Genomic DNA, 144,179 nt, shown 5'->3' on the forward strand with positions numbered 1-144,179 from the left:
ATTCCAAACTGAAGATCTGCTGAACAAAAAGTTAAAAAATTTTAAAAAACCACAATAAAAAATAACCTGTTATAAATTGTCTTAAAATGTTAATTTATATTATGTATATGCATTATATTTTTCAACAGTTCATTTATAGGTGTAAAACCAAATGCATGACTGCAAAGTATTTAATGAGGTTGTGGACTGCACAGGATGTTTTGGGCTAGCCCCCTTTATCAAGTTGATAACTTGGACCAAATTCTTCACATGCATCCTTTGGATTTTACTTAACACCACTTGTTTGGTAAACGTAAAGTAACGTAACACAAAGCAAATATTTTGATCATAGCAGCTCTGAATCATAAAAGTGAAGTTCTTTAGTTTCTGGTTCTTTAGCATTGGTAACCAGCCATGGTAGAAATCCAAGTTACCAAACTGTGGCAATTCAGGTGTTACACTCAAAGCTAAAACTCCTAGCACGTTGATTGACATCTAAAATGTGCTTTTTGCATGGCTTATTAGGGGGTCTGATTCACTGCTGAGGGATCTACATTGCTGAAATGGAAACTCCATCAATAGTACTAACTACCCAGGGATACATTTTAAAAGAGCAGCATCAGTAAACAATTCACACTTAAACAGAATCAGCAATCTTTTCTTCCACCAAGCTTTTTTTTATATCTATGCAGCATGAATTTCATATTCAAACTGGGTGTCATTACCATTGTCTGCTCTCACTTTTCATTTTGCCTTTGAATATTGTAATCAAAAATTATAGTTTCATACAGAGGAACACAAGAAATGTCATGGTCTTTTACTGCCATCTGCTGGAAGCCTTTTTATACACCCTGTTTCCATATCTATACTAAATTATATACAATATTTGGCACCTAGGCTGACCTGATAGGGAATTGAAGCCAGTCTTTGCTTGTGAGACTGCAGGGCTGTGATTGGCTATTCCTCTTCAACTGTGTTTCTGGCAGGGACCATTAGAACACACCCATCCATCATTTTAAACACAGACAGGGTGTAAGGACGTGCGTCATTTAGCGCATGCGCCTGGAAATCCTTTAGACAGGCGTCCAGCTAGCATGCGCAAAGTCGCGCGCATGTTGAAAAGGTGCACGCGTAAAGTCGCACGCACGGTAAAAAGGCGCGCGTAAAGTCGCGCTCGACGAAAAGTCGCGCGCGCGCGTCCTTACGTTGCAGCGTGCGTCTTGACGTCACATGCGCTTGTCGCCACCTTTAAATAGTCGCCATTTTCCAGCCATCATTGCTTGGTTATCAAGTTTACTTGTGCCTGGCGTTTCTTTGTATCCTGATTCTCCGTTTGACCTCTGCCTGGATTTGCGCTTCTGAAACTCCTCTGCCTGCCCCGACTCGGACCTGTTTGACCACTCCTCTGCTTGACCCTTGGTACCTCGCTATTGGCTCCCCGGCCTCTCTCCACTGCCGTGCTTCCTGTCCTCATCCTCAGGCAAGCCTCCGGTTAGTGTGGGATGTTTGTGGGCTTACTTGCTACATACCATCTGCCGGTTTGAATTATCTCCCACGGATGATTTACTCCACGGCCTGACAGAATAACCAAGCCATGGATAGAGAGGAAGAACCTTCTCCTCTCACTACCCTCACCCAGCAGATCGCCTCTCTCAATCAGGCTGTAAGGGAGCTCCAAGGAGGGTATAGTCAAGTTCAAGAACAGCTCCGTACTCTGCAACCTTCCGCACCTGCTCCGGCTGTCGCACCTTCTCCTGCTACAGTTGGAGCTTCCACTCTACCTACTCCGGAGCCTAATGTGGCTATGCCTGAGAAGTTTTCTGGCGATCGTAAGACTTTTAGAACTTTCACTAATGCCTGCAAGCTCTTGTTTACCCTTAAACCAAGGATGTACCCCACTGAACAAATCAAGGTGGGAGTTATAATTTCACTGCTGCTTGGTGAACCCCAGTCTTGGGCTTTTCATCTAATGGAGACACGCAGTTCCTCTCTGTTATCTGTGGATTCCTTTTTTCAAGCCTTAGCAGTGTTATATGACGATCCTCACCGTACGGCTGCAGCAGAGGCATCTTTAAGAAATCTGCGACAAAGGTCCAGACCTGTCGAGGATTACACAGTGGAATTTCGTAAGTATGCTTCGGATGTGGATTGGAATCAAGCAGCTTTGAAACATCAGTACCGTTTGGGTCTCTCCGACAACCTTAAAGACGAACTTGCCCGAGTGGGAGTTCCAGCCTCCCTTGACGAACTCATTCATTTGTCTATTCAGATCGATAGGCACTTGAGGGAAAGGAAGCTGGAAAAGACTGGTCAATTCTATCCCTCTTGGCTCGTTCCTAAGGCTCCTCCTCCCATTCGATCCGAACTTGAACCTTCTTCTGCTGACGAGACTGAACCCATGCAGATTGGAGCAATACGTCCCGTTCTATCTTCTGAAGAACGTTTACGGCGGAGACGGTTAAATCTCTGTCTTTATTGTGGTCTCTCCGGTCATATGCTCCGCAGTTGCCCTACTCGTCCTTGTAAGAAATCTACCGATAAGACTGACACTCTTGAATACAAGTTTGCTCCATTATTAACTTTGTCCATTTCCTTACAGTTGGGAAACAAGACCCTAAACCTCCCAGCAATCCTTGATTCTGGAGCCAGTGGATGCTTTCTCGATTCTCTAGTTGCAGAGAGATATCGTATCCCTCCCATATAGATTGTAAGCTCTACGGGGCAGGGACCTCGTTCATCTTGTGTTTCTGACTCTTATTGCAACTGCACTTTGTATTTATTGTATTTATTGTTGCACTTTGTATTTATCCATTATCTTTAACCCCCCTGTCTGTATTAATGAATTCTACTGTACAGCGCTGCGTACATAAGTAGCGCTTTATAAATAAAGATATACATACATACATACTTTAAAGAAGAAGCAGTTTCCAGTTTTCCTGCGAGTGGCTGATGGTTCACCCATAAACTCTGGTCCTATTTTGTTTGAATCCGTCCCTTTGTCACTTACCCTGAATAAAATTCATCACGAGCATTTAAGCTTTGACATTGTATCTTCACCTTTGTCTCCGATTATTATTGGCTTACCCTGGTTACGCAAACACAACCCAGTGATTAATTGGGACACTGGTTGTATCACCTTTTCATCAAAGTTTTGCTCCTCGCATTGCCTGTCTACACCTCCTGCTAATTCCGTGGAGATTTGTAGTATTGATTCTAAGGAGTTTCTTGGCTTGCCTGTGGAATACTACGACTTCTTGGACATCTTTGATAAAAAGGGGGCTGATTCTCTTCCTCCTCATCGTATTTACGATTGTCCCATTGATTTGTTACCTGGTTCGCAAGTGCCTTTTGGAAGAATCTATCCTTTGGCTGAACCTGAGCTTAAGGTTCTGCGAGAGTACATTGAGGAGAACCTTGCAAAGAAATTTATTCGTCCTTCTACTTCTCCTGCTGGAGCTGGAATATTCTTTGTGGAGAAAAAAGATCATTAGTTAAGGCCCTGCATTGACTATCGAGAACTCAATAAAATTACTATCAAAAATCGTTATCCACTGCCCCTGATACCTGAACTGTTTCAGCGTTTTAGAACTGCTACTGTTTTCTCCAAACTAGACTTAAGAGGAGCCTATAATCTGGTGAGAATCCGTAAAGGGGACGAATGGAAAACAGCATTTCGTACCAGATATGGACATTTCGAATACTTGGTGATGCCTTTCGGCCTATGTAACGCTCCAGCAACTTTTCAACACTTCCTTAATGATGTGTTTCGAGATTTTTTGGACATTTTTGTTATTATTTATCTCGATGACATTCTTATTTTTTCTAGCTCCCTTTCGGAACATCGAGTTCATATGAAAAAGGTTTTTTCCTGTCTCCGGTCCCACCAATTATATGTCAAGTTTGAAAAATGTGAGTTCCACAAATCTTCGATAGAATTTTTGGGATTCGTGATTTCTCCGGGAGGAATACAAATGGATCAGAAAAAGATTGCGGCTCTCTTAAATTGGCCTGCTCCTACGTCCAGAAAGGAGGTTCAACGTTTCATCGGGTTCGCTAATTTCTACAGGAAGTTTATTAAGAACTTTTCACATATCATTTTGCCTATTACTAAACTTACTGCCTTAACATCCAAGTTCCAGTGGACATTTCAAGCGCAAGAAGCTTTCGATACGCTTAAATCTCATTTTACCTCTGCACCCGTTCTTTGTCACCCGAATCCTTCTCTACCTTTTGTTCTGGAAGTAGACGCCTCAGAAAATGCGGTAGGGGCAATCCTGTCTCAAAGATTAAATCCCTCTGGTTCTCTTCATCCCATGGCATTCTTCTCCCGAAAATTAAGTAAGTCTGAACGGAATTATGACGTCTCTGAGACGCCTCTGAGACGATACTCCAACCTCATCATTTTTTATGTGTTCAGTTCTCTCTTATCGACCAGATTAAACAAGAATGTATCTTGAATGTTCCTTCTGAAGCTGATCTTGTGGCCAGGAATGGGCTATTTTTCTTCAAAGATAAGATATTTGTGCCCAAGAAATTTCGCCTGGAGGTTCTTCGTACGGTCCATGACTCCAAATTGGCAGGACATCCTGGCATTAAAAAGACTATTGTTCTGATAAAGAGATTCTTTTGGTGGTCGAGTTTATATTCTGATTGTATAGCTTATGTAAAGTCTTGTGACATCTGTTCAAGAACTAAGAGTACACATTCCAAACCAATGGGACTGCTTGTGCCGTTACCAGTGCCTGCTAGGCCTTGGGGGTCAATTTCCATGGACTTTATTACGGACTTACCTTCGTCCAATGGCTACACTGCTATTTTTGTCATCATTGACAGACTAACCAAGATGGCTCATTTTGTTCCTCTGCATAAACTCCCGTCAGCTGCGCTCCCTGCTGAGACCTTTATTAAGGAGATCGTCAGACTTCACAGTTTACCTGACGAAGTAGTATCTGATAGAGGAACACAATTTACTTCTCGTTTTTGGAAGGTGCTATGTGGAGCTCTACAAATCAAGATCTCATTTTTGTCCGCTTTTCATCCACAGTCTAATGGACAAACGGAAAGGACGAATCAAACTTTAGAACAATATCTAAGGTGCTTTACGTCATATCTCCAAGATGATTGGCTGACTTTACTTCCTTTAGCGGAATTTGCCTACAACAATGCACATCACTCTTCTATCCAGCAGTCTCCGTTTTTCGCTAATTATGGTCTTCACCCTGCGGTTTTTCCGTTATCCACTCCAGAGGTTCTCCTTCCTGCTGTCCAGGATCGATTAACTTTTCTGAAGGATAACTACAAGACTCTGCAAGCTACTATGACCAAAGCTCAGAAAAACTTCAAGACATTCGCTGATAGAAAGAGGAGTAAGGACCCAGAATTTAAAGTCGGGGATAAGGTATGGCTGTCAGCCGTTAATCTTAAGGTCTCCTGTCCCAGTAAGAAACTTGGTCATCGTTTTCTGGGCCCTTTTGAGATTGTGCGTCAAGTTAATCCTGTAGCTTTCCAACTAAAGCTTCCGGAAACCTGGCATATCCATCCTGTCTTTCATTCGGCATTACTCAAGCCTGTGGTCCCTGATCCTTTTATTGGCCGAGTCACGAAGCCTCTTCCTCCAGTGTCATTTAATGGGGAGGAGGAATTTGAGGTTGAAGATATTCGGGATCATAGAATCCGGGGCAGACAATACCAATATTTGGTGAAGTGGAAGGGTTATGGCACGGAAGAGAACTCTTGGGAACCTGCACAAAATATTCATGCCCCTAGACTGTTACGGAATTTTCACCAGAAACACCCCAAGAAAAGGGTTATTCGCGCCCAGAGGTCGCTCCTCGGGGGGGGGGCAATGTAAGGACGTGCGTCATTTAGCGCATGCGCCTGGAAATCCTTTAGACAGGCGTCCAGCTAGCACGCGCAAAGTCGCGCGCACGTTGAAAAGGTGCACGCGTAAAGTCGCACGCACGGTAAAAAGGCGCGCGCGTAAAGTCGCGCTCGGCGAAAAGTCGCGCGCGCAAGTCCGTACGTTGCAGCGTGCGTCTTGACGTCACATGCGCTTGTCGCCACCTTTAAATAGTCGCCATTTTCCAGCCATCATTGCTTGGTTATCAAGTTTACTTGTGCCTGGCGTTTCTTTGTATCCTGATTCTCCGTTTGGCCTCTGCCTGGATTTGCGCTTCTGAAACTCCTCTGCCTGCCCCGACTCGGACCTGTTTGACCACTCCTCTGCTTGACCCTTGGTACCTCGCTATTGGCTCCCCGGCCTCTCTCCACTGCCGTGCTTCCTGTCCTCATCCTCAGGCAAGCCTCCGGTTAGTGTGGGATGTTTGTGGGCTTACTTGCTACATACCATCTGCCGGTTTGAATTATCTCCCACGGACAATTTACTCCACGGCCTGACACAGACCAGAGAGAATATTTAGGGTGCTCCAATAAAGGGGCCATGTTTACAGATAGTATTAATTTTTATACCAAAGTGAAACCAGCAACATATATTATTCATAATTGCCTACAGAATTAGAGGCAATATATATCTCCTTTAAAATGTATTTTAAATGCAAATAACAATCCATGCTACAATGATTAGATGTTACATAGACAAGTCTTTGAAGTGATATGGATGTTTCTAAAATAGATAGGAACATGTCAGTATTACTAGGTAAGATGACTATAACCATCTTTTGGTACAAAAGTACCAGGAAGATCCCGCCAGCTATTCAGTACTTATTATAGCCAATACTCCAACATGTATTAGTTGGCTAGAAGCAAAGAGTTGGTTGCTGGTAACACTTATGCTGGGCTAGAGTGAGTGTCATCTGTCAGTAGGCTAGAGTACTAATTACTTTTTGTAATTACTATATGTTAATGAAAATATAAACCTCCCACAATGTCAAGGGTATATGTAAGAAAAGGGTTTAAGAACATTTGAACATTTCAAGGTAAGAAATGATAGATCTGTATCTGTCAGACCAATGTTTCTGTATGTCTGTAACCTTGTTATGAGCAAATAGGCCCAGCCTAAAGGCTATTTAGGACAATATTTGATTGCTTATTTGCTACCCTGGAAACTATAACATGTTATAGTTTAGGACTTGGTTAATTTATTCCACCATCCAAAGCAACTTTACTGTTACTGTGTATATACTTGTAACCTTGTTATGAGTAAATCTGGCCTGAAGACCATTTGTAAAGGGATTTGGGATGAGTGTCTGTGACCAGGGTGCATTTGTGTGACTGTTATGTACCAATGCTTACAGTATATATGTATATAGTGAGATTTAGAGTGAATGCTAATTTGCTCATTTGCTAATTGCCCTATGGCACACTGCTTCTGGGGCAGTGTGCTATAGGTGTGGCCTAAGATTTTTGGTGCTGTGCTCTAGGGGGCCTGCTTTCTTGGGGGGGGGGGGACTAACCATTATTCTGAGTGCAGTCCTGTCTCATACCTTAAAAAAATTACTTTTCACTGCCTTTTTTTCTGCTCACTCTCCAAGAGAAAATTTCATTCTAGTGGGGGAGGCAATTAACCTGTATCTGTGGGAGTAAAATGTTATATTCAAATTCAGCAGACAAATAACCTGCAGTTGCATAAAGAATACAGACTAAAGGTCTTACACATAAAGATCTGCTCGCTTGGCAACCTCGCCTACGGGTGGGTGATATCGGGGGAATTTAGGCTAATTCGGTTGTTTGGCTCGAATTATAATGACTGTTAAGGGCGCAGTCGGTTCAGGGACCGCATCAAAGAGCGGATGCAGCGCCTGATCTGACTGAATTTTTTAACCTGCCCGATCAACATCTGCCCGATTTCAGGAGCTACAATTGGCCCGTGTTTGGCCACCTTAAGGCTGATGCCAGACGAGGCGTTTTTACGCTGCGTATTTTCTCCGCCTAGAAACGTTGCATAACCCACGCGGCCCCTGACTATGGCGTTTTTCAGCCAGGCGTTTTGCCTAGTACTGGTGACGCAGCAAATCCTGTTTCCCATGGTGCTAATAGTAAAAACGCCGCGTATTTTGGCAAGGTCTGGCAGCTACCTTTGTGTATACATAGGAATAGGTTGCTGTGCAAATAACGGTGTATTTCGGCAAACGCATGAAAAGTCTGTGGTAACGCATTTTCTAGTGTATTTACGCATAGGGGCTGATTTACTAATCCATGAATCCGAATCCCGAATGGGAAAAAATCGGATTGGAAACTAACATTTTGTGACTTTTTCGTACTTTTTGCGATTTGCTCGTCGCCGTCGCGACTTTTTCGCTGAAAAAATCGCAAAATACCGATCATTACGAAAAAAACGCATTCAGACGCGTTCGTGGATTAGTAAATCTGCCCCATAGTGTGTTTTCATCGAGACTGTTTAAATTTCTACAGATGATGATATTGAAAATACGCAGCGTAAAAACACCTCGTCTGGAATCAGCCTAAGTCACAATTTGGATAAACCCAGATCCACAGAGACACAAGTTAAAAGCTCTGGGTTGATATTAATGTTCTATATCAAAATGTATTACCTCTTTCCCCACTGTATAAATCTGCCACTTTCAACAGTATCCAGACCCACCGCACAAGAAATAAGAGGTTTGCCCACACATACTGATTGCTCATCTATATGGTCCTCTTTAACAAGACCTTCCTCAACTAGAAGAGCTCTTTTGCACACATCCCCGTATGCCCCTTGCTTTCAGATTGTAATGCACGTATTCCCTCCGAACACTTGAGGTCGCCATCACTCCCCTCCCTATTCCCTTCCTTTGGCTGACTTTTATTCTATGTTCCGGCTCCAACCTGCGCTGGCCACGTCACTCACTCAGGCTGCTAGCGGAAGTGACGTTCGCCTACCAGCCAATCGGTGTTGGCCGTGTGCTGCCGGCTAGCAATGCCTGGCGGCTGGCCGCAGTTGAACCTTGGCTGCTGTCGGTAGGATCCTTTGCCATGTCTGTGCTATGCGCCGTGGCCTGGCGCCTCTTGCATGTGCTGCTCTGGGCCCAGCGCCTGTTGGTTGCTTGGTTTCATTCCTTGAGCTTGAGATTTCTCTTCCCGCCGCTCGCAGATTTGAGATTGGGAAAGACCGAACGTCGCCAGGGTGACTGTGGGTATCTTACCAAGCAATGTGACTGCACGGACCTAAGACACCGGTGCGACATGAAATACCTCACCCAGCAGCGGGACCGCAGCTGGAAGGCGGACGGGTGCCGGCTGGGCAAACTGCCAGTGCATATGGCCATGCTTATGGGCGAGGAGATCCAGAGTTATACTGACCTGGCCAACCTGGTGGTATGGTGCATGGCAGTGGGCATCTCTTATGTCAGCGTCTATGATCACCAAGGTAACTGCTCGAGTCACCTTTCTGTATTATACTTCTCTATCTGCTCATTCATTCAATTCTTCAACCTTAAACTGTGCCCTGTAAAGTTCTTGGAACTATAACCTGGGGTCTCCAATGTACCGCTATTGTATGTAACTGTAGGCGGAGGTGACTTATCTCAGTGCTTGTTCATATCTGTCACTGCTGTTAATTACCTTGACAATGTGGATAAACTCTTTAGGCTGACATAAAGTTAGTGATGCATTGTTAGGTATTTGCCATCTAAAAAAATAACAATAGTTATATCCCTGCTTGAACACAAGGGTTTAGGGTGAAGACACGCGTAGCTACTAGTAGCAGCTACTTGTTATGGCTACTTAAAAAAAGACAATGCTGGTCATTTACTGATAATTGTCTCTGTGTTTTAGCAGAGGCAATTCCCACTATTGTCTATGGCAGGGTATTTTCTGGAATTTAGTAGCCTTGAAAAGTAGCTGCTACTAGTAGCTCAGTGTGTCTTCACCCTTAAATCTACAATTCATGGATAGAGTAGTGATGTAATTTGCTATCTGACGTCTGCTTCCTATCTGTCAGAAGTAGACATGCTGTTTTATCTCCATAAATACACTTATCGGCAGGAGTTACACATGCTGGCACTGACTGAGGTGCATTTTGTTTATTTTTTTTAATGGTTATCTTTATAGTTTGTCATATTTTTGCGTGTGTACTTGACTTTGATTAGTCATATGGCAAAGATATCTGAGGACCATTTAATTTATGAAGCTAAAGGTGTCCCTACACCTTCGCCAAGCCAGTGGATCTACTCCCGATATCCACCACCTACAGGTGGGCGATATCGGGAGAATCCAGGCTAATTTGATCGTTTGGCCCTGGGACCAAACGATCGAATTATAACGCCGGGTTTAGGCAAAGTCGGTCCAGGGGCCGCATCAACGAGCCGATGCGGTCCCTGATCCGACTAGATTCTTTAACCTGCCGATCGATATCTGGCCAATTTCAGGCCAGATATCGGTCGGGCAGGCCCGTTGGTAGTGCCCATACACAGGCTGATTAGCTGCCGAATCGGTCTAAAGGTGCCCATACACTACATCGCCAAGCGAGTGGATCTTCACCCGATATCCCCACCTACGGGTGGGCGATATCGGGTAACAAGTAACTTTAAAAAAAAATAATCCGATTGTTTGGCCCTGGGGCCAAACGATCGGATTACATTTGTGGTTATGGGGCAGTCGGTTCGGGGACCACATCAACGAGCCGATGCGGTCCCCGCTCCGATTTTCTAACCTGGCCGATCGAGATCTGGCCAATTTCAGGCCAGATATCGGTCGGCCAGGCCGCTCTGTTCTGCCCATACACGGGCCGATTAGCTGGCAACTATTGTTGGCCCGTGTATGGGGACCTTAAGGGACTGATATCGGCAGCTAGAATCGGCCCATGTATGGGGACCTTAACTCAGTAGCCGACTTTGAAGCAGTAGAAGTCGGACCTGGAATTTAAGTTTAAATCTGAGCTGGTCTATGTGATCCAGATTGGGCTGTCACATGCTATCCCGTTAAGTGTTATTCATAACGACTTGCATTCCATTGTTTGTGTTCCCTCTGTCTTTTCCAGTTGTAAAGCTTGGCTGGAGTTGCAAAATACTGAGACTTTCATACTCTATACCAGCGGTTCTCTCTAATTATATTATCTTTATGAAGAGGGACCATTTAAGGGGAAATTGTATTTGTGTGTAGTAACATAGTAACATAGTAAGTTGGGTTGAAAAAAGACATATGTCCATCAAGTTCAACCATAATGCCTATATATAACCTGCCTAACTACTAGTTGATCCAGAGGAAGGCAAAAAACCCCATCTGAAGCCTCTCTAATTTGCCGCAGAGGGGAAAAAATTCCTTCCTGACTCCAAGATGGCAATCGGACCAGTCCCTGGATCAACTAGTACTAAGAGCTATCTCCCATAACCCTGTATTCCCTCACTTGTACTGAGAGCTATCTCCCATACCCCTGTATTCCCTCACTTGCTAAGAATCCATCCAGCCCCTTCTTAAAGTTATATAATGTCTCAGCCAGCACGACTGATTCGGGGAGGGAATTCCACAACTTCACAGCTCTCACAGTAAAAAAACCTTTCCGAATATTTAAATGGAACCTCCCTTCTTCTAAACGAAGTGGGTGCCCTCGTGTCCGTTGGAAGGACCTACTGGGAAATAAAACATTAGAGAGGTTATTATATGATCCCTTTATATATTTATACATAGTTATCATGTCACCTCTTAAGCGTCTCTTCTCCAGTGTAAACAGACCCAACTTGGCCAGTCTTTCTTCATAACTGAGACTTTCCATACCCTTTACCAGCTTAGTTGCCCTTCTCTGGACCCTCTCTAACTCAATAGTAAAACAAAACAAAAGCCAAAGCATTCATTTTTTCAGAATTTTAAATAAAATTTTATTTATTTAGTTTTTTGGTGTGTTTTCATTCGTAATCCATGACTGACTTTAGATCAGTGATCCCCTTACAGTGGCTCATGAGCAACATGTTGCTCACCTTCCTCTTTGATGTTTCTCCCAGTGGCCTCAAATAGCCAATCACAGTCCTTCTTTTGCATCCCAAAAGAACTTTTATCATGCTTGTGTAGCTCACTAAGGGCCGTGACACATGGGGAGATTAATCGCGCCTCAACAATTCTCCAATGTCGCAGGCGATTAATCTCCCTGCTGCATGAGTACTATAACTTGCTGGTGCTGTATAAATAATAATTATGCCTTTGGGTCTTGTTAATTTTGTAAATAAACTATGTAATTACAAACAAAAAAGGTTACTGAAAAATGTTTTAAATATAATAGTTTTTATTTAAAACAATTACTGCACCTTATATAGACGAATTAAATGCCTGCCAGAAGGTTGCTTTTTTGACTATATCTATACCATCTAGCTCATTGTTATTTCTTATAAAGGGTCATGCAGTTGCATAGTGTTCTCCAGCAGGGGCATTGTGTATGGGCAATAATATTTTGTAAATCAACCAGCCAACAAAATATGTAACACATAGATCTGTCACAGGTGTATCCTTTATAAATCAGTTTAAATCAAAACAAAAAATGATTAAAAAAAAACCCCACCAGTATTGGAATTTTGGCTCAGACATTATATTACTATTATCCTTACCCAAAACTGACTTTAAAAACATTTTGTTTAATGCTTCTGGTAATGTGTGTAAAATAATGGGAAGTAATTACTTTGTCACATGCTGATGAAAAAGGTTTGCTCATGTGACCATAGCTGTGTCTTTAACAGAAAGGAAACAGATTATTACAAGACTACCAAAAAAAAGTCTCAAATGAAATCAGGTTTTCGGACTACTGTGCATTTTGCATTATCTGACAATATTTTGTATAGATGTCAATATCTGTTAGAACTAGTTGTGCAGGTAGTTTTCAACCATACTGCCTAACCATCTGGCCATTTGTGCCATTTTTAGGTAGGAGGTTTTGACATACTGTCCAGAATTAAAATTTTAACTGTCAGTGTGCATTTTCTTGCATAATCAGTGCTACTTGGCCTCTGTACCAGTTTTCCACCCTCAGAGGCTAACATTTCATTAACAGATTAGAGTAAATTGGAAAATGGTACTTAAAACAAAAATAAGCACAAGATTGCTTATCAAAGTAATTGTGACATGTTCCTGATAAATTTTAAAATTGTTGTTGAAATTCCAGTACAGCTATAGAACCCGTTATCCAGAATGCTTAGGACCTGGAGTATTTCCGTAATTTGGATCTCCTACCTTAAGTCTACTTAAGGATTTATTATATCTCAGTTGGGATCAAGTACAAGGTGCTGTTATATTATTACAGAGAAAATGTAAACCATTTTTAAAAATGTGAATTTTTTGATTAAATGGAGTTTATGGGAGATGGCAATTCAGAACTTTCTGGATAATGGATTTCCGGATAAGGGGTCCGATACCTGTAATTTGTTTTTTCTTCAGAGTGATGAATATTAATTGGGCTGTGAAAAGCTAAGTGTTGATTAATATCTGCTACAAACAGTATTACGCATATAGAATCCGCCCCCCTTCTTAGTCATGCATTCTGCCTTAATGAAATATGTAATACAAAAGAGTTACTAAAAAAAAGTGATTCAAGGTGATCTTGCACAGTACTTCTGGACTCTTTAGAACCTTATCTGCTGGTTTGTGCTGGTATTGTGTTGTGTTTGTTAATAAAGTCTTCACTGTTTAATAACAAATACACAGGGTATTTATATAAACAGACTAAGTGAATGTCTTTTTTCCCCTTTCCTGTCCTCCAAGGTATCTTAAAACAACATAGTTCCAGGCTCATGGATGAAGTCTTAAAGCAACAGGAAGAACTTCTGGGTCATGACTATTCGAAGTATCCATTAGAGCATGCAAATGGCACCACAGATAGAGTTGACAGAGGTATGCTTTTAACATTTCAAGTTAGACCACACAGATATGAGACCGTTTTCAAAGTGCAAGAAGGAGGGTACAATCTGCCTTTTTTTTTTTTTTTGCTTACTGCAGATTGTGTTCCTTGGCTGCTGAATTGCCGCAGGTCTCTCTACTCTGTTTCGAAACACAGAGACCTGTGCCTGTGGTTATTACAATGAATACAGCGCTGCCTGTGTTTGGCTATGCTGTATTCATGTGGAATGGGAGGAGTAGACATGTATATGTTCTCCCTCATGCTGGCTATCTATCCCCTGACATGTACATCATTGTGACATGAAAATTAGGGAGTGGCAGAGGATGCAAGCAGTAAGGACAGGGCTGGCTTGCACCTCTGCTAAAACATGTGTAGAGACAGATACCAGTAAATGGTCATTGTCTATTTTTGTAGCTGCTACTAGTAGCTCAGTGTGTCTTCACGCTAAATGGAATGAATACACAGGACACTATATTAGTTAATTAAATTACATTGTAGGGGTGAGTGAAAGATCAGTATGTAAACAGAAGGGAAAAAGAGGTAGAATTTTAGAATGCTAAAAAAAATTATAATTATAAAAGCTGAACCATGAAACAATTTTACTGATATTGTGACAACTTGAAGAAAAGTGTGTTTACTCCATGCAATGGTATCTGCTAAAATATATTTAATTATTCTAAGATATCCTGCGACTTTCTTTTGTGCTAATATGCTATTTAAATGCTATTTCCGTCCATTAGTCAAATATATAAAGCACGCTGCTTTTGCTTATTGGGCACTTAAACCAATACCTTTTGGGTGAATGTATTTACCTGTAAAAAAATTATTTTGGTTTTCAGGAAGATAGTATATCCTTTAAGTTGGTTTCTTCCCATAGAGGTATGGGACTTGTTATCCAGAATGCTTGGGACCTAGGGTTTTCCGGATAAGGGATCTCTCCATAACTTAAGTCTGCTAAAAATCATTTAAATACTGAATAAACCCAAGAGGCTTGTTTTGCCTCCAATAAGGATTAATTATATCTTAGTTGGGATCAAGTACAAGGTACTGTTTTATTATTACAGAGAAATAGGAAATCCTTCTTAAAAATTAGAATTATTTGCTTATGATGGCTATGGGAGATGGCCTTTCCGTAATTCGGAACTTTCTGGATAAGGGACCCCATACCTGTAATGAGCATACCTCCATATCAGTATTACCCTGGGACCCACAGAGCAGACTGCTCTTGTATAGTGTCATCTAATGTAGAAAAATGTATTTTTGCATGAATGTCACATCACAAGCTTTGCTTGGTAATTCACTTTGACATAATTATGTCAGTGCCATAAAAGAAGATAATCCTAATCCTCTTTTTGCTCCTTTTCCAGGTCTCACTCACATGCCTTCGTTCAAGGTGCTAGCCCCAGAAGATGGGAAGATGCAAATTGTAAAAGCAGCTCAGAATTTCTGCCAGTTGGTAGCACAAGAACAGAGGAAGCCAATAGAGATGGATGTGAATGCATTAGACTCTTTGTTAAGAAGTAAGATATGTTGTTTTTAATGTCTGAGCTGAAAAAAAAACTTAAGGGTATATATCTACATTGCTAGATTTTTTGTTCAGAGTGATACTGTGTGTTCTTACTCGCTACATTGAGTGTGTTAATTGATTACATTTTTCCCTGCTAGAGACCAACACTAAATGCAGATAAGTAGGTCTTAATTTTTCTACTGTGGGCTAACATTTTTACTGTGTGTACAGACCCAACGGAAAGAACAGGATCAGTTAACACATGTTGCTGTGTTGTAGATTGCTCAGGACCAAACAGCATGGAAAATATGGGTACATACTTTTAACCTTTAGGATCAGAGCAATTTTCCATTTTTTGTTACTGTACCTTTTTTTTTTTTTACATCCTATAGTAGTTGCTCATGACAAAAATATTAGGGCCGTTCAACTGTCTATCATTGTCTATGTCATATTAATATGGAGATGTTGTACAACAAGCCTGTAGAGCCCTTAAAGTGATACTGATACAATAAAACAAATTTTTAAAATATGAATTTATATAAAAAGTTACCTATAGGTCATGTTGAATTCTTGCTGATATGGCTGCTTTTGTATGTACAGGTATGGGATCTGTTATCTGGAAACCCATTATCCAAAAAGTTCCAAATTATGAAAAGGCCATCTCCCATAGACTCCATTATAAGCAAATGATTATAATTTTTAAAAATGATTTCCTTTTTCTCTGTAATAATAAAACAGTACCTTGTACTTGATCCCAACTAAGATGTAATGGATCCTTATTGGACGTAAAACAATCCTATTGGGTTTAATTCATGTTTAAATTATTTTTTAGCAGACTTAAGTTCCAAATTATGGAAAGACCCCTTATTGGGAAAGCCCTAGGGCCCTCGAGCATTTTGGATAACAGGTCCAATACCTGTAATTGTTACTTGAAGTTCCTAAACCTGACTGTTTTGCCAACCTGAATGGTTCATCTCAGCCTGTCAGTTATGGATTCTAATTCTAACAGACTAGTGCTGCACAAATATGATCAGATAGGTAATGTAAAAGCATTAGACAGATACTTTTATGGCAAAATTATAAATAGCACGCAAAGACAATGTTATGACAGATGTAAAAAAAGGTTTCATTTCTGGTGTCAGTATCTCTTTAAGATGATGGGGTTGGGGTGTAAAAATTCTTTTTAGGGATTCAGTTTGGCATCTTTGAGCTAAATGGTGGACATCAGTGCTTCTTGCCAATATCATGCTACATTTTTTTTTTTTTTTTTTTTTAAATTAACCAAAAGGTTAAAAATGTGTTGAGCTCTTATAGAATGCTGGTTTTTGATAGTATCACTGAAAAACGTACCTATATCTCCTATTGTAGCTACACAGACTTTTCCGGATCCAGATTTAATATTGAAGTTTGGTTCTGTAGACAGCACATTAGGATTTCTGCCCTGGCACATCAGACTTTCTGAAATCATGTAAGTATAAAAAATGTTTTTTTTAATGTAATGATATAATTGTTGTAATATGCCACAGTTGTAATAATGACAATCGGGCAACTCTCAGCATCTGGACCTGTGCTCTTGTCATTTTTATACTATATTAAATGACAAAAAATCTTCTTTACATTCAGGTATGTACTGCTATTTAGTTTGTCAATAAAATTTTACTTTGAACAAGTTGCCCTGTTTTCTAGTATAGTATTTACTAAATTATGTGTTTGAATTGCTGACCATAACCCCCTGCAGTGTGTGCCAGATAGTGTTGTCATCTCATTGAAATTGGACCTCTTTACACTGAATTCTTCAATACTTGCCCATTTGCTATCAGTTTCCAGACTGAACAGTGAGATTAATGCAGGTTGACCATATATGTTTGAGGCTTAAGCATGGGATTTGCTTTCTTGGTACAACCTAAACATGTGGACCACAAAGCAAATTACCTTTTTTTGACTAACAATTTATGGGCTAACAATTATGTAGGCTGTACTGGGGTGTCCTGTCAAGTGACCTTGTTACAATGAAGTCTGCTGTCATGAAAGGCTTTGTTTTTTAATCAGACAGTTTGGCTTTGGCAATTTCTCTGTAAAGCACAACTTCTTTCTCTTTGGCACCTTTAGGAGACATATATGAGAAGCTTTGTATCATGTATTCTTTTGATGACGTGTTGCCCACTAAATATACAGCAAAAAAGCTAAAATTGCAATAAAAGATTCAGTATTAATTATTACCTTGTATATGGACAACAAGAACTTTGACTTTCATTAAATTTTGTTAGGTCATAAAGTTACTTTTTTCTGGTTATTTAGAAAAATGACAGTCCTGCTGGATTAATTGGAAAACACTAATCAGTGACCATTTTAAAGTCATAGAGTAGCACAGTAAAAGGACTTGGCAAACTTGTTCTGTGTTTTATTAGCATTTTTTTGTTTAAAAAGTTCTATATAACTCACTCCTTGCCTTCTGCTATGTTAGATATGGAAAGATTCAAATAACTTTTCTTTTTTTTCTCCTCAGTTCTTTGCCATCACATGTGAATATGCGCTATGAAGACTTTTATTCAGTTCTCAGTTGTTACGCGGCCTGTGAGCAGCGGCTTGGGAAATAACCTGGCCTTTTGCCGAGCTAATAAAGGCAGCTTCAGAAAGGGACTCGACACCTCTGGTTTACTGCTGTCAGTCCAGACTGACTGGATCTCTGGCACCCTCTCCCAGTTTTGGTTTTCTTTAATTTGTCATTTAATGTTCATTATTGTGTTTTACAAATGCACTGATGGATATCTGCCATCAACCATTTCTGGGAGGAAAACCAAATAAACTGAATAAATGAGATTGGGATAGTTATTTGGAAGCAGACTGCAGTGTAGAACAGGATCCTCTGTATCGCAGGATCATCTGTATCAAAGAATCCTGCACCAGCATTGAGGAGATTAGTAACCGTTCCATCTTGATAGTCTGTAAGTAACCAGTACAAAGTAAGGGTTCATATGGCTTTCCAAATTCCAAACGAATATCTTTGTGTTTAGAAAAAAAACAATGGCACTTAACTAGCAAAATGGCTACCTACTAACTCTGTAAGTAAAATATTCTCAGAAAATCTGCAGACTATCTGGTTATATTCGTCCTGGAGCTAGTGGTAAACGAAACGATGCTCTGAAGTGTTCGTGTACACATGCAGTGTGTACAATCCAAATGGTTGTTCCAAATCCCCTGCTGTAACGACCAAAAAACCATGGCTCTGATGCTGAAATATTGACAAAAAAGACAAAACCTGGAATGTACATTCGTATAATTTGGCACTGCATAATAGTTATTGCTAGATTACCTGTGTTAAGACTCTCTTTAATTGTTTTAAAGGGACAATATACTTGTATCAAAAATTATTGTGTGGCTGTTAATTTGTTTATCAGAAGGAATCACCTTGTTAGGAGGATTCAGTTGGCAATATGTGCATCACTGCTGTACAAGAAAGATATATGTATATTCACTGGCCCATTTGGTACAGTTCTTTTTCGAGGTTTTTGCCAAGAGCTTGTTTTTGAAAACTGTGGACTATTGTTCGGATATTGTGAGGAAGCATGAATCTCAGAATCACTTTCTATTGCAGATGTGTAGATCAAAAAAACAGAAATGGAAAATCTATGGCACTGGCAGTAAGGTCAGTGATAGCTGGTGCTATAGATTTTACAGTGTTCAGCAGGCAAACGGTTAATGTTATGCTCTATAAGCTAGGTACTAGGTGTAAATCCTAGCAGTTAAGAGCCACATGTAGTTGCTGTTTCCCTTTAAAGGAGAACTAAATGCTTAAAATGAATATGGCTAGAAATGCCATATTTTATATACTAAACTGACTGCACTAGCCAAATGTTTCAACATCTCTATAGTAGTAATGATATAGGTCTTTACAATTGTCATAGGAGCTCATCATCTTGGATACTGTTAGAACTGTCCAGGACACTGCACATGCTTAGTGTGCTCTGAGCAGCTGCTGAGAAGCTAAGCTTAGTGGTCACTGCAAATTATCAAGCAGAAAATTAGGTTGGCCTGTCATATAAGCTGATGCTACAGGGCTAATTATTACATTCTAGTGCTAATTGCACTGGATATGTGAATCTGAATGAATTATCAAACAGCCTTATACAGTTACATTTATATTGTATATATACATTATATTGTGAGTCAGTCCCTAAGCTCAGTAACTGGCAGCAGCACAGAGCATGTGCAGTGAATCAGTAGGAAAGAAGATGGGGAGCAACTGGGGCATCTTTGGGAGCACAGATCCTGCCTGCTAAAGGGCCATGGTTGCCTAGGGCTGATACAGAAACCCAAATTATAAAGTACAACATTTCTAACATATTTCTTTAGTTAAGTTTTAGTTCTCCTTTAACATACTGCTCTTAAAATGCCAGTTTCCATCTGTAAATGCTAATTTCTCTTTAAGAGCCTCCTTGTTGCACTAATATTAAAAGAAGAGCTTTTATGTACTCAGTTGTTTTAAGTTACAAATATTACAATGTATGTGGGCAGAGCTGCCATCAAGGGGGTACATAGTGGGTACTGAAGTCAGGGGTCCTTACGGTAGGGTGGGCCCTAAGACTTAAAAGTGCAATTTGAGTATCATGTAGAGGGCAGGCTTCACAAAGAGTTGGCAGGTGTGGTTTAATTGTAGGTTGCAGCATAATGGAGTAGCACAAGGTGGATGAGGGGTAAGGCTGTGTCCTAGGTACATTTATTTGTCATTGGAGCACTTGTTACCAGGGCCCATCACACAGAGGCCCAGGTGGCCAGTGCGTTAATAATTGGGGCCCCCTGGAGGGATGGACCTGCTAACTTAGTAGTTTGGGACCCAGTTAGTCCTGATGGTGGCCCTGTATGCATTATTTATTCCTTCTTTTTGTTTGTGATACAGTGTACTTGCTGAGGCTAATTAGACAGCATTCTCATGTTATTTCCAGCAGTATAATCAAATGGGGTTCCACTGGTTTGCTAAGAGTAGCTGCTACTGGGTGACTGTACAACTTCTTAAATGCACTTACTTGAAGGGGGATGCTGCTAGCCATCAGATTGCACTATAATAAACAGAATCTATTTGTTGCCATCCAAAGTTATTTTTAGATTTTTTTTTTATTTAATATTTAAAATCAGTCTCCCCTTCTATAATATATTCTCCTATGTTATATGCTGTGTATGTTCACAATGACTTTTCTTGCTGCGTTCCTGTGTATTCAATAGCTGCTCTTGACTTGTCCAACTAACATTTGCACAGGATGCCTAGGTCATACATTTGAGGGGGTTGATCATTGTCCTTCAAGTCTGACATTCCTACTTTTAAAGGGATGTCCTAAGTAAGCTTGTACTTGTGCCTGGAAATATTGTTAGATATACAGTAAAGCCAACTAATGTTGGCAAAACTCATTTTTTCTTAGATATCATCAGTTATTTTTCCACTTGTATGAGTTGTATGCTTGCTGGTACCCATGTATTGTCACTGGGAAAAACTAAAGCTAAGATGAGCCCTACCTTTCCTTCCTTTTCCCTAGTACATTATGGAATGTCCTGTTCTTACCAACTTCTCACATGATCATGAATTTTTTTTTTATAGTTTATGAAGCATTTAACGTTTCTACTTTCCAATGGGGGAGTCACTGAACTCAGCAGCAAAACTATTGCTCTGTGAGACTACAATTTTATCTTTATTGTTACTTTTTACTTCTTATGGTTTTAATTTTCTAGTCTTTTAGTGAAAAATGCTTGGGCTGAAAGCTTATTTGGAGAAAGGTACAGGCAGATGAGTATTAGGAAATATTGTGGCTTTTTTTCTTTCTAAGTCAGCCTTTTCCAGCCTTCCTCTGAATGGGCTCAGAATTACATATTGTCTCCAGGCACAAATATAACTTCATAAAACCGGGATTTTTTTGTGACATTAATTTTAAATGTATGTATGTTACTAGATATATTTTTATATGGATCAATTTTTTTCCCTGTCATGATTAACTAAAATATTTAGTTTGTTTTACCGTGGCAAGCTATCTTGGAGGGTTTTGGCTATTAGATGATAGGGCTGTTACTTCAAGTGCCAGCTAGTATGTGAGAGCCCTAAAAAGCTCAATGAAACCTAAAAAGTTAAGTGAAGGGTATATCTGCTGCAGGATATTCGAAATCACTCACTCCCCTTATCTGGCACTAACTTAAAATTGCAGGCTCTAAATTGTTTAGCATATTGTAACATTTTTGACAAATTGAATAAAATTCCTGGTGGTTATAAAATGTTACAATGCTTGTGCTGTAATCACATCACTAGCCAATAGCCCAGAAAAGTTACAATGTATTTTGCAGTAACCAAAAAGGATTACTGTGTGCGGTTACAGTGGCAAACAAATTGAGGCTGTTCTGTGTTTCCAATTACTTATTCAGTTATTGAGCTAGATATTTTGTCACATTCTCAGGTTCCTAATGGTTAAGCTTGTTGATTTACTTTTGCATTTATAAAACATTGCATTTTAAAAAGGAGCATTATTGACATGACTTCCCTGGGCACAATGACCAAACAGGCATCCTGCATTTCTTCCATTGATTTGCATGGACCACTGTGCTAATGAACATAATTTGCTAGGCCTCACTGTAAGGCAGTGGTAGCCCTCTTTCTTTTTATACTCAGTGGGGGTACTGTAAACTCTCTAAACTTTGCAGTTTGTCTAGTAACCAGTCAGCAGGAACAGTTTACTGTTCAGCTATTTAAAAAGGCACATCTGATTGCTTGTGATTGATTGCTTTGGCTTACTACACATAGGTAAGCTAAAGACCTTTTATGTCATTGCCATCAATTGTACTACATGCCCCCCACCAACACCTTCTCACAGTGTATTCCTACATCAGACAAATAAATAACCCAGTGGGCGAGCTGTAGCCTATAGGATAAAACCATGTAAAGGGAATTTTTTTAAGAGTTTGGAATTCATTCCCAGAATTCCTTTTGTTTCCTACATCAGAAAACTGTTAGCAGCTCTCTACTACAAAGTTGCCCTAAAAACGTGAAGCAAAAATTTCCTTCTTCTTAGAATGTTTCTGTTGGTACCTGGCTATTAGTACTGAGCAAGACCACAATAATTGGTAGCAATTAAAGGATGAAATTACTCCGTTATGCTTTTTCTTTCATCCTTAATGGAAAGCATGAGCACATGTTCAATCACTATCCTTTTATGCTTAAATACCTATATGTGGGCCCAAAACTGTTACAGGAAGCAAGGTATCCTTCATTGGTTTAATGATCCATTACAAGCTGCTGTTGCTATAGAGACCTTGGGTGATTTTTTTTGGCAGAAGGGGCCCTCCACAGCTGGTTGTGTGCACAAAATATATTAACTTACAAATGTAACTAATTATTTAAAGGAGGTTGCATCATGTATAAGAAGGAAAAGTAATATAAAGTAGTTCCTGGTATTTAAGAAGAAGGGCTGCCAGTTCTGGTAAATTCCTTGTTCAGATTTGCAGATCAAACCAGAACATGGCACTCAGATCTCAAACCCCATCTGTGAAAATTGGTACAGGTAAGGAATATCTTATCCAGAAACCTTATATTCATAATACAGGTATCGGACCCCTTATCCGGAAACCCATTATCCAGAAAGTTCCAAATTACGGAAAGGCCATCTCCCATAGACTCCATTTTAACCAGACAATTCACATTTTAAAAAAATGATTTCCCTTTTCTCTGTAATAATAAAACAGCACCTTGTACTTGATCCCAACTAAGATATAATTAATCCTTATTAGAGCAAAAACAATCCTATTGGGTTTAATTAATGTTTAAATTTTTTTAGTACTGTAGACTTAGGGTAGGTGATCTGAATTATGGAAGGACCCTTTATCTGCAAAACCCCAGGTCCCAAGCATTCTGAATTACGGGTCCCATACCTGTACTCTGAATTATGGGAAGACCATCTCCAATAGAGTCCATTTAAAACAAATAATTATACTTTTTTTTTTTTTTTTTTACAATGATATTGTTTTTCTCTGTAATAATAAATTAGTATGTTGTACTTGATCCATACTAAACTGCATAAATACATACTGGGTTTATTTAATGTTGAAATGGACTTAAGGTATGGTGATTCAAATTACAGAAAACCCAGGTCCCCCAGCGTTATGGGTAACTGATCTCCTTTCTGATGTGTGATTGCAATGGCTAAAAATACATTTCTTTTTAAAATTGCATTGGCACCTGACTTTGGCAGAGATATAGCACACTGTCTGGTATGGCACATGGGTTCTTCATTCTAGATCCTTTAATGGTTTGTTCCTGTTGTCATGTTGCAGCAAAATTGCCCGTTTGAGGCAAAGTTTTGCTACTAAATGACATTCGCTCCACTCACCCATACTTTTCTTTTCCACTTGACCCCCTGATATATTTTAAATGTTGTGCCAATTCTTTTGTCTCTATTTTGCTATGAAAAAATGAATGTATTTGACAATGCTAGGCCATGGGTTTCATTTTCCCAACCTATTTGTACAGGAGACCTTTTCTGTCCTGTGTTGCAGTAATGTCTGATTCAATGTAAATATTGTGTAACATTTTTATGGTAATAAAATGAAGACTTTTAATACAGAGAAATGTAAGCCCTTGTTTCAGAACAAATGAGAAATAAAGTTAAGGGGCTACTGTAACTCAATAAATCTGTTATTTGCCATAATGGCTGTTTAGCGTGTTGAGTGGGTGAAAGATTAGTGACTTGAGCCTTGCACACTGTTCAGTCATTGACTTGAAAGTTTGTTGGAAAGGGATTCCGTTACACCAGTGATCCCCAACCTTTCTTAGTTGTGAGTCACAATCAAATGTAAAAAGACTTGGAGACCAACACAAGCACCATAAAAGTTCATGGAGGAGCCAAATAAGGGCTAAGATTGGCTATTAGGTAGCCTCTATGCACACTATCAGCTTACAGGAGGCTTTATTTGGTAGTAAACCTTGTGCACCTCAGTCACATCTGATTCACCAAAATGTACACAACTGCATGTGATGATCTTTGCAAATTAGGTACAACTGCGCAGAATATTTAGTCTGCATGGTGTCTTTCTGGTGTTTGACAGCTGAGTGACATGTGCCTTATATTTTTGGTGCAAGTGTGCTGCAAATATCGATGCAGGAGGTGGCTTTAGGGTTCCCATGTTTCAATAGGCGCAGCATTGTATGATTCGGAACAGTAGGGAGAGACTGAGCGGTGCCAAGTACAACTATATGGAAGTGTAAGAAGCCCATTCTGATGCAAGTACCATTAATGAAAGTGGGGTTGCACACAACTGATTTCAGAAAAGAGAACAAGTTGCCCACTGCACTTGTGGACATAAATGAGCCCTATAGTCTACCGGTTACATGGCTATATATGGCCCAAGTGGACATTCCACATTAATTACATTTTTCTGTTAAGCGTGTTGCTGATAAGAAGCAAAACACAAGTGGCTCCAAACAGCTGTCTCTCTTCTGGTATGAGGGTAAGCACTAAAACCAGGATTGAGATGAAGAACTACACAAATTGTATGCATCTTTTACACAGTATAGATTTAATAGCCATGGGGAAAAGGTATCAAGCTGTTCTCCATGGTCTTTAATGGTTATTAAGATGTTGCTTGTTATTAGTTTATATAGCATCTCCCATTATCTGGGTAATGTCCTTTTCACTTCTAAGTGAGGCAACATTCTTCAAAATTAAGCAAAAATTATTTTATTTCTGTGTCACTATATTGCCTGGCTCGCTGCCAGATGAGTTGGCTGAAAATATGTTGCCCCTGTTGACATCTATTCACACTCAATGAACTGAGCCAGAAATGTATATTTCTAATTATAATGTGCATTTTTTTTCTAAAGTAATGCACCCAGGTGAACAAATGCAGGCCTATTAAAAATATCAACAAAGACAAATAGCCCAGTCATACGGGGTGTACCTTAAATTGTGGCTAGGCAATTTTCTGATCACAAATTTGTGAATGATTTACAAATATTTACTTACTACTAAAACGCAGGATCACTGAATGAGTTAGTATCAATTCCCTTTTAGTTGGGGCAGTAGCAGTTCCATTATATTTAAATAAGTCTTTGGAGTGCTCCCTCAGCCTCTGTATGTGTGTATTTTGGCTACAGTGCTGGGAGCAAGGCCAAACTTCCATGTGATTGTAGCACCCCAAACTTGCCTTTTTAGATAAGTGCTAGCCGTATGGCCATTCATTTGTAAGGTGGCTTTATAATGTTAAACTTTGATAAACGATTGTCAGGATATCCCCTGCATTTTACCAAATCTGCCCTTTAGGCTAATGCCAAGTGTAGCGTATGGCACATATTTTCGGCAAGTCGAAAAGTGCTTGCCAAAATTACGCTCCATACGGTCCTACCTGTGCCTGAACCCGAATGGATATCTGTTATTAGCTTGGGGAGGCTAAGCAATACAATGCAACTGTAAAAGACTGGAAGTAGTTACCCTTTTTTCAGGCAGTCCCCTAATGTTTTGGCCAACTAAGTGGGTCCTAATTTATAGTTGGAAGGAAAGGCTGTTTTCCTTATTCCTGGGTGTTAAAGTAATATTTATTGCAGTTTAGCAACTGGCCAGTAAATGTCATTGTTTTATTCGATAAAAGGAAAAGCCAACACGTGTTCTGCCTCTTTCTTGGGATTCCTCCTATGTGGGTGGTTGCTGGTTAGGGTTGGGCGGAGGAAGGTCCAATGGGTGAATTTAGTGTAATAGCTCACTCCAGGTGTGAGAAATTGGATCAGGTTAGCTAGTGAGCAGCCTGAAGCTCTGCCAAAGAGATAAGAAGATTGATTACTGATGGCTGTGTTCTTTGTACATGGGTAACTACTAAATATTTGTGCTATATGCTATCCTCCTTGAGGTTGTGCTACATTTATTTAAATAAAGTTATCATTTGTTGTAAGGACCACTTGCACCCAATTTACAGGTATTTGCTCAACATGAGGGTTTTAGTTTTGTGTAACCCTTCTACAATACGTGAGGGACCATGCCCAGAGATAGAGTCTATGATTTATTGATATGTGTGGTAAACAGAAAATTTCCTGGATCAAAGAACCTGACTTAACTATCACCTTACACAGTAGTAAGCAATTTTATAAACTTTTTTGTTTTTTTAAAAAATATTTTCTAGATATACCTAAATAATAGCAATCAGGCTTACCTTACCAATGAATCTTTGACTCATCTGTTCATATGAGAGCTGAGGCTGGAAAAAGGAGATTACTATGCAGTGTGCTGGAGAGAGCTAGGCTTATGCTACACATAGCGTATTGCAGCAAGCTGAAAAGTGCTTTCCAGTAATACGCTCCGCTTAAAAATCCCCCTACCTGTACCTGCACCCGAATGAAAGGAATACGCTCTGGTGCAGGCACATGTAGCCGATATCTGCTGAAAATGCGAAGTCTCATGTGTTTTGGTGGATGGGCCGATTCGGTAGGCCGAATTTACAGTAGCGGGGCGTATTCTCTGCAAGTGTTTTTCGGCTTGCTGAGAATATGCTCTGTGTGGCATTAGCCTAAGACAGTGCTGTCCAACTGGTGGCCCGCGACCCCCCTCTGTGTGGCCCTCCACCTGTCTGGTTGCTTTGATGGTTTACCTTTGTGTAAGCTTTAAATGGTATCAGTACTGAGATTAGTTGCCCCCCTGCATTGTTCTCACCTCAGATTTAGGCTGTAAACCCCCTGTATTGTTTAAAAATATAATCCCCTGTGTTGTTCACACCTTTTAATCCCTGCATTGTTCACCCCCTGCAGTGTTCACACCTCAGGCTCAGGCTGTAATCACTCACCTGTTCACCTGTTCACACCTCAGACATTGTATGTATTGCCTGGCCTATGCTGCCTGTGTGTATGGCACACACACGTAGAGCAGACAGAGTATGGCACACACTGGCAGCATAGGGCAGGGAGGGTATGTCACACACAGGCAGCATAGGCCAGGCAGAGTATGGCACACACAGACAGGGTAGGGCAGGCAGCGCATGGCACACACACGCAGCTAAGGGCAGGCAGAGTATGGCACATGCAGGCAGCATAGGGCGGGTAGAGTATGGCACACACAGGCAGCAAAGGGCAGGCAGAGTATGGCACACACAGGCAGCATAGGGCAGGGAGGGTATGGCACACACAGGCAGCATAGGGCAGACAGAGCATGGCACACAGGCAGCTATGGGCAGGCAGAGTATGACACACACACAGGCAGGGTAGGGCAGGTAGAGTATGGCACACACAAGCAGCATAGGGCAGGGAGGGTATGGCACACACAGGCAGGGTAAGGCAGGCAGAGCATGACACACAGGCAGTTAAGGGCAGGAAGAGTATGGAACACACACACAGGCAGGGTAGGGCAGGCAGAGTATGGCACACACAGGCAGGGTAGGGCAGGCAGAGTATGGTACACACAGGCAGGGAAGGGCAGGCAGAGTATGGCACACACAGGCAGGGAAGGGCAGGCAGAGTATGGCACACACAGGCAGGGAAGGACAGGCAGAGTACTGCCTGTGTGTGCCATACTCTGCCTGGCTTATGCTGCCTGTGGGAGGTGAACCTGGCAGGGGTTTGTTCTGCCAGTTTATTAGCAGTCGGAAATAGCCAATAAATGGTCCCTAAGGTGTGTAATTATGTGCTGGGGGTTACTGTGCTTTACACAGGGGAGGAGGAGGCATATGGATTTAAGGGTATGTCTTAATATGACATAATATAATTCTTTCACAAATGAATGATGGTTGATATCCCTGCAGTGAGGACCATGCATTTGGGTTTTTGCTACACTACCACCATTGTGATAAAATGGGTATGGTTTGAAGTAGGCGTGGTTTAAAAGGGGAGTGGTCAAAACTGGCTTCCATTAGCGGCCCCCCACCATGTATGCTAGAGAAATTCCGGCCCTTGGCACCGCAGAAGTTGGACAGCACTGGCCTAAGAGATAATGCAGTAAAATAGGTGCAGGTAAACATTGTTAGTACTTTGTGGCTAAGCTTTAAACAGAATATTATGATTGCCATAATATGTATAGGTATAGCAGCTATGTACCGGAATTCTTGAGACCTGGGGTTTTCCACATAAAGACACTTTGGGGGAGATTTATTAAGACACGAACGCTCGGAGCGTATTTTTTTTCGCGAAAAATTCGGAAAGGTTCTGCTTCTGTTTACAATCGTTCGGTACGAAAATTTTGTGACTTTCGGATCGCCAATACGATATTATCGTGACTAATACAATTTTTTCGTAAGAATTTTCATATTTTCAAAAAGTTTCGAATTTTTCCCGTTCGGGATTCTAACTTCTGTTTTAATGAATCGGCCCCTCTGCGTTATTTGGATATCTAGACCTCTATTAATTCACCTTTAAGTTTACTTTTTGTATGTTATAGAATGGATACTTCTCAGTAACTTTTAATTGACCATCATTTTTTATTGTTTTTTGAATTATTTGCCTTCTACTTCTGACTCTTTTCCAAATCTCTGTAAGGCTGCAATTGTATTTTTATTGCAATTTTTTATTCCCCATGTTTCTTTTCAGGCTCTAGCAAGCAAATCCAATAGCTGCTTAATACAAAGCTAAATAACTTAAAACAAATTGCAGATTGTCTCAGAATATTAGTATCTACATCATACTAAAAGTTAATTAAAAGTTGAACAACCTCTTTCAGTCCGCAAAAAATTATTTATAGGGGAAGGAACGTCATTTTGGCATTTTACTGCCAATAGATTCACAATAGTGCAAGCTAGAAATCTATATTTATTCAGTAGAAAGTGTTACCATACCTGAGTAAACAGCCCTAGAAGCTCCCTCTGTTTAAGACAACAGCTGCCATTTTAGCTTGGGTGGGGGGGAGAAGCGAGAGAGGAGAGAGCTGGGCAGACTCAGGCGCAGAATGAAGGACTTTTCTGAGAGGAAGTCTGACGTACATGTCTACTCAAAAGAAGAAAAGAAATGTTGTGTTCTTTTGATAGACGACTCAGTGCAGCCTTTCTGTGAGTGCTTATGGCTGTATTTACATAGACCTTTCTGATAAAGCTTAGTTTTTACCTTTCCTTATCCTTTAATCATTAACATTAAAGAATCCCATACAGCTTAGTCATATCAAGTACAAGGTACTGTTTTATTATTACAGAGAAAAAGGGAAATCATTTTTAAGAATGATAATTATTTACTTAAAAAGGACTACCGTATAAACTCGAGTATAAGCCGTTCCGAATATAAGCTGAGGTACCTAATTTTACCTAAGAAAACTGGAAAAACTTATTGACTCGAGTATAAGCCTAGGGTGGAAAATGCAGCAGCTACTGCTAAATTTCAATAATCAAAATAAATACCAATACAATTACATTAAATGAGGCATCAGTGGGGTATATGTTTTTAATTATTTATTTCAAATAAAAACAGTAAACTAGCTCTGTAAGTGGAGAAGAGGGTCAACAAAAACAACATGTTATCAACAATGATACCTTAACAGTACTACCCTCTTAGCTCAGTTAAAATCCTTCAAAACAATGGTTTATGTAGAATATAAAGTGCAATGTCTAGTGCAGAACAGGACAGATGAGGATAGTAGATAAAGATGAATTTGGGAGCGGGCCAGAGCACTGGAAGGTCTGGTTGCGGTTGGCCTCATGTGCACACAAAGGACAGAGGGTGCTAGCCTGGAGGGACCCACGGCACCTGACTCAATTGTAAGCCGAGGGTGACTTTTTCAGCACATTTTGGGTGCTGAAAAACTAGGCTTATACTCGAGTATATGCAGTATATGGAAGATAGCCTTACCTTAATTCAGATATGAGCATTCTTTTTTACTAAGGGTGATTAAAAAATATTAATTCCATTTGCAAGTGTTCTAATGCCTATCTGACCCCAGTTTTATGTATTATCAGCTCAATATCTGGAAATATAGGAAATAGGACATGTTGTCAGTTCAGAAAAAATATATATATATATACTGTATATACTCACTAGGGACCTATAAAGAGGCAAAATTATGTTTTCATCCCTTGAGTTAATGCCTTTTTTTATACAAGACAGCACTTTATTTGCTTTAGTGCCTGAAATTAGACAACTTATCTACAAAAATCCCCAGATCCTTCTCAATTAAGGTTCCCCCCAACACACTACCATTTAGTGTTTATATTATTTAGTGTTTAGCATTTATATTATTTCTACCTAAGTTCATTACTTTGCACTTTTCAACATTGAACCTCACTTTGCATTTTGCTGCCCAGTTTTCCAATTTTGTCGTTCTGCATAGTGGCAGCATCCTGCATGATACTTTATTAGTTAGACAGTTTTGCACATTTTTGTATCGTCAGCAAAAAAAAAAGTTAAAAAGAAAAGGACCAAGGACTGAGTCCTGCAGAACTCCACTAACCACACTGGTCCAATTAGAAAATGTTCAATTTACCACCACTCTGATCTATCCTTCAGCCAGTCCTCTGTCCAATTATAAATATTAAGTTTCAGGTCAATATTCCACAATTTTATCATTAACTTTCTATGCTGAACTGTATCAAATGCTTTAGCAAAGTCTAATATATATATAGATGGAAATAGACCGCTTCACACAGGACTTAAGGCAAAAAAGTTATTTATTAAGTGCAAAAACTAAAGAATTTTAACATTATTCTTAAATACAATTGGTATGGCAACGATTACTGAGAGTGATGTATTCGACGTACCCCTGACCAGTTATCAATTTTACGACGCTAAAGCAGCCAAGATCCTGTTCACGGAGACAGCGGATGAAATTTCTCCTTATGCTTCTAACATTGATTTACAGTATATCATGAATTATTGAAACTGAAAGAAAGGGAGATTGACCTCAAGTTACACGGCATCTACCTGTTCAACTTTTATAAGAAGCAGCATATCCCTCGGGGCTTCAGGATCCAAAACAACCCTACAATCGGCAGAAACAATATCGACTTCTGTAAGCGATGGTGCCAGATTTTGAATAAATATTCGATGGACCTAATGCTATTGGTCATAGATGAAGTCTCCAAAAACCTGTCCAAGACACGCATTGAGATTGCAGCCTTTGAATCAGCACATCTACAACCTCTCTCCAGTGATAAAGAGACCAAGTGGCTGGAGAAACTGAAACTACAACTCTCACACTACACAGCTAAACTTCACAAGTTCAAGAAACAGAAGGTACTGACTGTGGCTACAGACTATCAGAGCAGAAGGGTATATAGGTGGGTAACGGGGGGAGCCAGGTAGCCGGTTTGGTCCTTTCAATACCCAAAGATCCACTCACCAATATCAATTAGATTCATCCCCCTATACAACCAATTCTTCAGATAGTGACAACTCAAAAAGGGTGAGAGGCAGAGGAAAGGGTAGGTCTTCCTACACACATGCATTTGACCCAATCTCTTCCATTAGTGATTTGGGTTCCCCTTCCACCTCAGAACCCCCACATACTTTTTTAGGACCACCCATCCCTTTCACAAACAGGGGCGCCCACACAAGAGAAGGGGTGAGCGTAAGCACAAGGACCACACGGGGTACAAGACCCCCGAGAAAGTAATCTTCAATTTGAGTTCACACGCCCTGACAGAGACTGAAATGAGTCTTCTGTCTAAAGGTCTGTCTTTCATACAGTCTAATTATCACGATCTCCCTGAGGAGACGCCGTGGAGTACCAGGAAGGTGGGAGCCTGAAGACTGGTTAACCCGGAGTGTAACCATAGATCACAAAACTGGTGTCAGAGGCCATGATGATAATGAAGAACTTTAATAACTAGTGACGTAACAGTGCACACAATGGAAATACACACTGCATATATAACACGGCAGGCAGAGGCGGAATCCAAAACAGGCAAAAGGTCAGGGCAAGCGGCAGTCAAGCGAAGTCGAGGACAGGCCAAGGTCAAAACCGGGAAATCAAGGCAGAACTAGGAAGGGCACCAGAGAACAGGAACAAGGCAGAAAGCAGGATCAGGACACGGAACTGGAGCTTGGAACCAGCAAGAACAAGAATAGACACAGGAACAGGGAACACGGAGGCAGGGTCACAAGAAACAATTAATGACCAAGCAAGGGGCAATGGTCAGGGAAAGGCTTATAAAGGGTGAAGATTAGGAGATGGGAAACACATGAAGTTAATGAGGTGGGCGGAGGAAAGGGAGCAGACAGACAAGAGGAGAATAAGACAGCCCAAAATGCCTCCAGTGGCTACAGAGGCAAATGCATGCTGCCAGGAACACCCAAAGTGGTGTTCGAATCCTGGCTGATCCTGACACTAATTTAACGCAACCACTTGATATATTGATTGATATTCACAGATTTCAACGCACACTCAAATTGAAAGATCCCGGGACAACAACCCACTAAATTTAAAGGAACAGTAACTCAAAGAAATGAAAGAGCTTTAAAGTAATAAAAATATAATGCAGTATTGCCCTGCACTGGTAAAACTGGTGTGTTTGCTACAGTAACACTACTATAATTTATATAATAAGCTGCTGTGTAGCCCCGGGGGCAGCCATTCAAGCTGGAAAAAAGGAGAAAAGGCACAGGTTACATAGCAGATAACAGATACGTTCTGTAGAATACAATAGTGTTTTATCTGTTATCTGCTAAGTGCCTGTGCCTTTTCTCCTTTGAATGGCTGCCTCCATGGCTACACAGCAGCTTATTATATAAATTATAGTAGACTTTCTGAAGTAAACACACAACTTTTACCAGTTCAGGGCAGCAGCACATTATATTTTAGTTACTTTTATACACTTTCATTTTTTGGTGTTACTGTTCCTTTAAGGCCCCAAGTTTGAACCCACTAATACCCCAATATCTGTTGAGGCATTTACAAGATTAATGGTTGATGAGACAAGAAAAGTACTCTCCCCTCATTGCCGGTTTAAACTAATCCCTATACCCCCTACTTTCAGGTTTCCTTCTTTCGAGGTGCATACGGTTCAGCTGTTCCACCCTCTCTCTGTGCGGGTGGCAGTTGTTTGCAGACCTCCTTCTTCAAAATCCTTGGCTACTTTTCTCTCTGACTTTGAATCCTGGCTCTCTTTTTTCTATGCTCTGACACCCCTGCAATCATTTTAGGCGACTTCAATTGCCATATAGATGACCCCTCTCAGCCCTGGCCATCTCGATTTCTCCATCTAACCTCCTCCTTTGATCTCCGGCAATGGACTAATACAGCTACCCATAAGGATGGTCATTTTCTAGATCTGGTCTTTTCTCCTTTTCTATCTCGCACATGTCTCATTCTCCCTCTAACTCTCAGCCTAAAACCCTGATTCGCAACACGCGAATGGTTGATATAACTGCTCTCGCTAACTCTCTTAGTTCTAGCCTCTCCTCCTCCTGTGCTTCCTCTGATCCTGAGTTACTGGTAAATACCTACAACTCAATTTTATCATCTGCAATTAACACCCATGCCCCCCTGCAGCCCCAACGCAGTCGTGCCCGCAATCCCCGTCCCTGGCTTAACCCTCAGACGCGATTTCTGCGCTCCTGTGCACGATCTGCTGAGCGCATTTGGAGGAAATCACGCGTTAAAGCTGACTTCCTCCACTATAAATTTCTTATGGTGTGCCTCAATACTGCCCTATCCCAGGCCAAGCAAGCATACTATAACACACTTATAAATAATTATAAATCAAACCCGCGGCGCTTATTCTCCATATTTAACGCGCTACTTCATCCCTCACCTAATGAATCAATCATATCTGAACACAACCCCCAGGACTTTGCTGACTTCTTTAAAAGCAAAGTCGACTCTATCCGCAATCAATTTTCCCAACCCTCAGATACCGGTAATCTCAACCTTCCTAAATCTCCTCTCCGTATTCAGCTCCTTCAGTCTCGTAACAGAATCTGAAGTTTCTCAGCTTCTCCGATCCTCTCCGCCTACTACCTGCTCGCTGGATCCTATGCCCTCATCCCTACTAAAACAGTGTGCCCCTGCCCTTACTCCAGCTCTTACCCACATATTCAATTCCTCTTCTGGTACTTTTCCCTCTCTCTTCAAACAAGCATGTGTCAAACCCATTCTTAAAAAGGCTACACTGGACCCATCCTGGCTTTCTAACTACCGTCCTGTCTCTCTCCTGCCCCTAGCCTCTAAACTCCTGGAACGTCTTGTCTTTTCTCGTGTAACTAACTTCCTCTGCACCCATAATCTGCTGGACCCTATGCAGTCTGATTTTTGGCCTGCGCACTCCACTGAGACGGCCTTATGTAGAGTGGCAAATGATCTCCAGACTTTGGCCAAGGCCAAAGGACGCTACTCGGTTCTCATTCTCCTAGACCTTTCCTCTGCTTTTGATACTGTCGACCATTCTATTCTTATGCAAATTCTCCATTCTCTGGGTATCCGGGATCAAGCAGCATCCTGGTTCTCTTCCTATCTCTCTAACCGCTCCTTCTCTGTCGCTCTTACTAACAAATCCTCTACCCCGGTTCCGCTTAGTGTGGGGGTGCCTCAGAGCTCTGTGCTTGGTCCCCTGCTGTTCTCCCTGTATACTCTCTCTCTAGGAGACCTTATTTTTTCTTTTGGTCTTAAATACCACTTATATGCAGATGACATCCAGATATATTTAGACACCCCTGCACTAACCACTGATGTTCAAACCCAGATTGGTAACTGCCTCCTGGCTATCTCCTCCTGGATGAACCGACGCCAGCTCAAACTTAACCTAGCTAAAACAGAGCTCATGGTCTTCCCGCCCAAACCTGGCCCTCCTCCTCCTTTCACCATTACTATTGATGGCATGACCATCAACCCTGTAAATTCTGCACGCTGCCTTGGGGTTATCTTTGACCAGTCTCTCTCCTTCTCGAACCATATTAATAACACTGCCAAAACCTGCCGCTTTTTCCTCCGCAATATTGCCAAGATACGCCCCTTTCTTTCACAAGCAACAGCTAAAACACTAATCTATGCCCTTATCCTTTCCCGCTTAATTACTGCAATCTCCTACTAACCGGCCTCCCAGACTCCCACCTCTCTCCCCTGCAATCAATCTTAAACTCTGCTGCCAGGATCCTCCTGCTCTCTCCTAAGAGGGATCCTGCTCAGCCTCAATTAAGCTCACTAGCATGGCTGCCTGTTAAGCAAAGGATAGCTTACAAAATCCTTCTGCTGACATTCAAAGCCCTTCACTCCTCTGCTCCTCACTACATTTCTTCACTGGTCTCCCTACATGTTCCTGGTCGTCTCCTCCGCTCCTCTCAGAGCCTCCCTCTCTTTACACCATCCACACCCACTGCGCTCTCTCGTCTTAAACCTTTCTATCTCGCTGCTCCTTACCTCTGGAACTCTATCCCTGAATCCCTCCGTAGGGAACACTCACTAACTCTCTTTAAGAAAAAACTCAGCTGTTACCTTCTGGAGCACTAAGACATTATTTTGCCCAGTCCTGCGCTTAAGGGCAAATGCCCATACCTGATGCACTCTTACCTTCCAGTTTGTGCCTGTATGTTACCCAACCACTTAGATTGTAAGCTCTACGGGGCAGGGACCTCCTTCCTACTGTGTCTCATACCACATGGCACTTATATATATATATACATATATGTATTTATTGTATTTATTTATTATATCACTCGTCCTCCCGTGTGTAATTTTGTATTCTGTAAGACTGTATAGCGCTGCGTACCCTTGTGGCGCTTTATAAATAAAGTTATACATACATACATACAAGTACCCCCCCCCCATTTTATGTTAATCTAGGGAGGGGTGAGAGGGAAGCGGTAGGCAGTCTGGCCAGTAACCCCAAAATAGTTATCAGACCGTCCAACAAAGGGGGGTCCATCGTGGTTTGAAAATATACTGATTACAGGGCAGAAATATTACACAAATTGGGGGATACACATACCTACCGCCAACTCACCAAAGACCAGACTCTGGAGTTCAAAAAACGTATTGATGCCTTCTTAAGAACCGGGCTGTCCAATAACCAACAAAATCTTCAACTACCTTAGCCAGGAATATCCAATATGCCCTATTCTGTATACACTACCCGAAATTCACAAAAACCAAACGAATCCGCCTGGTCGCCCTATAGTGAATGCGAGGGGTTCTATTTTACAGCCTCTAGCTATTTTTGTGGATCATTACCTACAGCCTTTGGTACAAAATTCCCCCTCATACTCTGGGTATTTTCTTAATAAGATTTTTCAGGCTACTCCACTACCCCCAAATGCCATATTAGCCACCATGGACATTGATCACGAGCAACCCAGACCGCCTACAGAGTTTTTACTACAACTACTGCAGTTTTGTTTAACTCTCAATTATTTCAAATTTGAAAAATCTCACTTCCTTCAGATTAGCGGTACCAGTATGGAGTCAAATGTAGCCCCTCTTTTGCCAACCTATTCATGACACATTATGAACAGACTTACGTACTACCGAAATATGGGATGTATATTTACAAACTTTTTCGTTTCATCGACGATTTGTTTATGATTTGGACTGGTACAACTACACAATTTACCCAAATGGTTAATGACTTAAACCTCCTGCCCACGACAATTCGATTTACGGCTCAAATGAATACAGAAAAGATCTCTTTCCTGGATCTGTCACTCACACTGTGTAACTCTACGCTACACACCACCACATTTAGGAAGGATACAGAACGAAACACCCTTCTGCATCATTCGTCCTGCCATCTCCCACATTTATTAAGAAGCATTCCATATTCACAAATGGTCCGTATGGTCAGAAACAATACACATCGGGCACAACTTCTCATACAACTAGGAGAAAGTTTGCCAGCGCTTAGTTTGCCTTTAAAAATAATTTTTACAAAAAATGAGGTGTTAGTACCACACTTTGGCCAAAATATGTAAGCTCACGTGCCACGTCAAGGCCCCTCACTGTACGTGAGTCCTACACTGTCTAATGACTTTGAGTCTGTGATGCAATTAAAATAAAGTCCCCCAGAAAGCAATGTGACTGAGTAATAAGACCTATTGCACCTACCTTTAGCTCAAAAAGGCTCTAGTGGAAAAGCAGGGAGCTTTTAAGCCCCAGCTCATTAACTAGATGACCTTATCGACCGTTTCTGTGAGAGGGGCTATGATCGCCAAAACCTACTTACTTGTAAAGATAGAGCCCTACGTTTGAACCAGGAGGCTATACTACGTGGGGACACCCCAAGAAAGACAAGCTCAAATCCGGAAAAATTGACTTTTCTAACTACGTATACACCTGACAAGAAACCACTAATCCATTCTATCTTTAACCATTGGTCACACACTATGAACCGGTTCCCTCGTTGGATAAGGGCCACTGTGAAGACCAATGGGCTTATGCTGTATTTGTTACTCCTACCTCTCACAGCCGCAGTAGCTGTAAAAGGAGGAATACCTATCCCTTTCTCTTTGTGAGTGGCCGATCACATATAACTGGAGTGTGTAAATGAATGTGTAAATGACTATGGAAGGGACGAGGGGCACTTCAATGCTATTTTATACCCCCGACTCTTTGCAGCCGCAGTTGCTGTAAATGGGGTAAGACCAACTTGGTTTTCTTATACAGGGTGATGTTATACCAGTTACTGACAAATTATACTTAATGAAGTTCACCCATACTAACACTTAAGCCCGCAACAGCCTGGCTTATTATAAATGGACTGAAGCGGCCTGCCAAACTCGTGGCCCCTCTGGTCACCTTCACCTAATGAATATACATATGGAATTGTGTTGGTGTTGGGCTGCCCTCTCGTTCACTAACATACCTGATGATCCGCTGTGCCTAAACCTTCGGTGAGCACGCAATATACAATGGGCATATACACAAACTGTCCCGTAAACTGTGGGTTCCTCCTCACTCAACGATCGAGTCTCCGATATACGGTAATTATATTTTTACCCCTGGTCTGTGGACCTCACTTGAAGTTTCTTGTCTTTGTCTCTTGAATGTTATATGTTACTCTTACTTAGATGAATTAGTTGAAGAAACGTAGCTCATGTTGCTATGATACCCCGGTTACAACTCGCCATTGACTAAATTGAACTACATTATGCATATTGGATTTCTTTAACTTTAAATAAATGGATATAAACCATATCAAGACATGTAATTAAGAGTACTGTGTAAAGGGGTGATTTTTTATTTAGTGAAAATGAGCGCAATGAAACAAAGGTAGACATGGAGGTATAAGAATCAGAGTTTATTTATTGCTGACATCTTGCAACATGAGTATAACATGATGTTATGTTTGTTTTTATTTTTATTTATTTTTCTCTTTTATGGTATTTTCACTGTTTGTAGACCACGTAATTGTTATGCCTGTTTTTACATCACTACTTGTGTTTTCCCGCCACACCATGTATTTAAGCTAGGTTTCATTACCTGTTTGCTAACTTTGAGAAAGGCTACAGGAGTAGCCGAAATGTCAGTGTTTTTGTTTTTGCACTTAATAAATAACTTTTTGCCTTAAGTCCTGTGTGAAGCGGTCCATTTCTATCTTTTCATCTACGCTCGTGAGGACTGCACCCAGGCACTTATTATTTAATTTGTCGAGAGTGCTGACCGATTTGAACCTCTATAAATATATATATAGAATTGGACTTTCTATAATGTAATGGTGAACCACCCCTTTAACCAACTGACATATTTTATTTTCATAATTATCTAAAAAGCAAGATGTATTAACTGGAACACATTAGACCTGGACCTGGGATGTTTTGGTTTTGGGGAGATTCTGCAATTTCACACACCAATCAAGACTATATATATATATAAAAAATAAAAAGAAAGAAAAACAATGTAAATAGCAATTCTACAATTCAGACTTTTCTGAATATTGGATTTCTGGATAATAATAATAGCTGAGGTATAAACAGAATAAGACACTCAACCCCAATCCTGAGGTCCCTGGTTCAAATCCTGGTGCCCCCCCCCCCCTTTTAACCCCTTAACACATCTATAACTTACTAGCCATTACCAAAAAAATTGTTATACATTATTTTAAACAGCAGGAAGAATAGAAATACTGTATAACAGTTGCGGCACAAATGTCTTGGACATACTCATGTGCAATAAATGTGTAAAGCAAGGCAATCTTGATACCTAGGTATCATTCCCTCCTTTTTTGCCTAAAGAGCAGAGAACAGGTTTTCTTTGTTGCTTTTGTTTGGATTTTTAACATCAGATGTTCACTTAATTGACCGGAAAGCCAACTACCACTGCCATAGTTTAAATATTTGTTACTTTTTGGTAGTTATAAACGTGTGTCAGGAGGTGGCGCCTAAGGTACACCATAAGGTCCAGGAACAAGGACCTTTTTATGTGCATCCATATACCTGACCCGGCAATATTAGAGGGTGATTTATCAACGCTCAACATTTAATTTTATCCCGATTCAAGTTTTTTTGTGCGAAAACTCTCAAAATTTGAGTTATGGTTAAAAAACTCAAATGTCTGGTATTTATTAAGTGCATAAAACCCGAAAACTTGAATGTAAAACTTTGGCATCTAAAAGCTTGCGAGTTTATGCAGAAGTCAATAGAAGTCGTCCTGGGCAAAGAAAAGCCATATTTTCAGTTCGAGAGTTTTATTCAAGTTTGTAAACTAACAAATTTGAACGAGTTTTCCATCTTATACAGTGGATATCAAAAGTCTACACACCCCTGATAAAATGTCAGGATCCTGTGCTGTATAAAAATGAGATGAAGATAAATCATTTTAGAACTTTTTCCACCTTTAATGTGACCTATAAACTGTACCACTCAATTGAAAAACAAACTGAAATCTTTTAGGTGGAGGGAAGAAAACCAAAAAAACTAAAATAATATGGTTGCATAAGTGTGCACACCCTCTTCTAACTGGGGATGTAGCGGTGTTCAGAATTAAGCAATCACATTCAAAATCATGTTAAATAGGAGTCAGCAAACACCTGCCATCATTTAAAGTGCCTCTGATTAACCCCAAATAAAGTTCAGCTGCTCTAGTTGGTCTTTCCTGAAATTTTTTTAGTCGCATCCCACAGCAAAAGCCATGGTCCACAAAGAGCTTCCAAAGCATCAGAGGGATCTCATTGTTAAAAGATATCAGTCAGGAGAAGGGTACAAAAGAATTTCCAAGGCATTAGATATACCATGGAACACAGTGAAGACAGTCATCATCAAGGGGAGAAAATATGGCACAACAGTGACATTACCAAGAACTGGACGTCCCTCCAAAATTGATGAAAAGACAAGAAGAAAACTGGTCAGGGAGGCTACCAAGAGGCCTACAGCAACATTAAAGGAGCTGCAGGAATATCTGGCAAGTACTGGCTGTGTGGTACATGTGACAACAATCTCCCGTATTCTTCATATGTCTGGGCTATGGGGTAGAGTGGCAAGATGAAAGCCTTTTCTTACGAAGAAAAACATCCAAGTCAGGCTACATTTTGCAAAAACACATCTGAAGTCTCCCAAAAGCATGTGGGAAAAGGTGGTTTGGTCTGATGAAACCAAGGTTGAACTTTTTGGCCATAATTCCAAAAAATATGTTTGGCACAAAAACAATACTGCACATCACCAAAAGAACACCATACCCACAGTGAAGCATGGTGGTGGCAGTATCATGCTTTAGGACTGTTTTTCTTCAGCTGGAACTGGGGCCTTAGTTAAGATAGAGGGAATTATGAACAGTTCCAAATACCAGTCAATATTGGCACAAAACCTTCAGGCTTCTGCTAGAAAGCTGAACATGAGGAGGAACTTCATCTTTCAGCATGACAACGACCCAAAGCATACATCCAAATCAACAAAGGAATGGCTTCACCGGAAGAAGATTAAAGTTTTGGAATGGCCCAGCCAGAGCCCAGACCTGAATCTGATTGAAAATCTGTGGGGGGATCTGAAGAGGGCTGTGCACAGGAGATGCCCTCACAATCTGACAGATTTGGAGTGTTCCTGCAAAGAAGAGTGGGCAAATCTTGCAAAGTCAAAATGTGCCATGCTGATAAGACTCATACCCAAAAAGACTGAGTGCTGTAATAAAATCAAAAGGTGCTTCAACAAAGTATTAGTTTAAGGGTGTGCACACTTATGCAACCACATTATTTTAGTTTTTTGGTTTTCTTCCCTCTGCCTAAAAGATTTCAGTTTGTTTTTCAATTGAGTGGTACAGTTTATAGGTCACATTAAAGGTGGAAAAAGTTCTGAAATGATTTATCTTTGTCTCATTTTTGTACAGCACAGGAACCTGACATTTTACTAGGGGTGCGTAGACTTTTTATATCCACTGTAAATAAGCAAGCATTCAATTTTTTTTTAAATGTGAGTTAAAACAACACTCGCATTCACAAACTCAAAAATTGATAAATAAACCCATTAAAGGAACAGTTCAGTGTAAAATGAAACTGGGTAAAACAGACAGACTGCACAAAATAAAAAATGTTTTTTTAATATAGTCAGGCAAAAATGTAATCTATAAAGGCTTGAGTGGGCAGATGTCTAACATAGTAGCCAGAACACTACTTTCTCCTTTACAGCTCTCTAAGCTGTCAGTAACCAATCAGTGACTTGAGGAGGGCCATATGGTGCATAACTGTTAGTTTGCTTTTGTATCTGACCTGCATGCTCACAAACTAACTGAACAGTTGTGTCTCATGTGGTGTCCCCTAAAGTCACTGACTAACTAAGAGTTTAGAGAGCTAAAAGCAGGAAGTAGTGTTCTGGCCATTATGTTAAGACATCTGCTAACTCCAGCCTTTATAGATTAAATTTTTGCCCAACTAACTATATTAGAAATATTTTTTATTTTGTGGAGTCTGTCTATTTTACCCAGTTTTACTTTTACACTGAACTGAACACTGAACTGTCAGTGATACTGACACCAAAATAATTCTTTTAAAAATTTGAACCTACTTCCAAACCTACCTATAGGTCATGTTGACTGTTTTTTCCTAAAATTCCTGTTTCTCTGCATAAATCTTACTGAAGATCCTGAACCCGACTGTCTGGCAACCCGACTGTAGCTTCTCAATCTGTCAAAAGGACTATGTCTTAAACTGGGAGAATTCAGCTTGCCATTTGCTTCAGAGAGCTCCCCTTCCCTCCCTTGCATAGCATCGCATGGCGTTGAGAACTAGATAGCAGGCAGGCTTGATCTTTCCGTTGCCTGCCTGCTTCTAAGGGCTGTGCCCCCTCTCTGCTCTTCCCACGAAAAATTAAATAGCAGGCCAGCTTAAGCTCTCCAGTGCCTGTCTGTTCTCCCTCCCCCCTCCCCATTACACATAGGGGCCCATTTACTTACCCACGAACGGGCCAAATGCATCCGATTGCTTTTTTTCTTAATGATCGGTATTTGGCGATTTTTCGGAAAATTATCGCGACTTTTTCGTTGCCATTCCGAATGTTGCGCAAAATCTGGCGTTTTTTTCGTAGCGTTAAAACGTGTGCGAAAAGTCGCGCCTTTTTCAGAGCCATTCCGAAAGTTGCGCAAAATGTTGCGATTTTTTCGTAGCATTCGGATTCATTCAAGCTTCAGTATGGTGACTTTTCTTGGGCCAGGTTGGAGCTGCAGGGTGCCATTGAGTCCTATGGGAGGCTTCCAAAATCATGCTAAGTCTGAAAGTTTCGCCTGCCGCTTACGAGCGCTCAATACGAAAAAGTCGCGACAAGATACGAGCGAATCGTAATGGCTACGAAAAACTCGCGTTTTTTCGCGAAAATGGTATTGGTAACGAAAAAGTTGCGACAATTTCCGAAAAGTCGCAAAGGCGCCGAAAAAATCGCAAAAAATACGAAAAAGCCGCAAAATGTTCGTTTTCCAATTGGAATTTTTCCAATTCGGATTCGAATTCGTGTCTTTGTAAATCAGCCCCATAGACAACGGAGCTGAGCTGGTCACACACTGGCTGAAAGCAGAAGGGGCGTTGCAGGTCTGTGATTGGGCATATTTATTTACTTGGGAGGCATTTAAATTAAAACCTGGAAGAGGGGAACAAACATGGCTGCTCCGTGGGTCTGTAATTCGTGCAAAAAACTTTTATAAGGAATTTAAAGCCGATACAAATTAAAACACAACAGCAGGTGTAAAAAAAAAAATTAATTGGCTGTCAGTATCACTTTAATATTTAATTTAGACTACAGCTCGACAGATGTCGGACATTATCTTTTGCATAGTCTTGTTTTCCGGAGGCATTAAAAATGAAGTACTGTATTTAATCTGCTATAAATTTGGTTTGTGTAGAGTCACGATTACACAAACATTGTATTATTGTCTGTCATATGCAGTTAATTTGTGTTCACTTTTTAGGTTATTTTATTTGATCAGCACAAACAGGACAGTCCGTGAATTCGCCAAACGTGGAAAATAGAGCGCAACACCGCACAGGATTGACCCACTGAAAGGATTACACCTGGATGTTGTGTAATGGGAAGCCATTGGGACCCAATTGAAAATGTACAGCAGGTGACAAATGCTGCTTTCAGTTGCAGTTCACTTTACAAATAATAGTGTTTAATGAAAGTACGTTTGGACATTTGTCCAAATTAGATTTTCTTTTAAGTGGATTTGCATTGCAGGATTTGAAAATGCTTTCAGTATAACAATAGAATGGGGATGATAAAAAGAAATAAGCCTTACACAGTAAAAACGTTTTGGAACAGCTCGCATAATAGAACTTAAACCCTTTGAACCCGGGTTCAAAACATCATCTACACTTGTGCTTAAAAACACACGGACAATTGCACTCTACGTTCTACCGGAAGGCCAAACTAGCAATTCCCAAGCAATCAGTAACAACAACCAGTTCACGTGACTGCCGCTGCTCAATTACCATTACTTTCTAGCATCGCTTGGTTCTGCCTGCTGCCGTCAGTTGTGGCAGGCAAGAAAAGTTGACCGCCTATACGCGCTTCTGTTTGTGGCAAATTCATAGTTCCAAATCACAAATTCCTGCCAAACACAATAAAAGCAGTCTAACATTAGTTATTGAGACTCGATCTGGAATTTATGGAGGAACGTACGTGTCTATATATACTGTCTCTAGGTGCGCGAAATGTAAACACCCAGTATCGTTTAATCCCCCTCTCAATAGGAAGCGTTTTAGATGTCACGTGTACTGTATCTAACAAATCGGCGTATTTGGATGACCAGATAGGTGAGGTTTTCGTGACGTTCCCATGGCTTAGCCAATCGGAGGAGAGTCTTGCCTCGCCAGGCCAGCCAATCAGAGAGTGGAGTAATCAAGTGACATTCTCCCTTTTTCTTCCTGTCTGTCGGTTATACGTCTGCTCCGCAATGTCTGCAGCTCCGTGCTCGACCTCTGCCTCCGGGCCTGTTCCCGGCATGTCGATGTTTCGCTGGCTTGAAGTGCTGGAGAAAGAGTTTGATAAGGCCTTTGTGGATGTTGACTTGTTGCTAGGGGAGATAGACCCGGACCAGGCAGATATCACATATGAGGGTCGACAGAAGATGACCACCCTAAGCTCTTGTTTCGCACAACTTTGTCACAAAGCACAGACTGTCAGCCAGATCAACCATAAACTGGAGGTACGCGTAGTGAGTGGATATGTGAAACCCAAATTCTGTTGGGGAGAGAATGGGGTTGCTGCGTAATATGGAAATATGAGAAATCGGTCAAATGGAGAAAGAGGGAAATAACGAATTAATATTGGAAAGACATAGGGCTTGGAATGCATGAAAAGAAAGCTAGGCTACATAGTAGTTAGTTGGCTGATGGAGTACACAGGAGAGATGGAGGAGGATGCAGAGCATAGAAGATTAGGTGTACAGAGTGGTGGGATTGCATTTAAGTCTAAAGGAATTAGGAAAACTGGTATTGAAATATTGGATTAGATATAATGAGAGAGATGGAGGATAGGAGAAGCTATAATGAGAAAGTCGGAGTAAATTTATTGAGAAATAGATATGATAAAAAAAAAGTTGGGGAACTGGAGTAGGTATAATGATAAAGCTGGTGAATTGGAGAAGATATATCAAGAAAGCTGGAAAAGATATAATTAAAAAGTTAAAGGGATGGAGTAGATATAATATTAACAAGTAAGATGTTTGGAGTAAATATAATATTAAAAAGTTGGAGGAGATATAATGAGAATGTTGGAGGGTTGGAGTAGATATAATGAGAAAGTTAAAGGGTTGGAATAGATATAATGAGAAAGTTAAAGGGTTGGAATAGATATAATGAGAAAGTTAAAGGGTTGGAATAGATATAATGATTAAGCAGGAGAAGTGGAGTAGATATAATGAGGTTCAAGTAAATATGTTATATATTTAGGAGGTTGCTCTGTAAGGGCCATGACACACAGTCGCGCCACAACAAATCTCTTTTGTTGCGGGCGACTAATCTCCCTGCAATGCCATCCCACCGGCTAGAATGTAAATTGCCGGTGGGATGGCATACGCGGTGCTGGGATTTGCCAAAGTTGCCTTGAGAGGAAACTTCAGCGACTTCGGCAAATCGCAGCGTCGCATATGCCGTCCCACCAGCGATTTACATTCTAGCCGGTGGGATGGCATTGCAGGGAGATTATTCGCCCGCGACAACGGAGATTTGTCGCAGCTACAGTTTTATTGTTATTGCTACTTTTTATGAAAAAAAAATTCTATCCTGGTTCTCTCCTAATCATATATCAGTATCTCATTTAAACCACTCCCTGGTTGCTAAGTAAATGTGGACCCTAGCAACCAGATAGTTTCTGAAATTCCAAACTGGAGAACTGCTAAAAAACACAAATAATAAAAAATTAAGACCAGCTGCAAATTGTCTCAGAATAGCACTCTCTACATCATACTAAAAGTTAACTTCGAGGTGAACAACCCCTTTAATGGAATAGATATTTTTTTAAAAAATGGTGCGTTCAAATTACCCAGAAAGTTGGAGTAGATATATTGAGAAAGTTGGAGGATTGGACTGAGGTAGATATAATAAGAAAGTTGGTGGATTGGAATAGATGTTGAAAAATGAGAAAGTTGAAGGGCTGGAATAGATATGAGAAAGTTGGAGAATTGGAGTAGATACAATGAGAAAGTTGAAGGGTTAGACTAGATATAATTAAGTTGAGGGTAAAGTCGTAGCTATAATGAGAAAGTTGGAGTAGATATGAGAAATTCAAAGGGTTGTAGTAGATACAGTGAGAAAGTGGGAGGACTGAAGTAGCTATAACCAAAAAGCTGGAGAACTAGAGGAATGACAGAAAAAGACAATGTAGTAATATTTCTGGCAATCATGTCACAAAGATTTGATGGAAAATCACTATTTGGCAGTGTCTTCAAAGGTGGGATAAATTACTCTGTGCTTACCCACTATCAGCTAGGGACAGTCGTAGTGCAAGCTAACAACCTCCTCTTCAATGTTGTAAATGGGTAACTGAATGCAAAGTTTAATTTATGCAAGTAGAGTACAATGCTAAGAACTCTTATAAAATGATTGTAGCTACCTTTCCCTTTAAGAATGGGTCCTAATGCTCCTAAATAACTGCTCCTAAATAACAGGTACTAAGGACCTTTCAGAGGATTGTTAAAGCAGTTCCTCTGGGCTGGCACTCACAGTAATTGCTATAGTAACTGCCTGGGTTTAGGCAGTGGATCAGGGGGTGGTTTTGTCCCTTCACTTCAAGTTAGAGCTTTTGTGCTGCCACCCTGCTTTTCTTAGATTCACGTGGGCATTCGACTACCCTTTCCTGTACTCTTCCTGTCAAGATGGAGTTTTTTCTCCAGCAGCTTTTTTTTTTTTTTTTTTTTTGGTGCTGTCAAAGGGGATTTCCACTGCCTGTTCTTTAATTTTCACAGCTTTCTTCCAGCCTCAATGTTAGCCATATTTGTAGCACTTCTTTTGCCACAGAACCCAGGTGCAGTTTTACAGGGAACCTTGTATACACTGCAGGGAACGCATTTAACCCTACAAATGCAAGTAGGAAGGTCGGTAATGCAAGTTTTCACCCATGCCCTAGGTGTCTGCATTTATAACTTACTTAGGCTCTAAAAGTGGTAGTTCTGCAGATTGGAAAAGGATTGCTTATACATAAGAATTAGGCAGGGAAAAGTGTGGAAGACTGCTTGTATGTATGGAAAGGGTAACGAAATTAAAGAAGGAATTATTATTTTTACTTAGAGTGGAGGGCATAGTTGAAGGAAGATGGCTTATACATATGCAGTAGTTTGTATTCGGACCATAGTCTGTTTGTATATGATAGGCACCTTTGATTATACGATCCACTGGGGCTCTGGGATTTATAAGTAAAGCATAAATGAATAATTATATGTAAGTGAAACATAAATTAATGATAATATGGTGTGGGCATGCATTGAAATTGGAGAATTATGGCTTCTACAGAAGGAACAGTCATGGATATTGGAAAGTGTTCTGAATTATGTCAATGCTATAAGGATCTTAAAGTCAATTTGAGAAAACAAAAAGGAAAGGGGAGTGGAGCAAGTACATAGATCATGGGTGTGTTGCTATCGGGGAATGTTAGCAAAGTGGTTCCTCAAGAAGGTAATTTCCTTGTGCGCGGTGCAATCAGTGATAAAGGATTTAAGCTTTTGTTGTCAATTGTATGGTTTGTAGATTTTCCTGAGATGAGTCCAGGGCCCAGGAGGGTGTGTATAGAAAGGAGCAGAAAAATGCAGGGCCTTAAAGGACAGGGCAATATATAAAATATAATTTTATATTTAATGCACCACTTAACTAAGAATCAGGAGAAAGATTTACCGTATATACTCGAGTATAAGCCGAGTTTTTCATCACCAAAAATGTGGTGAAAAACGAACCCTCGGCTTATACTCGAGTATATATTCGGGAACGTGTTTGTTGCCCTGCCACGCCCAATGCTGACACCCCTCCCCCACCCCCTGTGGACGGACGGAAGGTTGGTCAGTCGGTCGTGCGTGCGCCCCTGCTTGTCGGCGACATTGTCCAACAATGCGTCTGGCTTTGGATCACGGTTGTATTACTTCTGCACAGCTTTTGGACTCCAACGCTAGCCTTCCATACCCACGGAATCTCGGCTTTACTGTTCGTCCCCTCCCCCTCAGAAACGTCCCCAGGCCTTGCAGCCGCCAGCTCCACAAACACCAGCTGGCGGGGCCGCGATCAGCACCATCCATGCTCAGGACCCGGAATGAGAGTAAGTGGGAAGAGGGAAGCAGGGGGGTGGGACGGGCTGCTGCAGAGCATTCAGCCAATTGTCTACATGTGACCTGAACGGACTCACTCGCTGTGACAGGTCTCGGATGCTGTCATACAGGCAGGGACTACATGCGGCTCTTCACCTGCAGCCTCAGCCATCTGCTGTCAGGGAAGCCAGAAGTTGTCCTTAGGCTACAGATGGAGAGCCGTAGGTCAGGGGAGGCAGATAGGGAACTTGCCCTGGGCCACCCCCGATATTAGAGGGCTCCCTGGAGAAGCCAAGTGCAACCTGCAGATGTTTTTATTACATATTGTAACTTGCAGCCCTCCAGCTGTTGTTTGAACTGCAAGTCAAGGCGTATGGCTGACAACTGAAGGTTGTTGAAGTGCAGGGAGTTGTGACTGACCCACAGATGGCTTCTTGCTGGCAACCTGTAATGGGCTATTGGAGACTAGTACAAATCACTGCGGGTGCCAGTTTGTTAGGCACCTACCACACATGCCCGTCTGTCCGGCAGTAGAAGGCTGCAGTGTGAGCAGCGCTCTGTGCGCCCAACACTGATACAAGTGTTTGTGGTGCTTAGGCCTGTGTAACTATGGGAAGGATGCTTGTGTTGTATCTAGTAAACAGGATCCATGCATCACATAAAATCCTAGGCTTATACTAGAGTCACTAAGTTTTTCCAGTTTTCTTAGGTAAAATTAGGTACCTCGGCTTATATTCGGATCGGCTTATACTCGAGTATATATGGGGTAAGTAATGAAGTGGTGGAGAGAGATTTAAATGCAGATGAGATGATACAGACAGCAGCAGTAAGCATGGCATGCAGTGGTTGGAGATGAGATTCAGGGAAACCAGCTAGTAATATATCGCAGTAGTCTGTCCTGGAGAGAATAAGGGCCTAAAAAGGTGTTTTAGATGAAGACATATTTTTGTGATGTTCCTAAGAAATAATTAGCATGTCCTGGTCAGGAATCCAATGGGGTCTTAGAAAGGAGGAGGATAAGATAACATATTTTGAGGCAGTAGTATGCTCATTATACTATACTGTACTGTACAACTTTTTAGCATGCGTACAGGGCTACCATGGCAGACAACCCAAATATTGAAGATAGTTTGTGACAGTTCTTTACTTCTCATCTGGTAATTCCATATGCACTAGCCAACATGGTACATCAGCAGATGAAATGTACATCCCCAAATAATCCCCTGTTGCATCCACCCTATACATACCAAAAATCATGTAGTAGCACTTGAAGGGATACTGACATCAGAAATTAAGCCATTTTTTACATCTTTCATAACATTGCCTTGCATTCTATTTATAAATTTGCCTTACACGTATTTGCCCTATGCTTTTAGATGACCTATCTGTTCCCCCTCTCCATGTTCCTTTATGAGGGGGCTGCCGTATTTCTGCTGCAGTTGTCCATTAGCATTAGAAGTTATAACTGACAGGCTGAGTAAGGACAGTCACGTTGGCAAAACAGTCAGTTTAGGAACTTCAAGTAACAATTATTTACAAAAGCAGCCCTATCCGAAAAATGATCAGCATGACCTATAGACCTATACTTTTAATGTACATTAATATTTTGGAGAGTAGTTTTTTAGTCAGTATCACTTTAAGACATACATAGAGATTTGCTTGACAGTGGCCAATTTTAAGCATACATCCATCCAGACATGTATTGCACCTTGGAGGAGCAATTTGGACCAAAGGGACAGATCCTTTCGGGTTGCTCTCTCTGTAAATATAAGATACCCTTTCTCTTCATTTGGATAGGGCATCAGTAGATGTAAAAGTGAAAGGAGCTAGAGTTTCTCGTCAGATTCGATCGATCAGACTTCACCCTAAGCAACTGGAAGAATTCATGTATGGAGACCTAAAGGCCAATCTCTCTTTACCTCCCTTTAGGCTGATGGCATGCTGACAATGGTGATATGTTGCTGTTGCAGTCAGTGAGTGGCAGCTGGTTTTGATTCCAGGGTTTGGTGTGAGATTTAGTTTTAATAATCTGGAATATAAGGCTACAGCAGAACATTGAAGGCTCCCATGTCACATCCAATCTTCTTTTTGCCTTATGTCCAAACGGTTGGATCAGTCTGATGTCATCCACCTCAGGGTGGGCATATCAGGGAAATGAGCGGATATTTTAATGTATGGCCAGCTTTAGAAGGGATTCAGCATTCATCTGGACCACAAAATGTCTGGATTTGGTGCAACTCTGATATTAATAGAGCAACCCATATGATGGTTTCTATAGGGCAACTATATAGCAATACAAGGCATGCAATCAGAAGAAAGTGACTTATTTATTTTCTTATTATAGCTTTTATTTCACAGGGATATTAGTCGCCCCCGATAAGTCTCTGCTACTGTGGACGACTAAAAGCCTTTCCACTGCTAATAAAGGGATTCGCTAGTTAGTAAAATGGCCTATGCATCTCTTTGGTTTTCTGAAGTTGTGCAAAGTTGCCTGCAGGATTAAAATTAGCACCACTTCAGAAAGTCGAAGCTATTGGTAGACATTTCCTTAATTGCAGGTGGAAAGGCTTTTGCAGGGAGATTAGTTGCCTGCGGTAGCAGAGATTTATTGCAGGCGACTCCCCATGGGACATTACCCTTAAGCTGCCCATACATGTTCAGATTTTAGTCTTCTTACAACAAATGTAAGGATATCGATTGTAAGTTTAAATGCAATGATCTAAAACTAACAATTCAGATTTAAATTTTAGGATAAAATACTAAAAATAACAAATCGGAGGATGTCTGGATGTTCATAAAATAATTGGAAGACCACAATCGTACGAAAGTAATGTCTCAGAAATGCATTGTAGGTCACCCAGGGATACTGTCAGATACACAATACATGCATAGATTTTATCGTTACCTGACCAAAATTTTCTAACCTGTCTGATCGACTAAATTGTTCTGTTGTTTTAAATTGTTTTGAATTATTTAGATTTTTGTCCAGCCACTCTCCAGTTTGGAATTTTGGTAGCTATCTGTTTTCTGGAGTTCAGTTTACCCAGACATTGATTTAAATGAGAGACAGGCTAAATATAAAGATAAGCAATAAAAAGTAACAATAAAATTGTACTCTCATGGAGCAATAGTTTTTTGGCTCCTGGAGTCAGTGAAAGTGAAAGGTTTGAAAGTTGGAAAGAGACAAAAAAAAGACGACAAATAATATAAAAATGTTAAAAAAATAAAGACTAATTGAAAAGGTACTAACATAAATTCCCCTTTTAGTTCTGGCTATGTAGGTGCAACACAAATCAGTATAATATAATACAATAGTATATAGGCTAGGGGGTGCAGTACTTATTTTAGAACTAGTGTGAATGTGGGTCATGACCTGCAGCTGTAACATTCTCTAAGGAAACCAGGAATGCAAGCTGTTTAACAAGTTTTTTTTTTTTCCTTTTGTCCATCCATATTCCTCAACCTTTGAAAGTCCTCAATCCCTGTTTTGTGGACTCGCGGGACAGGTTTGTAGTGTTATACAATAGCATGGTCACACCTTTAACTTAATAAAAATTATTTAAAGCAGGTTATTACTAAAAAAAACCCAACAACTAAAAATATAGTAACAACATAGCAATGCAGAAAAGTTATGGGTTTTTAAAAAGTTAAAAATTTTTCTGTCAAATATAAGACCCTAACTGGTTAGGTGACGTGTATATACAGTATAGGAACACAGCCCACTAACAGTTAAGGTGTAATTTTATTACTGTAGCTACTTCCTCCTTTGGTACAAAGTTCATACTATATTATTGTGTTTATCAAGGGTTTATTACGAACACGCTATTTGTTCACTTTTGAGACAATTTAAATTCATTAGGTGTTCAGAGTAATCCTAGGGATTTTTTTTTTAAAAAAAAAAGTAAATATAACTTTTCTCTTTTTTTAAAGGTTTGTTTAGTTTTCCTGAATTATGTCATGCAGGCCATTTTCATGGCAATTGAAATCTGGAATAAAGTCTTTTTGCCACCTACAGACTGCCTTAACAGATATAAGCTTAAAGGGTGGCTTAAATTAACTTTTAGTATGTTATAGAATGGGCACTTCCAAGTATCCTTTAAATTGGTCTTCCAATTTATACCATGTAAACCAATGGGTACAGAAATAATATGGTTGCGGTCTATAACAGGAGCTAGCAGTTATAAAATGTTTACTTATTTTTATTAGAACACTTTGTCCACAGCATTTATTGTATTTGATACGAATCTCTATATCATTACATGAAATGAATGCAGAAAATAAACTAATTCTAAATGTATTGCAAACTTCCACCACTGTAAAAGAGATACAAAAATAATAAAGAAACAAGATACTTTTGCAGTTGGCTTATTAATAGAATTATATTGTGATTTCAGTTGTAGTTAGCACCCTTAAAGCTAAATGTGTTTTTCCTTTGTTTCCTTGTAATTTGTAGGCACAACTGGTGGACATGAAGTCAGAGCTGACAGAAGTTCAAGCAGAGAAGGCAGTGTTGGATAAGGAGGTTCATGAGCAACTTCTGCAGCTGCATGCTGTACAACTACAGCTGCACTCAAAGACAGGCCAGAGTGTTGACTCAGGAGCCATCAAGGCTAAACTGGTGAGCAGAATAATGCAGCTGTATCGGGAACACAGTGTGTGTTGATGTGTACTAAGTGATTACTACAATCCTGGAATGAATAGTATAACGTTGCTGAATAAGATAAGATGCTAAGCAAAAATGGCTGCCTCATTTTGGTGAACAAAATATTACCTTTGCATTTATTAATCCTTAATATTCTCTTATTCTACTGGAACACTTTTAATGTTGGTACTATTATAGCATAATTTAACCATTTAACAGTTCAAGTACAAAACGAGAAAGCATTTGACATCGATTTACAGTTTCTTTCTTTGTAACAGCCTTTCTAATCTGAAGTCTTTCTTTTCTTGCTTTAAGTCTGTACCTTCTGTGGAGGCAATGGTGAGTACTTGCCTATCTTTCTGTAAAGCATAGCACTATGATATGCAATAGCACTGCACATTAACAGTCCATTCACACTTTATCCAGTTACGAAACTAGATCCAGAAACAGTTTCATCTCCAAAACAGGCCTAAGGAACCTGTGGCACTCCAGATGCCAGAATTTTGGAACTGCAGTTTCCAGAATTCCGCTAGCAGATCGGAATTGGACCATCTGGACTATATATATATATATATATATATATATATATATAATGTTATAGTATTGGTATTCAACACTGCTTACTAATCATTTATTAATGTGAGTAACCCAAAGACAGGACAAAACTCCTAACCTACTACTAATCCACTACTTTTAACTATACTGCTCTTCTTCTATAAATCTTCCTACCTATCACTCAAATTGTTGTCTACAGTCTAGGAACAGTGAACATAGAAACCAGAGAGCTGAAGAAGAAGCATCCACATATCTTAAAGGGATTCTGTCATGATTTTTATGGTGTACTTTTTATTTCTAAATTACACTGTTTACATAGCAACTGATTCACTCCAACATTTAAAATTGTATTTGTTTTAATTGTAATATTAGTGTGTAGGCAGCCATCTCAGTGCTTTGTGCCTGAGCTTTCAGAAGGTGCCAGCGCTACATATTAGAACTGCTTTCAGATAACCTATTGTTTCTCCTACTCCATGTAACTGGAGGAGTCTCAAGCCGGACTTGGATTTTTTACTTTTAAGTGCTATTCTGATATCTACCACTTTTAGCAACACAGGTGTCAGATAGCTGCTATCTAGCTACTTTCCCATTATTCTGCTGATCGGCTGCTGGGGGGGAAAGGGAGGGTGGGTAAATACAATTGCAATTTTAATATTGAACTTCCTCTTAATTCTGCATGAGGTTCTTTTGTTTGGTATTTTTGATGTGTTCTTGTTGAACCCAGATGTTAAAAAATAGTGTGCAGCAGGGTCAGGATTAAGTAATTGCTAAAAGCTATGCAAATAGTCATGATTCGACAAATGAACAGTGATCATTATTTCTGGCTTAGGAAAAAGAACTTGAGGCAAACAAAAAAGAAAAGGTGAAGGAAGCTCAGTTGGAAGCAGAAGTGAAATTACTTCGTAAGGAAAATGAAGCCCTTCGTAGGCACATTGCAGTTCTGCAGGCAGAAGTGTATGGGGCGCGACTGGCAGCCAAGTACCTAGATAAGGAGCTGGCTGGAAGGTGAGTGTCTGCTTTACTGTAATGATTATTTTACCTGGAAAAATAATATAACCTAACATAAATTAGTGTGTAGTCATGTCAAGGATTTCATTTTTCATCAGGGATATGTTGTCAAGACATTTTAGCTGATGAGTTCTCTATGTTTTTAAGACACAGTATCATACTAGTATAATTTAAATTTTAGGCTAAAAGAGACCCCCTAACGGTAAGGAGACTCCAGTAAACTACACATCCTGATGAATTGAAAATGTTTTTTATTACTACTTAACTACTACAGACTACAAAACTTCCAAAAATATAAATAGTATTTCACAACTGTTTAGCATGCAGAGCCCCAAAATATAAATAGTCCATACAAACTTTCAAGGTGGACGCTTTGGCACCTACAAATATAGCTTTTTTATTTTTAAGTGGTTAGCAGTACAAGACACTAAACAGTATGTATAACCCCCATAAACCATAAAAACCTTTCTTGTGTCAGTTACACATTCTGATAAGGTAAATGAGTCTTTTTTTATTTCAGAGTACCTTGTATTTTATAGTATCTCCCAAAATGAATGTTAAATATGCATGTGAGGTCAATTTTATACTCTGTATGCACAGGCTTACCCAACTATGCATATATATAGAGAAATCTAAAATTATATATACAAATTTTTTTAACTAACTTTTGTCCTTGGAGAAAAAAAAAAAAAAAAACATACTGTGCTTTGATATCTGCATCCCAAAAACTCTATTAGTAAGAAAAGACAGTTATATTGGAAAACTGATATCCTAAACAATGATAAACTGGTTTCTGGGCAGTACTTGCATACAGCTATTCTTGCCTAAACATAGTGGATTTCACCAGTCGGCCTTTTACACTCACATGAAACAAAGAGAGAAATCATGAATTCTTGGGCGAACCATCACTGTAGCGTTAACCAGTTGCTATGTTTACAGCGGTTGAGCCAGCCTACACTCTGTAGTGGACCAACCGCAACAAATGAAATACAGCCATTATTTGCACAGACAAAAGAGAAAAACATCAGTGCCCAAATTCAGCCTGTGTGAATCCCATTAAATACATTTTACAAAACTAATATCATTTGAGCACAATAATATCTGTCTACAGTATTATTACAGTATTGTTATAATACACCAGTGGCTTAAAAACACACCAGGGACATGACATTTTATTTTTTGCATTCTAATTCTAAAATGGATTTGTGTATTAACTTTTTATATTCACTTAAAAACGTAAACACTGACCCTCATGAGTAGTAAAAAAAAAGTACAAGTCCGCCAAGGTGAAGTATAACCCCTAGAAAGGAACAGGTGGAGCAGCAGTTATTTTCTAAACATTCCCTTTGTTTTCAGGTACAAGGCTATGCTTTAATGTTACTGTCAGAACATAAAAGTGGAAAGAGTGTTTGATAAAGGTATTTTATTTTGTTTCCAGAGTCCAGCAGATTCAGTTGCTTGGTAGAGACATGAAGGGCCCTGCTCACGACAAATTGTGGAATCAGCTTGAGGCTGAAATTCACTTGCATCGGCACAAGACTGTTATTCGAGCCTGTCGGGGGCGAAATGATCTGAAGCGTCCATTGCCGGTACCTCCAGGACACGTAAGTTCCAGTAGATACAGTGTGTGAGCAGTTAATCTGCCTTATTGCAGTGTTTGCACACCTGCTGTTGCACATAACATAGCATCCAGCAGGTGAGACCCAGTGCTATTGTTATCATGACAGACTCCTGCTAGAATTGTTACAAATATAGGATAAGTTCCAGGATGTGGTTGCAAACAGATTTACAATTCTGTTTTTTTATTTAACTCCTTTCTGCATTTAGGATAATCATTATATCTTTGTGTCTCAGCAGGACCCAGACTGCTTAAAAAAAAGCCAAGGAGTTGGCCCTATCAGAAAAGTAATTCTGGCTAAAGAAGATCACGAAGGGCTTGGCATATCAATCACGGTGATTAACAGCTCTTGTTTATGTTTATTAGTACTTTGTACATTCAAAGCCTGTTTATTGTGTGGAGTTATACATATATGATCCTACTAGCAGAACAGTGTTTGACAAGTGATGGGTACAATATCTGAGTAACAAAAGGCGAGTATGTGCTCACCACTATATAAAGTGTGGTTGTAATGAAGTTGTGACTACATATCATAGGCAAACTTCTGCTATATGTTCTTTGTAAATACACATGTATTTCATATGTATGTCACTTCAGGTGCACAGTAGGTGTGGAGCATGGATGTGGTGACACTTAGGGGCTGATTTACTAATCTCCGAATCCGAATGAGAAAAATTTGGATTGGAAAACGAACATTTTGCGACTTTTTCGTATTTTTTGCGATTTTTTCGTCGCCGTTACGACTTTCCCGTAAATTGTCGCGACTTTTTCATAACCGGTACGACTTGTGCGAATTGTTGCGACTTTTTCATAGCCATAACAAATTTCGTGGAATGTTGCAACTTTTTCATTGCCATTATGCCTTTGGAGAATTGTCGTGACTTTTTCATTGCCATTATGCCTTTGGAGAATTGTCACGACTTTTTCATTGCCATTACGACTTTCGCGAATTGTCGCAACTTTCGTATTGAGAGCTCGAAAAAGTCGCGACAATTTGCGAAAAAGTCGCAAAGTACCGATCATTACGAAAAAAACGCATTCAGACGCTTTTCGGACGTTCGTGGATTAGTAAATGTGCCCCTTAGTCTATTATGCATGTGTCACAAGGTTTGACCTCTTCTGTGCTGTGAAAAGTGCTGGAAATTAGGGATTTTTACATTTTCATTTAAGATGTTTGTGTTATATTTTAGGGCGGGAAAGAGCACGGTGTTCCAATACTTATCTCCGAAATCCACCCAGCACAGCCAGCAGACCGCTGTGGTGGACTGCATGTTGGGGATGCAATTTTGGCAGTTAACGGAATTAATTTAAGGGATGCCAAGCACAAAGAAGCTGTTACAATTCTCTCTCAGCAGGTAATAATTTAGATTCATCCTTTATCACTCCTTGGTGATTTCTAATATGCATGCATTTAAATTACACTTGGATGTATATTGACACTAGAGTTTACAACAGGATTAACTATCCTGTAGGTGTATATAATATAGTTACACAGGAATTAACCAAATAGTGCTTTCTTTATATGCTTGTTAGTACTGCCATTCTGATATGCACATACATTGCTGTAATTATGTGTTCATACATTTTTTCTAACCAGTGTTGTTTACCTTCTAGAGAGGGGAAATTGAGTTTGAGGTTGTGTATGTTGCCCCTGAAATAGATTCTGATGATGAAAATGTAGAGTATGAAGATGAGAGTGGACATCGTTATCGTTTGTATCTCGATGAATTAGAAGAGGCAGGTGCTAACCCAGGGGTTAGTACTAAAGATGGAAGTGCAGATACCAAACCACTGCAAGGTAAGGACATATTGCCATTGGGGAATGCACTAATAACCGATGTGTGTAAGAACGCTTGAGGTCAGAAATTGTGCATCTACTGTTCCCCCTTTTCAAATGCACAGCAAAAGCATACATTAAAATTACATCATTGCAGCCCTGTAGAGAATGCCTGCTGGGCCAAGTTGTAAGGTGCACACACCACAAGAGACCTGTCTTTCATGTAAACCACATATTCTGTATACCAGTTTGATGCCAGTTTAATTAGGACCTGTAACAGAATTTTTAGCTGAAAACAAAATTGAGGTTGAGGAATACATTCCCTTGTACTTTTGGCTTTTTTTCTTAAACCCCCAAGGCTTCAAACTGTCACATAAACCTTTAACAGGGATAATTATATTCTGGATAGTGCTGCATTAAAAATAATCAGTTTGTCTTAGACTAGGGTTTGGCAATATGTGAGGCCCACATGGACCGCTTATTATACATTTCTGCCATGCAGTCAGGATAGATTGTAGCCAGTGTGTATGCTCTGCCTGTGTCTGTGGGCATTTATTCCCACACTTTAAAAACATATAGATAGATGAATTGGTTTCTAATAAGACTGACCATAGTGTGTGTGGATGTGGTATCAGATTGCAAGCTTCACTGCAGGAAGTAATGGAAATGTTGTGTAATCTGTGGAGGAAATTAAAATATATAATATTTGCAGACATCTATAATCCTAATTGTAATTTTCTCTGATTCAAATGGGTGAGACCTGGATGGTATCTATGAGAATTATGTAAAGCTTGGATAAAAAAAGTGTTCTCTGCCATTGAATACCAGTATGTCTTAACCATACTAAATGTCAGTTTGCTAAACTTGTTTCTAAACACTAGGGAACATGATCAATGACAGTTGTTTCCCCACTAGCAGTGATAAAAGTCAGCTTAGCCTTTGAATGCAAACAATAGGAACAGCGTGCAGAGAGTGCCATAGTCCCAAAGGTTTGGTTTTGTTAAAGGGCTATACAAGCACAGTAAATCCGACTTCTATTAAGCATGTGTTCTGTCTAGTCTTTTAATTTAAAAAAAAAAAAAAATCTCATAGTTTTATGTTGTTAAAAAAGCACTTATAGAAATGTTTTTGTTTTAACTAAAATTACTTCTCCTTTTACCCCTATAAATAGGTTAATTTGTTCAATGGAAGATAATAAGCTCTGTAAAAACAAAAGCTTCCTATTCACTTAACTTAAAACAAAGGCTTTAAGATAAGAAGGAGCTCATTACACCTAGGGCTGTTTATTTGTAATTTTGTTTTTTCAGCTTTTCCTCTACTCAGTAGGACCAGGAAAGTGACAGGAAGTTACAAAGTGAAAGTGGTTTCATTTTCAAGTTTATTAATAGAAAACAAATACTATATATATTTTAAAAGGATAGGCAAAATACGGTGCTTTGCTAAAGTATTCACCCCCCTTAGCATTTTTCATGAAAAACTGAAAATTAGCATGTGCATATGTATTCACCCCCTTTACCTTTACCATGAAGCCCCAAAAAAATCCTGGTGCAATCTAAGTGTCACATAATCTGTCAGTATAAACACACCCTTTCTGAAAGGCCCCAGAGGCTTCAACACCACTAAGCAAGAGGCATCACACCATGAGGGAATACAGGGGTATGGGAGATAGCTCTTAGTACAAGTTGATTCAGGGACTGGTCCGATTGCCATCTTGGAGTCAGAAAGGTATTTTTTCCCCTCTGCTGCAAATTAGAGAGGCTTCAGATGGGGTTTTTTGCCTTCCTCTGGATCAATTAGTAGTTAGGCAGGTTATATATAGGCATTATGGTTGAACGTGATGGACGTACGTCTTTTTTCAACCCAACTTACTATGTTACTATGAAGACCAAAGAAGCCAGGGACAAAGTTGTTGAGAAGTACAAGTCAGGATTGAGTTGTAAAAAAAAATATCCAGATCTTTGTGGATCCCCCAGAGCACCATCAAATCCATCATCTTCAAATGGAAAGAACATGGTAAACCCAACAAAACTGCCAAGAGAGGGCCGCCCACCAAAACTCACAGACCGGGCAAGGAGGGCATTAATCAGAGAGGCAGCACAGAGACCAAAGGTAACCCCGAAGGAGTTGCAGAGTTCCACAGCAGAGACTGGAGTGTCTGTCCATAGGACCACAATAAGCTGTACACTCCATTGAGTTGGGCTTTATGGAAGAGCAGCCAGAAAAAAGCCATTACTTAACGTTAAAAATCAGAAGGCACGTTTTGAGTTTGCCAAAAGGCATGAGGGCGACTCCCTAAATGTATGGAGGAAGGTGTTCTGGTCAGATGAGAAAGGAAGATGCTATGTCTGGTGCTAACCCAACACATCCCTTCACCCCAAGTGAAACACACACCATCGCCACAGTGAAACTTGGTGGTGACAGCAGCATGCTGTGGGGATGTTTTTCAGCAGCAGGGACTGGGAAACTGGTCTGTGTCGAGGGAAAGATGGATGCTGCTAAATACAGGGATATTCTTGAGCAAAACCTGTGTAAGTCTGCCTGTAATTTGAGACTGGGACAGAGGTTCACCTTCCAACAGGACAATGACCCGAAGCATATTGCTAATAATTGCAACAGTAGAGTGGTTTAAGGGGAAACATTTAAATGTGTTGAAATGGCCTAGTCAAAGTCCAGACCTCAATCCAATTGAGAATCTGTGGTCAGACTTGAAGATTGCTGTTCACAAGCGAAAACCATCCAACATGAAGGAGCTGGAGCAGTTTTGCCTTGAGGAATGGGCAAAAATCCCAGTGGCAAGATGTGGCAGCTGTAATTGCCGCAAAAGGTGACTCTACAAAGTACTGACTTTAGGGAGGGGTTGAACAGTTATGTATGCTGAAGTTTTGTCCGATTTGTTGTTGGCTTCACAATAAAAAAAAAAAAAACACATCTTCAAAGTTGTAGGCATGTTCTGTAAATGAAATAGTGCAAACTCTAAAAACAATCCATTTTAATTCCAGGTTATGAGGCAAAAAACATGAAAAATGCCATGGGAGGTGAATACTTTAGCAAAGAACTGTATATTCTTAGCATAAGCCCTATTCTTAGAACTAATGTTGAAAAGAGGAGTGTATACTGTCATTTTTCATTGCCATTTTCATGACATTACGGTCATATATTTAACCCTTTTGCTTTCCTCCATATCCTTTCCAGCATTTGAACAGAAACTGCACATTGATGGAAATGAAAACGGAGACCTAGAAACAGCCAGCGAATCACTCTCAGGAGGAGACACTGCTTCCAAACTAGCATATTCCACTGAGTCCTTGTCATAAAGTTTGCTTTGGGAGTCTTTTGGCAGAAGACAAGCATATTCCCTCTAGTGGAACAAGGCTGACGTGAGGACTAATTACCCAGAATCTGGGCGGCTGGTTACTGTTGCCGAACATGTGGTTTCCTCAGGGTTTCACGGAGCAATTTTAGTGTGAAAACGTCTCATTTATCACTATGAGCCATAGCCATTGACCTATTGCATGTTTTTTTTATAATGTTTTTAAGCACCAAAGCATGTGACTTTCCAAATATAACATTTAAACCTGTCCGGCTTTTTTTCTGTAAGAGATGGCTTGATTTGCAAAGAATATCAAGCTTAATAACCAGGAAAAAAACATGTCTTTTCTAGTAGCAGCAGAATGCCATATAATAGACAATTTTTATGTTAAACTATTTAAGTTATGCTATTTGCATATATATCTAAGCGAAGTGCCAGTCTGGCCCTGTCCATTCATTTAATTGTGTCCAGATTCATGCACTATAGGAATATTAGCAATATTCTTTTCTTTTTAATGTGAAATGTGCACTGTTTTGGATGTAGGTTTCATCTTCCATTTATTTTCCCTTAATTAGGTGCTATAGCAGGAGTACTACCATTCCTTCTCATATTTGTAAATGTTGGCACTCTGATTGGCTTTGTTGACAGACATTTGTAACCCTAGGGGCCCTGCTGTAGTTCATGGTTGCCCAAGCAGAAATGTGGGAGTTGCCACTAATGCATAAAAAGTAGGGGCGTGCACTTTACGTTCTACTTAAGGGCTAAATAATGGAAGACACTCCTTTTAAAATAACATGCTTTCCCACTTTTCTACTCTTGCATATGAGCAGACAGGCTAAGGATCTAAAACGCACTGATTTGTTCATCGTTTGAGGTATACATATCTTTTGTGTATTAACCACCGAGAGCCCATGCTTATTGCTCACCTACAGGGGCGGTTGCCCATAAATGCTTTCTATTTAGAATGTATTTAAAGTAAATCTATATACATCTGCAATTGGTCTTTTTCAGGTTTGGTATTTATTTGCCTTTCTATCCTGCCCCCATACAACATTACTATAAGTGACTTTGTCTGTAATAGGATTGGCTAGTCAAACAGCAAGGTAGATTTTTGTATCACCTTTTTACCCTCTTGTGTTTTTTCCAGTTTGATGTTACTATAATTGCATAGTTGCTGTATGCCAGTGGTGCTAGCAAACAGAATGGGTTGAAAAATCAAAACGGACTAAATGCAGATAGTTTTAGATTCTTGCCAGTGTACTTAGAGGGAATTTAGCATCTATAAATATCAACCAAAACTGGAACCTCTCTGCACCAATAGGGTACTTTTTGTGAAAGCACAGCAGAGTAATTGTTGCCACCCAGTGCAATATATGTTGTCTAGATAAATCCAGCCCAAAGTGTATTTCCATAAGTACATAGCAGATAGTGCAGGGCACATCTGTTACACTTTGTTCTTTTTTTTCCCCCTGTGCCGTAAGAGTGCGCTATTGGTACTCCTGCCACCATGTCAGGCCTGTTTACCAGACTGCATTGCAATTGTAGATAAAGTGAACCAGTCCGTTATAGTAATGTCACAGCGGCTATATGGAGTGTGATGTGAAACAGGTCTTTGGTCCTACCTACTGCACTATATATATATATATATATATATATATTTGTATATGTACATACTGTACTTGCTACTTTACTATTTATACAGTTATTTTTTCTGTAATGCCATAATTGTGGTGTTGGTCTGTTTTCTTCCTGTTTTATACTGTCTAGATTCAATACACAGTGTATGGCTATTTGCAAATCCACATATTCATAACCGTAACTATGAGTATACCTATGCACTGCATTCAGTTGGCTTTTTTCTGCATCTCTCCTATGGGAACGATACAGAATATTCATTATTTTTAAGGACAACCACTTAGCCTGGAGCACACAGTGATTTTCATTCATTTTTTTTCTCACTGCTTTTCTTCATATTGCCCCCAAGGGTCACCTGTTGCTGGCAATAAATTATCAGTATGGGAGATTTCATGCAATTTTAGCTTTAAAATGCTCTAGGTTTTTGAGCAAGGTTCACCTTGTGGTATTTTCACATGCTTCTCCTTTCCAGCAGTGGGGGTAGGCTTTGGGGTGATTATTGACAATGGATTAGGAAAACGCACTATAGTCCCAAGGGTCCCTTTAAGTGCTGGAGTGCCTTTGACTTTCCCCAGCAGAAAACTGGGCCACACTAGGTGGTAGATTTATGATTGCTTAAGCCCTTGCAGGGTTTGGGGGGGGGGGTTTAAATACCTTAACCCTGTGTGAGTTCCTCAACTCATGAGGATTGTCCTTAGCGTTGGGCAGTTATAAATCTGCCCCTAATTGTATTAATTCTTTAATTCTGGGTTATTGCTTTTTGATCTATATTACATTTGCTTTTGTGGCTAATTAATAATTAGATCATCAGCAAGCTGTTCCCTTTATTTTGTTGACATAGAATCTACATCATTGGCATGGGATTGGTATTTGCTTTAAGATAACTTTCCCTGCATGTTGTACCTTATGCGATCCAGTGATGGGTAACCACTGAGCATCATCAAGGTTTTTCAGAAACCGTTTTTTTAGTACACAGTTCTACCCTTTAGCCCCCTATGTATTTATAGAGGAGAAAGAAAATCTGTGGCCTTCCTAGAATCAAAACCTACTATTTTCCACCACCTGGTTGTACAAACTGCTCAAACTGCTCACATGCAAAACATGGAGATCTCTGTTAATATGGCATGAGTTTACAACCTTGTGCTAGCCAAAGCATCTTAGCTACAAGCCCTCCTTCATTGCATGGCACTGCACCCATACAGGCCAGGCAGAAATGATTGAGACTTGGGAATCTCAAAGCCTGTGACACAGCCCTTGAATAAACATCATTAAAGAAATCTAACTTCCACCATCTTCCCATGCAGCACTTCACAGGATCTCCCAAATAATAAATCGATAAGGCCTCTCTTGTCCCAAAAGACAAGAAAAGTGATATGCCAGTTTGTAGGCACTGCTGTTAAATGCAGTTGCTTACTTTTTATCCCTGGCCAAAATATTTTCTGTAAAAACACACAACGGCTTGGGGTACAGCTGCAAGGAATCCCTGGAAAATCAATAAAGATGGAGGTGTGGTGCTCAGAGGAAGTAAGTGATTATATACCTTACATATCGGCACCCCCAATGCATTTCTCGTTTCCTTTTTCTTATCTCATCTGTCATCAAACAGAAGTAGAGATTTCTTCCTTTCCTGTACTCACTTCAAGTTGATGGTTTTCCTGTAGTCTGGAGAATTGGAGGTGAAATGACATATCTTTTTTTTATTGGTTATAAGGCAGAATGGTATGTGAATAAATGGTACTGTGTGTATTTCATGTGCTTATGACTGCAAAAGTGAATTCAGTTGAACAAGGAGGTCTGTTTTGATGTTGACAGGATCAGGAGCAGAAAGTCACGTGGGAAGTATAAAGATATTGAAGGGGTCTTGTTACAGCAATCCTGCCATTCTAATAATTGTATTTGCCAGTGTTATGTACAATTATTCAGATGCATTATTTATTGTGTATCCGGTCTCTATATTTTTCTGATCTCCATATCCGAATTGGCATATTTTGTACAGTTGTAAATAAATAATCTTCTGGACAACTGAGTCTACTAGTTATTCACTTCAACAAAGATATATGTTTGTATCAGAGTGGAAAAAAAGTTTGTCTGTTTTACAAAAATTATTACCCCTAAAAAGATCAGCCTAACCTATATGTAAATAAATTGTTGAGGGGGAACTTTCAAAGGGTCAAAATACCCTTAATATTTCCTGTACAATTGTATTTACTGCAGGGAAATATATATAATATTTAGGTTAGGAAAAAACCTAGGAAGTTGTCCCTGTTGTGGAGATTTACAATCTTGTTTGGCACCCAAGCCCCGATGTTGCAATGCCTTAACCCCCTGATCATAATTGGATTAAAACAAAATAGGAGGCCTATGGGAGGGGCTTGTCCATAAAGACAAAGGCTACTCAGGCAGGGGTTACATTGCCAACTGGCCAGTTATATCTTTATAGAATCCTATGGGAAATAAAGCAAAAGGAAAATAAATATACATTTAGATTATAATATTGATATTAAATAAATGCATAGTGCTCATAGTATATGGAATGAAGTCCCTTAAATGTATTTCATGGGCAGCATACAATTCTATGGTTTTTGGTGACCTTTCTTAACTGTTCTTAATATGTGTCATACACTATATTGCCATACTCGACAATACTATCTAAGTAACAAACAAATCCAAAGATTGGACTGCCCCCTTCTGGATAGAATTGCAAAACAGGTCTCAATGACTACATTAAAGGGAAGGAGAGAAAAGAAGAAAAACAATCTAGTTTTGCATAGTAAAAATCACATTTACTAGATAGAGTTCCCTTTAGGAAGCATATTTTAATTTAGTTAACCTTTCAGTCTCTTCTCTTACCACTAACTCACTAACTGTAGCCAGGGCCACTGGCACCACCCATTTACAATTAATGTATTTACATAGAACACCAGTGCACAATATCTGAATCTAGTCTGGTTCATCAGGATCATGTCATCCATACTTTCACAGACAGGCATACAGAGGCAGGATGGTTGGGAAGGCCAATTTATCTTTTAGGAGACTATTGCACTTCTTTGGCTATTGCCCTTTCTCTCACTGTATTTCTTTTACTTTCTCCTACTAATTTTTCTTCTTCCTTATCTAATTTAGTTACCCCCTACTATTTGCCAATATCAATCACCCTGCTCTCCTTTTCTCCTTGCTACCTTTCTCTTCTGTACCTCTTTCTCTCATAATGTTCTTCTATTGAACACCAAACTACCATCCATGCACATTTATAAATAAGAATAAAAAGTAAACCCTCACTGTCAATATGATTTGTAGTCGCTGGGGTTAGTGACCCCAAATATTACACAGCTTTTTCAATAGCAAGGTGGAAATAGGCAAAATAGAAATGGTAAAAAATTAAAAGTCTACAAAATTAAAAAGTACAGACCAACTAAAATTTTTTGAATAAAATCTGCTTAGAATTTGTTGCTCTATAATATACTAAAAATTCATTTAAAGGTAAGCCTCCCCTGTAATGTAAAGTTAGTGATATATGGGGAGATCCACCCATTCAGTAAGTTAGCAGATTTTTGTCTTATTTTGCCACTCAAGTGTCCTGTGCATGGCAAAACTCTCACTTTCTTCTCATATCTTGGTATTTTAATTTATATAGCATTTTGAATTTGTAAAGAATAAAACTGTATCTAGAACAATATAGCATATATTCTTCTTTATTACATCTGTACATCAAAGTACTTGATTAGGCTAATAATAACAGAAAAGCCTAAAATAGATGAAAATAAAGAAAAGCCTGAGAGGTCAGGTTCACTTTCTGGAAGCAAAATCAGTGTAGTTGCCATTTAGAGCCACAGACTTATGCAGGAGCCCTAAAGCAGAACTAGATCTGAAGCTGTTGCCTTCATTACTTTAGTCTGATTTCATTGTTCCAGTCCCTATATTCCTTCAATATAGTGTCCTATCCAGTATAAACATTATCTTCTGAGCTAATTGCCTTCTTATACATGGGATATGTTGCTATTCTCACTGAGAATCAAGAAAGGGGTGCAAAAGTCAGTAGTGAACATGAAAACACAAATGAATATAAAAGTGAATATTAAAAGGAATATTTGCCAACCTAATACCAAAATCACCTACCTATGTTTTAGGCATGAAATAGCAAGTACCAAGTACATCAGTGAACACATTACTAGCAAAAATCCACAAGCGGCAACTGTTGAAATTATTATAACATTTCTATCGTTATCCAAATCCAGATCTTTCAACAAATCTTCCATCATGTCTGAAAAGAAATAAGATTGTATGAGAAAAATTAGCTACTTGAGTCTCTTGCAGGAACCTAATAAGTCACGCATTCCCTCCTCCCATATGGTGGGTACCCCAGTTTTATTAAAATATAAAAAAAATGTATAATTCCCCCAGAATAGTGTTACCTAGTGCTGAGGAGGCTGGCACTGGAAGTGGCACATTAGTAGTGGCTTCTGTGGGAAGAAAGAACAATATTAATATAAAATATGGAAACCTAATGGCAAAATAAACAGATTTGAAATTGGCAAACAAGGCTGCTAGGCAATCCTAGGGGGTATTAGGACACATTCGCCTGGAAGAGTGAACCAGCAGCAGGTTAAAAGCTTATTACCATTTACACTAAAGCACTTGTTAATTACAGCCGATGACAACAGAATCTTGCCTTAAATAGCTGCAATTGGGACAACTATGTCCTCCACGTCTACTATTTTACATGTAATACTCACTTTCAACACTTTCATTTTTTCTGGCATCATCGGCCTCTTTTTCTTGGCCATCAACTGTTGTTGCTAAAATTAAAAAAAATGTACAAGTCAGTTCTATCTAATGAAGTCATTTGTATATTTTCCTTAAAAGAATGTCAAACTTGGCAGCTGGATAGAATTTCTTTCCCTAATCAGCACCTTGCATGGCAAGAAGAGGGGCACTAGATCTAATTCAGGGCTTGGGCAGGACAGACTGACGCTGCAGAGGCTGCACCCTAAGTAACAGGCAGCTGGAAGATGTATTTTCAGTTCCTGCATTAGTTCTCCCTGTGATTAGAGAGCACTTACACAGATCCTGCTACAGTTAGTTATGCAGACCCCTTGCTGAAAAATGGATTCTGCTCCTGCCTGAATACTTCATATTAATATACTTGTAATACCGAGGTGAGGCTACAGGAGGCCATATAAGTTGGCACTACATCTATATTATATGGACACTTGAAGTTCAAAGTTTTTTCACAATAAATAAAATACTATCCCTGTCCTGGGGTGCTTCATATGTGTGTAGTCTCCCCTCAGTCTCACAGCACCTGACGTGGCAGGGCCTGTTGAAGATTTTTTTTTGTGGGGGGACCTGGTCTGGCCTAGTTATTCTACTTGTGGAATAAGTACATTTATAAACAACTCATATAATATTATATTAAGGTAATATGGAAGAGTAAGTACATTTGAATAATGATATAAATGGCCTTCATGATATTTTATCAATGCTGTATGGACAAGATGATTGTGTTGTGGGAATCTGTAATACTCACTTTCCAAATTTCTGCTGCTTTCAGTAACATCATCCACATTTTTATGGTGATCTTGTGTGGTTGCTAAATTAAAAAATAAATTGTTACTCAGTCCTTTTTCAGGTATGTTTGAGTGTTAGACTGCTTCATATTTATGTGCTTTCACTTTATTCAAGTTTAGGTTTGGAGCTATAAATCACATTCTATTGCACTGTAAAATATAGTGGTGCAAGTACCATACAGCAGACCCCAGTGACCGTGGGGGGGGATGGGGGTAGGGGGGGCTTAAGGCTGTATGGAATCCAAGCAGGGAGAGAGAGAATGGGGTGAAGGTAGCTGAAGGTATGCACTGGATCTATCAAAGTTTCTTTATGCTGGGGGGCCTGGCCTGGGCTAGTTACACCACTGGTAACATTTGTAGACTTAGAAACATAAGTGTAAATATAAACAAATGTAAACATAATAAACCATAAAATATTTGTTTAATATTTACATAGGTAACCATGAAAGTTAGCAATGCTGTATAGACAAGATGGTATTGCTTTGTGGGAATCTGTAATACTCACTTTCCACACTTATGCTGCCTTTAGTAACATAATCGTCATATGCTTGTTCATCATCTGTGGTTGCTAAATTAAAAAAAAAATTAAGTTATTACTCAGTCCTATCTCAGGCTAGGTTTTAACTGTAACCAAATGATGTATGGAAGTGAAAGATACAGCTATTTCCATTTGTTGATTGATGTAACCATGTATGGGTTTGGTTTTTGCTTAAGCACAGTGCCTCATACTCGCTAGAGTACATACTTAAATTCCTAAAATGGTAGTATTTGTATATAGTATTATTCAATGGCACAATCTGTTAAAAAGTTTTCATCTATATTAATATTCAGTTTTCGCACAAAACTGGTAATGTGCATGCGTGGGTGAAAGTGACGTTCTTTACCAGCTCTACCATATATTTTAGCTCTGTTGAGGGCAGTGGTGGAAGGGCAGTGGTCCACAGCTATGGGAGGCCTGGGTCTGCTCCCTCTATAGGGCAACTCATGATCACTCATGAAGCCACTATATTGTACGTTTCTGAAAAACAATCCCCAACTATCTAACTTTCTGCCACACCCCTTTGTGTATTCAGCCAATAATGTGACTTTTCTTGGTGTGCTGTGTATTTCCCCACCCCCCTTAACTCAAGACACTTGAGATGCTGGGGGGGCCAGCATTTTCTGAACCTGCAGGGGAAATAGGGTTTAATTCTAATGTGTCTTTCAGGGTAATCCTGGGCAGCTGTGGGACCAGGGCTTAATAATACTGTAAAGGACTTTAGAAAGGGGCAACATGGGGACTAGGAGTAAATCCTACTGCTTCTTTATGCAGGAGACATACATTAGGACTAGTATATATTAATATGTCTCTTTTGCACATGTACGCAACCCTTCCATGGCTAGGGTTGCCACCTGGCTGATATCTTACTGGCCTGGCTAGTAAAAATGATGCCTAATGCCAATGTTATTAATAGGAAAAAAGATAAAAATATAGGGAAGGTGGCAACCCTTCTATGTTGGGTGCAGAATCAGAAAACCGGAACTGGAACTGTGCGGCATCAGGGCACATCTACATGCATGTGCATAACTCTGCTACATGGAGCTGAGAAAGAGCAAGAGAGAGTGATATAAATGCTACACCCTGGCCCTTATTATAGCTAGACGCCAGGCAGTGCTACACCAATAATCCGGACAGCAAAATTAAAATCCCTACAATTTGAAATGTGCACCTAAACTGTTTTCACACCTTGGTTCTATCAGCATCTGTATCTGTTTTAATAGTAGGGCTACTTGCAGTGCTTGCCATGTATGACATGTATTCATGCTCTATATACATGGTGACATATTTGGCAGGGTAAAAAGGTATAGCCCACCTATAATCCTCCAGCTGTTATGCTTAATATATTCCTGATTGCATTGCTTCTGGCACTCTGCACTCGGTTTAAAAACAGTAGGTGAGATGGACTGTGTAACACTAAGGGCAAGACAAGGTCAGACGAAGCGTAACTCAACTTCTCTCAGCCCTGCACTTTTCTGCCTAGCTGAGAGAAGCGGATCCGCTTCAGTATACCGCTCTTTGTGCGTACCACAAAAACGCAAAAGCAAATGTTTTCCAGGCCGACTGCCGATTCACATCGCTCACACAGAGCGGCGTACCAAAGAGGATCTGCTTCTCTCAGCCAGGCAGAAAAGCGCAGGGCTGAGAGTAGTGGATATACACTTCATCTGCCCATGCCCTAAGTGCAGCTACACAGAACTAAGAAGTTGGCAAAGTTTTTTTATATTTGCAATTTTTAACAAGCTTTACAGTCAATTCATAAAGTCCTTTATTTGCCCAAAATGCAGAAGGACTATTTATGAATGTGGACACTCCCGTACTTTCAAAAGAACCAAGTGGAATAGGCACAATGTCCCCGTTGCACATGACGTCATTGTGTTGTGTGCCTTGCATCATAATATGATGCCTATAACTGCACTTCCATTTACATTGCATTTCAATGGCAATGTGCTCACTTGAGAACCTGTCTTTCTATTCACACATAACAAATGGGCTTCAGTAACTTTTCTTCTCCTTTAAGGAGACTAATGCATTTACAATAAGTAGGCAGCAACATATCATGTTAAGACAACCAGAGTTTGGTGAGCCACATTTATTTATTTTTATTAGAGCAATTTGTCCACAGAATTTTTTACATATGATACAATTCTCTGTATTCTCTGTTACATCAAATCAATGCAGAAAAACAGATAATTTTATAGCAATTTTTTTATTCTAAATTTCAAACACAAAATATTGCCGTAGTTGGCTTATTAATAGAATTATATTGTGATTATTTCAGTTGGAGTTGAACATGGAGTCAGAGCCTGACAGAAGTTCAAGCAGAGAAGGCAGTGTTGCTCATTATGCTAATTATTATTAAATGTGCATATATTTTATTTAAATAGAAGCAACAGGAAGCAACAGGAAACTCTTCTTTTCAGTAGTTAATATATATACAGTGGCTTTCAAAAGTATTTGGCCCTCTTGAACTTTTCCACATTTTGTCACATTACAGCCACAAACATGAATCAATTTTATTGGAATTCCACGTGAAAGACCAATACAAAGTGGTGTACACGTGAGAAGTGGAACGAAAATCATACATGATTCCAAACATTGCCTGATGAGTGCTAATGACTAAATAGAGTGCACCTGTGTGTAATCTAATGTCAGTACAAATACAGCTGCTCTGTGACGGCCTCAGAGGTTGTCTAAGAGAATATTGGGAGCAACAACACCATGAAGTCCAAAGAACACACCAGACAGGGATAAAGTTATTGAGAAATTTAAAGCAGGCTTAGGCTACAAAAAGATTTCCAAAGCCTTGAACATCCCACGGAGCACTGTTCAAGCGATCATTCAGAAATGGAAGGAGTATGGCACAACTGTAAACCTACCAAGACAAGGCCGTCCACCTAAACTCACAGGCCAAACAAGGAGAGCGCTGATCAGAAATGCAGCCAAGAGGCCCATGGTTACTCTGGACGAGCTGCAGAGATCTACAGCTCAGGTGGGGGAATCCGTCCATAGGACAACTATTAGTCGTGCACTGCACAAAGTTGGCCTTTATGGAAGAGTGGCAAGAAGAAAGCCATTGTTAACAGAAAACCATAAGAAGTCCCGTTTGCAGTTTGCCACAAGCCATGTGGGGGACACAGCAAACATGTGGAAGAAGGTGCTCTGGTCAGATGAGACCAAAATGGAACTTTTTGGCCAAAATGCAAAACGCTATGTGTGTGGCGGAAAACTAACACTGTACATCACTCTGAACACACCATCCCCACTGTCAAATATGGTGGTGGCAGCATCATGCTCTGGGGGTGCTTCTCTTCAGCAGGGACAGGGAAGCTGGTCAGAGTTGATGGGAAGATGGATGGAGCCAAATACAGGGCAATCTTGGAAGAAAACCTCTTGGAGTCTGCAAAAGACTTGAGACTGGGGCAGAGGTTCACCTTCCAGCAGGACAACGACCCTAAACATAAAGCCAGGGCAACAATGGAATGGTTTAAAACAAAACATATCCATGTGTTAGAATGGCCCAGTCACAGTCCAGATCTAAATCCAATCGAGAATCTGTGGCAAGATCTGAAAACTGCTGTTCACAAACGCTGTCCATCTAATCTGACTGAGCTGGAGCTGTTTTGCAAAGAAGAATGGGCAAGGATTTCAGTCTCTAGATGTGCAAAGCTGGTAGAGACATACCCTAAAAGCCTGGCAGCTGTAATTGCAGCAAAAGGTGGTTCTACAAAGTATTGACTCAGGGGGCTGAATAATTACGCACACCCCACTTTGCAGTTATTTATTTGTAAAAAATGTTTGGAATCATGTATGTTTTTCGTTCCACTTCTCACGTGTACACCACTTTGTATTGGTCTTTCACGTGGAATTCCAATAAAATTGATTCATGTTTGTGGCTGTAATGTGAGAAAATGTGGAAAAGTTCAAGGGGGCTGAATACTTTTGCAAGCCACTGTATATATAAAATATATAAATATATTCAACTGTGCATTATTCATTCATCCTGCTACTAATTTACTACTGCTACTAATGCACCAAAGCAATCCATGTTTTTATATAATTCAAGTACAGGTTAGGAAGGTGAGAATTCTTACATGAGGTTGGAGGTTTATAATTATTTGCCTTTCTAATTTGCCTCTCATATCATATGGATACATTGTCACTGTGTTACACTGAATGCTATTTGGTCATCATAAGCTATAATATGAAGCATGAAAAAACAAGAGAGGAAAGCTGCGGGATAAACAGGGGCAAGGAAAGTAATTAGGGCCCTTAGGACTCTACCGCTAACTGTTATTCCCAGTTGTTCTCTTTCATATTCTGCCAAGCAGCGCCGGATTTCTACATGGGGCGCCCCGAGGCCACCCCCATCGCCGCCCCTATCACCCCTGCAGCGCGAACGCCCATGTGTGAGCAATCATTCCCCCCCCCCCCCCCCCCCGTGCATGCGCATAAGTTAAAACTCCTATACGGAACAGTGGAGAGAGGTCCCCATTGCAAAATTTTAAAATTTATGTGCGGCGGGGCAGCATGCCGCCCCTAAATTTATTACAAAAAGGAGTTGGCGCTCAAATTAATTAAACCACCCAGTGTAAATATAAAAATCAATTTATTTGAAATATTTAGTTCATTCAATTAAAAGTAATCAAACAGTGTTTACACATGATTAATATATAAAAAAACAAAAAATAAAAAATTACCTATACAAGAACTAATAATAAATATAATGCCAGAGTAAGAGCAAAATTTATCACTTAGTAAAGAAATGGAAATTGCATCATATACTTTCATAAACCAGTGGGGATTAGAAATTGATGTTATCACAATACACGAAGTGGATTAGCAGAAATATAGCACAGTATATATATAAAGTGAATATGGGAGAGGATTAATGCACGTATACCCATATATTGAAAGTGAAGTTAATTAATTAAGGCTTTACTAATGACTAGTTGCCTACTTCTACAATTATATTGGGGCAAACTAGTTCCTATGGGGAGATGCCTCTCTGGCAAACCCCCTTAGTACAAACGACTACTAAATGGGATTAGATAAAACAACGCTCGATTAGCCAACCTAATATATGGCGTGTAAAATCACAAAAAGCACCACAGGTTAAAACCGGTTCACAAGCCGGCAATGCATAAAATCTACGACCAGAGTATCACCATTACTAGATAAATCCCCCCACACTAGTGGTGTTAGATATATTACCCTCTGTCCCGGCCGGGAACTTACTATGGGTCAGAAGCAGTCTGAGGATCAGCCCCTTACAAACGGCACCGCGTCGCTTCTCTTCCAAGCGGTGACGTCACTATTGTGAGCCGGATGTCGGGCTACGGGTCCCCACCTGTCTCAGAATCCGACGCGTTTCGCGCACCTGCGCTTAATCATGGAACACCAAGTCCAGGGGATCGGATCTCTCTTAAATACCCCCCATATAGTAAAGCCCCACCTCCTTGGCAAGCCAGTCGCATTAACCCTATACCATCTCACCTATATATCACATAAGGCCAATAAGCCTGAACAATATCTGCACAAAACTGCCAAACCAAACTACAAAACTCAGACTAAAGTAAAATAAAAAGGAAAATGCAATTTTTAATTAAAATAGAAATAAAAATTAAAATAGAAATTAAAACATCCCAATCAATTACCAAATATCACAGGCTACTTGTTGAGCCACATGGCAAGAGTACCCCAATGACTCAATACATCTGTATAATTCAATATGTAATCATACGATAACATCCACAATGGGATTAACTCTCTTATCTACAATACTAAAACTTAAAAATGTTTACATAGATTTTCTGTACATTTATGCCCTCTAGTGGTTAGCTTAAGAAGGACTTAATATTCCAATTTTCATTAAAACCCACAGGTTCAAAGGTGTTCAGTGAAAACATCCAGAAGGATTCTCTTTTATCTAAGATATTGAGTCTATCTCCCCCTCTAAAGTCTACTTCCACATGTTCAATTGCCCACGCTTTAAGGTGTCTAGCGTCTGATGCATGTACCTCCCTAAAATGCCTATAGAGTGGTATTTCAGTAGATCCTAACCTAATTTTACGAATGTGTTCATATACTTTGCAGTTATTTATTTGTAAAAAATGTTTGGAATCATGTATGTTTTTCGTTCCACTTCTCACGTGTACACCACTTTGTATTGGTCTTTCACGTGGAATTCCAATAAAATTGATTCATGTTTGTGGCTGTAATGTGAGAAAATGTGGAAAAGTTCAAGGGGGCCGAATACTTTTGCAAGCCACTGTATATATAAAATATATAAATATATTCAACTGTGCATTATTCATTCATCCTGCTACTAATTTACTACTGCTACTAATGCACCAAAGCAATCCATGTTTTTATATAATTCAAGTACAGGTTAGGAAGGTGAGAATTCTTACATGAGGTTGGAGGTTTATAATTATTTGCCTTTCTAATTTGCCTCTCATATCATATGGATACATTGTCACTGTGTTACACTGAATGCTATTTGGTCATCATAAGCTATAATATGAAGCATGAAAAAACAAGAGAGGAAAGCTGCGGGATAAACAGGGGCAAGGAAAGTAATTAGGGCCCTTAGGACTCTACCGCTAACTGTTATTCCCAGTTGTTCTCTTTCATATTCTGCCAAGCAGCGCCGGATTTCTACATGGGGCGCCCCGAGGCCACCCCCATCGCCGCCCCTATCACCCCTGCAGCGCGAACGCCCATGTGTGAGCAATCATTCCCCCCCCCGTGCATGCGCATAAGTTAAAACTCCTATACGGAACAGTGGAGAGAGGTCCCCATTGCAAAATTTTAAAATTTATGTGCGGCGGGGCAGCATGCCGCCCCTAAATTTATGCCGCCCTAGGCCCGGGCCTTTATGGCCTCGCCACAAATCCGGGCTTGCTGCCCAGGGTGGCAGCACATGATCGTATCCTTTGCCCTTTAGGTCTGCTCTTATAGCTTCCATCAACCTAATCCATTTCACTTTGGCAACTAGTGCCTTTTGTGTGGTGGGGAAGTTGTCTTTCATTTGGCAGCTCTAAGCTCTAAGTGTTGCTAACTTGGGGGATTTAGCGTATATACTCGAGTATAAGCCGAGTTTTTGAGCACAAAAAATGTGCTCAAAAAGTAACCCTCGGCTTATACTCGAGTATACCTCTCCCAACCTCCCTCCCTCCACTTGTGTCTGACTCTCGATCTGCCGATGGGGGGTTACGAGCGGACGGGGGTGGGTTACGAGCGTGTTACAGATCCAGCGCAACTAAAAGCAATTGGGGCTGTGTGCGCACTCGCTCACCTGCGTCCACGGGGTGAGCGCGCGTTATATCTCCAGCGCTACTTCAACTGGGCCCCCAGTTTCTGCTGTCTCTATTGGTGCTGTGCGCGCACACGCTCATCTGCGTCCAAGGGGTGAGTGCGCGTTACATCTCCAGCGCTACTTAAACCAATTGGTGCTGTGCGCTCACTCGCTGTGTTCTGACTGACTCACACTGAAGGCGGAAGTGGCGCTGCCTCCCCGCTGTACTTTGCCTTCTAGTCGCGGAGGTAGACTGTGCTTCCTAAAAGTTTCTTCTATTGCTGTGATGAACAAGTCACCTTGTGCTGTAGCTGAAATCAAATTACACAGGTACAGATAGGGCTTGATAGTCCCAGTGCTAAGCACGTTTGTGTTAAATGATGGAGGATGTTGGGTGCATAATGGGAAATATGCTTTTAAACCTCTGCTGTGGCAGTTAATAATAATATTGCTTTTCTCAAGGGCACATGTGTCACAACTATGGGTTGCCTGTTTTATTTGAGTCCAATGCCAGGAATCACAGTTAGCTGGAAGGTTACACAGACAAACTGATGCCAGTGACAGTGGAGGATATGAATAATGATACTGAAAACTACACAGAGAAGTTTATACGGTAGCACCATAGAAGTATTTTGCCACTCCATTCAGTTTTATTGAAGGGAGTTCTTGTTTATTGTGCAATATATCAAGGAATGAACAAAACAAGATGTTTTTCTATTTCTAACTTATAAGCTGCATAGCTTAGTTAAATATAACCTAACCTATAACTGTTAACCTAACCTATAACTGTTAATCTACTTGAAGTCCAGCATCAAGAATTATTTTGCCCTTGTAACTACTATTGTAGTACTGTGGTGGGACTTGTACACTGGTGTCCAAGTACTTATAATAATTGATGATAATTAGTATGGCAGCTTCCTTAGTGTTCCCAAACTTGCTTTGGTCTGCTGCTGTAGCATTTTTCTTTCCCTAAAGTTATATATTTATTTATCTGTTATTTATTTGATTATTGAAACTTAGCAGTAGCGGTTGCATTTCCCACCCTAGGCTTATACTCGAGTCAATAAGTTTTTCCAGTTTTCTTAGGTAAAATTAGGTACCTCGGCTTATATTCGGATCGGCTTATACTCGAGTATATACGGTAAGTGACTTAATAGGTGTGCCCAGGAGATAGACCAGGGGGTCTGGGTCATTTCTGTGCTTAAAGATGGCTGAGAACATATTGGTCACCATCTTCCATATTCTGTGAGAATATCTGCACTGCTGATCACAGTGGGTATGTGTTATATCATCCCAGTCATCAGTATCCAGTGTAGAAATATCCCAAACCCATTTATTTTAGCATTTCCCATATGGTTTGCCCCTCTGAGCATTAAGCAGACAATAAATCCTAGACAGTTGTTTACTTTAATCAGATACCTTGAACACATTCTCTAGGGCTGAAGATTCCAGTTTGGGCCTAACTTGTAAATGAATACTGAGGCTGTGCAGTACTTGAAGATACCGTTAGAACATACTGGGGCAACCAAAACTCTTGGGATATGTCCTCAAATCTTTTTAGGGTACCAGCACTATAGAGTTTCCCGAGGTATTTAATTTTATACCTTGCCCAAATTTGCGGGTCCAGCACTGTGAGTAGTTGTTTCATAGGAAGGCTTTTTAACAGGCCAGGATATCGGCTTGAAATGTAGAAATACGCCAGCCACTCTGGGTGGTACAAGCAGGGCTGCCATCAGGGGGGGACAGGGGGGACAATCGTCCAGGGCCCGGTGATTTTTGTCTCTTAAGGGGGGCTCTCCATTCCAGGCTTGGCCACTCGGGAATGAGAGTAATGTAAAAGCTCTCCGCTTTAGTTGCTGGCAACAGGGGGGGGCCCGGCTGTGCTGCCATTTCTTCTATTAGCCGGGCCCCCCCCTGTTGCCAGCACCTAAAGCGGAGAGCTTTTACATTACTCTCATTCCCGAGTGGCCAAGCCTGGAATGGAGAGCCCGCCCCAGCCTGGATTGGCCCAGCACGCCTCAAGCCAGGATGGCCCAGCCCAACCCCCAACCCGATTGGCCCAGCCTTCCACCAACCTGATTGGCTCAGCCAGCCCACATTGGTCTGCATGCTTCCCCCAGCCCGGATTGGCCCAGCCTGCAACCAGCCTTTCCCCAACCTGATTGGCCCGGATTGTCCCTAGCCCAGATAGGCCTGCATGCTTCCTCCAGCCTGGATTGGCCTAGCCTGCCCCCAACCTGGATTGGCCCAGTCCTCCCCCATAGAGAACAGGATGGAAAAAACAAGGCACAGGTAAGAAAAATTGTTGGGGAGAATAATAGTGTGAATGGGGAGAGTGAAGAGAAAGGGAGAGGCATGTACATAGAGAAGACCAGGGGTGGGCCAAGCTGACCGGGCGCACTAGGCAACTTCACTGCCCCCCCCCCCAATTAAAATACTGACTTATTAGCACATTAATTATTTTTACTGTTTTTATTAACTACTACTGACTAGTTATTGGGCCCCACAGCAAGATCATTTGGGCCCCTAAACTTACGCAGTTTACTTAACTTATGCGAAAACTTAAGTAACTTCCATATCAAGCAATGACAGCACAGAGCAGGGGCAGGTAGGTGGGAAGGGGTTAAACTTTGGGCAAACTCCACTGACCCCCAATAAACTGAATGACTTATTAGCAGGCACAGGTAGAGGGAGTTTTAAGTGCATGGAGCGTATTCTCGGTAAGCGTTTTTCAGCTTGCCGAAAATATGCGCCATTTGCTACATCTGGCATTAACCTTATATGAACTGCTTATTGTAACATCAGCTGTTTATATCGCACAAACACAAGGGGAGAGGCCAAAATTTTGGTACTGCGTTTGTGTTAATGGGGGGGGGGGGGCCCATATAAATAACCTGTGCAGGGCCCCAGAGTTTCTGATGGTGGCCCTGGGTACAAGGAAAGGGAAGATTGACAGGATGGATTAAACCAGCTCACTGCTGATAATACAGATAATACAGGAAGAAATGTGGCATGGCCATGCCCGCCCCTGTCTTTTGAGGCAGTCAATACCCAGAGATTTGTTCTTGCTTGCTTATTCACCCATAGACTGTATTAACGCATAACTTAAACACTATTACCCATATGTAGTACAGAAAGGGACAGACAGACCTTACATTTACAATTAACTATAAAATCATTAAAATATTTATATTTTTGGGAAGTTGCTTAGAGTGACATGTTCTTCCACTATTCAAAAACAGTTTTGGATGGAAGACCCCTTTAAGTTTATTTTCTCCCCAAGCAGTTGTTTGCTAAATGTTCCCTTAGCTTTCCAGCACAAGGCTGTGCTATAATGTAAGCATCGCAGCACATAAAGGAAAGAGTGAAGCAGATTAATTTGCTTGGTAGGAACATGAAGGGCCCTACTCACGACAAACTGTGGAATCAGCTTAAAGAAAAGCCTAGGAGTTGGCCCAATCAGAAAAGTCATTCTGGCCAAGGACTAAGATCACAAAGGACTTGCCAAATCAATCATAGTGATTAGCAGTTCTTGTTTTTGTTTATTAGTTGTTTGTACATTGAAAGCCTGTTTATTTAGTTATGCATAAATGATCCTACATGCAGTGTCTGACAAGTGATGGGTATAATATCAGATTATGTGCTCACCACTCTATAAATTGTGGTTGCAGTGAAGTTGTGACTACATACAGGTATTTTTGGCAAACAGTTTCTATCTATTCTGTTGTAAATACATATGTATGTATGTATTTCATTCACTTCAGGTGCACAGTAGGAGTGGAGTAGGCAGGTGATGGAATTTTATTAAAAAAACTTATTCTAGACTTTTAAGTTATTTTTTAGTGTGGGAAAGCCAAATATTCACGAAATGCAGCTACCACACAACTTTTTGGTGTGTGTGACTTTTTTTTTATATGACCACGACTTTCTTGACAAGATCACAACTTAATTGTCATGACTGTGACTTTGTCCTCACTCTGTGAATTTTTGCGTCAGTTTCATAAAAAAAAAATTGCCAATGGCCCTCTCTTTCAGTTGCCCCTGATAACCTGCCAATCATTAATCGCGTAACATGATAACTCAACATAAAAATGTGGAGTTGTTTGGAGGAGAAAGCCTCAAGAACCTGTAAAAATGTGTTGTCCTGCTCCCAAGATTAAGCTGTGGTGGAACCCGTGGTGTTACTCTCTTACTGTTTAACCATACCCCCCAACTGTCTCGCTTTCCGAGGGACTGTCCCAGTTTTTATAGCGTAATAGATTACGGAAATGCGGGACATTCATTGAACTATCCGGGACAGCGGGACACGCTGGCTGGAGCCGGGCTCTCCTGCGAATTGACGTCACATATACGCACAGGGCGCAACCTTATTAAAGGGCCTGTCGCCGCCGCGCAAGGAGCTGTGCAAGGAGCAGAGCCGCAGAAGAAGAAGCGTCTATGGGGGCACTGTGTATGGGGGGTACTTTCTATGGGGACACTGTGTAGAGGTTACGGTCAGCGATAAACAGAAATGTAAGCCAAACAGGTACAGCAAGTGTTAACCCTTTTTTGCCCTTTTCGCATCATGCTGGGCCTGCAACAACTCAATCCTGTTCAACCAGGTCAACTTGCTTTGACCATTTCTTAAGCCTTTTCTGGGGTTACTGCTCACACTGCTCGCGATTAAAAGGTGTGAACAGCACAGGGGATTACATGTATAAACAATACAGGGGTTTACAGCCTAAATCTGAGGTGTGAACAATGCAGGGGGCCAGTTAATCTCAGTACTGATACCAATTAAATCTTACACAAAGGTAAGCAGTCACAGCAGCCAGACAGGTGGGGGGGGGGGCACAGAGAGTGGGGGTCCGCGGGCGCCAGTTGGACAGCACTGTTTTAGCCAAATAATTATCAGTATAACCCTCCATCCACACACATACATAAACATATATTTCCTAGTGCATAAAAGAATCATGCAACCAATATAGAAAAGACTGCAAACTCGCCATAATGCTGAAATACTCAAATCTACCTGGTGGGAATTTGACTAAACTAAACTGGGTCATGAGGCCTAGAATAACATCCTTTAGGCTAATGCCACACCATGCATATGGTAAAGCCAAAAAACACTTGCCGAGAATGCGTGCCATATCCTCCTACCTGTGCCTGCACCCGAATGAATGAAATACGCTTGGGTGCAGGCACATGTAGCCAATATCTGCCAAAAAATGCGAGACTTGATATTTTCAGTGGATGTGCTACATGTGCTTGCACCCGAGCGTATTCCATTCCAGGCACCGGTAGGGGCATTTTTGAGCGTATTCTCGGCAAGCATTTTTCGGCTTGCCGAAAATACACTCCATACACTACGTGTGGCATCAGCCTTATGTTTCTTACTGATTTACAGCTATAATGCAGCTAGAGCTTATTATGGTATGTGCATGTGGGTGTCGCATGTGCTGCTGGGGGTGGGGAATCACAGATCCCTATTGCTTATTCTATTGCTACAGAATATCAAGCAATAGTTAAGGGGGAAGTAAATAGCTCTGTGTATAACAGTTTCTCTGTATGTGGCTGGCACACAGCCACCAGGATAAATTATTTCACATACATTGTTACCCCAGATAAATGTGCTACATTGTAGCAACAGTTCATAAACTCAATATAAAACCCATTTATACATAATATATATATGGTCTGGAGAGGTCAGAAATTTGAATCACCTTTAGAATGGGCAGGTAGAAGTCCCAGTGCGGCTCTGGTTTTATATTAGGGAATTTTCACAATGCAGCCCATGGGTGCCATGCATCCCTCTCGGCTGGGAACTTTCTGGCCTTTCCACAAATTCCAGTCAGATGGGTAGAGGCATGTATCTAGAAGGACTGCAACTTAAACAGTTTAGGTGTATGATACACCACACTGGTAGAAAAGTAGCTCCTACTTTTATCTAAAAAATAGGTTTTGTGTTGTGTTTTTTTGGTGCTGGCATAATAATCAAAAGCAGACTACTTATCCTTCACTGTGACTTCCGCCAGCATATTTCAACAGGCAGAAAAAATGCCCAGAACTGCCTCTTACATTCACCTAAAATGTAAATGCATGAAAGTGGTGATATCTGCTTCTATTCAACCTGAAAATGCTTGCTGGAGCATCAGCTCTATCTGAAGTCAATGGGAGCCATAAAGGGGTTCTTAAAAAAAAGCATGGCACTCTTTAGCCAAATGCTCCGGACAGAAGCATTTTTGTTTTTTTGAAGAGACACAATGTCCCAGGGCAGAAGGCAAATAATGGGGGGAAAGAAAAATAAAAATGAGCTGCGCCTCTTTTTAATTCTATGTTCAAGGTGTCCCCAGTGCTGACTTCCACTTGCATGCATAGTGGAGTAAAACTGAAAAATTGTACACCTTCATTGGGCTGTAGAGTATTTTTGGTGCATTTTTCCCAAAAAGAACTGGCCCAAGGAAAATAACATAGCAATTTAATTCACTGGGTGGCCTAAAATTTTGGCAGCCCCCAGTGAATTAGCCTTTTTTTCTCATTAAAAAATTATAATTTGGGATGATAGTAATACCTTAAACGAGAAGGAAAGCCATTTTATTGTAAATAAATTAGTAACAAAAGTGCAAGCTAGAACGCTATATTTATTCTGCAAAAAGCTTTACCATACCTGAGTAAACAGCCCTAGAAGCTCTCTCTGTTTGTTTAAGATAGAAGATAGTAACTTCTGTGCTGCAGCTCTGGCTGGTGGTCGCTCAGATTACTGCAGAGAGGGGAGGGGGAGGACAGAGAAGGTAGGGGAAGGAAAGCAGCAAGCTGCTCAGACTTGTGCCATGCCCTGAAGATTTTTTCTGAGAGAAGGGAGTCTGATTGATACCGAAGAACATGTGTACACAAAAGAAAAAAAGGCATTTTAGAGCAGTTAGTCTCCCACGATTTATCATGGGTGACTAACACGACCTGTGGGACATCAGCGTTAACCTTTCCTTCTCCTTTAACCCAGAAGCTAAATTTTTAGCTAATAAATGCTTTAAGAGCTGATCTCAGACTGTAAATGGGCAACCAGAGAGAACTAATTCAGAAGAAACCTTTAAAGGAACAGTAACACCAAAAAATTTAAGTTTTTTAATGTAATTAAAATATAATGTACTGTTGCCCTGCACTGGTAAAAGTTGTATGTTTGCTACATTAACACTACTATAGTTATATAAATAATCTGCTGTGTAGCCACGGGGGCAGCCATTCAAGATGGAGAAAAGGAGAAAAGGCACAGGTTACATAGCAGATAACAGATAAGCTTGGTAGAATACAATAGTATTTTATCTGTTACCTGCTATGTGCCTGTGCCTTTTCTCCTTTGAATGGCTGCCCCCATGGCTACACAGCTTTGTTTATATAAACTTTCTGAGGCAAATACACCAGTTGTACCAGTGCAGGGCAGCAGTACATTATATTAGAATTACTTTTATACACTTTTTTTTTTTGGCGTTACTGTTCCTTTAAAGGGGGTCAGGTGTTATGGGCCTCTATATATAAAATGCATGCAGCTACACACATAGGCCTGCATATCTGTGTCCTCTCATTCATAAAATTTGTCAGTAGTAACTGCTGAATAGAAAAATCCCAATCCATTTGGACAGCTGGGAACCATTTGGCCAGCGATCGCTTCCCAGGTGTCCCCTATCTGCAGGCTGAATAGAATGAAAATGCTGTTATTAGTAAGCCTGCTCTTGTCTGTGAGTTTTGTTCTTGTTCCAGTATTTTGTGCTCTAAAGGCCATACATTGTCTGATCCTCTGCGGTGCCTGACCAATGTAAGATGATATAAGTGGCCATAGACTTGCATTCTACTATTATGAGCCTGTGAATGTTTGGTGTCAAGGACTTCCATGTACCCCTCAAAAATACTGTAGCACCTGAGAAACTGTGCCATGAATTCACCTAATGAAAACCTTGGCACATTTCAATTACTAAATTACAGTATCAGCTGTGTGTGTTGTATTTTATCTATAACATAGATAATCATTTTTTGTTTTGTAATAGTCTGTTTCACATCCATGCCAGTTCTACGTAAATCTATTTGTGATTGTTTGCTTTATCAATGGACTTCTGATAAACAGGTAGGCGTATTGCAGGGTTGATCTTCTTTTCTTTTTTTGCTGTGGTAAATTAATAACACACAAAGACAAAGGCAATTTGGAGCTTTCTGAATAATGAATTTCTGGATACAGGATCCCTTACCTGTATCACTTTCTGTTTAAGCAGTAGTTTCAGGGATAAACTCCACGGGAGATTTTGTTGGATAGCATCGGATCAACAAAATGCATCCTATAAGTCACATGTAGTTGAATGGGTTAAAATATGATGGGGCTAATGGAAATAAATAGCTAATGTGTAAACTGCATGAAATATTTGCCATCCAACATAACACACCTGTTGGAAGGTAATGCATTATGCTGCATCTGCATCCGATGAGATAAAATCTGATGGTGTCTGAGAGACTTTTTTTATGATTGAAATACACTGACCTAATTGTCAGATGTAGATGCGGGAACAAAACGCACCATCTGACTTTATCGGATCCGACTTTACATTACAGCCTATTGAGGTCAGATTTTGTAAGATCCTTCAAAATCTTGTGCTATTGAGTGGTGTTGCATGGCAGATCAGATTAAATCTGACTCACAAAATCTGCCCAAAATCTCCTGTGGAGTTTAGCGCTTAGTGTGATAACATTGTATAAATGATCTAGAAGACATTCTATCCCCCTAGTGCTAGAGCACCAAATGTGGTGAAACTGCTTACATTATTATTCACACCCTAGAGTTCTGTTCTGAAGAGGGGGTGTTTGTCTTGTAAGGCAGCTGCTGTCATTAACAGAGTAATGCCTGGGAAATAATGGTATTATAAAATCTCTCCTTCACTTAATTTTTCCAGTGCCAGTCCTTTAAAACAGTAAACATTATTCATTTCTTTACTGTGTCTAATTAACTCAAATCTAATATAACAGACTTGATAGGACACCTGTAATCCTACAACATCAGGGATAGATTCTTTCAGCAATATTGCTTGATCTTTGTGGGAATAGCAGCCTAAGGGCATGGGCAACAAACCATCCAAGTTTCCTTCCAATCAGCAATAATGTAAATTAAGGTGAGAAAAAAGTACCCCTATGTTAGATAACAGCAAGATAACTAATGTACCACTGGAAGGTAGGATTCGTAGAATATTCTTTTGTATATTTGTTTTCTTCTTATCTGAAAAGCACAAGCAGTTTTGATTTTCATTTTTTTATTTAATTAGAAAATATAAAACATCTGCAAAATAATCTTTTTTTAAGGATTTATCCATCAAGATTTGGTGCAATTATCAATAGAAACAAATATTAAAAGCTAAGGGATTCTGCCTCCAGGCCTAGCAGCTACACCAAATGACATTTATGAGCAAAACAAGGTATAAGCACATTCTATCTTATTGCACCATCTAGTGACAGGATTATGGATTACAGATCCATTCAAAAATGTTTCTGAAAAATGGATGTCATTATAAGCACTGACAGAGATGTACAGTACTCCTTATTGGCTAGAAACCTATTAATAAGTGAAGAATGTTGATTTTTACCACCAAACCAATTTTTCCTATTCATTTTCCCTTAGAATCAATGCCTGTAGCATAATGCATTCTAATGTAAAAGTTTGTAGATGTGCAAGAATGTGCGGTTTTGTATAAGTGAAGGCTGTAGCACACACTAAAATGAAGTGCCATGCTAACTATGCAAACTTCATATTAATCACATAGAAATAAAACCAAGCATCTACAATAATGCTCATACCCCTACTGAAATGCCCCAATTAAGCATAAAATTAAAAAAATGCTGGATATCATGTCTGGTTCCTCCCAGCGGCTTGTTGACATGTGAAGAACCTTAACCAAGACACCTTGCAGGCCCACTATATTGCCCTCATGAAGGTTTTAAGATTGACTGTACTTGAAGCAATGGCAAGTTTCCAAGAGGTGGGGTTATAAATTCCTCCTCCCGTAATAAACGCAGGATGATATGTTTTGTTTGCTTTGGCCACCGATAAATGTTAGTGTTTCTCAGCCAGGTTGGCACGTGCTCCTGAAAGAAACTTCTATTAGTGTGCACATTCATAGCCACTAAACAAGATTGTTGTGCAGTATAGCTGTAGGTGTCTTGAATTGTACAATGTAGTTATGCTTATATATATAAGTCACAAAGCAGTCAGTGACTGACCCATAATCACAGCCATTTGCCCTACCATCTCACTCGCTATTGCTGTCCACAACAGTTTACATGTATACAATACTGTGCAACTTATCAAAATTAGTTGTAGTTTCTATAAGATTTTATTTTATCAAACTATGGGGTCGATTCACTAAAGGGCGATAAAACGAGAGCTATTTGTAGCATGTGTTAAAAATGTTATCGCTTCTTATTTTTTGCGACTTAATGCTCGATTCACTAAAAGGACAGGCATCATAATTAAGACACGATGTTCTTTGCGTTATTTAACTCACATAAGCGTTTTTCTTGCGTAAATTCCCGGGGTCCGTAAATTCCCGATGCGCACAATATATTTTGCCACTTGCTATATTAGCGCACGTAACCATTACTTTCGGAAAACTACTTTTCTGAAAATGATCATTTCCCTGAAAACTGGAGGATGCATCACTCTAGGGTCAATACATACTTGAAAAAATCCCACGGTGTTAATATTCGCACAGACTAATGCGATATTTAGCGCATTTAACGCTTCATATGTGTTTGTGAATCATGTGTTAGTATTATTTCTATGCGAGAATTAACGCAATGCAAGGTAAATAACGCATTGCGATACCGTGTTTTTTTGCGCATGCGGTATGCATCTTAAAGCATGCAAAATGACTTTGATGAATCAGGACTTAATTATTGCATGCTTTTTAACACAAAAAAGCATGCGATAAGCGCTGTCGACCTTTAGTGGATCGGCCCCTATACGTCTTATTTGATAGGAAATCAACTGTTTCTTATGCTCTTTTTTGTAACATTCTGCACAACAAAAGAACAAGCCTTAGTTTTTTAACTTACCATTGTGGCATTTTGGAAAAGCACTGGAATAAATCTGAAATTCAAGCATCCTTGATTTATATACTCTAATTGCATCTAAAAAATAAAATATGCAATAAAATAATTACATTGATGATGTAATATGAAAACTATATTACAAGCATATAGCATGTCAGCAAACACTGCTGCTGTACAGGACAAAATAAATCTGATATCAGTGAAGGCACTAAGCTGAATGATCATAACTCTGCATGGGCACTGTAAAGTATTTCTTTTAATTGGTGTGAATGTATGGGAAAAATTTCGTAATTTACATAATTACATACATCACAAGGGAAAGAAATTTGTTTTTAAATAGTCACTGTGAAGGAAAAATATTTTATGTTTTAAAGGTTATATTTATCTGTCTAGTACCTGCAAATAACTAATGTTAGAAGTAAATCTAGAGAAATTGGACTTGAATGAAGGTGTGAAGTGTTGTGAAACCGTCAGGGCAAAGATGTTAGAACAGCATTGGCAGACAGGTGGTGTCGGAGGGCCCTGTTTAGGGATGGTTTCTCTACCTTAACATAAATAGCCTCCATTACGCCTTGTTCAAACCAGCGGTCTAGAAAGAGGTGTAGAAAGACAAGTGAGTCTTGCCCTGTAGAGTTTATCCTTCTATGCTAAACCATGATTTATCGGTAGCAGAAGGCTTTTTTATATGTGTTAAGTTTTAATCTTCTGGGCAGTGGCTCAGGGGGCTACTTTGGTCTCTTTGAGGAGCATTCTGCTTTTCCAGGCAACTGCTACTTGACTTGCATATCCACTTGTAGTCACATACAGTCTATGGTGGTGGTTTCAGGTGCCATGTATTTAGACTTAAAGGGAAATTAAACTCAAATTTACTGAGGGGTACAAATTTGTTAGGGACCCCCAATGACTCTAATCACTACCCAGGGACTGTGGCTTTTTAAAAGAAAAAAACAACTGGCCAGGGTACTGTCCATTATAGAGTTGTGCCCACATCTTCCTTGATGTTTCCAGAAATACCATATGCTAGAATCCTGTGTCTGGTCTGGTACCCTCAGAATACCTGCAAAGCAGTTGGAATCCAGTGGTAAAACCTGGCCTTTAACTTGCAGGGGGTGCCAGGAGGGATGTGTGATGCTTAGTTGTGGGGATAAAAAGAATTTAAGAATTTTAGTTTTGTAACCCACACTAACCAAAGATTTTGGTTTAGCACCAGTACACTGATTAGTTTTCATACATTTCCTTTCCTTAACATGGTTAAGTAGTGGCTTTATGGAGCTGGTAAGTACTGGTATCAGTAAAATGAAATTTTTGTTTGGAGAAACCAGACAAAAGATCACTGGATGTTCATAAGAAAACTGCTTAAGGTCAAAGGAAAGAACTACGCAGAAGTCTGAAAGCCACAAACTGTAAGCATACAGCTGATTGTGCCTTAACCCTTTAACTGTACGTCATTGCAGTAAAAGCCTTTATCTGCCAACGACATGCGCCGTACATTGTTTGGCAGATAAAGTTACTCTCTGCAGAAGCAGCCACTTCTGCAGAGCGTTTTTAGCGATGACAGCCCCCAGGCAACGATCACATTACGTCTGCTGCTTGGTCCTGCTTCCCCCCAGTGCCAGCCCACTGCCTAGGGGGACTTCCTGCTCCAGGACTGCAGTACCAAGGACCAGGCAAGCTTCAGGACAGGTAAGGCTGATTTTTTTTTGCATTTATACACACTTACTTACACACACTTACACACACAATTTTGCAGTTTTTTTTGTTTTTCATTTTGCACACTTATCTACCCCTATATACACTCAAATACACACTTACACACTGTCACACAACTTTTACACATGTACACACATGTATACACAAACACTTTTTTAAAAAAAAAATTTTTTTTTTTTTACCACTTTGTTTTTAATTTCTTTTCCCTAAAAACTATTTATTTTGACAGCGTGACTATTGGCTTAGATATTCTGACCACTAATTACACTGTCGTGTGACTTATATATATGGTTTTCTGGGGGTCTCTGTATAGTTAGGGGGTGTTACGGCACATAATACGCTGTCAGGGGGCTCTGTGTGCAAAAGCTGATTTGGCAGGCGAGAAATCCATATGCGCTATTTTCATTTTGGGGTCAGTACATACTGCAGACTTTGGTATATCTATGCATATTGGGCATCAAACTGTTCAGTAGACCTTAAGTGTTTCTATTTGGGGTGATTTTCCTCTGTATGCAAGAAATTGTGTGAAATGTGGCAAACTGCAACATTTTTAGGCGATTTTCTGAAATGTCATAAAAATCGGCAAACAGGAAAGCTTTGCGGCTTGGTACTTTGGAGTAAAAAGAAATGTGTACCCATTATAAATTAGGGGGAATGTGTACTTTCCAAAAATATATGGGTTTCTGGGGTGAGTGTACTTTTTTTGTAGCATTATCCCACATAAAGAATGTAAATGTGTTGATTTTGCAGGAGCTGAAATGACAGATCATATGGGGGTATGTTCCCATTGGGGCCCCTACATGCCACATATTTGGGTAAACCTATACATATTTGGTATCAAACTGTTCAGTGGACCCTGGCGTTCAAATTTTCGGTGTTGGTACCTAATGCTATGTGGGAGATAAGATGCTGCAAAGTGGAAGCTTTGAGGGGATTTTTGGAGATGTCATTAAAATTGCCAAATTTAGAAAAGTTTTGCGGCTTGGTACTTTGGAGTAGAAAGACATGGGTACCCATTTTAGATTTGGGGGAATGTGTACTTTCCAAAAATATATGACTTTCTGGGGTGAGCTTACTTTTTACTAGCTTTATCTCATGCAAAATTATGTAAATGTGTTGATTTTGCAGAAGCTGAAATGATAGATCATATGGGGGCATGTTTAATTTGGGGCCCCTACATGCCACATACTTAGGTAAACCTATACATATTGGGCATCAAATCGTTCAGTGGACCCCTGGCATTCAAATTTAGGGTGTTTTATTTATTTATTTATTTAAAGGGGTTGTTCACCATTGAGTTAACTTGTAATATGAAGGGGAGAGTAATATAAGACAAGACATTTGTTTTTAATTATTTGTGGTTTTGTAATTATTTTACATTTTGTTCAACAACTCTAGTTTGGAATTTCAGCAGTTATCTGGTTGCTATGGTTCTAATTACCTTAGCAACCAGGGTGTAGATTGGATGAGAGACAAAAGAGTGACAAAGAGTGAGGGTGTATTACTATAGCAATAAACAAGAAAAGATTCTGGTGATGCAATCCAGCTCAGAATGTGAGCCAGAATACCTAATGCTTGCTTTCAGTTCATCAAGATTGCGCATGTGCAGTAGAGTGAAAAGCCGAACTTTAACAACAAAGTCTACATTTTTTACTATTCTGCGCATGCGCCGGCCCAGGGATTTTGACACAGAAGGAAGAAGGAAGCGCTCGCTGCAGGTACCCCAAGGCTGGTGCCGTTTTCTCCAGGGGCATCATCCCAGGGTAATAGGTAAGCGATTAAAGTTGCTTGGGGGTGCCTAACATTTTGGCACCCCCAAGTGACTTAGCCTTTCCTTCTCCTTTAATTTAAATATATGTGGTTAAGACACTTATATCGTAATGTACAGTGGCATTATGCTGTTGTTTTAAGCAGAGGATCAAGCAGCCAGTCTGGTTACCTTCTATACACTTTCTGGCTGAAGTCAAATTGATTTTGTACTGTATGGTATCTTGTATTGTTAAAGTTTTCTTTAACTGGAGTTGTGTTTTATTGCTAGTAGCAAGAGTTATATGCTTTGGTACGTTTCTTTTGTCAGTTTTTCTTTCTTTTAGCCATATACAAAACAATCGCCTTTAGTATCGCTCTTTCATGTTTCAGATTATTAATTAACATGGTTCCTTGTTACTGCTGCCCATTAGCTCCCACAGCGCCTTACTACTTACCATTTTGTGTATGTATCGAGTATGCAGACCATGATCATCAGCAGTACGGGATGAATCAGCTTCTACGTCCACCTTGTATTGTGGACTGATCGCTACTATTATCATGATGCTCATCTGTGGCAAAAAAAATCATGTGCAGGTCTGTATAATATAAAGTATGTGATAGGAAAAGAGAAAAGGGGTCCCTAGCTACTGTATGTAGATCCACATGAGGGCATAAATAAATTCCATAAATGAGCGATTACCAACATGCAAAGGACCTTGGGTGACTATATAATATTAAAACAGGTACACTCCAAATCAACATGTCGGTGTTACAGTAAAGCACTTTACACTCTTCGCAGAAAAGTGGCAGTGTTTTCCTCACAGAATAACGTGAGGTACTGTACTTCCCCCTGAATTTTATAGTGTAACAACTGCAGCCACAATACAGCTTTGGCCCTTTTCTGCAATTGCAACTATACATTACACCCAAGATACTTTGTATTTTCTCTGTACAATATTACTGACAAAATTCCAAGAAAACCTCCCAGCACACTTGTGATAACACTGAAATCTCTTTTTTTTATTATTGTACCTGCCACTACCCAGTTTACTGGTGCAGGCCACAGAACTGTAACTATGCGAAGAGGGTTTTACTTACATCACTGAGGAACCTTTCCATCCACCCGATACTGTCTATGCCTCTTGATGGTCCCTCGAGTACATCCACCTGTGTATAAATCATTACGTTTTTAGGTAGTACAGGTATAGGACCCCTTATCTGGAAACCCAATATCCAGAAAGTTCTGAATTATGGGAAGGCCATCTCCCATAGATTCATTTTAAACACATAATTCTAATTTTTAAAAATGATTTCCTTTTTCTCTGTAATAATAATAATAATTGACCCCAACTAAGATATAATTATTCCTTATTGGAGGCAAAACAAGCCTATTGGCTTTATTTAATGTTTAAATTATTTTTTAGTAGACAAGGTATGGAGATCCAAATTACAGAAAGATCCTTTATCCAGAAGACCTCAGGTCCCAAGCATTCTGGATAACAGATCCCATACCTGTACTGGCATTGCTAAAGAAATCCTAAGCCTTCTCTAGGCAGTGTTGCTTCCCCCAGATATTGCTGCACTACAACTCCCAGCATATTATTAAGTTTTAAAAGTGTGATGTGAGCTGTAGTCAGTAACCATAGAGACTGGTTCTTAAAGGGGTTGTTCACCTTTTAGTATGATATAGAGAGTAATATTTTGAGACAATTTGCAATAAATCTTCATTTTTTATTATTTGTAGTTTTTTTTTTTAATCCAAAATTACCTTAGCAACCAGGGTGTGGTTTGAATGAAAGACTCATATATGAATAGGAGAGGACCTGAATAGAAAAATAAGTAATATAAAGTAACAATTAAACTGTAGCCTCACAGAGCAATAGTTATTGGGCTGCCGGGGTCAGTGACCCCCATTTGAAATGTAAGAAAAAGAAGGCAAATCATTCAGAAACTATAAAAAATAAAGAAGATCAACTGAAAAGTTGTGTAGAACTTGACAATCTATAACATACTAAAAGTTAAGTAAAACCCCTTTAAGGCAACTTTGCTAAATACATTTATTTCAAGTCCTTCACAATCATTGGCCAACTTGACCTTCTTGGTTTCACATAATAATCACTTATCAATACTGCCTTTTGAAAGTTTGATTACAGGCATGGTTATCCCAATATGTTGGATAACAATAACACTGGCTTGCCCAGAGAGTGAATCACTTTAGAATAGTCTGTAATTAAGTTTGTAACACCTACTTTGGAGACGTAGAGGGTGTACAAATATTAGTTTTATGGACAGTTAATATCCTCTTTAGACTCTTAACTCCTTAACGGTATCAAATTGGTTGTCCCACAGATACTCTGTGATGCTAGCATCTCTTCACTACCTCATCTGCCAAAGCACAATGTACCCATAGACAAGGTACATGGGCAAATTAAATTTTCAGTTTGGAAACATCAAATGTTATCTAATGAATCTGACACCTGAAGTGAAATATTTTATCAGTATTTAGTTGCTGAAAAGGTTAATTTCAAAAAACACATATACATATACATTTTCAGTATTAGATACACAATACTAAGGGAGCAAATCTGAATTTAGCCTATGCATCATTAACACTTACTGCCCCTACCCTGACAATTTTTTGTTTTTAAATTAAAGCTGGGATCAATTGCAGTACTGTACTACAGAGACCTTATCCGCACACCCTAGTACTCCAAAATTATATGCCCGGTGCACACTGCTGGAGGGATCGGCACCCTCCAAAACCAGTACAACCACAAAAAAAGCAAATGGCACTCAGGGCTATAAACATGGGAAAAACCCTTAAAATTTTATTGCGGAGGTGCTCCGCAATAAAATTTTAAGGGTTTTTCCCTTGTTTATAGCCCTGAGTGCCATTTGCTTTTTTTGTGATCAATTGCAGTACTCACACAGGCCTGAAATCCATTGGCACAGAGAAGATATGCAAGGCGGAGAACCTCCCATTCAGTGTCTACAGAGTATGTGATAAAGACTTTACCTGCAATTCAAATACAAATAAGTATCAAACCAAATAGTATAAAAATAAATCAAAACAAACAAGTCCATAAATTAAGTTATGTATGGTAAAGTGGAATGACACAGGCAATAAGTATTGAACACACTTCCTGAAATGTATTTAATACTTAGACGAATAGCCTTTGTTGGTAATGACAGCTTCAAAGCACCTCCTGTATAGAGAAACTAATTACATGCATTGCTCAGGTGTGACTTCAAACATTGAAGGTTCCAGGAGCCTCTTCTATGAACTCTGATCTTCAGTTCTTTCCATAGACTTTCAATTGAATTCAAGTTGGGCGATTGACTGATTATTAATTAACCATGTCATTCTAGCAGCTTTATTTGCTTTCTCTTAATTTATTTCAGAGTTTCCTTGGCTGTGTGTTTGGGATCATTGTCTTGCTGGAATGTCCACTCTCGTTTCATCTTCAGCATCCTGGTAGATGGCAGCAGATACTTATCAAGAACGTCTTGGTACAATTCTCTATTCATTCTTCCTTCAATTATATGAAGCCTGCCAGTACCATATGCTGAAAAACAGCCCCACACCATGCTGTTCCCACCTCTAAACTTCACTGTTGGTATGGTGTTTTTGGGGTGATGTGCAGGGCCATTTCTCCTCCAAACATGGTGTGTGGAATGACATCCAAAGAGTTCAATTTTGGTCTCATCTGACCAGAATGTATTCTCCAAGAATTTCACTGGCTTGTCCAAATGTTGGTTGCTTGCTTTTCCTTAAGCAGTGGAGTCTTGTGTGGGTGAGCGTGCAGAGATGCCATGTCAGTTGAGTGCATTACTTATTATTTTCTTTGAAACAACTGTACCTGTTAATTCAAGTTCTTTCTGAAGCTCTCCACAAGTGCTCTCTGGCTCTTGGACACCTGGTTGTGGCTGGGTTAGGGTGAAATGACGTTCTTTCCACTTCCAGATTATGCCCCAACGGTGCTCACTGGAACATTGAGAAGCTTAGAAATATGTCTGTAACCAATGCCATCAGTATGTTTTACAACAATAAGGTTGCAAATGTCTTGAAAGAGCTCTTTGCTTTTACCCATCACAAGATGCTTCTTGTGTGATACCTTAGCAGTGAGAAACCTTTTTATAGGCCATCAATTAGGACTAAACCAGCTGATATTAATTTGCACTGATAGGGGGCAGGATTGCTTTCTAAATACTGACAGATTTCAGCAGGTTTCTTGGCTTTTTATGCCTTTTTGCACCTCCTTTTCTTGAGTTCACTTACGCATTTCTTCTGGTAAATTGCATGTCTTTAGTACACCTCTTGGTTCGATTCGGGCACTCTCTTCATACCTTCTACGATCCAGATTTTTTTGCCCCTCACTTTCATCCATTCTGTACGGAACAGCAGCCACAGGCATAGCAATCTGTCGCTGTGGTATACTACAAAGAAGCAGAACATTTTTATACTTATATTGTACCAAGACATATGCAGTATATGCATAATTGACAACTAGTAAGGACTAGTAAGGATGAAAGTCTAAAGAGGACTGGAAAATCAGTTAATATTAAGGTTAAATGTTAAAAAATATCATAATATTAGCAATTTTTCATTTTACTAATTTACTAATTTCTTATTTTTTTAAGTTTTGAATTATTTCAAAACTTCACCTTCTCCTTCTGCCTCTTAATAGTTTTTAAATAAGAGACACTGACCCCAGCAACCTAAAAGAAAGCTGCCGTTCAGGGTTCCATTATCTGGATACCAGTTATCCAAAAATCTTCAAATTACGGGAAGGCCATCTCTCACAGACTCCATTTTAATCAAATATTTCAGATTTTTTTAAAATTATTTCCCCTTTTCTCTGTAATACCAGAAGAGTACCTTGTTCTTGATCCCAACTAAGATCTAATTAATCCTTATTTTAATGTATTATTTAAATATTTAAATGATTTTTTAGCAGATTATGGTCTTATTTATTCATTTACGAGTTTATAAATTAAAGACATTTTTCCCAATTGGAATAAACTTGCATTTTTAAAAAAATCTGAATATAGGTATGGAACCTGTTATCCAGAATGTTCGGGACCAGTGGTTTCCTGGATAAGGGATCTTTCCGTAATTTGGATCTCCATAACTTAAGTCTGCTAAAAATCATTTAAATATTAAATAAACCTAATAGGCTAGTTTTGCCTCCAATAAGGATTAATTATACCTTAGTTAGGATCAAGTAGAAGTTCTGTTTTAATTTGACAGAGAAAAAGTTTGCTTTTAATGGAGTCTATGGCAGATAGTCTTTGTTTGAATAAAAACCCAAATTCCTCTTTTCACAAAAGCACCAGCCTGGAGTAAAAGGTTAGCGATGGCCTTTCCTTCTCCATTAAGGTATAGAGATCCAAATTACAGAAGGACCCCTTATCCAGAATACTCCAGTTTCCAAGCATTCTGGATAACAGGTCCCATACCTGTAACAAGTATTTTATGTATGATTCTGTTTTTTAAGGACTGATCAGTTTTTGTTCAAAACTAATCATTAGGGTTGAGGAGAATGCCTCGTACAGATACAAATAAACAAAAGGAATTCTGGGAATGAATTCCAAACAAGCTCCAAGATAATCCTATTTACATAGATTTATCCTATAGGCTAGAGCTTGTTCAATGTATTTGGCTGTAGAAAAGGTGTAACAGTTTAGGCAAATGTAAGCAAAAAGGGAACTGATACATGGATTTGAAGAGCTGTTATATATTCTCAACATTTATTGTTAAAATTCTTACATATACAGGAAAAAGTGAGTGGAGACTTGCCATTTATCTTCAAATTCTTCACAAGCTGTCTTTTCTGAGTTCATTACTTAGCTGAATCAATTGCAACTCTCTGATTATCAGGGAAATATGCTGCATAATGTTTATATACTCTGCATTTCCCAAGTTCTGTGCCTGCCTTTTGAGTTCCTGAGAGCACTTTTGTTTTGTCTTCTTCCAATCCTGACCCCTGCCCATGTATTTCTTTTCAACCCAATTTCAATTCACAGTTGAATTTAAAATAGCCCTCTCTTGAATAAGGACTATAACTTATATCTGTTTCTGTAATGTTAATCTATAGTGTTATGCTTATATATTGAAATATGTATTTGTTTTATTTAGTATACATATGGAAAAAACCTTGCACTTGGTATTAAAAATAATATGCTATGTCATTTTCTCTTAAGGGCTTTAAAAACTTGCAACTATTCTATTGTTGCTGGAAACGTTGTTTACATGGCTTAAAAAAGAGCCTCTCTGGGCTCAAAACATTGCATTAAATGTGCACGAAGATGGTGATGTCACTTTTTGTACTATTTAATACATTTCTGCAATTTAAGTGGGTGATGTCTGCTAACTTTATATGACTGGTGATTTACCGTAAAAATGTGCACCACTAAATAAGACTGGGAGTGCAAGTGCTTGTCATTATTGCACACACATATATAAATTGTATATTATACTAATTTATACAGCAAGAGGCAGAGGATACAGTAAAAGGAAGTGGATGTGGGCGCTTTAGCACCAAATACATTATATGCAGTGAGAGGCAGTAGCTTCTGGAACCATAGACCCCCATTTCCTTTTCAAAAAACATATTACAACTAAAAAACATACATTAGTTGGTTCAGGAATAATGTTTAAAATGGTAGAATGGATTACTTGCAATGTACACAATGTAATATACTGATAAAAACTTCACCATAAAAATCATGATAGAATCCCTTTAAACAGAAGCTGGTATTTAAAGGGGTTGTTTACTTTAATAAGTAGTAGAAAGTAGAAAGTGATATTCTGAGACAATTTGCAACTGGTCTCTCACCCCGCTCTCCAGCTTGGGATTTTATCTGGTTGCTAGGGTTCAAATTAGCAACCAAACTGTGGTGTGAGTGAGACTTTGGAATGAGAATAGGAGAGGGCCTGAATAGAAATAGAAATAATAAAACGTAACAATAAAACTGTAGCCTCAGAGCAATAGTTTTATCATTTAAAACCTGAGAACAGAAAAAAATGACTAATTGAAAAGTTGCAATTAATCAATCAATAAATAACACTTAACAGTTATTTTTAATGTGACCATCCTTCTAAATCCTGGAGCCTAGATTAACTTCTAGACCAGTCTGTGGTGGGGTGAGAAATAGATAGGGAGTTCTATTTTTATATTAATTATTTATCCTTTTTTTGAATTACAAATCCCAAAATCACCTTAAACAAATGAAGAACATTGGACATACTTGTAGTTTGACTGCTGGGGTGGTTCATGGTAATACTGCTGTTGTAGAGGCACATTAGCATTGAGCATGCAGTGTGGATATTGCCTCCCGTCAAAAACATGTAGAGAGAAGCAACAGTAGGGCATGCATATTAAAAAAAAATGCTACCAGTTTTACAATGACCTAAAAATAAATAGTGGTTGTATGCTTTTGCGTTATAAATGTGTTTCATAACCGTGTACTGTATAAAGGTCCACTTGTAAGCTCTATGCACTTTACAGAGGCAAAAGGCTGGAAACAAGTACAAAACTGCAACACTGGCAAGGTGCAATATTAGCCCAAAAGGCACCTGCCTTGAACAGCATAAAAAACTGCCCCTGTATACAGCGCTGCATGTGTTGGACAGCGCTGCATACAGGAGTAACAAAGGAGAAGTTGGAAGCAGTGAAGTGCTCTGGAGCCCTGTATTTACAACTTGTTCAGGACAGCATTAAATACAGGGTAAAACTGCACGTGAGTGCAGATCTCTGCTGTTTGTGCCAGATTTTTAAGCCAGCCCACAGTGCAGTTTGTACCGCCCTCTGGGTATGGAAAAAGGACTTTATTTGAGCACTTGTGCTAGTAACCATAGTAAAGTGTATTAAATGTACCTATGAGCAACCAAAAGTTATAGCTTTCAATGCATTTGTTTTAGTAGCACATGCAAAGTTAGCATTCAACAGAGCATATGTTGAGTGGTGAACAACATGGAGGATGTATAGCAGAACAATAAGAAATAAAGAAGTTGGAAGGGCTCTAACATGATTTTCATAGGGGCCCTTGGCTGTGGGTTTGTGCTTTAGTGTTCCTAAAATAGTGTTCCACAAATTCATGAAAAAAAATGCTGAAAATATGCACAGTACGAAAACTTAGAAAAAATACTAATTTTTTGTATTCGGAAACAATCGTACTTTGATAAATGTGCCCCCTAGATTGCAGTTACCATATGATGAATTGCACAAGTTAGTATCGCATACAGTAAATGGTTCCAGTTAACCTAGTGGTCTGTAACTAGAGCTGGGCGGTATGACCAAAAATTTATATCACGGTATTTTTCAAAATTATATCGGTATCACGGTATTTGACGGTATATAAATAAAAAATAAATAATAAATATTGGTGGCCCCCCCCCCAACAACCCCAGCCCCCCCCAACAACCCCAGCCCCCCCCAACAACCCCAACACCAACCCCAGCCCCCCCAACAACCCCAACACCAACCCCAGCCCCCCCAACCCCAGCCACAACCCCCCCAGCCACAACCCCCCAGCCAGCCCCCCCAGCCACAACCCCAACCCCCCCAGCCACAACCCCAGCCACAACCCCCCAGCAGAACTTACCCAACTTGTGGTTCCTCCAGCTCCAGTGATGCGTCCTAGCGACGTCGCGTGCACGCTGACGTCACATGCGCACCGACGTCACATACGCACGGGCGCAACCCGGATGTGATTGGAGAAAAACAGCAGGAGGCGCGCATACCGGTATAGCGGTATGTTTAAAACTCATACCGTTTTTTTTTTAAAAAAACGGTATACCGGTTAAACCGGTATACCGCCCAGCACTATCTGTAACCACTCTAAACAGGACTGTACACTGTAAAAAGATATTAAAGGACATGTAAAGCCTACATTTGCCTACAATGTATATCAGTTGGGCACGTCTCCCCCACCCAAATAGCATTATTTGTACTGCATATATCCCCTCCGTTCGCCAGCACCATCATTTCCCTAAAGCAAATAGCAGCTTTCACCCGGTGGCCATTTTTCAGACACATCATTCATCAAGAATGCAGGCTTACACAGGCAGAACTGTCTGATAAAAGTTCTGATTTGTTTGAGCTGAGTTCAGGAGAGTTGGTTGAGAGAAGGAAATTAAAGTGGGTTACAGGAGGAGAAGGAAATCTAAGTGATTAAGGAGATGTTGCAGCTTTACCAATAACCTCTGGACAGCCAGTGTGGCAGATATTGAAAGATTTCAAAGAAGCTGTTCACTGATTACATTTTTGTGTATGGGGTTTATATGCCCTTTAAATACAAACAGAAGTGACAAAGAAATGGAAAGTGTGCATTATTTTGCAAAGAAAAGAAGGTAAGGAGAAGAAAGCTCTCTTGGCAATGCTGAAGATGTAACAACCCACCTCCTTTGAGATTATTTCCATGGTCCAAGCTGTATGAAATAAGAGTTTGTGGAGCTTCCAAGTTATTTATACCCATTCGATCAGGGGACTGGGAGCCATAGCATGTGTCTTTACTTGGAAGATACATCTGCTGACCACGGCCAGAGGGATTCTGAGATGCTCTAGCCCCTTGGTCAGCATCTCTAGAAATGTCCTCTGCATAGCAAGATTCATAATTTTCCTCTGGTATAGGGAAGCTCATCCTACAAATACACATAATAAAAGGAAACCAAATCAGCATTGCAGACAACATAAGAAAACCATTACAACAATGAAGCCACGACTGCAATATTATCACCAAGGGTTACAAACAAAGGTAATAACATATCTAACAAAAAAAAAAGAGGACATTTTAAATGACCCGGTGTCAAACGCACACTGTTTGTTTCAAATGTTTTAATCCCTGAATACTACATGGCTAAACAATTCTCGCTCTGCAGGTCAATGGAAGCGCATAAAATAAAACAGAAACAAAATATAGTGCAGATCAAATGGATATTGTGTGAACCAAGATCCCATAAGTGCTTAACAAATAGTTAATGCCAAAGTGTAACACCCAATCCTAGTGTCTCATATATATGCTCACCAAACACCCATTAAAAGTACAGCGTATAAAACAACCCGACCGGGCCTTGATTGAAGTGGGGTCAGAATCCTCAGTATATATAGAATGGAAGAGGAGGCAATAATAGTGTAAATCGTTTAATATACAGATAAAACCCTGCACATTGCAGGCTACTTACAGTGTGTACAACGATAAAAGCAGTAATCAATTGCAGCTCAACGCGTTTCACGTGCTCTCTGCACGCTTCCTCAGGAGCCAGTAAAGTGAGCCAGTCGGGTTGTTTTATATGCTGTACTTTTAATGGGTGTCTGGTGAGCATATATATGAGACACTAGGATTGGGTGTTACACTTTGGCATTAACTATTTGTTAAGCACTTATGGGATCTTGGTTCACACAATATCCATTTGATCTGCACTATATTTTGTTTCTGTTTTATTTTATGCACTTCCATTGACATTTTTCTGCACACACATTTGAGGCTCAACTAAAGGGGAGCTGATTTGGAGCGGAAGCTGCACACAATCACTTTGAAGATTATTTCATCAAGGACTATCACCAAGAAGCGCTAAGTTTTTTAGGGTATTTTACCCTAAAACATTGTTTTGTTCTCACTCTGCAGGTGTGTACCCAAAATACTCTCAGTATCCTATATGGCTCATAGAGTATAATAACTCCCTTTGGGAATTTCCTTCACTCAGTGAATTAACTCCTATGTGAAATCCTAGAGTTCCCCCCTCAATCTTTAAACTCTTTTTTCAGGTGATGCTCATCCTTGGTTATAAAAATCCCTTTCGGAACTTGCTTCCGGGTGTTCCATCTAGGATAAGTCATACACTTTCAGACAGCGCTGCCATCGGCTGGGAGGTGGGGGAGGGGAGACAGTCCTCCGGGGCCGGTGGGTTGTGGGTTTTAGGGGGAGCCCCGCTGTGCGGCACTTACGTAAATTATCGGGCCCCCTGCTGTCAGTGAGTTGGCGACTGCGGAAGGGAGTGCGGAGTGCCTGCAAAGTCTTTCCTGACAAACCAACAAGTGTCATCCTGCGTCACGGCTACAGGTAAGCGCAGTGACGTATCACATTGGCGCTTTGTGGGAGTGACAAGTTGGAGTAGCGCAGTCTGAAGCTGCTAAATCGTGGAGGCTGCTGATTTTTCGTCTTTTCCCCGTAAGGTTACCAATTCTCTTAGAAGTTATTTATATTTTCTGTTCCAACTCTGTGCCAGGAAACGAAATAAAATACTTTTTCGTGATTGCCAATGGCACTTGCTGCTATCAGAGCTTCTTCTCCCAATCTATCAAAATGTAAAGAAGTTTTGTGCGAACTGGGCTAGGTGAAATTAGTAGTATTTTTTAATCTTTTTATTTTTACATGTTTATTGAACATGCTGTCCGTTACAGTAACCATCTCACGCAGATCTGCAGTATAAGACAAAAACATGGTAAAATCCTTTATGCTTTCATAGTGTCTTATAATAGTAATGGTTTATGTAAAAAGAGTAAGTGACGTACAAATCAATACTTCAGTTAACTAAAAAGAAACAAATGAAAGCAGCAATTGAAGGGATTCTTGTCATTTTTATTTCTAAATTACACTGTTCACATAGCAAATAATTCACTCTACCATTAAACGTTTTATTCTTGAACCAACAAATGTATTTTTTTTAGTTGTAATATTGATGTGTAGTTGCCACCTCAGTGCATTGTGCTTGAGTCTGAGAAGGAGCCAGCGCTATGCATTAGAGCTGCTTTCAGGTAATCTATTGTTTCTCCTACTCCCATGTAACTGGTACAGTCATAAGCCAGACTTGGTTTTTTTTAACTATTGAGTGCTATTCTGATATCTACCACTTTTAGGGAAGTGGCACTTGGGGAGATTAGTCGCCCATGATAAATCTTCACTATTGTGGGTGACTAATCTCCCAGACATGCATCCCACCGGCAAGAATGTAAAACGCTGGTGGGATGGCATAGGTATTGCTTCGGTTTTTCCGAAGTCGACCGGCGATTTACAGTCTTGCCGGTGGGATGGCAAGTCAGGAAGATTAGTTGCCCCCAGTAGTAAAGATTTTTCGTGGGCGACTGATATCCCCATGTGTCACTGCCCTTAGCAATACAGGTATCAGGGAGCTGTTATCTTGCTACTTTCTTTCATTGTCCTGCTGATGGAGTGATATCACTCAAACTTGCAGCACAGTAGCAAAGTGTGACTGAAGTTTATCAGAGCACAAGTCACATGGCTGTGGCACCCTGGAAAATTAATAATATGGCTAGCCTCATGAGGAATGTTAAAGATAAATAGAAAAAATAACTGTTTCCACTTTTTAAAAACAGATTTCAATGCAGGATTCTGCTGGAGAAGCTCTATTAACTGGTATGTTTTGAAAAAAAAACATATTTTCCCTTGACAGTATTCATTTAAGTCCTGTTAATCAAACAAAGCAAATTAAAAGTGTCACAAGCAATTCATAACACAATATTTTTACAGTTTGCACATACACCTGTTTTTATAAAATTACACTGGTGAGCAGTGCTTTAATGAATAAAATTTTCTAAATGTTTTTATAATTAATACTACAGGTGCCACTTGTTTTTTTTTTGTTTGCTGTTTTAGCATCTTGTGCCTTAGAAGGGCTGAGCTGCCTAATTTAAAAATAGAATAAAAGGCATCATTGGTAGGATTTGAATATAGAGACAGCGCTGGAAATAGTACAGATTAGCATGCTTGAATGCTCAAAGGATGTTAAAACATTTTAACATCTTGAGGTATCTGTCATTCACATACTTGTAGGTACCTCCATTGTTTGCTAGTAGACCACAATTCTTTATTCTTTACTGATAGGGATTCTGGGTCATTTTTGGAAATTAGAAAGTGTCTAAGTTGCAAGTTCCTGAGTTCTGTACTGTATTGCTATTTTGTATGACTTATCTTCATGTTTATAACCGGTGTCTGACATCGTCAGTGTGTCTTTAAAGGAGACATATCCTATAAAAATTATGAATGTACCAGTGAATTATACTCCTCTAGATATAGAAGGATTGTGCTTTAAAAAGTTGTGTTTCCTGCTGATTTATTGAGAAATTCCACAAAAACCCCACTAGCCCCGCTCATCTGTTCCACTTCCTGCTGGCTGAATTCTCTGGATGAGCTGGGGAGCCGGCGGCCCTCTGTACACTGCACTGTAGGATAGGAACCAATCAGCAGCTAGGCTGACCTGATAGAAAACTGAAGCCTGTCTGTGCTTGTGAGAATCTGGGAGTTGGGCTGCATATTATGGTACAAAGGCTCCTGGGCAGGTTAAGGGGCAACAAGTCCCACAATAAAAGCAAGCTGCAGGGCCTTTTTGAAGGCCTTGGTGGGCCCTGGGCCAAAATCCAAAGAATGGGGCCCTATTATCCTGCTGCATGCAGCATGGGAATATTTTTATTTTTAATGACACCAACTCTTTGCCCACAACCGTTTCACCAAAACATAAACCCAGACGTGCCAGAATAATTACTACAGAAGATGGATACTCATGAAATTTACTTAGACATGCCAGTATAATCAATACTGCACCATTGCAATGAGTGTGGAAATGGCCAATGGGAAAATCTGCAGATGGTCTTCATCGGGCCGGGGGCCCGAAGGCGGCCATGCTCTAGCATGTCTGAATGTAGACACCTTCAATTGCCCACCCTTTACGCCTTGGGGAGAATCAACAAAACATTGCCATTTTCACTGCACAGTGCGTGTCATCAATATTATCCCTGCCTCTTCCTCTGGTTCCTTAATCAAAGCAGAAACAAACATATTTTTCCCTTCGTAATGGACTCTTCCACCATAACTGGTATGCAAATGAGCTGCCAGCATATCCTTGGCCAGTAGGGCACACAGCTCTACTGCTGCTGTGGGAGAGGGAACTGTTATCTAATGGGGGAGTGGGGGGGGGCAGCATCACTAATTGCTGCAGGTTTAACTATATTGATATTTTTACATAGGATTTAGATTCTATTCAGCTGATGAGGCCTAGTTTAGGTGCATTGCTCTATCTTTGACCATCAGGGACTCCTAATGACACAACCTGAATACACCTTACACAACTGCAGAGGCAACATTTGCTACACACCACTGATTGTCCCTGTCATTTAAGCAATTGTCATCTTATTTATTGCTTTGTGTTAAATACCAGGGGTTTTATTCCATTTATTTCTTTGTTGGCACAGACTGTCTTTAGCTGTTTGGCAGGTCGTACAGGCTATACTTGCAATTGGTCTTCAGCTGAGACAACCTGCAGTTGGTCTTCATTTATTTTTTCATTTATTTAGGTTTCTGCTTTGCATTCCTACAGTTTGTTTTTTTACAGCAATCCAGTTGCTAGGGTCTTATTTATCCTAGCAACCAGGCAGTAGTTTGAATGAGAGTCTGGGGGTTGGCTGCATATTATGGTACATTTATTTAGGTTTCTGCTTTGCATTCCTACAGTTGGTTTTTTCAGCAATCCAGTTGCTAGGGTCTTATTTACCCTAGCAACCAGGCAGTAGTTTGAATGAGAGTCTGGGGGTTGGGCTGCATATTATGGTACATTTATTTTTTCATTTATTTAGGTTTCTGCTTTGCATTCCTACAGTTTGGTTTTTTACAGCAATCCAGTTGCTAGGGTCTTATTTATCCTAGCAACCAGGCAGTAGTTTGAATGAGAGTCTGGGGGTTGGGCTGCATATTATGGTACATTTATTTTTTCATTTATTTAGGTTTCTGCTTTGCATTCCTACAGTTTGTTTTTTTACAGCAATCCAGTTGCTAGGGTCTTATTTATCCTAGCAACCAGGCAGTAGTTTGAATGAGAGTCTGGGGGTTGGGCTGCATATTATGGTACATTTATTTTTTCATTTATTTAGGTTTCTGCTTTGCATTCCTACAGTTTGTTTTTTTACAGCAATCCAGTTGCTAGGGTCTTATTTATCCTAGCAACCAGGCAGTAGTTTGAATGAGAGTCTGGGGGTTGGGCTGTATATTATGGTACATTTATTTTTTCATTTATTTAGGTTTCTGCTTTGCATTCCTACAGTTTTGGTTTTTTACAGCAATCCAATTGCTAGGGTCTTATTTACCCTAGCAACCAGGCAGTAGTTTGAATGAGAGTCTGGGGGTGGGCTGTATATTATGGTACATTTATTTTTTCATTTATTTAGGTTTCTGCTTTGCATTCCTACAGTTTGGCTTTTTACAGCAATCCAGTTGCTAGGGTCTTATTTACCCTAGCAACCAGGCAGTAGTTTTGAATGAGAGTCTGGGGGTTGGGCTGTATATTATGGTACACAGGCTCCTGATGGTACACTGAGTGTCCCTGTCATTTAACCAATTGTCATCCTATTTATAGCTTTGTGTTAGATACCAGGGGTTTTATTCCATTTATTGCTTTGTTGGCACAGACTGTCTTTAGCTGTTTGGCAGGTCGTACAGGCTATACTTGCAATTGGTCTTCAGCTGAGACAACCTGCAGTTGGTCTTCATTTATTTTTTCATTTATTTAGAATTCTGCTTTGCATTCCTACAGTTTGGTATTTTACAGCAATCCAGTTGCTAGGGTCTTATTTACCCTAGCAACCAGGCAGTAGTTTGAATGAGAGTCTGGGGTTGGGCTGTATATTATGGTACATTTATTTTTTCATTTATTTATGTTTCTGCTTTGCATTCCTACAGTTTGGTTTTTTACAGCAATCCATTGCTAGGGTCTTATTTACCCTAGCAACCAGGCAGTAGTTTGAATGAGAGTCTGGGGGTTGGGCTGTATATTATGGTACATTTATTTTTTCATTTATTTAGGTTTCTGCTTTGCATTCCTACAGTTTGGCTTTTTACAGCAATCCAGTTGCTAGGGTCTTATTTACCCTAGCAACCAGGCAGTAGTTTGAATGAGAGTCTGGGGGTTGGGCTGCATATTATGGTACACAGGCTCCTGATGGTACACTGAGTGTCCCTGTCATTTAACCAATTGTCATCCTATTTATAGCTTTGTGTTAGATACCAGGGGTTTTATTCCATTTATTGCTTTGTTGGCACAGACTGTCTTTAGCTGTTTGGCAGGTCGTACAGGCTATACTTGCAATTGGTCTTCAGCTGAGACAACCTGCAGTTGGTCTTCATTTATTTTTTATTTATTTAGATTTCTGCTTTGCATTCCTACAGTTTGGTATTTTACAGCAATCCAGTTGCTAGGGTCTTATTTACCCTAGCAACCAGGCAGTAGTTTGAATGAGAATCTGGGAGTTTGGGCTGCATATTATGGTACAAAGGCTCCTGGGCAGGTTAAGGGGCAACAAGTCCCACAATAAAAGCAAGCTGCAGGGCCTTTTTGAAGGCCTTGGTGGGCCCTGGGCCAAAATCCAAAGAATGGGGCCCTATTATCCTGCTGCATGCAGCATGGGAATATTTTTATTTTTAATGACACCAACTCTTTGCCCACACCGTTTCACCAAAACATAAACCCAGACGTGCCAGAATAATTACTACAGAAAGATGGATACTCATGAAATTTACTTAGACATGCCAGTATAATCAATACTGCGCCATTGCAATGAGTGTGGAAATGGCCCATGGGAAAATCTGCAGACGGTCTTCATCGGGCAGGGGCAGGGGCAGGGGCAGGGGCAGGGGCAGGGGCAGGGGCAGGGGCAGGGGCAGGGCGGGCAGGGGCAGGGGCAGGGGGCAGGGGCAGGGGCAGGGGCAGGGGCAGGGGCCCCTACCATGTCGGCTGCCCGAAGGCAGCCATGCTCTAGCATGTCTGAATGTAGACACCTTCAATTGCCCACCCTTTACGCCTTGGGGAGAATCAACAAAACATTGCCATTTTCACTGCACAGTGCGTGTCATCAATATTATCCCTGCCTCTTCCTCTGGTTCCTTAATCAAAGCAGAAACAAACATATTTTTCCCTTCGTAATGGACTCTTCCACCATAACTGGTATGCAAATGAGCTGCCAGCATATCCTTGGCCAGTAGGGCACACAGCTCTACTGCTGCTGTGGGAGAGGGAACTGTTATCTAATGGGGGGGGTGGGGGGGGCAGCATCACTAATTGCTGCAGGTTTAACTATATTGATATTTTTACATAGGATTTAGATTCTATTCAGCTGATGAGGCCTAGTTTAGGTGCATTGCTCTATCTTTGACCATCAGGGACTCCTAATGACACAACCTGAATACACCTTACACAACTGCAGAGGCAACATTTGCTACACACCACTGAGTGTCCCTGTCATTTAAGCAATTGTCATCTTATTTATTGCTTTGTGTTAAATACCAGGGGTTTTATTCCATTTATTGCTTTGTTGGCACAGACTGTCTTTAGCTGTTTGGCAGGTCGTACAGGCTATACTTGCAATTGGTCTTCAGCTGAGACAACCTGCAGTTGGTCTTCATTTATTTTTTCATTTATTTAGGTTTCTGCTTTGCATTCCTACAGTTTGTTTTTTTACAGCAATCCAGTTGCTAGGGTCTTATTTATCCTAGCAACCAGGCAGTAGTTTGAATGAGAGTCTGGGGGTTGGGCTGCATATTATGGTACATTATTTTTCATTTATTTAGGTTTCTGCTTTGCATTCCTACAGTTTGTTTTTTTACAGCAATCCAGTTGCTAGGGTCTTATTTATCCTAGCAACCAGGCAGTAGTTTGAATGAGAGTCTGGGGGTTGGGCTGCATATTATGGTACATTTATTTTTTCATTTATTTATGTTTCTGCTTTGCATTCCTACAGTTTGTTTTTTACAGCAATCCAGTTGCTAGGGTCTTATTTATCCTAGCAACCAGGCAGTAGTTTGAATGAGAGTCTGGGGGTTGGGCTGCATATTATGGTACATTTATTTTTTCATTTATTTAGGTTTCTGCTTTGCATTCCTACAGTTTGGTTTTTTTACAGCAATCCAGTTGCTAGGGTCTTATTTATCCTAGCAACCAGGCAGTAGTTTGAATGAGAGTCTGGGGGTTGGGCTGTATATTATGGTACATTTATTTTTTCATTTATTTAGGTTTCTGCTTTGCATTCCTACAGTTTGGTTTTTTACAGCAATCCAGTTGCTAGGGTCTTATTTATCCTAGCAACCAGGCAGTAGTTTGAATGAGAGTCTGGGGGTTGGGCTGCATATTATGGTACATTTTTTTCATTATTTAGGTTTCTGCTTTGCATTCCTACAGTTTGTTTTTTACAGCAATCCAGTTGCTAGGGTCTTATTTATCCTAGCAACCAGGCAGTAGTTTGAATGAGAGTCTGGGGGTTGGGCTGCATATTATGGTACATTTATTTTTTCATTTATTTATGTTTCTGCTTTGCATTCCTACAGTTTGTTTTTTTACAGCAATCCAGTTGCTAGGGTCTTATTTATCCTAGCAACCAGGCAGTAGTTTGAATGAGAGTCTGGGGGTTGGGCTGTATATTATGGTACATTTATTTTTTCATTTATTTAGGTTTCTGCTTTGCATTCCTACAGTTTGGTTTTTTACAGCAATCCAGTTGCTAGGGTCTTATTTACCCTAGCAACCAGGCAGTAGTTTGAATGAGAGTCTGGGGGTTGGGCTGCATATTATGGTACACAGGCTCCTGATGGTACACTGAGTGTCCCTGTCATTTAACCAATTGTCATCCTATTTATAGCTTTGTGTTAGATACCAGGGGTTTTATTCCATTTATTGCTTTGTTGGCACAGACTGTCTTTAGCTGTTTGGCAGGTCGTACAGGCTATACTTGCAATTGGTCTTCAGCTGAGACAACCTGCAGTTGGTCTTCATTTATTTTTTCATTTATTTAGATTTCTGCTTTGCATTCCTACAGTTTGGTATTTTACAGCAATCCAGTTGCTAGGGTCTTATTTACCCTAGCAACCAGGCAGTAGTTTGAATGAGAATCTGGGAGTTGGGCTGCATATTATGGTACAAAGGCTCCTGGGCAGGTTAAGGGGCAACAAGTCCCACAATAAAAGCAAGCTGCAGGGCCTTTTTGAAGGCCTTGGTGGGCCCTGGGCCAAAATCCAAAGAATGGGGCCCTATTATCCTGCTGCATGCAGCATGGGAATATTTTTATTTTTAATGACACCAACTCTTTGCCCACACCCGTTTCACCAAAACATAAACCCAGACATGCCAGAATAATTACTACAGAAGATGGATACTCATGAAATTTACTTAGACATGCCAGTATAATCAATACTGCGCCATTGCAATGAGTGTGGAAATGGCCAATGGGAAAATCTGCAGACGGTCTTCATGGGGCAGGGGCAGGGGCAGGGGCAGGGGCAGGGGCAGGGGCAGGGGCAGGGGCAGGGGCAGGGGCAGGGGCAGGGGCAGGGGCAGGGGCAGGGGCAGGGGCAGGGGCAGGGGCAGGGGCAGGGGCCCCTACCATGTCGGCTGCCCGAAGGCAGCCATGCTCTAGCATGTCTGAATGTAGACACCTTCAATTGCCCACCCTTTACGCCTTGGGGAGAATCAACAAAACATTGCCATTTTCACTGCACAGTGCGTGTCATCAATATTATCCCTGCCTCTTCCTCTGGTTCCTTAATCAAAGCAGAAACAAACATATTTTTCCCTTCGTAATGGACTCTTCCACCATAACTGGTATGCAAATGAGCTGCCAGCATATCCTTGGCCAGTAGGGCACACAGCTCTACTGCTGCTGTGGGAGAGGGAACTGTTATCTAATGGGGGGGGGGTGGGGGGGGGCAGCATCACTAATTGCTGCAGGTTTAACTATATTGATATTTTTACATAGGATTTAGATTCTATTCAGCTGATGAGGCCTAGTTTAGGTGCATTGCTCTATCTTTGACCATCAGGGACTCCTAATGACACAACCTGAATACACCTTACACAACTGCAGAGGCAACATTTGCTACACACCACTGAGTGTCCCTGTCATTTAAGCAATTGTCATCTTATTTATTGCTTTGTGTTAAATACCAGGGGTTTTATTCCATTTATTGCTTTGTTGGCACAGACTGTCTTTAGCTGTTTGGCAGGTCGTACAGGCTATACTTGCAATTGGTCTTCAGCTGAGACAACCTGCAGTTGGTCTTCATTTATTTTTTCATTTATTTAGGTTTCTGCTTTGCATTCCTACAGTTTGTTTTTTTACAGCAATCCAGTTGCTAGGGTCTTATTTATCCTAGCAACCAGGCAGTAGTTTGAATGAGAGTCTGGGGGTTGGGCTGCATATTATGGTACATTTTATTTAGGTTTCTGCTTTGCATTCCTACAGTTTGTTTTTTTACAGCAATCCAGTTGCTAGGGTCTTATTTATCCTAGCAACCAGGCAGTAGTTTGAATGAGAGTCTGGGGGTTGGGCTGCATATTATGGTACATTTATTTTTTCATTTATTTATGTTTCTGCTTTGCATTCCTACAGTTTGTTTTTTTACAGCAATCCAGTTGCTAGGGTCTTATTTATCCTAGCAACCAGGCAGTAGTTTGAATGAGAGTCTGGGGGTTGGGCTGTATATTATGGTACATTTATTTTTTCATTTATTTAGGTTTCTGCTTTGCATTCCTACAGTTTGGTTTTTTACAGCAATCCAGTTGCTAGGGTCTTATTTACCCTAGCAACCAGGCAGTAGTTTGAATGAGAGTCTGGGGGTTGGGCTGCATATTATGGTACACAGGCTCCTGATGGTACACTGAGTGTCCCTGTCATTTAACCAATTGTCATCCTATTTATAGCTTTGTGATAGATACCAGGGGTTTTATTCCATTTATTGCTTTGTTGGCACAGACTGTCTTTAGCTGTTTGGCAGGTCGTACAGGCTATACTTGCAATTGGTCTTCAGCTGAGACAACCTGCAGTTGGTCTTCATTTATTTTTTCATTTATTTAGATTTCTGCTTTGCATTCCTACAGTTTGGTATTTTACAGCAATCCAGTTGCTAGGGTCTTATTTACCCTAGCAACCAGGCAGTAGTTTGAATGAGAATCTGGGAGTTGGGCTGCATATTATGGTACAAAGGCTCCTGGGCAGGTTAAGGGGCAACAAGTCCCACAATAAAAGCAAGCTGCAGGGCCTTTTTGAAGGCCTTGGTGGGCCCTGGGCCAAAATCCAAAGAATGGGGCCCTATTATCCTGCTGCATGCAGCATGGGAATATTTTTATTTTTAATGACACCAACTCTTTGCCCACACCCGTTTCACCAAAACATAAACCCAGACGTGCCAGAATAATTACTACAGAAGATGGATACTCATGAAATTTACTTAGACATGCCAGTATAATCAATACTGCGCCATTGCAATGAGTGTGGAAATGGCCAATGGGAAAATCTGCAGATGGTCTTCATGGGGCAGGGGCAGGGGCAGGGGCAGGGGCAGGGGCAGGGGCAGGGGCAGGGGCAGGGGCAGGGGCAGGGGCAGGGGCAGGGGCAGGGGCAGGGGCAGGGGCAGGGGCAGGGGCAGGGGCAGGGGCAGGGGCCCCTACCATGTCGGCTGCCCGAAGGCAGCCATGCTCTAGCATGTCTGAATGTAGACACCTTCAATTGCCCACCCTTTACGCCTTGGGGAGAATCAACAAAACATTGCCATTTTCACTGCACAGTGCGTGTCATCAATATTATCCCTGCCTCTTCCTCTGGTTCCTTAATCAAAGCAGAAACAAACATATTTTTCCCTTCGTAATGGACTCTTCCACCATAACTGGTATGCAAATGAGCTGCCAGCATATCCTTGGCCAGTAGGGCACACAGCTCTACTGCTGCTGTGGGAGAGGGAACTGTTATCTAATGGGGGGGGGGTGGGGGGGGCAGCATCACTAATTGCTGCAGGTTTAACTATATTGATATTTTTACATAGGATTTAGATTCTATTCAGCTGATGAGGCCTAGTTTAGGTGCATTGCTCTATCTTTGACCATCAGGGACTCCTAATGACACAACCTGAATACACCTTACACAACTGCAGAGGCAACATTTGCTACACACCACTGAGTGTCCCTGTCATTTAAGCAATTGTCATCTTATTTATTGCTTTGTGTTAAATACCAGGGGTTTTATTCCATTTATTGCTTTGTTGGCACAGACTGTCTTTAGCTGTTTGGCAGGTCGTACAGGCTATACTTGCAATTGGTCTTCAGCTGAGACAACCTGCAGTTGGTCTTCATTTATTTTTTCATTTATTTAGGTTTCTGCTTTGCATTCCTACAGTTTGTTTTTTTACAGCAATCCAGTTGCTAGGGTCTTATTTATCCTAGCAACCAGGCAGTAGTTTGAATGAGAGTCTGGGGGTTGGGCTGCATATTATGGTACATTTATTTTTTCATTTATTTAGGTTTCTGCTTTGCATTCCTACAGTTTGTTTTTTACAGCAATCCAGTTGCTAGGGTCTTATTTATCCTAGCAACCAGGCAGTAGTTTGAATGAGAGTCTGGGGGTTGGGCTGCATATTATGGTACATTTATTTTTTCATTTATTTATGTTTCTGCTTTGCATTCCTACAGTTTGTTTTTTTACAGCAATCCAGTTGCTAGGGTCTTATTTATCCTAGCAACCAGGCAGTAGTTTGAATGAGAGTCTGGGGGTTGGGCTGTATATTATGGTACATTTATTTTTTCATTTATTTAGGTTTCTGCTTTGCATTCCTACAGTTTGGTTTTTTACAGCAATCCAATTGCTAGGGTCTTATTTACCCTAGCAACCAGGCAGTAGTTTGAATGAGAGTCTGGGGGTTGGGCTGTATATTATGGTACATTTATTTTTTCATTTATTTAGGTTTCTGCTTTGCATTCCTACAGTTTGGCTTTTTACAGCAATCCAGTTGCTAGGGTCTTATTTACCCTAGCAACCAGGCAGTAGTTTGAATGAGAGTCTGGGGGTTGGGCTGCATATTATGGTACACAGGCTCCTGATGGTACACTGAGTGTCCCTGTCATTTAACCAATTGTCATCCTATTTATAGCTTTGTGTTAGATACCAGGGGTTTTATTCCATTTATTGCTTTGTTGGCACAGACTGTCTTTAGCTGTTTGGCAGGTCGTACAGGCTATACTTGCAATTGGTCTTCAGCTGAGACAACCTGCAGTTGGTCTTCATTTATTTTTTCATTTATTTAGATTTCTGCTTTGCATTCCTACAGTTTGGTATTTTACAGCAATCCAGTTGCTAGGGTCTTATTTACCCTAGCAACCAGGCAGTAGTTTGAATGAGAATCTGGGAGTTGGGCTGCATATTATGGTACAAAGGCTCCTGGGCAGGTTAAGGGGCAACAAGTCCCACAATAAAAGCAAGCTGCAGGGCCTTTTTGAAGGCCTTGGTGGGCCCTGGGCCAAAATCCAAAGAATGGGGCCCTATTATCCTGCTGCATGCAGCATGGGAATATTTTTATTTTTAATGACACCAACTCTTTGCCCACACCCGTTTCACCAAAACATAAACCCAGACGTGCCAGAATAATTACTACAGAAGATGGATACTCATGAAATTTACTTAGACATGCCAGTATAATCAATACTGCGCCATTGCAATGAGTGTGGAAATGGCCAATGGGAAAATCTGCAGATGGTCTTCATGGGCAGGGGCAGGGGCAGGGGCAGGGGCAGGGGCAGGGGCAGGGGCAGGGGCAGGGGCAGGGGCAGGGGCAGGGGCAGGGGCAGGGGCAGGGGCAGGGGCAGGGGCAGGGGCAGGGGCAGGGGCAGGGGCCCCTACCATGTCGGCTGCCCGAAGGCAGCCATGCTCTAGCATGTCTGAATGTAGACACCTTCAATTGCCCACCCTTTACGCCTTGGGGAGAATCAACAAAACATTGCCATTTTCACTGCACAGTGCGTGTCATCAATATTATCCCTGCCTCTTCCTCTGGTTCCTTAATCAAAGCAGAAACAAACATATTTTTCCCTTCGTAATGGACTCTTCCACCATAACTGGTATGCAAATGAGCTGCCAGCATATCCTTGGCCAGTAGGGCACACAGCTCTACTGCTGCTGTGGGAGAGGGAACTGTTATCTAATGGGGGGGGGGTGGGGGGGGCAGCATCACTAATTGCTGCAGGTTTAACTATATTGATATTTTTACATAGGATTTAGATTCTATTCAGCTGATGAGGCCTAGTTTAGGTGCATTGCTCTATCTTTGACCATCAGGGACTCCTAATGACACAACCTGAATACACCTTACACAACTGCAGAGGCAACATTTGCTACACACCACTGAGTGTCCCTGTCATTTAAGCAATTGTCATCTTATTTATTGCTTTGTGTTAAATACCAGGGGTTTTATTCCATTTATTGCTTTGTTGGCACAGACTGTCTTTAGCTGTTTGGCAGGTCGTACAGGCTATACTTGCAATTGGTCTTCAGCTGAGACAACCTGCAGTTGGTCTTCATTTATTTTTTCATTTATTTAGGTTTCTGCTTTGCATTCCTACAGTTTGTTTTTTTACAGCAATCCAGTTGCTAGGGTCTTATTTATCCTAGCAACCAGGCAGTAGTTTGAATGAGAGTCTGGGGGTTGGGCTGCATATTATGGTACATTTATTTTTTCATTTATTTAGGTTTCTGCTTTGCATTCCTACAGTTTGTTTTTTTACAGCAATCCAGTTGCTAGGGTCTTATTTATCCTAGCAACCAGGCAGTAGTTTGAATGAGAGTCTGGGGGTTGGGCTGCATATTATGGTACATTTATTTTTTCATTTATTTATGTTTCTGCTTTGCATTCCTACAGTTTGTTTTTTTACAGCAATCCAGTTGCTAGGGTCTTATTTATCCTAGCAACCAGGCAGTAGTTTGAATGAGAGTCTGGGGGTTGGGCTGTATATTATGGTACATTTATTTTTTCATTTATTTAGGTTTCTGCTTTGCATTCCTACAGTTTGGTTTTTTACAGCAATCCAATTGCTAGGGTCTTATTTACCCTAGCAACCAGGCAGTAGTTTGAATGAGAGTCTGGGGGTTGGGCTGTATATTATGGTACATTTATTTTTTCATTTATTTAGGTTTCTGCTTTGCATTCCTACAGTTTGGTTTTTTACAGCAATCCAGTTGCTAGGGTCTTATTTACCCTAGCAACCAGGCAGTAGTTTGAATGAGAGTCTGGGGGTTGGGCTGCATATTATGGTACACAGGCTCCTGATGGTACACTGAGTGTCCCTGTCATTTAACCAATTGTCATCCTATTTATAGCTTTGTGTTAGATACCAGGGGTTTTATTCCATTTATTGCTTTGTTGGCACAGACTGTCTTTAGCTGTTTGGCAGGTCGTACAGGCTATACTTGCAATTGGTCTTCAGCTGAGACAACCTGCAGTTGGTCTTCATTTATTTTTTCATTTATTTAGATTTCTGCTTTGCATTCCTACAGTTTGGTATTTTACAGCAATCCAGTTGCTAGGGTCTTATTTACCCTAGCAACCAGGCAGTAGTTTGAATGAGAATCTGGGAGTTGGGCTGCATATTATGGTACAAAGGCTCCTGGGCAGGTTAAGGGGCAACAAGTCCCACAATAAAAGCAAGCTGCAGGGCCTTTTTGAAGGCCTTGGTGGGCCCTGGGCCAAAATCCAAAGAATGGGGCCCTATTATCCTGCTGCATGCAGCATGGGAATATTTTTATTTTTAATGACACCAACTCTTTGCCCACACCCGTTTCACCAAAACATAAACCCAGACGTGCCAGAATAATTACTACAGAAGATGGATACTCATGAAATTTACTTAGACATGCCAGTATAATCAATACTGCGCCATTGCAATGAGTGTGGAAATGGCCAATGGGAAAATCTGCAGATGGTCTTCATGGGCAGGGGCAGGGGGGGCAGGGGCAGGGGCAGGGGCAGGGGCAGGGGCAGGGGCAGGGGCAGGGGCAGGGGCAGGGGCAGGGGCAGGGGCAGGGGCAGGGGCAGGGGCAGGGGCAGGGGCCCCTACCATGTCGGCTGCCCGAAGGCAGCCATGCTCTAGCATGTCTGAATGTAGACACCTTCAATTGCCCACCCTTTACGCCTTGGGGAGAATCAACAAAACATTGCCATTTTCACTGCACAGTGCGTGTCATCAATATTATCCCTGCCTCTTCCTCTGGTTCCTTAATCAAAGCAGAAACAAACATATTTTTCCCTTCGTAATGGACTCTTCCACCATAACTGGTATGCAAATGAGCTGCCAGCATATCCTTGGCCAGTAGGGCACACAGCTCTACTGCTGCTGTGGGAGAGGGAACTGTTATCTAATGGGGGGGGGGGTGGGGGGGGCAGCATCACTAATTGCTGCAGGTTTAACTATATTGATATTTTTACATAGGATTTAGATTCTATTCAGCTGATGAGGCCTAGTTTAGGTGCATTGCTCTATCTTTGACCATCAGGGACTCCTAATGACACAACCTGAATACACCTTACACAACTGCAGAGGCAACATTTGCTACACACCACTGAGTGTCCCTGTCATTTAAGCAATTGTCATCTTATTTATTGCTTTGTGTTAAATACCAGGGGTTTTATTCCATTTATTGCTTTGTTGGCACAGACTGTCTTTAGCTGTTTGGCAGGTCGTACAGGCTATACTTGCAATTGGTCTTCAGCTGAGACAACCTGCAGTTGGTCTTCATTTATTTTTTCATTTATTTAGGTTTCTGCTTTGCATTCCTACAGTTTGTTTTTTTACAGCAATCCAGTTGCTAGGGTCTTATTTATCCTAGCAACCAGGCAGTAGTTTGAATGAGAGTCTGGGGGTTGGGCTGCATATTATGGTACATTTATTTTTTCATTTATTTAGGTTTCTGCTTTGCATTCCTACAGTTTGTTTTTTTACAGCAATCCAGTTGCTAGGGTCTTATTTATCCTAGCAACCAGGCAGTAGTTTGAATGAGAGTCTGGGGGTTGGGCTGCATATTATGGTACATTTATTTTTTCATTTATTTATGTTTCTGCTTTGCATTCCTACAGTTTGTTTTTTTACAGCAATCCAGTTGCTAGGGTCTTATTTATCCTAGCAACCAGGCAGTAGTTTGAATGAGAGTCTGGGGGTTGGGCTGTATATTATGGTACATTTATTTTTTCATTTATTTAGGTTTCTGCTTTGCATTCCTACAGTTTGGTTTTTTACAGCAATCCAATTGCTAGGGTCTTATTTACCCTAGCAACCAGGCAGTAGTTTGAATGAGAGTCTGGGGGTTGGGCTGTATATTATGGTACATTTATTTTTTCATTTATTTAGGTTTCTGCTTTGCATTCCTACAGTTTGGCTTTTTACAGCAATCCAGTTGCTAGGGTCTTATTTACCCTAGCAACCAGGCAGTAGTTTGAATGAGAGTCTGGGGGTTGGGCTGCATATTATGGTACACAGGCTCCTGATGGTACACTGAGTGTCCCTGTCATTTAACCAATTGTCATCCTATTTATAGCTTTGTGTTAGATACCAGGGGTTTTATTCCATTTATTGCTTTGTTGGCACAGACTGTCTTTAGCTGTTTGGCAGGTCGTACAGGCTATACTTGCAATTGGTCTTCAGCTGAGACAACCTGCAGTTGGTCTTCATTTATTTTTTCATTTATTTAGATTTCTGCTTTGCATTCCTACAGTTTGGTATTTTACAGCAATCCAGTTGCTAGGGTCTTATTTACCCTAGCAACCAGGCAGTAGTTTGAATGAGAATCTGGGAGTTGGGCTGCATATTATGGTACAAAGGCTCCTGGGCAGGTTAAGGGGCAACAAGTCCCACAATAAAAGCAAGCTGCAGGGCCTTTTTGAAGGCCTTGGTGGGCCCTGGGCCAAAATCCAAAGAATGGGGCCCTATTATCCTGCTGCATGCAGCATGGGAATATTTTTATTTTTAATGACACCAACTCTTTGCCCACACCCGTTTCACCAAAACATAAACCCAGACGTGCCAGAATAATTACTACAGAAGATGGATACTCATGAAATTTACTTAGACATGCCAGTATAATCAATACTGCGCCATTGCAATGAGTGTGGAAATGGCCAATGGGAAAATCTGCAGATGGTCTTCATGGGGCAGGGGCAGGGGCAGGGGCAGGGGCAGGGGCAGGGGCAGGGGCAGGGGCAGGGGCAGGGGCAGGGGCAGGGGCAGGGGCAGGGGCAGGGGCAGGGGCAGGGGCAGGGGCAGGGGCAGGGGCCCCTACCATGTCGGCTGCCCGAAGGCAGCCATGCTCTAGCATGTCTGAATGTAGACACCTTCAATTGCCCACCCTTTACGCCTTGGGGAGAATCAACAAAACATTGCCATTTTCACTGCACAGTGCGTGTCATCAATATTATCCCTGCCTCTTCCTCTGGTTCCTTAATCAAAGCAGAAACAAACATATTTTTCCCTTCGTAATGGACTCTTCCACCATAACTGGTATGCAAATGAGCTGCCAGCATATCCTTGGCCAGTAGGGCACACAGCTCTACTGCTGCTGTGGGAGAGGGAACTGTTATCTAATGGGGGGGGGGGTGGGGGGGGCAGCATCACTAATTGCTGCAGGTTTAACTATATTGATATTTTTACATAGGATTTAGATTCTATTCAGCTGATGAGGCCTAGTTTAGGTGCATTGCTCTATCTTTGACCATCAGGGACTCCTAATGACACAACCTGAATACACCTTACACAACTGCAGAGGCAACATTTGCTACACACCACTGAGTGTCCCTGTCATTTAAGCAATTGTCATCTTATTTATTGCTTTGTGTTAAATACCAGGGGTTTTATTCCATTTATTGCTTTGTTGGCACAGACTGTCTTTAGCTGTTTGGCAGGTCGTACAGGCTATACTTGCAATTGGTCTTCAGCTGAGACAACCTGCAGTTGGTCTTCATTTATTTTTTCATTTATTTAGGTTTCTGCTTTGCATTCCTACAGTTTGTTTTTTTACAGCAATCCAGTTGCTAGGGTCTTATTTATCCTAGCAACCAGGCAGTAGTTTGAATGAGAGTCTGGGGGTTGGGCTGCATATTATGGTACATTTATTTTTTCATTTATTTAGGTTTCTGCTTTGCATTCCTACAGTTTGTTTTTTACAGCAATCCAGTTGCTAGGGTCTTATTTATCCTAGCAACCAGGCAGTAGTTTGAATGAGAGTCTGGGGGTTGGGCTGCATATTATGGTACATTTATTTTTTCATTTATTTATGTTTCTGCTTTGCATTCCTACAGTTTGTTTTTTTACAGCAATCCAGTTGCTAGGGTCTTATTTATCCTAGCAACCAGGCAGTAGTTTGAATGAGAGTCTGGGGGTTGGGCTGTATATTATGGTACATTTATTTTTTCATTTATTTAGGTTTCTGCTTTGCATTCCTACAGTTTGGTTTTTTACAGCAATCCAATTGCTAGGGTCTTATTTACCCTAGCAACCAGGCAGTAGTTTGAATGAGAGTCTGGGGGTTGGGCTGTATATTATGGTACATTTATTTTTTCATTTATTTAGGTTTCTGCTTTGCATTCCTACAGTTTGGCTTTTTACAGCAATCCAGTTGCTAGGGTCTTATTTACCCTAGCAACCAGGCAGTAGTTTGAATGAGAGTCTGGGGGTTGGGCTGCATATTATGGTACACAGGCTCCTGATGGTACACTGAGTGTCCCTGTCATTTAACCAATTGTCATCCTATTTATAGCTTTGTGTTAGATACCAGGGGTTTTATTCCATTTATTGCTTTGTTGGCACAGACTGTCTTTAGCTGTTTGGCAGGTCGTACAGGCTATACTTGCAATTGGTCTTCAGCTGAGACAACCTGCAGTTGGTCTTCATTTATTTTTTCATTTATTTAGATTTCTGCTTTGCATTCCTACAGTTTGGTATTTTACAGCAATCCAGTTGCTAGGGTCTTATTTACCCTAGCAACCAGGCAGTAGTTTGAATGAGAATCTGGGAGTTGGGCTGCATATTATGGTACAAAGGCTCCTGGGCAGGTTAAGGGGCAACAAGTCCCACAATAAAAGCAAGCTGCAGGGCCTTTTTGAAGGCCTTGGTGGGCCCTGGGCCAAAATCCAAAGAATGGGGCCCTATTATCCTGCTGCATGCAGCATGGGAATATTTTTATTTTTAATGACACCAACTCTTTGCCCACACCCGTTTCACCAAAACATAAACCCAGACATGCCAGAATAATTACTACAGAAGATGGATACTCATGAAATTTACTTAGACATGCCAGTATAATCAATACTGCGCCATTGCAATGAGTGTGGAAATGGCCAATGGGAAAATCTGCAGACGGTCTTCATGGGCAGGGCAGGGGCAGGGGCAGGGGCAGGGGCAGGGGCAGGGGCAGGGGCAGGGGCAGGGGCAGGGGCAGGGGCAGGGGCAGGGGCAGGGGCAGGGGCAGGGGCAGGGGCAGGGGCAGGGGCCCCTACCATGTCGGCTGCCCGAAGGCAGCCATGCTCTAGCATGTCTGAATGTAGACACCTTCAATTGCCCACCCTTTACGCCTTGGGGAGAATCAACAAAACATTGCCATTTTCACTGCACAGTGCGTGTCATCAATATTATCCCTGCCTCTTCCTCTGGTTCCTTAATCAAAGCAGAAACAAACATATTTTTCCCTTCGTAATGGACTCTTCCACCATAACTGGTATGCAAATGAGCTGCCAGCATATCCTTGGCCAGTAGGGCACACAGCTCTACTGCTGCTGTGGGAGAGGGAACTGTTATCTAATGGGGGGGGGTGGGGGGGGCAGCATCACTAATTGCTGCAGGTTTAACTATATTGATATTTTTACATAGGATTTAGATTCTATTCAGCTGATGAGGCCTAGTTTAGGTGCATTGCTCTATCTTTGACCATCAGGGACTCCTAATGACACAACCTGAATACACCTTACACAACTGCAGAGGCAACATTTGCTACACACCACTGAGTGTCCCTGTCATTTAAGCAATTGTCATCTTATTTATTGCTTTGTGTTAAATACCAGGGGTTTTATTCCATTTATTGCTTTGTTGGCACAGACTGTCTTTAGCTGTTTGGCAGGTCGTACAGGCTATACTTGCAATTGGTCTTCAGCTGAGACAACCTGCAGTTGGTCTTCATTTATTTTTTCATTTATTTAGGTTTCTGCTTTGCATTCCTACAGTTTGTTTTTTTACAGCAATCCAGTTGCTAGGGTCTTATTTATCCTAGCAACCAGGCAGTAGTTTGAATGAGAGTCTGGGGGTTGGGCTGCATATTATGGTACATTTATTTTTTCATTTATTTAGGTTTCTGCTTTGCATTCCTACAGTTTGTTTTTTTACAGCAATCCAGTTGCTAGGGTCTTATTTATCCTAGCAACCAGGCAGTAGTTTGAATGAGAGTCTGGGGGTTGGGCTGCATATTATGGTACATTTATTTTTTCATTTATTTAGGTTTCTGCTTTGCATTCCTACAGTTTGGTTTTTTACAGCAATCCAATTGCTAGGGTCTTATTTACCCTAGCAACCAGGCAGTAGTTTGAATGAGAGTCTGGGGGTTGGGCTGTATATTATGGTACATTTATTTTTTCATTTATTTAGGTTTCTGCTTTGCATTCCTACAGTTTGGTTTTTTACAGCAATCCAGTTGCTAGGGTCTTATTTACCCTAGCAACCAGGCAGTAGTTTGAATGAGAGTCTGGGGGTTGGGCTGCATATTATGGTACACAGGCTCCTGATGGTACACTGAGTGTCCCTGTCATTTAACCAATTGTCATCCTATTTATAGCTTTGTGTTAGATACCAGGGGTTTTATTCCATTTATTGCTTTGTTGGCACAGACTGTCTTTAGCTGTTTGGCAGGTCGTACAGGCTATACTTGCAATTGGTCTTCAGCTGAGACAACCTGCAGTTGGTCTTCATTTATTTTTTCATTTATTTAGATTTCTGCTTTGCATTCCTACAGTTTGGTATTTTACAGCAATCCAGTTGCTAGGGTCTTATTTACCCTAGCAACCAGGCAGTAGTTTGAATGAGAATCTGGGAGTTGGGCTGCATATTATGGTACAAAGGCTCCTGGGCAGGTTAAGGGGCAACAAGTCCCACAATAAAAGCAAGCTGCAGGGCCTTTTTGAAGGCCTTGGTGGGCCCTGGGCCAAAATCCAAAGAATGGGGCCCTATTATCCTGCTGCATGCAGCATGGGAATATTTTTATTTTTAATGACACCAACTCTTTGCCCACACCCGTTTCACCAAAACATAAACCCAGACGTGCCAGAATAATTACTACAGAAGATGGATACTCATGAAATTTACTTAGACATGCCAGTATAATCAATACTGCGCCATTGCAATGAGTGTGGAAATGGCCAATGGGAAAATCTGCAGATGGTCTTCATCGGGCAGGGGCAGGGGGCAGGGGGGCAGGGGCAGGGGCAGGGGCAGGGGCAGGGGCAGGGGCAGGGGCAGGGGCAGGGGCAGGGGCAGGGGGGCAGGGGCAGGGGGGGCAGGGGCAGGGGCAGGGGCCCCTACCATGTCGGCTGCCCGAAGGCAGCCATGCTCTAGCATGTCTGAATGTAGACACCTTCAATTGCCCACCCTTTACGCCTTGGGGAGAATCAACAAAACATTGCCATTTTCACTGCACAGTGCGTGTCATCAATATTATCCCTGCCTCTTCCTCTGGTTCCTTAATCAAAGCAGAAACAAACATATTTTTCCCTTCGTAATGGACTCTTCCACCATAACTGGTATGCAAATGAGCTGCCAGCATATCCTTGGCCAGTAGGGCACACAGCTCTACTGCTGCTGTGGGAGAGGGAACTGTTATCTAATGGGGGGGGGGGTGGGGGGGGCAGCATCACTAATTGCTGCAGGTTTAACTATATTGATATTTTTACATAGGATTTAGATTCTATTCAGCTGATGAGGCCTAGTTTAGGTGCATTGCTCTATCTTTGACCATCAGGGACTCCTAATGACACAACCTGAATACACCTTACACAACTGCAGAGGCAACATTTGCTACACACCACTGAGTGTCCCTGTCATTTAAGCAATTGTCATCTTATTTATTGCTTTGTGTTAAATACCAGGGGTTTTATTCCATTTATTGCTTTGTTGGCACAGACTGTCTTTAGCTGTTTGGCAGGTCGTACAGGCTATACTTGCAATTGGTCTTCAGCTGAGACAACCTGCAGTTGGTCTTCATTTATTTTTTCATTTATTTAGGTTTCTGCTTTGCATTCCTACAGTTTGTTTTTTTACAGCAATCCAGTTGCTAGGGTCTTATTTATCCTAGCAACCAGGCAGTAGTTTGAATGAGAGTCTGGGGGTTGGGCTGCATATTATGGTACATTTATTTTTTCATTTATTTAGGTTTCTGCTTTGCATTCCTACAGTTTGTTTTTTTACAGCAATCCAGTTGCTAGGGTCTTATTTATCCTAGCAACCAGGCAGTAGTTTGAATGAGAGTCTGGGGGTTGGGCTGCATATTATGGTACATTTATTTTTTCATTTATTTATGTTTCTGCTTTGCATTCCTACAGTTTGTTTTTTACAGCAATCCAGTTGCTAGGGTCTTATTTATCCTAGCAACCAGGCAGTAGTTTGAATGAGAGTCTGGGGGTTGGGCTGTATATTATGGTACATTTATTTTTTCATTTATTTAGGTTTCTGCTTTGCATTCCTACAGTTTGGTTTTTTACAGCAATCCAATTGCTAGGGTCTTATTTACCCTAGCAACCAGGCAGTAGTTTGAATGAGAGTCTGGGGGTTGGGCTGTATATTATGGTACATTTATTTTTTCATTTATTTAGGTTTCTGCTTTGCATTCCTACAGTTTGGTTTTTACAGCAATCCAGTTGCTAGGGTCTTATTTACCCTAGCAACCAGGCAGTAGTTTGAATGAGAGTCTGGGGGTTGGGCTGCATATTATGGTACACAGGCTCCTGATGGTACACTGAGTGTCCCTGTCATTTAACCAATTGTCATCCTATTTATAGCTTTGTGTTAGATACCAGGGGTTTTATTCCATTTATTGCTTTGTTGGCACAGACTGTCTTTAGCTGTTTGGCAGGTCGTACAGGCTATACTTGCAATTGGTCTTCAGCTGAGACAACCTGCAGTTGGTCTTCATTTATTTTTCATTTATTTAGATTTCTGCTTTGCATTCCTACAGTTTGGTATTTTACAGCAATCCAGTTGCTAGGGTCTTATTTACCCTAGCAACCAGGCAGTAGTTTGAATGAGAATCTGGGAGTTGGGCTGCATATTATGGTACAAAGGCTCCTGGGCAGGTTAAGGGGCAACAAGTCCCACAATAAAAGCAAGCTGCAGGGCCTTTTTGAAGGCCTTGGTGGGCCCTGGGCCAAAATCCAAAGAATGGGGCCCTATTATCCTGCTGCATGCAGCATGGGAATATTTTTATTTTTAATGACACCAACTCTTTGCCCACACCCGTTTCACCAAAACATAAACCCAGACATGCCAGAATAATTACTACAGAAGATGGATACTCATGAAATTTACTTAGACATGCCAGTATAATCAATACTGCGCCATTGCAATGAGTGTGGAAATGGCCAATGGGAAAATCTGCAGACGGTCTTCATGGGCAGGGCAGGGGCAGGGGCAGGGGCAGGGGCAGGGGCAGGGGCAGGGGCAGGGGCAGGGGCAGGGGCAGGGGCAGGGGCAGGGGCAGGGGCAGGGGCAGGGGCAGGGGCAGGGGCAGGGGCAGGGGCCCCTACCATGTCGGCTGCCCGAAGGCAGCCATGCTCTAGCATGTCTGAATGTAGACACCTTCAATTGCCCACCCTTTACGCCTTGGGGAGAATCAACAAAACATTGCCATTTTCACTGCACAGTGCGTGTCATCAATATTATCCCTGCCTCTTCCTCTGGTTCCTTAATCAAAGCAGAAACAAACATATTTTTCCCTTCGTAATGGACTCTTCCACCATAACTGGTATGCAAATGAGCTGCCAGCATATCCTTGGCCAGTAGGGCACACAGCTCTACTGCTGCTGTGGGAGAGGGAACTGTTATCTAATGGGGGGGGGGGTGGGGGGGGCAGCATCACTAATTGCTGCAGGTTTAACTATATTGATATTTTTACATAGGATTTAGATTCTATTCAGCTGATGAGGCCTAGTTTAGGTGCATTGCTCTATCTTTGACCATCAGGGACTCCTAATGACACAACCTGAATACACCTTACACAACTGCAGAGGCAACATTTGCTACACACCACTGAGTGTCCCTGTCATTTAAGCAATTGTCATCTTATTTATTGCTTTGTGTTAAATACCAGGGGTTTTATTCCATTTATTGCTTTGTTGGCACAGACTGTCTTTAGCTGTTTGGCAGGTCGTACAGGCTATACTTGCAATTGGTCTTCAGCTGAGACAACCTGCAGTTGGTCTTCATTTATTTTTTCATTTATTTAGGTTTCTGCTTTGCATTCCTACAGTTTGTTTTTTTACAGCAATCCAGTTGCTAGGGTCTTATTTATCCTAGCAACCAGGCAGTAGTTTGAATGAGAGTCTGGGGGTTGGGCTGCATATTATGGTACATTTATTTTTTCATTTATTTAGGTTTCTGCTTTGCATTCCTACAGTTTGTTTTTTTACAGCAATCCAGTTGCTAGGGTCTTATTTATCCTAGCAACCAGGCAGTAGTTTGAATGAGAGTCTGGGGGTTGGGCTGCATATTATGGTACATTTATTTTTTCATTTATTTATGTTTCTGCTTTGCATTCCTACAGTTTGTTTTTTTACAGCAATCCAGTTGCTAGGGTCTTATTTATCCTAGCAACCAGGCAGTAGTTTGAATGAGAGTCTGGGGGTTGGGCTGTATATTATGGTACATTTATTTTTTCATTTATTTAGGTTTCTGCTTTGCATTCCTACAGTTTGGTTTTTTACAGCAATCCAATTGCTAGGGTCTTATTTACCCTAGCAACCAGGCAGTAGTTTGAATGAGAGTCTGGGGGTTGGGCTGTATATTATGGTACATTTATTTTTTCATTTATTTAGGTTTCTGCTTTGCATTCCTACAGTTTGGTTTTTACAGCAATCCAGTTGCTAGGGTCTTATTTACCCTAGCAACCAGGCAGTAGTTTGAATGAGAGTCTGGGGGTTGGGCTGCATATTATGGTACACAGGCTCCTGATGGTACACTGAGTGTCCCTGTCATTTAACCAATTGTCATCCTATTTATAGCTTTGTGTTAGATACCAGGGGTTTTATTCCATTTATTGCTTTGTTGGCACAGACTGTCTTTAGCTGTTTGGCAGGTCGTACAGGCTATACTTGCAATTGGTCTTCAGCTGAGACAACCTGCAGTTGGTCTTCATTTATTTTTTCATTTATTTAGATTTCTGCTTTGCATTCCTACAGTTTGGTATTTTACAGCAATCCAGTTGCTAGGGTCTTATTTACCCTAGCAACCAGGCAGTAGTTTGAATGAGAATCTGGGAGTTGGGCTGCATATTATGGTACAAAGGCTCCTGGGCAGGTTAAGGGGCAACAAGTCCCACAATAAAAGCAAGCTGCAGGGCCTTTTTGAAGGCCTTGGTGGGCCCTGGGCCAAAATCCAAAGAATGGGGCCCTATTATCCTGCTGCATGCAGCATGGGAATATTTTTATTTTTAATGACACCAACTCTTTGCCCACACCCGTTTCACCAAAACATAAACCCAGACGTGCCAGAATAATTACTACAGAAGATGGATACTCATGAAATTTACTTAGACATGCCAGTATAATCAATACTGCGCCATTGCAATGAGTGTGGAAATGGCCAATGGGAAATCTGCAGATGGTCTTCATGGGGCAGGGGCAGGGGCAGGGGCAGGGGCAGGGGCAGGGGCAGGGGCAGGGGCAGGGGCAGGGGCAGGGGCAGGGGCAGGGGCAGGGGCAGGGGCAGGGGCAGGGGCAGGGGCAGGGGCAGGGGCAGGGGCCCCTACCATGTCGGCTGCCCGAAGGCAGCCATGCTCTAGCATGTCTGAATGTAGACACCTTCAATTGCCCACCCTTTACGCCTTGGGGAGAATCAACAAAACATTGCCATTTTCACTGCACAGTGCGTGTCATCAATATTATCCCTGCCTCTTCCTCTGGTTCCTTAATCAAAGCAGAAACAAACATATTTTTCCCTTCGTAATGGACTCTTCCACCATAACTGGTATGCAAATGAGCTGCCAGCATATCCTTGGCCAGTAGGGCACACAGCTCTACTGCTGCTGTGGGAGAGGGAACTGTTATCTAATGGGGGGGGGGGTGGGGGGGGCAGCATCACTAATTGCTGCAGGTTTAACTATATTGATATTTTTACATAGGATTTAGATTCTATTCAGCTGATGAGGCCTAGTTTAGGTGCATTGCTCTATCTTTGACCATCAGGGACTCCTAATGACACAACCTGAATACACCTTACACAACTGCAGAGGCAACATTTGCTACACACCACTGAGTGTCCCTGTCATTTAAGCAATTGTCATCTTATTTATTGCTTTGTGTTAAATACCAGGGGTTTTATTCCATTTATTGCTTTGTTGGCACAGACTGTCTTTAGCTGTTTGGCAGGTCGTACAGGCTATACTTGCAATTGGTCTTCAGCTGAGACAACCTGCAGTTGGTCTTCATTTATTTTTTCATTTATTTAGGTTTCTGCTTTGCATTCCTACAGTTTGTTTTTTTACAGCAATCCAGTTGCTAGGGTCTTATTTATCCTAGCAACCAGGCAGTAGTTTGAATGAGAGTCTGGGGGTTGGGCTGCATATTATGGTACATTTATTTTTTCATTTATTTAGGTTTCTGCTTTGCATTCCTACAGTTTGTTTTTTACAGCAATCCAGTTGCTAGGGTCTTATTTATCCTAGCAACCAGGCAGTAGTTTGAATGAGAGTCTGGGGGTTGGGCTGCATATTATGGTACATTTATTTTTTCATTTATTTATGTTTCTGCTTTGCATTCCTACAGTTTGTTTTTTTACAGCAATCCAGTTGCTAGGGTCTTATTTATCCTAGCAACCAGGCAGTAGTTTGAATGAGAGTCTGGGGGTTGGGCTGTATATTATGGTACATTTATTTTTTCATTTATTTAGGTTTCTGCTTTGCATTCCTACAGTTTGGTTTTTTACAGCAATCCAATTGCTAGGGTCTTATTTACCCTAGCAACCAGGCAGTAGTTTGAATGAGAGTCTGGGGGTTGGGCTGTATATTATGGTACATTTATTTTTTCATTTATTTAGGTTTCTGCTTTGCATTCCTACAGTTTGGCTTTTTACAGCAATCCAGTTGCTAGGGTCTTATTTACCCTAGCAACCAGGCAGTAGTTTGAATGAGAGTCTGGGGGTTGGGCTGCATATTATGGTACACAGGCTCCTGATGGTACACTGAGTGTCCCTGTCATTTAACCAATTGTCATCCTATTTATAGCTTTGTGTTAGATACCAGGGGTTTTATTCCATTTATTGCTTTGTTGGCACAGACTGTCTTTAGCTGTTTGGCAGGTCGTACAGGCTATACTTGCAATTGGTCTTCAGCTGAGACAACCTGCAGTTGGTCTTCATTTATTTTTCATTTATTTAGATTTCTGCTTTGCATTCCTACAGTTTGGTATTTTACAGCAATCCAGTTGCTAGGGTCTTATTTACCCTAGCAACCAGGCAGTAGTTTGAATGAGAATCTGGGAGTTGGGCTGCATATTATGGTACAAAGGCTCCTGGGCAGGTTAAGGGGCAACAAGTCCCACAATAAAAGCAAGCTGCAGGGCCTTTTTGAAGGCCTTGGTGGGCCCTGGGCCAAAATCCAAAGAATGGGGCCCTATTATCCTGCTGCATGCAGCATGGGAATATTTTTATTTTTAATGACACCAACTCTTTGCCCACACCCGTTTCACCAAAACATAAACCCAGACGTGCCAGAATAATTACTACAGAAGATGGATACTCATGAAATTTACTTAGACATGCCAGTATAATCAATACTGCGCCATTGCAATGAGTGTGGAAATGGCCAATGGGAAAATCTGCAGACGGTCTTCATGGGCAGGGGCAGGGGCAGGGGCAGGGGCAGGGGCAGGGGCAGGGGCAGGGGCAGGGGCAGGGGCAGGGCAGGGGCAGGGGCAGGGGCAGGGGCAGGGGCAGGGGCAGGGGCAGGGGCAGGGGCAGGGGCAGGGGCCCCTACCATGTCGGCTGCCCGAAGGCAGCCATGCTCTAGCATGTCTGAATGTAGACACCTTCAATTGCCCACCCTTTACGCCTTGGGGAGAATCAACAAAACATTGCCATTTTCACTGCACAGTGCGTGTCATCAATATTATCCCTGCCTCTTCCTCTGGTTCCTTAATCAAAGCAGAAACAAACATATTTTTCCCTTCGTAATGGACTCTTCCACCATAACTGGTATGCAAATGAGCTGCCAGCATATCCTTGGCCAGTAGGGCACACAGCTCTACTGCTGCTGTGGGAGAGGGAACTGTTATCTAATGGGGGGGGGGTGGGGGGGGCAGCATCACTAATTGCTGCAGGTTTAACTATATTGATATTTTTACATAGGATTTAGATTCTATTCAGCTGATGAGGCCTAGTTTAGGTGCATTGCTCTATCTTTGACCATCAGGGACTCCTAATGACACAACCTGAATACACCTTACACAACTGCAGAGGCAACATTTGCTACACACCACTGAGTGTCCCTGTCATTTAAGCAATTGTCATCTTATTTATTGCTTTGTGTTAAATACCAGGGGTTTTATTCCATTTATTGCTTTGTTGGCACAGACTGTCTTTAGCTGTTTGGCAGGTCGTACAGGCTATACTTGCAATTGGTCTTCAGCTGAGACAACCTGCAGTTGGTCTTCATTTATTTTTTCATTTATTTAGGTTTCTGCTTTGCATTCCTACAGTTTGTTTTTTTACAGCAATCCAGTTGCTAGGGTCTTATTTATCCTAGCAACCAGGCAGTAGTTTGAATGAGAGTCTGGGGGTTGGGCTGCATATTATGGTACATTTATTTTTCATTTATTTAGGTTTCTGCTTTGCATTCCTACAGTTTGTTTTTTTACAGCAATCCAGTTGCTAGGGTCTTATTTATCCTAGCAACCAGGCAGTAGTTTGAATGAGAGTCTGGGGGTTGGGCTGCATATTATGGTACATTTATTTTTTCATTTATTTAGGTTTCTGCTTTGCATTCCTACAGTTTGTTTTTTACAGCAATCCAGTTGCTAGGGTCTTATTTATCCTAGCAACCAGGCAGTAGTTTGAATGAGAGTCTGGGGGTTGGGCTGTATATTATGGTACATTTATTTTTTCATTTATTTAGGTTTCTGCTTTGCATTCCTACAGTTTGGTTTTTTACAGCAATCCAATTGCTAGGGTCTTATTTACCCTAGCAACCAGGCAGTAGTTTGAATGAGAGTCTGGGGGTTGGGCTGCATATTATGGTACACAGGCTCCTGATGGTACACTGAGTGTCCCTGTCATTTAACCAATTGTCATCCTATTTATAGCTTTGTGTTAGATACCAGGGGTTTTATTCCATTTATTGCTTTGTTGGCACAGACTGTCTTTAGCTGTTTGGCAGGTCGTACAGGCTATACTTGCAATTGGTCTTCAGCTGAGACAACCTGCAGTTGGTCTTCATTTATTTTTCATTTATTTAGATTTCTGCTTTGCATTCCTACAGTTTGGTATTTTACAGCAATCCAGTTGCTAGGGTCTTATTTACCCTAGCAACCAGGCAGTAGTTTGAATGAGAATCTGGGAGTTGGGCTGCATATTATGGTACAAAGGCTCCTGGGCAGGTTAAGGGGCAACAAGTCCCACAATAAAAGCAAGCTGCAGGGCCTTTTTGAAGGCCTTGGTGGGCCCTGGGCCAAAATCCAAAGAATGGGGCCCTATTATCCTGCTGCATGCAGCATGGGAATATTTTTATTTTTAATGACACCAACTCTTTGCCCACACCCGTTTCACCAAAACATAAACCCAGACGTGCCAGAATAATTACTACAGAAGATGGATACTCATGAAATTTACTTAGACATGCCAGTATAATCAATACTGCGCCATTGCAATGAGTGTGGAAATGGCCAATGGGATAATCTGCAGATGGTCTTCATGGGGCAGGGGCAGGGGCAGGGGCAGGGGCAGGGGCAGGGGCAGGGGCAGGGGCAGGGGCAGGGGCAGGGGCAGGGGCAGGGGCAGGGGCAGGGGCAGGGGCAGGGGCAGGGGCAGGGGCAGGGGCAGGGGCAGGGGCCCCTACCATGTCGGCTGCCCGAAGGCAGCCATGCTCTAGCATGTCTGAATGTAGACACCTTCAATTGCCCACCCTTTACGCCTTGGGGAGAATCAACAAAACATTGCCATTTTCACTGCACAGTGCGTGTCATCAATATTATCCCTGCCTCTTCCTCTGGTTCCTTAATCAAAGCAGAAACAAACATATTTTTCCCTTCGTAATGGACTCTTCCACCATAACTGGTATGCAAATGAGCTGCCAGCATATCCTTGGCCAGTAGGGCACACAGCTCTACTGCTGCTGTGGGAGAGGGAACTGTTATCTAATGGGGGGGGGGGGTGGGGGGGCAGCATCACTAATTGCTGCAGGTTTAACTATATTGATATTTTTACATAGGATTTAGATTCTATTCAGCTGATGAGGCCTAGTTTAGGTGCATTGCTCTATCTTTGACCATCAGGGACTCCTAATGACACAACCTGAATACACCTTACACAACTGCAGAGGCAACATTTGCTACACACCACTGAGTGTCCCTGTCATTTAAGCAATTGTCATCTTATTTATTGCTTTGTGTTAAATACCAGGGGTTTTATTCCATTTATTGCTTTGTTGGCACAGACTGTCTTTAGCTGTTTGGCAGGTCGTACAGGCTATACTTGCAATTGGTCTTCAGCTGAGACAACCTGCAGTTGGTCTTCATTTATTTTTTCATTTATTTAGGTTTCTGCTTTGCATTCCTACAGTTTGTTTTTTTACAGCAATCCAGTTGCTAGGGTCTTATTTATCCTAGCAACCAGGCAGTAGTTTGAATGAGAGTCTGGGGGTTGGGCTGCATATTATGGTACATTTATTTTTTCATTTATTTAGGTTTCTGCTTTGCATTCCTACAGTTTGTTTTTTACAGCAATCCAGTTGCTAGGGTCTTATTTATCCTAGCAACCAGGCAGTAGTTTGAATGAGAGTCTGGGGGTTGGGCTGCATATTATGGTACATTTATTTTTTCATTTATTTATGTTTCTGCTTTGCATTCCTACAGTTTGTTTTTTTACAGCAATCCAGTTGCTAGGGTCTTATTTATCCTAGCAACCAGGCAGTAGTTTGAATGAGAGTCTGGGGGTTGGGCTGTATATTATGGTACATTTATTTTTTCATTTATTTAGGTTTCTGCTTTGCATTCCTACAGTTTGGTTTTTACAGCAATCCAATTGCTAGGGTCTTATTTACCCTAGCAACCAGGCAGTAGTTTGAATGAGAGTCTGGGGGTTGGGCTGTATATTATGGTACATTTATTTTTTCATTTATTTAGGTTTCTGCTTTGCATTCCTACAGTTTGGCTTTTTACAGCAATCCAGTTGCTAGGGTCTTATTTACCCTAGCAACCAGGCAGTAGTTTGAATGAGAGTCTGGGGGTTGGGCTGCATATTATGGTACACAGGCTCCTGATGGTACACTGAGTGTCCCTGTCATTTAACCAATTGTCATCCTATTTATAGCTTTGTGTTAGATACCAGGGGTTTTATTCCATTTATTGCTTTGTTGGCACAGACTGTCTTTAGCTGTTTGGCAGGTCGTACAGGCTATACTTGCAATTGGTCTTCAGCTGAGACAACCTGCAGTTGGTCTTCATTTATTTTTTCATTTATTTAGATTTCTGCTTTGCATTCCTACAGTTTGGTATTTTACAGCAATCCAGTTGCTAGGGTCTTATTTACCCTAGCAACCAGGCAGTAGTTTGAATGAGAATCTGGGAGTTGGGCTGCATATTATGGTACAAAGGCTCCTGGGCAGGTTAAGGGGCAACAAGTCCCACAATAAAAGCAAGCTGCAGGGCCTTTTTGAAGGCCTTGGTGGGCCCTGGGCCAAAATCCAAAGAATGGGGCCCTATTATCCTGCTGCATGCAGCATGGGAATATTTTTATTTTTAATGACACCAACTCTTTGCCCACACCCGTTTCACCAAAACATAAACCCAGACGTGCCAGAATAATTACTACAGAAGATGGATACTCATGAAATTTACTTAGACATGCCAGTATAATCAATACTGCGCCATTGCAATGAGTGTGGAAATGGCCAATGGGAAAATCTGCAGATGGTCTTCATGGGGCAGGGGCAGGGGCAGGGGCAGGGGCAGGGGCAGGGGCAGGGGCAGGGGCAGGGGCAGGGGCAGGGGCAGGGGCAGGGGCAGGGGCAGGGGCAGGGGCAGGGGCAGGGGCAGGGGCAGGGGCAGGGGCCCCTACCATGTCGGCTGCCCGAAGGCAGCCATGCTCTAGCATGTCTGAATGTAGACACCTTCAATTGCCCACCCTTTACGCCTTGGGGAGAATCAACAAAACATTGCCATTTTCACTGCACAGTGCGTGTCATCAATATTATCCCTGCCTCTTCCTCTGGTTCCTTAATCAAAGCAGAAACAAACATATTTTTCCCTTCGTAATGGACTCTTCCACCATAACTGGTATGCAAATGAGCTGCCAGCATATCCTTGGCCAGTAGGGCACACAGCTCTACTGCTGCTGTGGGAGAGGGAACTGTTATCTAATGGGGGGGGGGTGGGGGGGGCAGCATCACTAATTGCTGCAGGTTTAACTATATTGATATTTTTACATAGGATTTAGATTCTATTCAGCTGATGAGGCCTAGTTTAGGTGCATTGCTCTATCTTTGACCATCAGGGACTCCTAATGACACAACCTGAATACACCTTACACAACTGCAGAGGCAACATTTGCTACACACCACTGAGTGTCCCTGTCATTTAAGCAATTGTCATCTTATTTATTGCTTTGTGTTAAATACCAGGGGTTTTATTCCATTTATTGCTTTGTTGGCACAGACTGTCTTTAGCTGTTTGGCAGGTCGTACAGGCTATACTTGCAATTGGTCTTCAGCTGAGACAACCTGCAGTTGGTCTTCATTTATTTTTTCATTTATTTAGGTTTCTGCTTTGCATTCCTACAGTTTGTTTTTTTACAGCAATCCAGTTGCTAGGGTCTTATTTATCCTAGCAACCAGGCAGTAGTTTGAATGAGAGTCTGGGGGTTGGGCTGCATATTATGGTACATTTATTTTTTCATTTATTTAGGTTTCTGCTTTGCATTCCTACAGTTTGTTTTTTTACAGCAATCCAGTTGCTAGGGTCTTATTTATCCTAGCAACCAGGCAGTAGTTTGAATGAGAGTCTGGGGGTTGGGCTGCATATTATGGTACATTTATTTTTTCATTTATTTATGTTTCTGCTTTGCATTCCTACAGTTTGTTTTTTTACAGCAATCCAGTTGCTAGGGTCTTATTTATCCTAGCAACCAGGCAGTAGTTTGAATGAGAGTCTGGGGGTTGGGCTGTATATTATGGTACATTTATTTTTTCATTTATTTAGGTTTCTGCTTTGCATTCCTACAGTTTGGTTTTTTACAGCAATCCAATTGCTAGGGTCTTATTTACCCTAGCAACCAGGCAGTAGTTTGAATGAGAGTCTGGGGGTTGGGCTGTATATTATGGTACATTTATTTTTTCATTTATTTAGGTTTCTGCTTTGCATTCCTACAGTTTGGCTTTTTACAGCAATCCAGTTGCTAGGGTCTTATTTACCCTAGCAACCAGGCAGTAGTTTGAATGAGAGTCTGGGGGTTGGGCTGCATATTATGGTACACAGGCTCCTGATGGTACACTGAGTGTCCCTGTCATTTAACCAATTGTCATCCTATTTATAGCTTTGTGTTAGATACCAGGGGTTTTATTCCATTTATTGCTTTGTTGGCACAGACTGTCTTTAGCTGTTTGGCAGGTCGTACAGGCTATACTTGCAATTGGTCTTCAGCTGAGACAACCTGCAGTTGGTCTTCATTTATTTTTTCATTTATTTAGATTTCTGCTTTGCATTCCTACAGTTTGGTATTTTACAGCAATCCAGTTGCTAGGGTCTTATTTACCCTAGCAACCAGGCAGTAGTTTGAATGAGAATCTGGGAGTTGGGCTGCATATTATGGTACAAAGGCTCCTGGGCAGGTTAAGGGGCAACAAGTCCCACAATAAAAGCAAGCTGCAGGGCCTTTTTGAAGGCCTTGGTGGGCCCTGGGCCAAAATCCAAAGAATGGGGCCCTATTATCCTGCTGCATGCAGCATGGGAATATTTTTATTTTTAATGACACCAACTCTTTGCCCACACCCGTTTCACCAAAACATAAACCCAGACGTGCCAGAATAATTACTACAGAAGATGGATACTCATGAAATTTACTTAGACATGCCAGTATAATCAATACTGCGCCATTGCAATGAGTGTGGAAATGGCCAATGGGAAAATCTGCAGATGGTCTTCATCGGGCAGGGGCAGGGGCAGGGGCAGGGGCAGGGGCAGGGGCAGGGGCAGGGGCAGGGGCAGGGGCAGGGGCAGGGGCAGGGGCAGGGGCAGGGGCAGGGGGGGCAGGGGCAGGGGCAGGGGCAGGGGCAGGGGCCCCTACCATGTCGGCTGCCCGAAGGCAGCCATGCTCTAGCATGTCTGAATGTAGACACCTTCAATTGCCCACCCTTTACGCCTTGGGGAGAATCAACAAAACATTGCCATTTTCACTGCACAGTGCGTGTCATCAATATTATCCCTGCCTCTTCCTCTGGTTCCTTAATCAAAGCAGAAACAAACATATTTTTCCCTTCGTAATGGACTCTTCCACCATAACTGGTATGCAAATGAGCTGCCAGCATATCCTTGGCCAGTAGGGCACACAGCTCTACTGCTGCTGTGGGAGAGGGAACTGTTATCTAATGGGGGGGGGGTGGGGGGGGCAGCATCACTAATTGCTGCAGGTTTAACTATATTGATATTTTTACATAGGATTTAGATTCTATTCAGCTGATGAGGCCTAGTTTAGGTGCATTGCTCTATCTTTGACCATCAGGGACTCCTAATGACACAACCTGAATACACCTTACACAACTGCAGAGGCAACATTTGCTACACACCACTGAGTGTCCCTGTCATTTAAGCAATTGTCATCTTATTTATTGCTTTGTGTTAAATACCAGGGGTTTTATTCCATTTATTGCTTTGTTGGCACAGACTGTCTTTAGCTGTTTGGCAGGTCGTACAGGCTATACTTGCAATTGGTCTTCAGCTGAGACAACCTGCAGTTGGTCTTCATTTATTTTTTCATTTATTTAGGTTTCTGCTTTGCATTCCTACAGTTTGTTTTTTTACAGCAATCCAGTTGCTAGGGTCTTATTTATCCTAGCAACCAGGCAGTAGTTTGAATGAGAGTCTGGGGGTTGGGCTGCATATTATGGTACATTTATTTTTTCATTTATTTAGGTTTCTGCTTTGCATTCCTACAGTTTGTTTTTTTACAGCAATCCAGTTGCTAGGGTCTTATTTATCCTAGCAACCAGGCAGTAGTTTGAATGAGAGTCTGGGGGTTGGGCTGCATATTATGGTACATTTATTTTTTCATTTATTTATGTTTCTGCTTTGCATTCCTACAGTTTGTTTTTTTACAGCAATCCAGTTGCTAGGGTCTTATTTATCCTAGCAACCAGGCAGTAGTTTGAATGAGAGTCTGGGGGTTGGGCTGTATATTATGGTACATTTATTTTTTCATTTATTTAGGTTTCTGCTTTGCATTCCTACAGTTTGGTTTTTTACAGCAATCCAATTGCTAGGGTCTTATTTACCCTAGCAACCAGGCAGTAGTTTGAATGAGAGTCTGGGGGTTGGGCTGTATATTATGGTACATTTATTTTTTCATTTATTTAGGTTTCTGCTTTGCATTCCTACAGTTTGGCTTTTTACAGCAATCCAGTTGCTAGGGTCTTATTTACCCTAGCAACCAGGCAGTAGTTTGAATGAGAGTCTGGGGGTTGGGCTGCATATTATGGTACACAGGCTCCTGATGGTACACTGAGTGTCCCTGTCATTTAACCAATTGTCATCCTATTTATAGCTTTGTGTTAGATACCAGGGGTTTTATTCCATTTATTGCTTTGTTGGCACAGACTGTCTTTAGCTGTTTGGCAGGTCGTACAGGCTATACTTGCAATTGGTCTTCAGCTGAGACAACCTGCAGTTGGTCTTCATTTATTTTTTCATTTATTTAGATTTCTGCTTTGCATTCCTACAGTTTGGTATTTTACAGCAATCCAGTTGCTAGGGTCTTATTTACCCTAGCAACCAGGCAGTAGTTTGAATGAGAATCTGGGAGTTGGGCTGCATATTATGGTACAAAGGCTCCTGGGCAGGTTAAGGGGCAACAAGTCCCACAATAAAAGCAAGCTGCAGGGCCTTTTTGAAGGCCTTGGTGGGCCCTGGGCCAAAATCCAAAGAATGGGGCCCTATTATCCTGCTGCATGCAGCATGGGAATATTTTTATTTTTAATGACACCAACTCTTTGCCCACACCCGTTTCACCAAAACATAAACCCAGACGTGCCAGAATAATTACTACAGAAGATGGATACTCATGAAATTTACTTAGACATGCCAGTATAATCAATACTGCGCCATTGCAATGAGTGTGGAAATGGCCAATGGGAAAATCTGCAGATGGTCTTCATGGGGCAGGGGCAGGGGCAGGGGCAGGGCAGGGGCAGGGGCAGGGGCAGGGGCAGGGGCAGGGGCAGGGGCAGGGGCAGGGGCAGGGGCAGGGGCAGGGGCAGGGGCAGGGGCAGGGGCAGGGGCCCCTACCATGTCGGCTGCCCGAAGGCAGCCATGCTCTAGCATGTCTGAATGTAGACACCTTCAATTGCCCACCCTTTACGCCTTGGGGAGAATCAACAAAACATTGCCATTTTCACTGCACAGTGCGTGTCATCAATATTATCCCTGCCTCTTCCTCTGGTTCCTTAATCAAAGCAGAAACAAACATATTTTTCCCTTCGTAATGGACTCTTCCACCATAACTGGTATGCAAATGAGCTGCCAGCATATCCTTGGCCAGTAGGGCACACAGCTCTACTGCTGCTGTGGGAGAGGGAACTGTTATCTAATGGGGGGGGGGTGGGGGGGGCAGCATCACTAATTGCTGCAGGTTTAACTATATTGATATTTTTACATAGGATTTAGATTCTATTCAGCTGATGAGGCCTAGTTTAGGTGCATTGCTCTATCTTTGACCATCAGGGACTCCTAATGACACAACCTGAATACACCTTACACAACTGCAGAGGCAACATTTGCTACACACCACTGAGTGTCCCTGTCATTTAAGCAATTGTCATCTTATTTATTGCTTTGTGTTAAATACCAGGGGTTTTATTCCATTTATTGCTTTGTTGGCACAGACTGTCTTTAGCTGTTTGGCAGGTCGTACAGGCTATACTTGCAATTGGTCTTCAGCTGAGACAACCTGCAGTTGGTCTTCATTTATTTTTTCATTTATTTAGGTTTCTGCTTTGCATTCCTACAGTTTGTTTTTTTACAGCAATCCAGTTGCTAGGGTCTTATTTATCCTAGCAACCAGGCAGTAGTTTGAATGAGAGTCTGGGGGTTGGGCTGCATATTATGGTACATTTATTTTTTCATTATTTAGGTTTCTGCTTTGCATTCCTACAGTTTGTTTTTTTACAGCAATCCAGTTGCTAGGGTCTTATTTATCCTAGCAACCAGGCAGTAGTTTGAATGAGAGTCTGGGGGTTGGGCTGTATATTATGGTACATTTATTTTTTCATTTATTTAGGTTTCTGCTTTGCATTCCTACAGTTTGTTTTTTTACAGCAATCCAGTTGCTAGGGTCTTATTTACCCTAGCAACCAGGCAGTAGTTTGAATGAGAGTCTGGGGGTTGGGCTGTATATTATGGTACATTTATTTTTTCATTTATTTAGGTTTCTGCTTTGCATTCCTACAGTTTGGTTTTTTACAGCAATCCAGTTGCTAGGGTCTTATTTACCCTAGCAACCAGGCAGTAGTTTGAATGAGAGTCTGGGGGTTGGGCTGCATATTATGGTACACAGGCTCCTGATGGTACACTGAGTGTCCCTGTCATTTAACCAATTGTCATCCTATTTATAGCTTTGTGTTAGATACCAGGGGTTTTATTCCATTTATTGCTTTGTTGGCACAGACTGTCTTTAGCTGTTTGGCAGGTCGTACAGGCTATACTTGCAATTGGTCTTCAGCTGAGACAACCTGCAGTTGGTCTTCATTTATTTTTTCATTTATTTAGATTTCTGCTTTGCATTCCTACAGTTTGGTATTTTACAGCAATCCAGTTGCTAGGGTCTTATTTACCCTAGCAACCAGGCAGTAGTTTGAATGAGAATCTGGGAGTTGGGCTGCATATTATGGTACAAAGGCTCCTGGGCAGGTTAAGGGGCAACAAGTCCCACAATAAAAGCAAGCTGCAGGGCCTTTTTGAAGGCCTTGGTGGGCCCTGGGCCAAAATCCAAAGAATGGGGCCCTATTATCCTGCTGCATGCAGCATGGGAATATTTTTATTTTTAATGACACCAACTCTTTGCCCACACCCGTTTCACCAAAACATAAACCCAGACGTGCCAGAATAATTACTACAGAAGATGGATACTCATGAAATTTACTTAGACATGCCAGTATAATCAATACTGCGCCATTGCAATGAGTGTGGAAATGGCCAATGGGAAAATCTGCAGATGGTCTTCATGGGGCAGGGGCAGGGGCAGGGGCAGGGGCAGGGGCAGGGGCAGGGGCAGGGGCAGGGGCAGGGGCAGGGGCAGGGGCAGGGGCAGGGGCAGGGGCAGGGGCAGGGGCAGGGGCAGGGGCAGGGGCCCCTACCATGTCGGCTGCCCGAAGGCAGCCATGCTCTAGCATGTCTGAATGTAGACACCTTCAATTGCCCACCCTTTACGCCTTGGGGAGAATCAACAAAACATTGCCATTTTCACTGCACAGTGCGTGTCATCAATATTATCCCTGCCTCTTCCTCTGGTTCCTTAATCAAAGCAGAAACAAACATATTTTTCCCTTCGTAATGGACTCTTCCACCATAACTGGTATGCAAATGAGCTGCCAGCATATCCTTGGCCAGTAGGGCACACAGCTCTACTGCTGCTGTGGGAGAGGGAACTGTTATCTAATGGGGGGGGGGTGGGGGGGCAGCATCACTAATTGCTGCAGGTTTAACTATATTGATATTTTTACATAGGATTTAGATTCTATTCAGCTGATGAGGCCTAGTTTAGGTGCATTGCTCTATCTTTGACCATCAGGGACTCCTAATGACACAACCTGAATACACCTTACACAACTGCAGAGGCAACATTTGCTACACACCACTGAGTGTCCCTGTCATTTAAGCAATTGTCATCTTATTTATTGCTTTGTGTTAAATACCAGGGGTTTTATTCCATTTATTGCTTTGTTGGCACAGACTGTCTTTAGCTGTTTGGCAGGTCGTACAGGCTATACTTGCAATTGGTCTTCAGCTGAGACAACCTGCAGTTGGTCTTCATTTATTTTTTCATTTATTTAGGTTTCTGCTTTGCATTCCTACAGTTTGTTTTTTTACAGCAATCCAGTTGCTAGGGTCTTATTTATCCTAGCAACCAGGCAGTAGTTTGAATGAGAGTCTGGGGGTTGGGCTGCATATTATGGTACATTTATTTTTTCATTTATTTAGGTTTCTGCTTTGCATTCCTACAGTTTGTTTTTTTACAGCAATCCAGTTGCTAGGGTCTTATTTATCCTAGCAACCAGGCAGTAGTTTGAATGAGAGTCTGGGGGTTGGGCTGCATATTATGGTACATTTATTTTTTCATTTATTTATGTTTCTGCTTTGCATTCCTACAGTTTGTTTTTTTACAGCAATCCAGTTGCTAGGGTCTTATTTATCCTAGCAACCAGGCAGTAGTTTGAATGAGAGTCTGGGGGTTGGGCTGTATATTATGGTACATTTATTTTTTCATTTATTTAGGTTTCTGCTTTGCATTCCTACAGTTTGGTTTTTTACAGCAATCCAATTGCTAGGGTCTTATTTACCCTAGCAACCAGGCAGTAGTTTGAATGAGAGTCTGGGGTTGGGCTGTATATTATGGTACATTTATTTTTTCATTTATTTAGGTTTCTGCTTTGCATTCCTACAGTTTGGTTTTTTACAGCAATCCAGTTGCTAGGGTCTTATTTACCCTAGCAACCAGGCAGTAGTTTGAATGAGAGTCTGGGGGTTGGGCTGCATATTATGGTACACAGGCTCCTGATGGTACACTGAGTGTCCCTGTCATTTAACCAATTGTCATCCTATTTATAGCTTTGTGTTAGATACCAGGGGTTTTATTCCATTTATTGCTTTGTTGGCACAGACTGTCTTTAGCTGTTTGGCAGGTCGTACAGGCTATACTTGCAATTGGTCTTCAGCTGAGACAACCTGCAGTTGGTCTTCATTTATTTTTTCATTTATTTAGATTTCTGCTTTGCATTCCTACAGTTTGGTATTTTACATCAATCCAGTTGCTAGGGTCTTATTTACCCTAGCAACCAGGCAGTAGTTTGAATGAGAATCTGGGAGTTGGGCTGCATATTATGGTACAAAGGCTCCTGGGCAGGTTAAGGGGCAACAAGTCCCACAATAAAAGCAAGCTGCAGGGCCTTTTTGAAGGCCTTGGTGGGCCCTGGGCCAAAATCCAAAGAATGGGGCCCTATTATCCTGCTGCATGCAGCATGGGAATATTTTTATTTTTAATGACACCAACTCTTTGCCCACACCCGTTTCACCAAAACATAAACCCAGACGTGCCAGAATAATTACTACAGAAGATGGATACTCATGAAATTTACTTAGACATGCCAGTATAATCAATACTGCGCCATTGCAATGAGTGTGGAAATGGCCAATGGGACAATCTGCAGATGGTCTTCATCTGGCAGGGGGCAGGGGCCCTACCATGTCGGCTGCCCGAAGGCAGCCATGCTCTAGCATGTCTGAATGTAGACACCTTCAATTGCCCACCCTTTACGCCTTGGGGAGAATCAACAAAACATTGCCATTTTCACTGCACAGTGCGTGTCATCAATATTATCCCTGCCTCTTCCTCTGGTTCCTTAATCAAAGCAGAAACAAACATATTTTTCCCTTCGTAATGGACTCTTCCACCATAACTGGTATGCAAATGAGCTGCCAGCATATCCTTGGCCAGTAGGGCACACAGCTCTACTGCTGCTGTGGGAGAGGGAACTGTTATCTAATGGGGGGGGGTGGGGGGGGGCAGCATCACTAATTGCTGCAGGTTTAACTATATTGATATTTTTACATAGGATTTAGATTCTATTCAGCTGATGAGGCCTAGTTTAGGTGCATTGCTCTATCTTTGACCATCAGGGACTCCTAATGACACAACCTGAATACACCTTACACAACTGCAGAGGCAACATTTGCTACACACCACTGAGTGTCCCTGTCATTTAAGCAATTGTCATCTTATTTATTGCTTTGTGTTAAATACCAGGGGTTTTATTCCATTTATTGCTTTGTTGGCACAGACTGTCTTTAGCTGTTTGGCAGGTCGTTCCTACAGTTTGTTTTTTTACAGCAATCCAGTTGCTAGGGTCTTATTTATCCTAGCAACCAGGCAGTAGTTTGAATGAGAGTCTGGGGGTTGGGCTGCATATTATGGTACACTGAGTGTCCCTGTCATTTAACCAATTGTCATCCTATTTATTAGCTTTGTTTAGATACCAAGGGGTTTTATTTCATTTATTGCTTTGTTGGCACAGACTGTCTTTAGCTGTTTGGCAGGTCTTAACAGGCTATACTTGCAATTTGTCTTCAGCTGAGACAAGGCTGCTTTGCATTCCTACAGTTTGTTTTTACAGCAATCCAGTTGCTAGGGTCTTATTTATCCTAGCAACCAGGCAGTAGTTTGAATGAGAGTCTGGGGGTTGGGCTGCATATTATGGTACATTTATTTTTTCATTTATTTAGGTTTCTGCTTTGCATTCCTACAGTTTGTTTTTTACAGCAATCCAAGTTGCTAGGGTCTTATTTACCCTAGCAACCAGGCAGTAGTTTGAATGAGAGTCTGGGGGTTGGGCTGTATATTATGGTACATTTATTTTTTCATTTATTTAGGTTTCTGCTTTGCATTCCTACAGTTTGTTTTTTACAGCAATCCAGTTGCTTAGGGTCTTATTTACCCTAGCAACCAGGCAGTAGTTTGAATGAGAGTCTGGGGGTTGGGCTGCATATTATGGTACACAGGCTCCTGATGGTACACTGAGTGTCCCTGTCATTTAACCAATTGTCATCCTATTTATAGCTTTTGTGTTAGATACCAGGGGTTTTATTCCATTTATTGCTTTGTTGGCACAGACTGTCTTTAGCTGTTTGGCAGGTCGTACAGGCTATACTTGCAATTG

General features: G+C 41.0%; 3 protein-coding genes and 1 long non-coding RNA gene across 13 annotated transcripts; 2 read left to right on the forward strand and 2 right to left on the reverse strand.

The window, feature by feature from the left end:
* The first annotated feature begins 8,869 nt into the window (after positions 1–8,869).
* nus1 (NUS1, dehydrodolichyl diphosphate synthase subunit) lies at positions 8,870–18,080 on the forward strand. Its single transcript, NM_001016090.2, is given in 5 exon segments — positions 8,870–9,304; positions 13,618–13,746; positions 15,121–15,273; positions 16,629–16,728; positions 17,767–18,080. Coding segments are annotated over 5 exon segments (657 nt in total). The 5' UTR covers positions 8,870–9,120; the 3' UTR covers positions 17,858–18,080.
* Positions 18,081–44,371: 26,291 nt separating this feature from the next.
* On the forward strand, positions 44,372–64,880 carry gopc (golgi-associated PDZ and coiled-coil motif containing). 5 transcript variants are annotated; one of them, XM_012962716.3, is made up of 9 exons: positions 44,372–44,728; positions 52,767–52,931; positions 53,271–53,294; positions 54,340–54,515; positions 55,957–56,122; positions 56,376–56,471; positions 57,327–57,491; positions 57,751–57,934; positions 61,106–64,880. In XM_012962716.3, the coding sequence occupies exons 1-9, from the start codon at positions 44,477–44,479 to the stop codon at positions 61,225–61,227; spliced, it is 1,350 nt and encodes a 449-aa protein (XP_012818170.1). In that variant the 5' UTR covers positions 44,372–44,476; the 3' UTR covers positions 61,228–64,880.
* A 1,654-nt stretch (positions 64,881–66,534) lies between these two features.
* Positions 66,535–82,768, reverse strand: LOC105947413. Of its 3 annotated transcripts, none has more exons than XR_004222807.1 (6): positions 81,966–82,768; positions 68,931–68,993; positions 68,386–68,448; positions 67,592–67,654; positions 67,271–67,318; positions 66,535–67,119 (listed from the first exon to the last, which is right to left on the reverse strand). It is a non-coding gene; the product is annotated as an uncharacterized LOC105947413 (long non-coding RNA). The 3 variants fall into 3 exon arrangements; XR_004222806.1 differs by lacking the exon at positions 81,966–82,768 and adding an exon at positions 74,202–74,431; XR_004222808.1 differs by lacking the exon at positions 68,386–68,448.
* Positions 82,769–85,512: 2,744 nt separating this feature from the next.
* Positions 85,513–101,896, reverse strand: LOC105947414 (adapter protein CIKS). 4 transcript variants are annotated; one of them, XM_031902583.1, is made up of 9 exons: positions 101,733–101,896; positions 100,188–100,429; positions 98,035–98,125; positions 95,063–95,220; positions 93,711–93,799; positions 91,882–91,950; positions 91,239–91,352; positions 87,328–87,402; positions 85,513–86,358 (listed from the first exon to the last, which is right to left on the reverse strand). In XM_031902583.1, exons 2-9 carry the CDS (start codon positions 100,426–100,428, stop codon positions 86,200–86,202), a joined length of 996 nt encoding a protein of 331 aa, XP_031758443.1. In that variant the 5' UTR covers position 100,429; positions 101,733–101,896; the 3' UTR covers positions 85,513–86,199. The 4 variants fall into 4 exon arrangements, with proteins under 4 accessions (XP_031758443.1, XP_031758444.1, XP_031758442.1 ...); XM_031902584.1 differs by lacking the exon at positions 101,733–101,896 and adding an exon at positions 100,970–101,642; XM_031902582.1 differs by lacking the exon at positions 101,733–101,896 and adding an exon at positions 100,813–100,887.
* Between the last annotated feature and the right edge of the window lie 42,283 nt (positions 101,897–144,179).

The sequence above is a fragment of the Xenopus tropicalis genome, chromosome 5 (assembly GCF_000004195.4).
Source record: "Xenopus tropicalis strain Nigerian chromosome 5, UCB_Xtro_10.0, whole genome shotgun sequence".
Classification (NCBI taxonomy): domain Eukaryota; kingdom Metazoa; phylum Chordata; class Amphibia; order Anura; family Pipidae; genus Xenopus; species Xenopus tropicalis.

Excerpts from the sequence above, each read along its gene's own strand:
- gopc (XM_012962715.3), top strand. The coding sequence starts at position 44,477 with ATGTCTGCAGCTCCGTGCTCGACCTCTGCCTCCGGGCCTGTTCCCGGC. Across the intron at positions 53,295-54,339 it reads TACCTTCTGTGGAGGCAATG|GAAAAAGAACTTGAGGCAAA; the intron begins GTGAGTACTTGC and ends TTTCTGGCTTAG. Across the intron at positions 54,516-55,956 it reads GATAAGGAGCTGGCTGGAAG|AGTCCAGCAGATTCAGTTGC; the intron begins GTGAGTGTCTGC and ends TTTTGTTTCCAG.
- LOC105947414 (XM_031902582.1), bottom strand. Across the intron at positions 91,951-93,710 it reads CCAATGGATTTCAGGCCTGT|GTGGATGTACTCGAGGGACC; the intron begins GTGAGTACTGCA and ends ATTTATACACAG. Across the intron at positions 91,353-91,881 it reads TGGAAAGGTTCCTCAGTGAT|ATGAGCATCATGATAATAGT; the intron begins GTAAGTAAAACC and ends TTTTTGCCACAG.